This window comes from Erythrolamprus reginae, chromosome 2, assembly GCF_031021105.1.
Source record: "Erythrolamprus reginae isolate rEryReg1 chromosome 2, rEryReg1.hap1, whole genome shotgun sequence".
Lineage (NCBI taxonomy): Eukaryota > Metazoa > Chordata > Lepidosauria > Squamata > Dipsadidae > Erythrolamprus > Erythrolamprus reginae.
This window is the reverse complement of record NC_091951.1, coordinates 149,153,297-149,297,475: the sequence shown is the minus strand read 5'-3', so window position 1 is coordinate 149,297,475 and position 144,179 is coordinate 149,153,297. Positions and strand designations below refer to the sequence as shown.

Genomic DNA, 144,179 nt, shown 5'->3' with positions numbered 1-144,179 from the left:
CTAACAGCTGTCACGACCTCTTCTGGAAGTAAATTCCATAAACCAAGGACCCTCTGGGTGAAGAAATATTTCCTTTTATTTGTCCTCACTTTCTCACCTATGAGCTTTAGGGAGTGCCCCCTCGTCCTAGTATTGTGTGATAGAGAAAAGAATTTTCCTCTATCCACCTTTTCTATCCCATGCATGATTTTATACACTTCGATCAAGTCACCCCTTAAACACTGTCTTTCAACGCTGAAGAGAGCAAGGTGTTGCAACCTGGTTTCATAAGGAAGGTGCTCCATTTCCTTGATCATACTTGTTGCCCTTTTTTGCACCTTTTCCAGTTCCATTATATCCTTCTTGAGGTGCGGTGACCAGAACTGTACACAGTACTCCAAGTGTGGTCTCACCATCGATTTGTACAGAGGCATTTTAAAAGCCTGTAGAGCTAGTCAGACTAATGTGACAAGAAATCAATTCCCTTGAATTTAAAATCTGAAACAGTAAGTGTGGTGGGCTTCATAGCTGTCAGTGGCCAGAACTCACATGCTCACAATGTTGTACTGGTTGCATAGTTCAGTGTTTCCCAACCTTGGCAACTTGAAGATATTTGGACTTCAACTCCCAGAATTCCCCAGCCAGCAAATGCTGGCTGGGGAATTCTGGGAGTTGAAGTCCAAATTTCTTCAAGTTGCCAAGGTTGGGAAATACTGGCATAGTTGATTGAATTGGCTAGGGGAGGGGGATTGGCCTGAGCCTTTATGGCTCAGTAATGGGACACAAAACCCATTCCTGAAGAATATCTAGCTCCAAAGAGTGGGAGCTAGTTCCTAGGCTTACAAAATGGTCTTCTGTTTATTTCTTATCTCCTTGTGGCTCTCTCTCTCTCTCTCTTTTTCATACTGCCCTTAAGCAGCACAACTGCAGAGTGGAGACAACCTTGAAGAAATCAGGGCTCCCTTCCAGCTGTGCTTTGCAAACACAGCTTTACCCCTCCCTCCACAAAACAGAGGAGGCAAAAAGAGGTTTGATCCTTAAGGAAGGAAGACATCTGGGTCATGTGATAGATAGGCTGTGATTTATTTTTTGTTGATTTTGTTCCTGTTCTATAAGGAGAGAGGAAAAAATGTACTATTTACTTGAATGGCTTATAGCAAGCAGTGGGGAGGCTGAGCTTTGAGCATGAAGGTGTCAGGCAGTGGCAAAACGAACACCATAGAACTAGGCTGCACGTGGTCCATGTATTGTGGTTATTTCTTAAATCTAGGAGATCTGTGGATACTCTAAATAATACCAGAAACTAAGTGTGTGTGTCAGTATGTGGGAAAAGAGAAAGAGGATTTTCATTTCTCTGTGTTAAGTAAAGGCATAGAAGCAATGATATCTAATCATAAGCCATGTTGCTCTCTGGGATGTGCTGGACAATGAATATTCATTTGCCACCACCTAACTGTGGGAGGCCAATACAGTGGTACCTCTACCTACAAATGCCTCTACTTACGAACTTTTCTTGATAAGAACTGGGTATTCAAGATTTTTTTGCCTCTTTTCAAGACCCATTTTCCACTTACAAACTTGAGCCTCCGAAACTGTAACCGGAAAAGGCAGGGAGAAGCCTCCGTGGGGCCTCTCTAGGAATCTCCTGGGAGGAAACAGGGCCGGAAAAGGTGGGGAGAAGCTTCCGTGAGGCTTCTCTAGGAATCTCCTGGGAGGAAACAGGGTCTCCAGCCCTCCACCTCCCTGTGGTTTCCCCAATCGCACACATTATTTGCTTTTACATTGATTCCTATGGGAAAAAATTATTCTTCTTACAAACTTTTCTACTTAAGAACCTGGTCACGGAACAAATTAAGTTAATAAGTAGAGGTACCACTGTATAGACTAAGGGCATGTTGACCCCACAGAATCTGCCTTTTTTTTTTTAATCCCAAGGAATTCTGGGATAACTGAGCTGTTAACTCCCAGCCCGGTATCCTGGCTATTGCCTGAAGTTTTAGAATGTAAGGCCTCCACTTTGCTACTGTTGTGGTTGGCTCTGGCCCAGCTCCTGCCCCAAGGAATGTGGATGTGGATGTGGGGGAAACATCCACATGCCACAGGCCTGTTTTGCTTCCGATAGAATCTCCCGACGAAGGCTCCTCTAATGAAGGAAGCGTGAGTAGCAGGGAAGGGGGGAGTTTGGCAGACAGCCCAGGAGGAGATCAATCATCCTTATCATCCCTAGATTCTGAACAAAAAACTTATGCCAGACCCACGCATGCTTAGAGTGATGCATAGGAGAGAACAACTGAAGGATTATTACAGGAGATAAGTGAGGCCACCTTTGGTTGGGTGGGGCTGCTGTAATTAGTGCTACAGATAAAAAGAACAGCGTGCTGGTTTAGCCTTGTGGAAGTTTATCTGATTCATAGTTTGTCAAGATCGTAGTTTTGCTGTTTCCCTGTTCAAGACTGTGTATGGACTTTCTGGACTTTGGAATTTGGACTCAATTTCCCAGTTTTTGGGTGAGCAATTGGATTGCCTTTAACCTGTGCCTTGTGTGTACCAGAAAATCCCTTTGACATTTAAAAAGGGAGTTTTTTCTGCTTTTCTGTTGATAAAGACTTTTGGTTTTCCTTCTATCGTGTGGTGTGTGTCTTTTTGGACCAATTAACCTGTAATTACGGGCGGTTGGGACACGCCGGCAGAACAGCTACTGTAATATTAGATCTTTTTATTGACAAGATGAATTGCAGGACTTTTGCTCCATGCCTCCAAGATGGCCAGTTCACTACTAGGAACTCATTGGAGATGAGAAGGAAGGAAGGAAGAAGAAGCAGGATTGTTTCAACTAACTGTAAGTCAGCCCATTCCTACTGATGTCAAAGTAGGGTTTTCATCAGCTCAGAAAACTTGGATTAAGAAACTCAAATCTGGTTCCAATATTAAGCTACGGTAAGTAAAAAATTAGCTTGTTTACTTTTGGCTCAATGTATGTGGTCTTAGCTACTGAAGTATGGAAGTTCATGGTGATGATTTAGTGCAGGGATGGGTGACTTTCAGCAAGAACTGCACTTTAGCCCCTCTGTCATGTAATGTGCACCTGTAGGAAAACAAATTATTTCAGCAACACAGAACTTCCCAGAGAAAGCCTTAGATCAATGATGGTGAACCTATGGCACAGGTGCCACAGGTGGCACATGGAGCCATATCTGAGGGTGTGTGAGGCTTGCCCTATGTCAGCTTCAGCACTCTAGTCAGCTGATTTTTGGCCTTCTTTTCAGCCATTGTTTGCTCTCCCCAGGCTTCAGGAAAGCCTCCTGAACCCTGGTAATGGCAAAAAAAATGGCCCAATGGGTGTACTGGAAGTCTGGAAATTTCAACAAGGCTTGGGTGTGCATGCGCGGGGGTGGGTGGGCGTGAAGAGTGGGGAGGGCATTGCATTATAGAGGTGGGCAGGGGTGGGCAGCAGGCAGGACGGGGTGGAACACAGTTCCACCGGTGGAAATGAAGATGTGTGCGTAGTTCCAGCTAATCGGTGGCTGTCACTTCCTGGATTACTGGTCTCGGCTCAGCTCTCCTTTTTTTACCCTGCTGCTGCTGCATCTGTGCTCCTTGCTTTTTTCCTCTTTCCTCCTTCCTGGCCTCGGATGAGCTTCACTCTCTCCTGCCCGGCTCCCCTCCAGCCTCACGTGGCCACCTCCCGCCTGATGTGCAAGCAGAAGGCGTGGGTGGAAGCAGCGCTGGCAGCATTTATGCTTCTTGCAACACCCATTCCCCTGAAGCGGGGAGGCAACCCAGGAAGGAGAGTGCGGGAAACACGAAGCAAATTGTCACCCCAGCGAGTGACACTAGTAAGGTTGTAAGTTTTAACAGTTCACTTGAACGATGATTCTCTGGTTACATGGCTGGCAAGCCACTCCTGCCCAGTCACATGACCATTAAGCCACACCCACAAAATAATCCGCACCCACAGTGTAGCAGTAAAATTTTTGGCTGCCCATTACTGGGTGTGGGCACATGCATCCTATCGCACACACGCACACCCTTTTGGTACCCAAGCTAAAAAAGGTTCACTATCACTGCCTTAGATTAAGAGATTGTGCAGTCACAAAACTGGGGATTGGGGAGGTTCAGAGTAGCCCCACTCTATAATTTATCATGATATATCTAGTTGGTTAGAAGGCTTGTAGCTTTACAGTAATTTGCCAATATTTTGTCCATTAGGTGTAAGAAAATATAGAACCAAGCTCAATTGGATGTTGCTGTATTTTTTGGGGGGGGTTGGACCTGACAGCCTTTGACCATGAGTTGAAAGCTGCAAGATTTCAGCCATTTAAGACAGGAAATTCTAATAATGTCATGCCATCTCTACAAAAAACTTTGGCATGGGTTAGATAGAATAAACCTGACTCCTCAAATCCCACCACAGTGGAAACAAAAAAATCTCTGCCCTGCTTATGCAATGGTAGATCCTACTCAGTTTGCACCTGGCTTCTTTAAAATAACAGTGTGGTTTCTGCCATCTAAAACTGCCAATGGTACTTTTAGTCAATTAACCAAAGTATGATGTGTGAACTCAATTATTACACTGTGATAAGCCATCTATGGCCCTCCCAATGTTGTGGAACTACAATAGCAATAACACTTAGATTTATATACTGCTTCACAGCACTTCATAGCCCTCTCTAAGCAATTTACAGAATCAGCATATTGCCCCCAACAATTTGGGTCTTCATTTTACCCAACTTGAAAGGATGGAAGGCTGAGTCAACCTTGAACCTGGTGAGATTTGATCTGCCAAACTGCTGGCAGCCAGTGATCAGCAGAAGTAGCCTGCAATACTGCACTCTAACCACTGCACCACCGTGACTCATCCTAGCCCCATTCCCAGCCACATTCCCCATTAGGCAGGCTGGATGCAGTGGCTAGGATTTGAAGAATAAAATAAAAGCAATGCTAAAAGTCTTACTCAGGGCTACCAGATTTAGATGGTAAAAAACGAGATACCTCCTAGATGGCACCAAAGAATTATCATCTGTCATTTGGCTGGAATGGGTTACAAATCGCACATAGGTACCCCTACTCTGTAACTGGGGTTTTGTCCTTTAGACTGATGAATGATATGGTGCATAAGCTGCTCTTTTGCTGTTTCAATCCTTGTTTGGGGGGGAAATACACCAGAATGACAAGCAGAAACTCATTTCTTTTTTTTCTTTTTAAAAAATTTTTAAAATTGATTTTTAGTTCCAAGACAAAACAAAGACACATCCAAAAACACATAACATAAAAAAGAAGCCCAAACTGCTCCGTATTTTTTAGAAGTCTAAGAAATTTAAATTTGAATCTTGTAGATCATATTAAGAAAAGGTGATAAAAAAGAATCATAAAAGGAAGAAAAACATATAAATTGACACTAATTACTATTTACAAACATTCACCTAGTTTTGTACCATTTACTATATGTTACATTTCATTTCTCAGCTTCACTTGACTAGGAAACCTTGGCTATATGTCCTTCTGGTCCATGGTGACAGCTCTCCAGAGACTTGGGCAGAGGCAGGAATGGGCTGCTGCTCCCATGGGGGGGGGGCACAGTGGGGGTAGTAAGTTTATGCACTATGTATTGAATACTTAATAGTTTTTTAAATTCTTTGTTGCCCTTCCTTCTGTAGTACCTTAGTACGATCCTTAATTACTTTTAAAATAGGAAATAATTAGATAGTATGTTTTTACCCTTGAATGCTTTAATCACTTAGATCATTATCTAGAACTGAACTTTTATAGCAATTAAATAAAATTGAGTTACTTGCCTAATCTGTTATCATACTGAAACTTTCTGGATGCAAACCAAGTTTTAGGGTCTCTTTCCCCCCCTCATCTCCAACTTAGAGGCTGTGCAGGAAGAAGGCAGTCCCTTCCTTTGGGCTGAACCACATAGATTTCTTCCCAATTCCCCCTCCCTCCCCCAGCATTTAACCATTATATCTTTCTCTCTCCCAACACCGGATGAGTCCAAGGAAAGAGCATCTCTCGCTCATTTATCTTTCTATAGTATACAGTGCACAGCAAGGAAGCCCTTCTGCTTAGAATTGGCAGACCAATGGGATATTTTTGTTTTATTGCTTTCCCAAAGCATAAACATGTGCCAGGCTTGTTGGGGGTGCAGGATTTCATCAAACGGGGAGGCAGCCCAGCCCAAGTAAGAAGCCCATTTCCCCTGGCGCCCTTCTCCTGGATTGTGGTTTAGGATTTTTATTCCCACATAAATGTCATCCTGGTGAAACATTGTGGCTATTAATAGAGCTCTCTGGGCTGGTCCCAGAAAGCAGCCTGGACCTCCGTAGGGACTGCAAAAGTTAGAGACCTGTTCTGCAAGATCAGGGCTGCACTGAGAAGTGGAGAAGATGGTGCCCTGGAGGGGCACAACAGATGGGCTGTTTGTTTCCACCGCACCTCCTGATAAATGGAAAAAGCACATTCCCCAGGACGTTAAAGGGGGGATGGCGTGAAATAGCTTTGAAGCCTTAGGAGTTTTTAGAGCTGTTCCAGTGGACTGGACCAGGCGGAGATGACCAAAAGCAGGAAGAGCAATTAGAGAATTCACACCCATTGGCTTTAAACAGAAAAGGAAAGGAGACACCATGTCAAAGAAAGCCTGACAGCCCTGCGCAGAGGGTGGCTGAGCAGCCTGCCCTCTTCCAAGTCGAAAGCCTCTCTGGATTGCAGAAAGCAGATTGATTTCCCAGGCAGGCCTTTCGCTCCTGTCACAATGTATTACAACATTTGAAAAGGAGATGTCTATCCGGACATCTTGTTTGTTGTCTCTTGATAGCATGCTCTGCAAAGTCATATTAGAGGTTTCGATACTTGGCAGCAAAGAAAGGCAAGAACAGCAATGTGAACGTTCCTTAAATGGATATCATGGAGACTAATCTACCGTATAAATTGTGAAATGGCTCCAGGAATGGATTTTGCATCCCAGGCCATGCGCACGCAGTATCTTCGAGCTCAGAAGGGTTTCTTCTTATAAATAACGGGCCGGTTTCTAGTCAGCTCAATGTTATGGCCCACAAAGTGATGGAGTTTATGGATGAAAGATCAATCTTCTGATTGGTGCAGTGGTTAGAGTGTAGTACAGTGTTCCCTCGATTTTCGCGGGTTCGAACTTCGCGAATGGCCTATACCACGGTTTTTCAAAAAATATTAATTAAAAAAATACTTCACTGTTTTTTTCCTATACCACGGTGTTTCCCATCCAATGATGTCATACGTCATTGCCAAACTAATAATTTTTGCAAATAAATAACATAAAAAATAATTATTGTTAATAAATAATTATGTTTATAAATATCAGGATCACTAAGTGCCTTATTCAATGGTGAGTACCAGTAATAATGGTGAGTAAATGGTTGTTAAGGGAATGGGAAATGGTAATTTAGGGGTTTAAAGTGTTAAGGGAAGGCTTGTGATACTGTCTATAGCAAAAAATGGTGTATTTACCTCCGCATCTCTACTTCGCGGAACGCATCCCCTGTGGAAATCGAGGGAACACTGTACTGCAAGCTACTTCTGCTGATCACCAGCTGCCAGCAGTTTGGCAGATCGAATCTCAGTAGGCTCAAGATTGACTCAGCTTTCCATCCTTCCAAGCAGTTAAGGGCTACCAAATTTTTTACTACCACGCCGTGGGCATGGCTTATGCAGGACATCCTTCATTTTCTTTCAATGTCTTTCAGTGCAAATTGGGTGCTCTGGGGTGGAGCTCCATTTTCGCTACCCCACTGAGTTACACCCCCCCCCACCATTCGGGCAGTAGCCCACCCCAGCTTCCAAGGTTGGTAAAATGAGGACCCAGATTGTTGGGGGCAATGTGCTTACTCTCTGTAAACTGCTTAGAGAGGGCTGTAAAGCACTGTGAAGCGGTATATAAGTCTAAATGCTATTGCTATTAAGCAGGGCTATCAAACTCCCGGATGCGTCATGCACTGGCCACGCCCATGCCCGATTTAGCGAAGGGGGAAAGTCCCAATATGTCATGTGAGGCTGCCACGATGACATGAGTTTGACACCTCTGAACGCGATGGATTGTCTCTTGGGGGGAGCAAGGCCTACTGTCTGGTTATTCAGAAAGCCTTTTCAAGAGATATATGAAGTTTCAACACTGCCCCGTCCCCCCGCTTGCCTCTTTGTAAATGGCTTTTGCATTCAAGATCATTTTATTTCAACAAGTTTTGGATTATACATTAATGTTTTTTTTTAATCCTCAACAGGGAAGCAGGAAAAAGAAAGGAAAGAGTAAGAGAACCAGGATTAAAAGAAATTTGGTTTCCTGGATAAAAATAATGTTTTATTGAAATCCTTACCTGGACAGAAATGCAATATGTACTACTTTTTTGGTAAATAAATACAACTGAAAAGCAAAGAGTCTGTAAGGTCTGCATACCCTACTCTGAAATTTGAAAGGGGTCCTTTTATGGAACATCTGGTCCAATCTTCCCACTTTTGAGGGAAAAATACTCCAAGGGGAAGATCCAACCTCAATAACAAGCTTATTCTTTTTTTAAAAATAGAAATGGTCACTTTTTATTGAAAACTGCACTGAATGCTATATATGTCCACCTTTACAATAAACAAATACAGTAACGGTAATACACTAAAACAAAACATTTCTGGTAGCCATTGGTTCTGGTTTTCTTTTGTTTGGGACAGCCTTTAAAACTTATCACAGAAACAGAATGTACCCATACAAGCTTATTCTATGGTCCTCAGATGAGCTGGATTACAAATTCTGTTATTCCCTACCAGCAGGCCCACGGAGAACACCTACATGGGCAGGCTATGCTTAAGTGACAGAGAGGAGATGACTGCTGTCTTTTATTCACAAGTGAGACTGCTGTGAAAATTATATTTCAGGATCAAAGAAAAGGGAATCACTTTGAACATGTTCCTCATCTCTGTCTGGAACGTTCAGATGTTTAACTCAGTTCTGGTGGGCAGCCAAACCCTCAGCTGTGTTTATCATTGTAGATTACAATAGTATTTACAGTCAGCACAGTAGTGAGCAAAATACTCATCCAATGGCCTGAAACTCTTCATGGAGAAAGAGAGAGTAGAGCAAAACCAGATGGGCAGAGAACTGGCTACAGGAGCAAGGAGGATGTACAAGGCTTCCTACTCAAGGCAGAGATAGTTTAAGATGAATATTGAGGGAGAAGGGGAAATAGCAGGCAAACCCCTTGACAAAAATGCAAGTCCCAACCAGCAAAAGCCAATATGGCCAGCAATGAAGAAGTATCTCTGGTTATCAGGGATCTAAGGATTCTATTTTCATTAAGCAAAGTTTATTTACTTATTTATTTATTTATTTATTCATTCATTCATTCATTCATTCATTCATTTATTTCATTCATTCATTCATTCATTCATTCAATTTTTATGCCGCCCTTCTCCTTAGACTCAGGACGGCTTACAACATGTTAGCAATGGCACTTTTTAAACAGAGCCAGCCTATTGCCCCCACAATCCGGGTCCTCATTTTACCCACCTCGGAAGGATGGAAGGCTGAGTCAACCTTGAGCTGGTGATGAGATTTGAACCGCTGACCTTCAGATCTACAGTCAGCTTCAGTGGCCTGCAGTACAGCACTCTACCTGCTGCACTACACCGGCTCTCTCAAAGTTGCCTAATGGGGATGGAGGAAATCCCTACATATATCAGGTAGCTGCTTCCAGAAGGTTCAAATGTCTGTTAGAAATCTGTCAGCTTCACTTGCAAGATTAAGATCTGGGAAAGGGGAAAAAAAACATTGGTTTTCCCCAAAGGGTGGCCTTTCTATGGAGAATGTCTGCTCAAAGTGTCAGTTAGGGACCAAATGAAGCCATATCTTAGTAACAAGATATGGTCCCCTCATATTCTAAAATTATGAGATGAGGGCCAAGGTTTGAGGTGCTAGTGCCTGGCTAAATAGGGAGGCGTTTGTTGGTAGGGGTGGAGTCTAGTTTCAGTGAACAAAATAAGGTGTGGTTGAAAATGGAATCTGATCATCTTGTGTCTTCCTAAAGAGATATTGCTGGTTCTACTCTGATTTATTATTGGACACATTCCTAAATCACCGGTGCATCATTTGTGTGCTATTGATTTTTTTTTTTGGCCAGCAAAATCAAGATAGCCATTGCATTAAACAGGCTGCATTAGTTCTGCACTGGTCCAACCCAGAGCCAACCCAACCTAAGGCAGAGTCCAACCCAAACCAGAGCACACTGTAACAATGTTGCCAAAAAGGAGTTGTTAATCTAATCTTGCGTAGCCTCTTCTCTGGCAAAATTACACTGCTAACCAGAGCATACAAAACATTTGCTAGACCAATTCTCGAATACAGCTCACCTTTCTGGAACCCGCACTGTATATTGAACATTAATACAATTAAGAAAATCCAAAAATATTTCATAAGAAGAGTCCTCCTCCCCTCTGCTCACAACAGAATACCCTATTCCACCAGACTTGAAATTTTGGGTTTAGATAGCTCAGAGTTACATCGCCTTTGATCTAATCTAAATGTCATTCATAAAATCATCTGCCACAATGTCCTACTTGTCAATGAATACTTCAGCTTCAACTGCATCAATACATTAGCACACAGTACATTCAAACTCAATGTAAACCGCTCGAAACTTGACTGCAGAAAATACGACTTCAGCAACAATGATCAATGCCTGGAATGCATTACCCGATTCTGTGGTTTTTTTCCAAACCTCAGAAACTTTAACCTTAGACTGTCTACAGTTGACCTAACCCCATTCCTAAGAGGTTTGTAAGTAAGTAAGTAAGTAAGTAAGTATGTAATGTAGTCTGGAGGACAGAAGGAAAAGGGGGGACATGATCGAAACATTTAAATATATTAAAGGGTTAAATAAGGTCCAGGAGGGAAGTGTTTTTAATAGGAAAGTGAACACAAGAACAAGGGGACACAATCTGAGGTTAGTTGGGGGAAAGATCAAAAGCAACATGAGAAAATATTATTTTACTGAAAGAGTAGTAGATCCTTGGAACAAACTTCCAGCAGACGTGGTAGATAAATCCACAGTAACTGAATTTAAACATGCCTGGGATAAACATATATCCATCCTAAGATAAAATACAGAAAATAGTATAAGGGCAGACTAGATGGACCATGGGGTCTTTTTCTGCCGTCAGACTTCTATGTTTCTATGTTTCTAAGCAAGCAAGCAAGCAAGCAAGCAAGCAAGCAAGCAAGCAAGCAAGCAAGCAAGCAAGCAAGCAAGCAAGCAAGCAAGCAAGCAAGCAAGCAAGCAAGCAAGCAAATAAATAAATAAATAAAATAAAATTTCATTGCTCTGTCTATTTCATGATTTTGTTCTTCTCCACCCTATAACATTAGAAGACCGGTTGCAAATCCCAGATCTTTCCTGACTAATCATCACTGACAAAAGAGATGGAAGGGTGGGGGCATCTGTGTCTCCTCCTATCATTTGTATGAGTGATGAGTTTAACCAGAAAGTGCCCGTGTGAGAGGGTCATTGAGTCACCTGCCCTCTTCTGCATGTCTTAATTTCTCTGGACTGAGGCCACTCCTGCCAGAAACAAGCTGCAGGGCCAAAGAAGCAGGAAGCAGGGAAGATACACAACCATTAGGTAAATGAATTGTACCACAGGCATGAGTTCCTTTGCTGGTTCGTTTCTTTTGCTGCCTTTCCTCAAAGGAGAGATCTAATTTCAGTTGACAGATACTGTAGTTGTATGTAATAATTGTAATCAAAGCTAGACATGGAGCTAGTCAGGGGAACACAGAACCCACTCCTTTAGATATAGAGTGGCCTCTAAAAAGAGGGAATTTTAAAGGTGTTTTATTGCTATAATATACCCCAAAGAAAGAAAAAAACTACTGCAAAACAACACATATACATGTACATGTTCATGCAAATGTGTGTGTGCACAGAGAAACAAAACTCTAAATTAAAAAAAAAGATGCAAAAGAAAATCCCAACAAACCAAAACATACACATCATAAGTCTCCAAAGTGATTTCAATTTTAGATCAATGAGTTAATCCTTGCCCATCCCAGAATTAATTGATCAGCCTTTTTTGCTGTGCCCAAAGAAAGCCCAACTAAAGAGCATGAACATCTTTCTTCATTTCATTGTGTGTATGTTTTTGTTTTTTAATAAGGGTTTTTTAGTGATTTTTAAATTATTAGATTTGTTGCATTTTGTTTCATTGTTGTTGTGAGCCACCCCGAGTCTATGGAGAGGGGCGGCATACAAATCTAATTAATAAATAAATAAATAAATTTCAGAATTTTGGTAATTTCTTTTTTTCTAATAAAGCAAAATTATTATTTTATTAAGTAAGTAAATTAATAGTCTAAAAACCCCAAACCATAAAAGACACTCATTCCCATTCAAACAACTAACTCACAATACATTCATCGGCCAGGGGGCTGGAGTCTAATGGCCCCAAGCACGGCGGCATAAATGAGTCTTTAGACTCTTGCAGAAGGTGAGGAGGGGGGGTCAGCATGAATCTCTGGGGGGAGCTGATTCCAGAGGGCCGGGCCCCCCACAGAGAAGGCTCTTCCCCTAGGCCCCATCATGCGACATGATCTAGTTGACGTGACTTGGAGAAGGCCATCTCTGTGGGACCTAACCGGTCACTGGTATTCATGCGGCAGAAGGCAGTGCCGCAAGTATTCTGGTTGCCAAAGAGCCGGTAATTGATGCAGTGCAAAGCTCCGGCCACCCACCCAGATGGCACCATTTGGGTTCTTTTACTCTCTGCATATGCACAGAATGCTTTGTGCATGCGAAGAGGGTAAAATGGCGGTGTTCGGGTGGGTGGGTGGAGCCACACGCTGCCTTCGTGATCAGCTCTTCAACGACCGATAGGCACAAATGAACATGGAGCATTTCACTCCTACCTAGCACAAAAAGAGACCAATGACTGGAAATGATTCATGCTTACCATGTAACTGGCAAACCATACTTAGGAATTTATTATAGAATCAGTAAATTAAATAAATTGAGTAAAGTAAATTCATTGAATAAAAAGTAGATGTGCCATAAAAATCAGGGCAGCAGTTTGGTGAAGAAAACAGAAAACAGAGTCTTTTTCTTTACCCCCTATCCATTTTCTTCTCCAGCTCTTAAATATTGATATTTATTTATTTACTTACTTACTTACTTACTTACTTACTTACTTACTTACTTACTTACTTACTTACTTATTTATTGGATACATAGTAACACAATTTGATCCAATTAATTATGATTAAAAGACTTAAAAAGATCCTAAAAACTTAAAAACATTCAATTTATCATTCATTCAATAGGTCGCTCTAAACAGACTCATTGGTCAGGGGGAGAGATCTAGTGGCCCCAGGCCTGGTGGCAAAGATAAGTTTTCAAGGAGGGTGGGGGCAGTGCGAATCGCTGGGGGGAGCTGGTTCCAGAGGGCCGGGGCCTCCACAGAGAAGGCTCTTCCCCTAGGCCCCGCCAGCCAGCATTGTCTGGCTGACGGGACCCTGAGAAGACCCACTCTGTGGGACCTCACCGGACGCTGGGATTCGTGCGGCAGAAGGCGGTCTCAGAGATAATCTGGTCCTATGCCACGTAGGGCTTATATAGTTAAACATTTGATAGTACTTTCACCAATATGGAGTCTCAGCAGGTGGCAGCACCTGCTCTTGATAAAGAAGAAGAAGGTCTCCTTGGAGGTGACATTATCAGGGAAAACCAGGGTTATAATTTGGAAAGCAAAGGCAAAGGGAAAATATTTCCGAGCTATTATTAATACATGGATGTGTTCATGAAGCCACCAGGAGTAACACATTAATTCAGGATCATCTTCCCCTTATCAACATTCTGGTCCTATGCCGTAAATTATTATATTTATGCCCAATTTGGGCTATTCCCCAGAGAGTCCTTTTGTTGATCAAAGGGATCTTGGATAGCTTTTATTTATTATTATTTATTATTTGTTTATTATTTTGATTTCTTGGCCACCCTAATTTTTTAAATTCAAATCCCTACCCAGACCACCTTAGACCATCTCAAATGCATAGCTGTCCAACTTTTATTTGAAAACCTCCAGTAAGGAAAGCTGTTCCACTGATTAGTTTGGCTCTTTGTAAACACGTTAGTTGATTGGACATTGCTCCACGGTCTACTCTTGGGCAAAAGAAAATATCCAACCCCTTAGCCTGCTCTTCTTTAAAGTAAACATATCCAGTTCTTTTAATTATTCTTCATAAGGTGCTATGCAAGACTGCCTATTTTTTCACTTGTCCTGTTGCAGTGATGGCAAACCTTTTTGGCACTGAGTGCCGAAAAGGTTGTGCAGAAATGTCGCACATGCACCCGCACGCTCATTGGGGGCTGTGCTCTGGAAAAGCCAAACTTCTGAGGTTCTAGTGCACATGTGTCCTCAATAATCATCTGCCTGGCAGGCATGTGGACGCTGGTTTTCAGACTGCCCTGCACGTAAAGGACAACTGATCGTCTTGCACGCATGCACCCCAGAAATTCGGAACACAAACAGGCAAGGCTGCACGTGGTGGGCAACATCGCTTCATGTGCAACTTTGGGCACATGTGCTGTAGGTCCACCATCATGGTCCTATTGGATGCAATAGGATGCTCCAGGTTCCTTCAATAAAACATTATCATTTTATGTGACCTTTTCTATCTCAGCACCTATCCTCCGGGACTCTGCTAATTTATAAGGCTATTATGCTATCTTGATGAAAAGCAACATGATTTTAACAATACGGCTTTCCTACCCCTTCCACCCCACCATCCCTGGCTTCCCACCACTTCCTTCAATATTTGTATCCGTTAAGTAGTCAATTATAGCTGGGTATCTTTTTGGGGGGGACAAATAACCTAAAAGCTGAATGGAAAGAGGGCTATCTGGCACTTTGCAAAAAGCTTAAGATAAGGTGATCAGGAAAAGTAACTGTCAAGGTATTTCTTGCATCTGTTCTCTTTTGTACCTTCAGATAGTCTTTTGGATATCTGGAAAAGAAACAGTCATCTAGTCAAACACCTGATGGCTTTTCCGGTCTGCAAAATGTCTGGGCCAATTCGTTTTCTAAAACTTTGGAATCTTTTCAATTTTGAAATGTTTCTACAGGTGAAGAGCTGATTTCCAATGGTTTCAGAAAAATTTGTGGATCAGAAAAAAATACTTTTTGTCTGTAAGTTGCATCTACCCTTGTTAGTCAAGTCCTATGTCAGTTGTGTGATCAGGATTCAACAGTGGTTAAGTTGTGGGAACTGAGCCGTGGTGGCGCAGCGGGTAGAGTGCTGTACTGCAGGCCACTGAAGCTGACTGTAGATCTGAAGGTCAGCGGTTCAAATCTCATCACCGGCTCAAGGTTGACTCAGCCTTCCATCCTTCCGAGGTGGGTAAAATGAGGACCCAGATTGTGGCGGCAATAGCCTAGTTCTGTTAAGAAGTGCTATTGCTAACATGTTGTAAGCTACCCTGAGCCTAAGGAGAAGGGCGGCATAAAAATCAAATAAACAAACAAACAAACAAACAAATAAATAAATAAATAAAATTGTTATTGAGAGGGGCCTTTCAAATATTCCTGCCCATAAATTCCCCTAGGGATTTTGGGAGTCACTCTCTCAACCCAGCCTTATTATGGTGACCAGCGGTGGGTTGCTGTCTTTTTTGCCTGGTTTTGTGAACTGGTAGTGCCGGTGGCAGGAGGCTCCACCCACCCATCCAGAACACTTCTGTACATGCGCAGAGGTGGTGGTGTGTGTAAGAGAGAATATGCATGTGCATGCACATGCAAACCAGTAGCAACGGTTGTGGTTGGATCACAGCCAGCTCCTTTAATCACAGACTTTGAAGAAGAGGAACCAGGTCCGTCTGAGCATCATAGGCCCGTGTGACTATCAGAGGAGTCAGATACTGAGGGTGAGGAAGGGATAGAGATTGAGGGTCCTGCAGAGAATATGGAACACCCAGCTAGGACCTTGTCTGGGTCTGATGAGGAGGGGGAGATTGTGGACCCTATTTTAGATGCACAGGTGAGAAGAATGCATGGGAGACCAGAGCAGTTACGCAGACATAGAGGGGGGCCTTGAATACTGCTATGTGCAGTGTGTAATCAAAGGGGAGGAGACTGGGAGGTTCCCTTTGCAGGAAATCAACGTTTATACCTACAAGAGGGAAAGGGCAAGTTCAGAGTTTTTCACTTCTTAAATATTGCTGCAGTTTTGAAAAAATATAGTTTTGAGAAGTCTGTGAGTATTTCTGCTTCAGCCAAACTATTAGGCTTTAAGTTACAACTCTGTTTTGGAACATTCCTTATCAGTTTTGCCGCTCGCTTTGAATTTTGGCAGTTGACGGACATGCTTTGCTTTAATTTGTGGTTTACAACAAGTTTGCTTGTAGAATAGACTATTATACTTCCCAACTCTGTGTCTAAGTATTAATGGGGATTTAATTGCTGATTGGTCGTCGAGTCAGACAGAACAGAATCCACTGATCATTATATATAAGTAGTCCTCGACTTACAGCCCCAATTGAGCCCAACATTTTTGTTGCTAAGTGAGACGTTTGTTCATTGAGTTTTGCTCCATTTTACAACCTTTCTTGCTATACTTGTTAAATGGATCACTGCAGTTGTTAAGTTAATAACCCAGTTGTTAAGTTAATCTGACTTCCCCCATTGACTTTGCTGGTCAGAAGGTCACCAAAGGTGGTCACGTGGTCCCAGAATGCTGCAACAATCATAAAATATAAGTCAGTTGCCAACCACCTGGATTTTGATCATGAGACCACGGGGATTCTGAGATGATCAGTGTGAAAGTGTGAAAAATGATCATAAGTCACTTTTTTCAGTGCCATTATAACTTTGAACAGTCACTAAATGAACTGCTGTAAGTCAAGGATTACCGATACAAAGCTCGAGCATTAAAAGGATAAGTGGAATTTGAATGTATTCTGTGAATGTTTGAATCACTCAGGTGCTTTGTACCAATGGTCCATTTCTCCAGATTGTAGGCCCATTGAGAACAAGGCCGCTGTGTCATAGCAATATCACTTAGACTTAAAGACCACTCCCAGTGCTTTGCAGCCCTCTCTAAGCGGTTTTATAGAGTCAGCATATTTTCTTCAACAATTTGGGTCCTCATTTTACCCAACTCAGAAGGATGGAAGGCTGAGTCAACCATGAGCTTGGTGAGATTTGAACTGCCAAATTGCAGGCAGATGACAGCAATCTGCAGAAGTAGCCTGCAGTACTGCATTCTAACCACTGCATCACCGCTGTTCATCTTACCAGTTCTACATTATATACTACTAGTTATTTCTTCTGAGAGTGTTAATAATGAAAGGTACTGCATATTGGCAATAATGTTTTTGTTTTTGTTTAATTCTTTTGCAACTGTTAGTACAGGGTACATGGTTGTTAGGGATTGCCATTGTAAACTGCATATTGTAAACTGTACCAAACTTGTACTTAAAGAGTTAATGTGCACTTAAAGGGTTAACTTGTACTTGAAGAGTTAATATTCAAGGCTGTTTCGTCACTTCCTCATTGAAGCTATAAAAGCTCATTATTTTGCTCGGTCATTTCCTTTTACTTTACTTTTGCCTGAGATGGGGGAGTTGTGTTTAAGCTTCGTGCTTGTATAAGCTTTGTGCTTTTATCTATATTGTATTTTGCTTTGTGCTAATCTTGTAATTGCTCAGTACGTATTATTCTGCATTTGCTTATTCTGGATTGTTTATATTTTGTTTATATGTAAATAATACTTATTTAACTAAGTCTGTGTCTTGGCTTTATCACGCATCCACGCTCTGTTAAAATTCTCTGCTCGGTATTGTTGAAGGTTTTATAGCCTAGCTAACCGAGACAAACCAACAGCAACTTTAACAAGAATGATATTAGACAACAGAGATACTGAACAACAAAAAAGGAATGGATAGGAAGTGAAACAGATTCCTGTGGGAAGATTTTGACTAGCGTGTTAGCTTGTCATCTTTTGACTCATTCAACCAAAGATTACTCTATTTATTTTGGGTAACATAATTACCTCAGAAGAAAGAAATGGCAATGGCATTATTGTCAAGGAATTAATATAGGTGAGTATCCAGGAAATCACTGTGAGTTGATTTTGATTTTAAATTAAAAAAAAAAATATTTTAGATGGTGACCTCACTGATGTTGAAGTATTAAAATAAGATTTCATAGAAGTGTTGAAGGAACTGGTACGGAATTCAAGTCTGAATAGTAACTTGAGCGTTACAACCAGGAAGGAAAGGAAAGTGACAATGATGTATTTAAAACCACACCTATCTTCCTTGTTTGTTTATCCAGGATAGAAGGAAAGGATAGAAAAAAATATCGGAATGCAGCTTCTTTAACAGAGCTAGCACAATTTTAAATCTGTATCTCATTTAGTGACCTTTATTGATTGCAGGTCTATGGCATCAACATTATACTTTTTCCCAATCAGACATCATCTAGATGTGTTGGACTATATTATCCCTGGCAAGCATGGCCCATGAAAGATGTAATGCAACCAATTTGGAGGGCTTTACATTGGAGAAAACAAAATAATGTGTGATTCAAAACCCCATATTATATAGTTTAATCTTATTATTTCTCTCTGTCTTAATCTTGGAAGAGGCAATATATTTCTGCTCAGGAACTGAAAAATAGTCATCCCTTGCCTCCAATGAGAATGGATATACCATTATGACATCAATGAAGAAGGGATTTCTACATATAGAAACATATGACATCAATGAAGAAGGGATTTCTACATATAGAATTCAACCGTCATGGCTTTTCTTCCCACTAAATAATACTGTACTATTACTTTAACAACAGAGTTTAATCCACTTTATATGTCCAACAAAGGGAAAAGGTTTTGAGAGTTACACCCTCCCCCCCCCCCAAAAAAAAATGGCACTTGAGCTTCAACTCAGAAATTTCTGTTCATTATTCTTGCTCATCATTTTCATCATTTTAAGTTTATAAATTGAATACATGTAATAATCAATTTATAGTAAGACAGAGACAACTTCCAGGTCAAATATCCAAGTTTTTCCCTCTATCATTCCAATGCCAATCTTCTTTTAAATTTTTCTCATAGTTAAATTTATTTTAGCATGCTTAACTCACCACTATTCTTCAGCTTCCTTATTCATCCCCCTTGTATTTTTGGGGATGTTTAAAAAGCAAAACAGTCTTTTTCATCTCGGGTTGCAAATAACTCACTTTTCCTCCTGCACAATCTTGTTGATTTTGGCTCTCCTTTGGCTTGTGGCAGCCATATTTGCTGCTTGTACTCCACACCATCGGCTAGATAGTTTCACCAGCTCGGGGAGATGTGGCTCCCCTCTACCCTCCTGGCAGCCCCCCTTCGCTTCACCCCCTCTGTAGGGTTGGAGAGCTTAGGTCCAAATTTAGACCATAAGGCACAGAGTGTTTGGAGCTGGCCGCGGAGGTCGTGGTCTTAGTTTCTGATTGTGCCAAAGGAGGAACTCTGTTGTTAAAATGACACCACTTGGAAATAAAAATGTGGAAAGCATATCCCAGGATATTAAGAATAACGGCATGTGGGAAAGAAAGAAATACTTAACATTATCAATTGTATAGAACAGTGATGGTGAACCTATGGCATGAATACTACAGGTGGCACGTGGAGCCATATCTGCTGACACACAAGCTGTTGCCCTAGCTCAGCTCCAACATGCATGTGTGCTGGCGAGGTGATTTTTGGCTATGGGAGGGCGTTTTTGGCTTCCAGAGAGCCTCCAGAGTGAATGGGGGAGGGTGTTTTTACTCTGCCCTGGCTCCAGGGAAGTGTTTGGAGCCAAGGGAGGGTGAAACACGAGCCTACTGGGCCCACCAGAAGTTGGGAAACGGCATTTCTGCCTCCAGGGGGCCTCCAGGAGGTGAGGGAAGCTGTTTTCGCCCTCCCCAGGCATTGAATTATGGGTTTGGGCACTCACATTTCGGCCCGCAAGCAAAAAAAGGTTTGCCATCACTGGTATAGAACTAAAACTGGAAAATATAATGGGAAAAATAACAAATGCCATTCAGGCAAATGAGGAAAATATGGAGAACACTGGAAAACTGAAAGAAACAGAGGTACCAAGAAAGAAACAACAAGAAAAAAAATCCAACAAAGGCATTATTGAAACACAGAGGGGAAAAAGGTAGTAAAACAGAAGGGAAAAATCTTTGGCAAGGAAAAGATAAGCAAGGAAAGGAAAGCTAGAAGGGGAAAGAAAGAGAAGATTAGAAAAAAGAAAAATGATATTAGACAACAAAAAAGGAAAAAGAGAAGATAGAGATCTTAGCAAGAAAAGGAAGTTAAAGGTAGAAAAGAGAGCTAAAAGAAAGATGGGGGGGGGGAACCCAAAAAGAAAATGAAAAAAGGATTAAAACATTGGAGCAAGGTAAAAGAGAAGGAATAAAATAAATATGTGCATGTATAATTAGTAGTAATATGTTTGAATATAAGTTTGATAATAGAAAATATGAAGGTTGAATTTTAAGTATGTTTTATATGAAAAAAAAAGAAAAGTAATATCTTCGAATGTAAGTTTGATGATAGAAAACATGTAGAAATGAATGGGATATGAATAATCTGTTCACTGTAATAATAAAATAAATGTATGAATAAAGTGTAGAAATGAAGTTATAAAACAATACAAGAAAAGAGGAAGATTGAAAATTATAAAAAAAGAAAGATTGAAACGTGTAATATATTTCTGAATATAACATGTTTTGTATGAAAAGCTTATTGTAATAATGGTAAAATAAATGTATGAATAAAGTGTAGAAATGAAATTATAGAATAATATAAAAAAGATGAAAATTGAAATATGGAACTTTGAAATATATTTTGTATCGGAAAAGTAATGAAATGGAAAAGAGGATAAATAAAGTAGGTTTAGAAAGAAAAAGGTAAGGATACAGAAGGGCTGTATGAGACAGATAGGATGGTAACAAAAAGCAACCTTGAACTAATAAAGCAATAGGATAAATATAGAATATACAGTGGTACCTCTACCTAAGAACGCCTCTACTTACAAACTTTTCTAAATAAGAACCGGGTGTTCAAGATTTTTTTGCCTCTTCTCAAGAACCATTTTCCATTTACAAACCCGAGCCTCCAAAACTGTAACTGGAAAAGGCAGGGAGAAGCCTCCGTGGGGCCTCTCTAGGAATCTCCTGGGAGGAAACAGGGCCTCCACCCTCCCTGTGGTTTCCCCAATCGACGTATAATTTGCTGTTACATTGATTCCTATGGGAAAAATGGCTTCTTCTTACAAACTTTTCTATTTAAGAACCTGGTCATGGAATGAATTAAGTTTGTAAGTAGAGGTACCACTCTATGTATAAAGATTTTGTAAAAGAAAAAAATGCAAAATAAAATGATAAATATGTGGAAATGTCTCTCTGGAAATAAAAATAAACAACTTTTTCAAAAATAATACTAATGCTAATTTCTATTAATAATAGATGAGGAATTAATGATATTTTTATTCATTTTGCACTTTATGCCAGTCCTTCTGCTCTAAACTTGAAATCCTGGGAAATGTAATTTTGTAAAGATACTAAGCATTCTAAAAACAAGCTCTATCTGTCAAAAACACTACCTCTCAAATTCCTTGTTGTGAGGGAGTCAATTCATCCATATAGATCAGTGGTTGTCAACCTGGGGGTCAGGACCCCTTTGGAGGTCGAACGACTGTTTCCCAGGGGTCGCCTAGGATTATGGGAAAAGACAAATTTCCCATGGGGTTAGGAACTAAACTTCTATTCTGGCGCCTTGGAGCATATTTTTACAATCCGACCAATCAGGTGGGAATGTCCCTCTAACCTTCCTGCCAATGAGCTTCAAGCTCTTTTGGGAGAATCGGTGCTCGACTTATGATTGGGGGTCACTACAGCATGAGGAACTGTATTAAGGGGTCGCTGCATTAGAAATGTTGAGAACCACTGATACTTTCCAGACTGCTAGCAAAACTAATTATTGTTTGAAAAGGAAAAAAGTCACAGTAGGCAGTGTGCTGATGCAAAGTGGGCAGGGCTTTAGAAAACTTCTTTACAGGGTTTTGTATCTATAAATGGTACCATGGATCTTAGGGCTGCTGTGTTCCAACAAAGCCCAAAGGGCTGCAAAAGGAATTATTTGAGTAAATATACACACAACATCTGCAGCCTTAGACTGCCTGTATTTGCTCCAAATTGCCCGTGCTTTGTTATTTGCATTAGCTGGATGAGATCTGTTAAAAGTGTCAGTGGGAAATTTGTATTTTCAGACTTGCACATTTTGGTCAATGTAGCCTTACAATAAAATAGAATGAGCTCATCTGGTTGTGTTTCCTGTCTGGTTTACTTGGGAAGACTGAACCTGGGCTAGACTAACAGAGTTCATCACAGTCTGCCATCCACATGTCATAAGCTATAAATAGACTGACCCTTCTTTTTACTCTCCTTTTCTTGGCATAAGAGTTTTAAACATGCAGTAATGGGTATATGTTATATCTTGCTAGATACTACATGTATTGCTATAGTAAAAGCAGGATGGGACTGTAGAAAAACACACATGGTGTGTTGCATTCATTGACCTTTGTTTTTAATGCCCTTAATATACACTTGCTACCAAAAGCATGTTTTTGGAAATGAAGATATGTTTTGTAGGAGTTTAGCATATAAAGGAAATCAGAGTTCTATGTAAATAGAGTTAGGGCAATTTAAAATCTGAATCTTATACATTTATATTGAGGATTAGAATATCCATAAATCTGAGATTGAATTGATGTAGAATTAACAATAGTAACATATTCATTAATCTATCAGTCTTGAGTAGGCCAAAGGGAGACAGTGTGTTGATCCCCGAACATACAGGACTTCGATTCTTATTGCCATGGTCAATGGCAAGGACATTGTGTGTTGCAATCCAAAACACCCAAAAGGATCTGTATTGCCTATCTCTGGGTTAACCCACTCTACCATAGATGGTTTTCTATTACATGGAGACAACACAGAATGGTAACACTTATAACAAGGAACCGATGTATAAAGATTAAACAAAATCACAAGACAATATATTGGTAGCATACAGAAGTCATACAAATTATACAGAGGAAAATTACAACAGGGTTCAGCCAGTACGTTGGGTAATAAACAAGAGGATTTAGTACGATAAGGAGGAAAACGTTCACAAATCACTTTTCATAGCACCAGAAGCCCATTTTATAAAATACACTATTAAATTATATGTATTAATATTTATTATTTTATACAGTGCCGTATTCTTGTGCATGGCTGTTTAAGAGATAATCCCCATGACAAACAGCATTTTGTTCCCAAGGACCTGACAATTCAAAGTTTGGAAGAATTGGGAATGAACTGAATGAGAGAGTCAGTAAAGAGCTTAAGTACTGTCAAAGCCAGGTACCTTCCAGCTGTGCTAAACATCCCCTCTACCAGCATAGCCAATGGGAATTGCAACCCAGGACATAGGTAGGACTCTGGCTGGCCAAGGCTATTCTACTCTTATTTTGCCTTTAACCTGCACAAACTCTGCTTGTTTTACATTTCCATCACCAGTTTGCTGTAGATTTTGCCAGGGTTTTTTTTGCTTTTCTTTTGCATTCTTGAGTGGCTGTTCCTTTTTCATTTATAATAAAATTACTTTACTCAAAACTGTCTGTGTTTGTGCGTGTAGACACACACACACACAAACACACAGTTTTGACTAAAGTAATTTAATCTGTGTATACAACATAACAGTCAAGATTTTCCCACCATCATATGTGTGTGTGTGTGTTTGTGGAGAGAGAGAGATGGGGACAAATTGTTACGGATTGAAATATATAACTGCAAATGTTTAAGGGTGGATGTATTGCTTCAAGGATAAATTAATGTGTACCTATTTTCCTTTCAAAACTGTCATCCTGCTTTGAAAATGAATTTCAAAATATATTTAGATTATGACATGGGATCATGGTTTTCCTGTAATGACTTTCAGAATTTAATTTCATATTTTTTGAAGAATGGTAGTGACAGTAATAGTAGTAGTGGTAGTAATCCATGGTATGTCTTTTAACAGGAAAAAATGTATATAAATATATAAACAATTTTTTATAACCTTCTAGGTTCTTGCATCTTTAATGGCAGATTGGCTGATTCCTTACATCCATGTCATGAAGGATTCCTTTCTGATTTTTCCAAATCTGTTCTCCATTAAATGAACAGCCAAGTCAACCAACAGTCAATTTCCCCCTTCTATTTGGGTGGCAGTGCTACTTGCTGGAGTTGAGTGGTGGTTGTAGGAACACAAAATTCTAGCAGAAATCCTTTTGAATGTAATTATGGGAATTGGAAGGAAAGTGGTTTAAAAAATGATTGTTACCTCAAACCTATCTGGGCACAGTATTGCCAACTCCACAGCAATATCCTCATTCACTTACAAGGGATTTATTCTTTTATAATTGTTCACAGGGGGCATGGTCTAACAAAGATTGTACTTCCACGTCCACTTATTATAAGTAGCCCAATAAGACTTCGGAAAGCCAACATATATAGGACTGGGTGAAATGATTCAACTCAACTCACACCGAGAATATCTTTAGGCATCATGAAACAGCTAGAAATTAATATATTGATTTGTTCTTTTAATACATCATATTTTTTTTGGTTTCAGGTGTTTTAGGTATTCAAGCTTTGGCTAAATCTTCTACAATCTCAAGACTTCTAAAGTTAGTTTTGTAAATGGGGAAAGAAACATTGTAATGGAATACAAAACTAAGAACAAAAACAGTGAGGACTGCAAACACAATTCATATAATTCCGTAGAAACTCCATTCCAGAGGAGTTAGCAGTAGAGAAAAGCATTAACATGACAAGACTAAGCCTCGTCCCACAGGTTACAGATTTTGAAATCTAGACTAAATGTATTGAGATCAAATGTCCTTTTAAGGACATGGTCTTAATGTATCATGCGGATATGAGATCCTGCAAGCACTTATGCACACATCACTAGTAGGAGGGGGGGCAGTTGGGGGGTGCGGGGAAGCAAGAACGTGGACTTATCAGTGATACCCGGGCACAAAAGTACTTGCAGAATTCAAATACTGGAACTTGTACATTCTCACCTTAGTACAAAAGGTGGAAACGTATCAATTCAGCGCCATTTGATGAAAAGTCCTCTTCAAGACAGACAAAAACGGTAAGTCTCCAGAGTTATCAATGTAGATGAATCATAACAGTCATGATCTATATAATTTTTTTCCCTTTCCCTCTGGGGAAATTCAATACATTCCCTTCCCCCCCTCCCCCGTCACAGTGTACATGATTTTAATTTGCCTGGCGAACTTCAGGGAGAGTGTTTTATGCACACCTGGTTTTTTTTCTCTCTCTATAGCTTAGAGCTGGCCTTAGCTATAGAAATGATAAAGCATTTCCACTGACTAATATGTTACACGGGATAATTAAAGGAGACAGATGTAGTTCTCTTGGGTGCTATCCTGTTCCGGTGCCAGTTTAGTCTTCTGAGAGACGGCATTTCAGGTCTGTGGGAGGGGTTCTGCCACTTTGCTCCAGCCGCTGCTGCCACCGCTGTCACCTGGGGGCTCCTGAATGGGAAAAGGAAAAAGGGAGGGAAACAGAACCAAAGGAAGCTTAGATTAGTCACTTCTGGGACTCTGGACAGCTCAGAAGGTTTTGCTAGATGTTTGCCAGGATTACAATGATCCTCTGAGATCCCTCTGAGGCTGTGCTTCTCAATTATTTTCTGTTACGCCCCCCACCAGGAAGAAGTAAACATTTTGCGCCCCCCAACTCTCCAATCAGGGTCCCAATGGAATTTTAATTTTAATATTTATTATTTTACTTATTATAAGCTGCAAGCAAACTATTGGCTGGTGAAGGCTGCACTACCCACTTATCTGGAGTAAGTCCCATGGTTAGAGGAATCAATTGAGAGGGATTCCCTGGGATCACATGCGCCCCCCCAGTATTGCTTCACGTCCCCCCAGGGGCCCCCGCTCCACTATTTGAGAAGCACTGCTCTGAGGGAACCTCACATTCCACCAATTTGGGATGGGCCTTATTCCAAGCCAGGCGCGTATAGGATTGCGGCTCTTTGTGTCTGACCTTCACAAATTGCTCTCTGAATCATTTAATCCTGAAAATAAATATCAATGACATGAAAATAAATTTTTACTAGGCTTTTCTGCTCCCCCCCCTCTCCAAGAGTTTGAAAATTCACCTTCTGATTCTGCCCAAAAGAGCTTCATGACTGGAAACATCGACCCCCAGATTTTTAAAAATGTATTTCAACAGTATTGTTTGTTTGTTTGTTTGACATATTTATATGCCGCCCAACTCCTGAAGTACTCTGGGAGGTTTCCAACATATAAAAATAATTCTAAAACAGTAAAAACATTCAATTAATAACCCCAATTAAAACACACACATTCAACCTAACATTCCACATTCAACAATCCCAGGCCTGCTGGAACAGCTAGGTCTCTACAGCTTTGCGGAAGTCTGGCAAGGTTAGGAGAACACGAATCCCCGGAGGCAATTGGTTCCATAGGGTTGGGTCCACCACATATTTATAATATGTTTATCATATTATCATATTTATAATATTTTTATCCAAGCAACTCTAGTGTGTATAAAACCTCCTCCATCACCCTTTCATCTTTATGGAATTTCCTCTCCCCCCGCCCAACTTTTTCTGGTCATAGAACTTGTTACTTTAAAAAAAATAAAATTTGGAAAGTCCTGCTGCCTGGCTCTCAAACACAACAAAGTGGGAAGCCATCATGACCCCGAATATCTCCTAGGTCAGGGATGGCAAACCTCTTTCTCCTCACGTGCCAAAAGAGCGTGCACGTGCTTTATTGAGCATGTGTGAGTGCCCACACCCATAATTCAATGCCCGGGGAGGGCAAAAATAGGTTCCCTCATCCCCCAGAGGCGCCCTGGAGACTGGAAATGGCCTGTTTCCCAACTTCTGGTGGGTCCAGTAAGCTTGTGTTTCACCCTCCTCAGGCTCCATAGGCTTCCATGGAGGCAGGGAAGGGTAAAAACGCCCTCCCCCATCCCCCTGGAAGATCTCTGGAAGCCAAAATCACCCTCCCAGAGCCTCTGTGTATTTGAAAATGAAGTATCTTTTTGGTTGCTGAAAGATGGATCTGAGTAGGAAGAGTTAACTCCATCTATGGTAGCTGGAAGGCAGAGCTTATGTTTCTCATACTCCATTGAGAAATCTTCTCTTTTTCAGATAAGTGCACTGACTTTAGCTCAATGCACTCCAAGTTCTTTTTTTATTGAATAATTCATTGCAACAGACAAAAAAAGAACAACAAACCAGTGGACAAGAAATGGAAGGAAATGAAAGAGCAATAGATAACATTTAGCAAACACAGTCAGTAGTTAGTATCATGGGATAATAAGCTATAGCAATATTCCCACACGGGAACAGTAGCTATTACAGCAGGGGTCCCCAAACTTTTTACACAGGGGGCCAGTTCACTGTCCCTCGGACTGTTGGAGGGCCGGACTATTAAAAAAAACTATGAACAAATCCCTATGCACACTGCACATACCTTGTTTTAAAGTAAAAAAGAAAATGGGAACATACTATTTAGAGGGGGGGGAAAGATCTGAAATTCATATATGTTTATGTTTTGTTTTTAATTTTCTTTTGTTGACATCTGATTGGCTATACAAGGTTTTCTTGGCTTATGAAAAATGTATAAAGAAAGAAGGAAGCACTTTGGCATAATGGTTAATAAGTTAGAAATATAATTGGTGTTGCACTTTTTGAAGGAACATTAAGGAGGGAATTTAATTAAAAGAAAATGAATGTAACTGGATGACAAAATTAGGAAAAAAAACTTTTGCAACTTTTTTGATGATTGATATTAGTTACTAACAAAATACCACATTTTATTCATGGAAAATTAGATGGTACACTGTGTTGTTTGAATGTATGTTGAGAGAAAAAATTAAAAAAAATTACCCCCCAAAAAAACAGTCCTTCCTTCCTCTGTCCCTCCATTTTATCCTTCCTTCCTTCCTTCCTTCCTTCCTTTCTTTATTTTATTTATTACTTAGATTTGTATGCTGTCCCTCTCCGCAGATTTTTCCTTGTTCCCTCCATTTCTCCTTCTTTCCTTCCTTCCTTCCTTCCTTCCCTCCTTCATTCCTCTCCACTTCTCCTTCCCTCCCTCTCTTTCCCTTTTCTTTCTTTCTCTCTCTATTTTCCCTGTGCTCTTGTCACTCACTGGCGGGCCGGATAAATGGCCTCAGTGGGCCACATCTGGCCCGCGGGCCGTAGTTTGGGGACCACTGTATTACAGTATCTTCTGTACGGGTTTATCTTACAATGTTCAATAAATATATATGTCCGAGTCTCCAGAGAGGGGCGGCATACAAATCTAATAAATTAAATTAAATAAAATAAATTAAATGTGTGTCCGCGCTCTCCATTTGTAAGACTGACAAATGAAGCTGCGCACATGTGCAACTTGCCCATCACTCACATGGAACCATCCCCCCCCTCACCATTTTGCAAAGCTGGAAAAGTTGGGAAACTCTGTTGTAGGAGACCTATAGGCCATTGGCTTTTCACCCTCCTACAGCAGGTTCGAGATATATTCCCAGCACACCATGTATCTAGCTTGTGCCTAATTCAACCCCCTCCCCCCCAATGGGAAGGTAAGAATACGTCCTTCATCCTGAGCTGCTTTTCTTTGTATTTGATGCTGAGGAATGGCAGAAAACTTTCTCTTGGTTTTAATTTAATAGAATACCCTACGAAAGCAGACTATCAATCCTAGGTCTAGAAAGCTTAGAACTACGACACCTAAAACACGATCTAAGTATTGCCCACAAGATCATATGCTGCAACATTCTACCTGTCAATGACTACTTCAGTTTCAACCGCAACAACACAAGAGCACTCAACAGATTCAAACTTAATATTAACCGCTCCAAACTTGACTGTAAAAAATATGACTTCAGCAACCGAGTTGTCGAAGCGTGGAACTCATTACCTGACTCAGTAGTGTCAACCCCTAACCCCCAACATTTTTCCCTTAGACTATCCACGATTGACCTCTCCAGGTTCCTTAGAGGTCAGTAAGGGGCATACATAAGTGCACCAGTGTGCCTTCCGTCCCCTGTCCAATTGTCTCTCCTTATCTCATTTATCTTTTCTTCCTTTCAAATATGTTCACCTATACTTTTATATCCTTTCTTCTATTCGTTTGTTTAGTTATATTACTAAATATCTATTCTCTTCAATGTGTATTATGTATTGGACTGAATAAATAAATAAATAAAATATATAAATAAATGTGAATTCCAGAACATATTTTCTTCACTCAACTGCCTTTGTAATTCTGCTGCCCCATGCAGGCCAGCAGCCGACCACCTATGAATAGCATAAAACTGAGGAATATTTTCTTTGTTCTTCTGCCTTGCCTAGTAATAGTGTATCTTGAAACGGATGTCCATGTGCCGCCTCTATGTTGGTTGAGGCAGGCAGGATTCCCTTGAGTACCATTTGTTGGGTGTCAAGGGAAAGGGGGAGGGTCTTGCCTTCTCTTTCTGCTCAAGATCCCCAAGGACAATTGGTGGGTCACTGTGTGACACAGAATGTTGGACTCGATGGGCTTTGACCTGATTCAGCATGGCTCTTCTTATGTTTTTATTTGTTTGAGCCAGCTGGGAACCATTAGTTGTTTCTCTAACTGCTTCATACCTGAAAAAGTTTGGACTGCTATAGTTGCAATGGGACCTCCAGGCTCCTACCTTTGGCTGCGCCTCCTTCTCCTCCAGACTTCTGCCTCTGCCCATTTACCACCAGCTTTCCTCCTCAGGGGGCCCTCCCCTAGCCATTCGCTATCCTTGGGCTGAAGGAGAGAAGCTGATCTTCTCACATACTTACTCTCCTTCAGAATTCTACACGGTATTGGCCACGTTTTATACTAGGACTGTGTCCAGTGTTCCCTCTAATTTTTTTTTGGGGTGAGCGAAAAAGTATAGTGTCTGAGCGGCAGTCCCTTTGGGACTGGGCGGCATATAAGTATAAATAAATAAATGAATGAATGAATGAATGAATGAATGAATGAATAAAGAAAGAAAGAAAGAAAGAAAGAAAGAAAGAAAGTGTGGGCGTGTGCTATCACACATGAGCGAGTTCTTGCATCCATAATTCTATTCCTTTCTATCTCTCCCACCCTCTTTCCTTTCTATCTTTCTCTCCCCCTGCCTTTCTCCAAGCCCTTCCTGTTCCCTCTCCCTATCTAACTACCCCCTCTCCCTCCTTTCTATCTCTCCCTCCCCCTTTTCTCTCTCTCCCTTCCTTCATCTTTCTTTCCCTCTCTCTCTCCATCCCTCTTCCTTTCTCTCTTCCTTCCTTCCTCTCTTTTTTGCTCTTTCTCTCTCCCTCCTTCCCTCCCTCTATGTCTTTCCCTCTCCCTCCTTCCCCCCTCTCTTTCTCTCTCTTGCTTTCTTTCCCTCTCTTTCTCTCTTGCTTTCTCTCTCTCTCATTCTCTCTCCTCTCCTTTCTCTCTCTCTCTCTTTCTCTCTCGTTCACCACGCCGGCAACAGAGAGAAAAAGAGAGAGAGAGAGAGAGAGACGGAGAGAGAGTGGAGGGCACCGTTGTCTTCGCCTCTGCCCGGCTCTGCAGCTAAGAGGCAGCAACGGCTCCGGCAGCAGGGAAAAGTCGGCCAGGCTTCGGGAACGCCTGCCCTGCCTCTACTGCAGCCCCCTTGCTGGAAGTCTGGGACGAAAGCGCTCCCAGCGAAGGGGCTGTGATAGGGGCGGGGCGGGCATTCCCGAAACAGACAGAGAAAGCCCTCTCTCACAGTGAAAGCGCTCCCAGCCAGGGGGCTGCGAGAGAGGGCTTTCTCCGTCCGTTTCTGGAATGCCCGCCCCGCCCCTGTCGCAGCCCCCTGGCTGGGAGCGCTTTCGTCCCGAGGAACTGGAGCTGCCACCGCCGCCGCCATGAGAGAACTCGCGGCCCAAGGCAGGGGGCGGCGGAGGAGGAGAGGGGGCGGGCGGGGGGCAGGGCCGAGAGGCCAGGAGCATGAGGGGGCCAAAGGCACCATGGAGAGGCAGGGGCAGCCGCGGCTCCCTTCTACTGCCCGCGCCTCCCCACCCACCCCCCTGCGCGCGACCAAGGAAAAGGGCGAGCGCGCGACCGAGGAAAAGGGTGCGCGCTGTGGTATTTTGGAGTGTGCGTGCACTCACGCGCGCAGCTTACAGGGAGCAGTAACTGTGTCAATAGATTCTACTCTTAGTTCATTTCCTGAAATGGCCTTAATGGTGGACTACTTCCCACTGATGTCCCATCTCTGGAAACCATGGATCTGGCTGCAAATTGTAAGCTGTCCATAGAGATATCTGTCAGGAGCTATTTGCTGATGTTGTCTCTTGGGCAATCTGGTTAATGTGTGAAATTGCCCTCTGTGTTAAATCCAGGACAGGAAAAGAATCTAAGCAGATGATTCCCAGGATATATCTTTTGATTCATCCCCAAAGCAGAAATCCTGCTGCCAGAAAATCCAGCCCTATAAATGGGAGGAGGAAATGATGTTTGTTTGTTTAACGTCAGATTTCCCACCACCGGGGTCAGAGGTCTCTCTCCCTCTGCAGATGAAAACTCAAAATATCCTATATCATCTCAGATTTATAGCTCTAATCAAAATGACACTGAATAATTCAGTTGCCTTCTGTAGCTGTTGATTAAATCTTCTTATACTATACTTATAAAATGGAATAATTAGCTTGGCTGAATGGTAAGGACAATCTTAATAAAACTGTTAAATATCTGAAGGGCCAATAGCCTGTGAAAACAAACAAGTACCCTTCCTTTTGAGTAGGGAATCATTGTGAGGCCAGGGAAAGAGAAAGATTAAGGAATTAGCTGAGTCCATTAAAATGACAGCTTGGCAATTATTTTATACTTAAAGGCTCTAGGGTACCTTGAGGGTTGTTGGCAGGGTTTTTGCATGAAGACAGAAACGGAAATTTTCCATATTCTATCCCTCTGTGAAATGTGAAGATTGATGCTGTGCAATTTCTGGTCATTAACCAGCTTCCCATGTGTGGAGAACAGAACAGGAAGTGAATGGCAAAAGACAAATTATCTCTTTTTAGGTTGCGTTGGGGTTTTCTTTTTTTTGGTTAGGATTGAAACATGCCCCTGGAGATTCCTCCCCCCAAAAAAAACATTAATATATATCTGGATCCCACATACTCCACCTCGATCTTCACCACCTAATAATCTTTTTCTTGCCAAACACGGAGGGAATTAATCTTGATCCTGACAGAGTTTACATTAAGCACTTCTGAAATAAACCAAATTGTTTTGAGCAAGTGATGAAAGAGACAATGAAATCAGTTCTTGCTCCAGAATCATAGCAGGAAATTTCCTTCCTTCCTTCCTTCCTTCCTTCCTTCCTTCCTTCCTTCCTTCCTTCCTCCCTTCTTTCCTTCCCTCCCTCCCTCCTTCCTTCCTTTAAAAAAAAAGAAAATCTAAGTCATTGGATAAAAGCAACTGAGCTTGACAACCAAGACCATTTTAGTGCTGTTCATTGCATTAAACCATCAAATTCTGAATTGGATCATGTGGGAATCATATTGCAGTGGTACCTCTACTTACGAACGCCTCTACTTATGAACTTTCTTTGCCTCTTCTCAAGAACCATTTTCCACTTACAAACCCGAGCCTCCGAAACTGTAACCGGAAAAGGCTGGGAGAAGCCTCTGTGGGGCCTCTCTAGGAATCTCCTGAGAGGAAACAGGGCTGGAAAAGGCAGGCAGAAGCCTTTGTGGGGCCTCTCTAGGAATCTCCTGGGAGGAAACAGGACCAGAAAAGGCAGGGAGAAGCCTCCATGGGGCCTCTCTAAGAATCTCCTGGGAGGAAACAGGGTCTCCACCCTTCCTGTGGTTTCCCCAATCACACACATTATTTGCTTTTACATTGATTCCTAAGGGGAAAATTGCTTCTTCTTGCAAACTTTTCTACTTAAGAACCTGGTCACGGAACGAATTAAGTTCGTGAGTAGAGGTACCAGTATATTTGGAAAGGATCTGGTGAAAGGATCCATAGCAACACAGATAGTCATCGTCACAATATGACCATTTGCTGAGAGACCACTTGAAGCTACAAGTCACTGAACAAATAATGCTTATGCCACTGCAGTGTCTCCAGTGTCCTGTGAGCAAAGTTTTGGCTCTTGGCAGCTCTCTTGCACTTATGACTATAGGAGCACTTCAACTCCCCCCTCCGTCTCAGCCCTTTTGGCTGTCCTGCACAGCAGCACGTTCGATGGTGTTCTGGGGATGATGTAGATACCCCCAACTTCATAACATTTCAAATAGAATTGACCTTTCTCATCAGAATTCAGGAATCTGCTCGAAATAATACAACAAGCTATCTAAAATTAAATATAGTGTCTTAGGTTTGGAATATGAGACTGACAGCCCTTTAATATAAAGTATATTCCCTCTGAGCTGACAGACATTTCATCATAATAGAAGGTTATATATTCGATCCTGGCTCTCCACTTAACGAGGAGATTAAGTTTACAATTTGTTGTGGTTAGCTCTGGCCCATCTCCTGCCCCAAGGACTGTGGATGTGGGGGAGACATCCACATGCTGAAGGCCTGTTTTGCCCCCGGTGGAATCTGCTGATGAAGGCTCCTCTGACCAAGAAGACAGGAGTGACAGGGAGGAGGAGAGTGTGGCAGACAGCTCAGAAGGAGATCAGTTATCTAGCTCCTCCTTGGATTCAGAACAAGAGTTAATGATACAGCCACGCATGCGGAGAGCGATGCATAGGCAACAACAACTGAGAGATTATTATCAAAGAAAATGAGGCCACCTGTGGTTGGGTGAGGCTGTGGTAATTAGTGAGGCTGCTATAAATAGCAGCCTGTGGGTTTGGCCATTGTGGAGGATTATCTGATCGTTGTGTTTCGTGACTGCTTTACTGACTTTGACCTTTTGTGTGCTGATTTTTTCCCGCTTTGAAACTAAACCAGAGCAAAGTGTGTTTCACTTTGTGAAAGAGGAAGGACTGTGAATTACCTCACAGCTGCAAGCTAAGATTCACAGAACTGATAAGGGACTTGTACAAATTACTAGTTTGTTTGGAGACAAGTGCTCTCTGCTATACCAAAAGAGGGCTTGGTTTAAGTGAATTTTCATTATAAAGAACATTGTTTTGAATTTTCAAACGTGTGTGTGTCTGAAATTTGTACCTGTGAATTTTCGGGAGGAGTCTACCAGAGAGCCCGACAGAACACAATTCCTGTTGGATGTAGAGGGTGAAAGTACGAATGCTTACAGATATTTTTTCTCCTTTAAATTATTTATTTATTTATTTATTATTTATATTTGTATGCCGCCCCTCCCCGCAGACTTGGGGTGGCTCACAACAAAGTGAAACAATTTACAACAAATCTAAATTACAGTTTAAAAATATTTAAAAACCCCCATTTTCTAAACAAACATACATACAGACATACCATTCATAAATTGTATATGCCCGGGGGAGATGACTCAGTTCCCCCATGCCTGACAACAAAGGTGGGTCTTAAGGAGTTTATAAAAGGCAAGGAGAGTAGGGGCAGTTCTAATCTCCGGGGGGAGTTGGTTCCAGAGGGTCGGGGCTGCCACAGAGAAGGCTCTTCCCCTGGGGCCCGCCAACCGACATTGTTTAGTTGACGGAACCCTGAGAAGGCCCACTCTGTGGGACCTAATCGGTCGCTGGGATTCGTGCGGCAGCAGGCGGTCTTGGAGATATTCTGGTCCAGTGCCATGAAGGGCTTTAAAGGTCTAAATTAAATTAACCTCAGGTTTTAGTAGTATTGATATGGTATATAATCAAGCAATTTTAAAGATGACTAATATTAGGAGACCGCCCATATGAAGGCTGCCTTGGCATCTCATATGGGAAGCTGTTCCAAATGGCTAGAGCAGCCACTAGGCATTACATGTATTTCTAAGTGCATTAGTTACATTTCCAGGTCCCACCAGGTGGCGACATTTAAGGCAGGAGACCTGGATTGCACCCATTCTAATTAATCTAGTAGGATGGGAAAATATCCACATGGCCCACAAATAACCATTAAAAAGTTGAGATCTTGTTGCTTCACCCGGATGGGACAAAGGATATAATAGAACTACGATAATGGAACTGTGATTATCATCAATATTCTAACAGCATTGCTTTCTTTCTTTTCCAATTATCTCTTTTAGGAATTTCATGCTGACATTAAATAGCAGAGTTAAATAAAGTAGAACTCCTGTGGGTTTTGCATTCGGAGGGAGATAGCTATTCACCCTGGACAGAGTAAATAAGTAGCCTGATTTTTTTTTTTTTGAGATAATTGAATAAATAAACTAGTCCTAGGCAGGGATTGTGGGAGTTTGTCTGGAAGGACAAACAATGCCCACTCCTAATTCAAAGTGATAGTTGTGCAATGTGGATCTCCATGGCTATCCTAACAATTGCTGGTGTTTCCACAAACTCCCTAAAAATTGTTTTGTTTTTCTTTTGGTTGTGGGTTGTACTTTTTAAAAAGTATATCTCAAGGAGGAAGAAAGACTTGAGGTACGATAGACAGCGGTACTATACTCTGAACTTGATTAATTCACAATTTGCTGTGAATCGGTAAATGCTAGAATTGAGCATTGAGAGAAATTCAATGACTACAAAACTTTTGCCAGACCCATCCTAGACTACTGCTCATCTGTCTGGAACCCATACCACATCTCAGACATCAACACCCTTGAAAATGTCCAAAGATATTTCACCAGAAGAGCCCTTCACTCCTCCACTCGAAACAGAATATCCTACGAAAATAGACTAACAATCCTGGGCCTAGAAAGCCTAGAACTACGGCGCCTAAAACATGATTTGAGTATTGCTCGCAAGATCATATGCTGCAACGTCCTACCGGTCAATGACTACTTCAGCTTCAACCGCAATAACACAAGAGCACGCAACAGATTCAAACTTAATACGAACCGCTCCAAACTTGACTGTAAAAGATATGATTTCAACAATCGAGTTATCAAAGCGTGGAACTCATTACCGCACTCAATAGTGTCAACTCCCAACCCCCAACATTTCTCCCTTAGACTCTCCACGATTGACCTCTCCAGGTTCCTAAGAGGCCAGTGAGGGGCATACATAAGTGCACTGGTGTGCCTTTCGTCCCCTGCCCAATTGTCTTTCCTTTCTTTCACCTATCATATATATTCTCTTCCTTTCATATATCCTCTCCTCTAAGTTCACTTTTACCCTCATATATATTACCACATGTCTATTTTTCTTCCTATGTATTTGTGTATTGGATAAATAAATGAATGAATGAATGAATGAATGAATGAATGAATGAATGAATGAATGATGTAGATGGGATTGTCTGTCAGTGCTTCTGTTAGAGAACAACCTTCGCCACAAAGGGAAAGTAATGTTTTGCCTACCCACTAGCCCAAGCAGAGCCTCCTCAATGAGAGCACTTTATAAAATTTGAGTGAACAAATTAAAAAAGCTTCCCAATATGTTTGAGTGGGAAATTTAAACATCATAAATGTCACACATGCCCTATTAATACATTAGGTGGGAGAATTTTCATTAACTGTAAGAATATCACACATTTACCAACTCAAGTTCGTTCATAAAACAACATAGTGATTTCTGGGCCAAACTAAATGTTATAATGCAGCCACATCCAACATAGCTTATTTTTCAGAGTATAAGATGCACCACAGAGTAAAAGACACGCCTTAGTTTTGGGGGAGGAAAACAAGGGGAAAAAATTCTGCCTCTGCCTCCCAGCAATTTACCTCCCAGCAAACAGCACAGATGATATATACTGTTTGCTATGTATTTCTGTGCATGTGTGCCTGACGGCTAGAAATAGCAAAGAATTGGAGAAATGTACATTATGGCAGTATATTCGTCCCAGAAAGTTTTCTTAAATCTAGCCACGCTCATTCCTCCCAATTAAACCCAAGTCAGGGTTTAACTAAGCTGCCTTATCTTAATACTAAAACTCAATTCTTTGTCCACGGATGTTCAGACCAGCTTTGCAAAATCTTTGCAGGCCTGCTTGAAAGGGGGAAGAGCCAGGAGAGTTTCAAAGGAAAGTAGATAGTTTTTCTTACAGGGAAAAGAGCCATTTCCTTCTTGTGTATGATTTGGCTCCTAATATCCTCTTTATCTCCTTCAGCCTGCCACTTTCTGTTCTTGGCAAAACGTTTTGGCACCTCAATAAAGCCAGCTAATGAATATGCATGCGTTATTATGTGCCTGCTTGTCTAATTCACAGAATTTGGGTTTGCGGGTCAGATAGAAACATTTATTTTTAGCATCAAATTCTAAGTACGAGCCTGAGGCAGGGAAACACAAAATTCTCAAGAGTGCTGACACCCCTCTCTTAGAGGCAATCCATCTTGGCTTCAACATTTTTCATTTGTTTTTGCTCTTACACAACTGTGTACATTACCAAAAGCAAACACAGTCATGAAGCATGCCTGCAGGCTGGCTAAAAAGAGGGGGAAATATAACCAGGGAAGGATTTCTGGCATATGAAAAGCCGACGTGAGCATTCAGACATTCCTGCAGCTGCGCTGTGTGCGCGATTCAAATATCATTAGATCCCATGTTCAAAATGCAAGGGCAAAGTATATGTAGGAGGTGACTGTCAGGGGTGGGTTCTACTTGCCTTCCCCACTGGTTCGCCTCGCAAAGGAAGTGCACATTTTGTGTGCACGCATCCCGTCCCGGAAATGATTCTCTGCCCATAAGCAGTACTTTTTAAAGAAAGGTTCTATGCGTGCACAGAAGCAAAAAACAAGATGGCAGTTCCGAAAGTGCCAACAAGAGAACCTGCTCGGGCCTAGGTCATTGGAACTTCTGCAATCATATCACAGGCAACTGTGTTCTTTTAGCTGACAATGTAAAACTTTTCAACACCATGGACAACACATCTACTCTCCAAAAAGGCCTCAACTTTGTCTCACATTGGTCTAACACCTGACAACTTCAAATATCAACCAGCAAATGTTCTACCCTCTACATCGGCAAAAAGAATCCGAACCTCATATATAAACTGAATAAACAAAATCTCATGGCCAACCCCCACCAACTAACCCAACTAATATCAAATGATCTAAGTGCCAAAGCCCACTGCAACAATATTGCCAAAAAGGCTTCTAGAGTTGTTAACCTGATCCTACGCAGCTTCTGCTCTGGCAATCTCACGCTACTCACCAGAGCCTACAAAACTTTTGCCAGACCCATCCTTGAATACAGTTCATCTGTCTGGAACTCATACCACATCTCAGACATCAACACCCTTGAAAATGTCCAAAGATACTTCACCAGAACAGCCCTTCACTCCTCCACTCGAAACAGAATACCCTACGAAAGCAGACTATCAATCCTAGGTCTAGAAAGCTTAGAACTACGTCGCCTAAAACACGATCTAAGTATTGCCCACAAGATCATATGCTGCAACGTTCCACCTGTCAATGACTACTTCAGCTTCAATCGCAAGAACACAAGAGCACACAACAGATTCAAACTTAATATTAACCGCTCCAAACTTGACTGTAAAAAATATTACTTCAGCAACCGAGTTGTCGAAGCATGGAACTCATTACCGGACTCAGTAGTGTCAACCCCTAAACCCCAATATTTTTCTCTTAGACTATCCACAATTGACCTTTCCAGGTTCCCTACAGGTCAGTAAGTGGCGTGCATAAGTGCACCAGTGTGCCTTCCATCCCCTGTCCAATTGTCTCTCCTTATCTCATTTATCTTTTCTTCCTTTCAAATATGTTCACCTATACTTTTATATCTTTTCTTCTATTCTTTTCTTTATTTATATTATTACATATCTATTCTCTTCAATGTGTATTATGTATTGGACTAACTAACTAACTAACTAACTAACTAACTAACTAACTAACTAACTAGATAGATAGATAGATAAATAAACAAATAAACAAATAAACAAACAAACAAATAAACAAATAAACAAACAAACCCACCAAGTTAGTAACGATTCTATAGAACCGGTCCGAATTGGCAGGAATCCGCCTCTGGTGAATGTATATATGCCTCAAATCTCCTTCAAATGACTTTGTCTTTAGACCTTCAGAGCAAATGACAGTTGGGATTTTACGAGACTGAGTTTCTGTGAGGGTTCAACTGAAGCCTTCATCATGAAACCTGAAAGTTCCTTTTAGAATCTGGTAACTGCACAAAAATCCATAGAGAATCTGCTTATGGGAGCAAGTTGGCTAAAGATTGCAGTCACATATCTAGGTTTGCTTTAGTTCTTGAACATTCAGGTGAATGTTTGAATAGATCTTTGATCTACCACTCTTTTTCCTGCGTTTGCCTGAAAGGAAGCTGGATTTTTTTTTTTTTAAAAGAGGTTACTTAAATTAAGTGACAGCAGGAGGCTTCCTAAAGTAAATTAGGTTTCTTAGCTTCCTCATTACTGCTGTGTTGGAGTTCCTGACTTCCAGTGACAAATGGGCAATAGATCTCAGAAATGTTGGCTGAGCAACCAGAGCCAGAAGCTGCAGGATTACTGGAAGAAAAGTTGTTTATCCTTTGCAAATATACAAAAATTGGAAATGAAGAATTAATGATATTATGATTGTAATAATAATGTTACTACAAATCAGACCCAACTAGAAGATGACGTTTGAAAAGAATATATCAGTTCAGAATCAGAAATAAGAGAACAGAGACTAGAATGTTCAGCTATGACAAGAAATAAAGAACAGTGGTACCTCTACTTAAGAACTTAATTCGTTCCGTGACCAGGTTCTTAAGTAGCTAGAGGTATAACAAGCAGGAAGAGGGAGATTGTGATCCCGCTATATAGAGCGCTGGTGAGACCACATTTGGAATACTATGTTCAGTTCTGGAGACCTCACCTACAAAAAGATATTGACAAAATTGAACGGGTCCAAAGACGGGCTACAAGAATGGTGGAAGGTCTTAAGCATAAAACGTATCAGGAAAGACTTCATGAACTCAATCTGTATAGTCTGGAGGACAGAAGGAAAAGGGAGGACATGATCGAAACATTTAAATATGTCAAAGGGTTAAATAAGGTTCAGGAGGAAAGTGTTTTTAATAGGAAAGTGAACACAAGAACAAGGGGACACAATCTGAAGTTAGTTGGGGGAAAGATCAAAAGCAACATGAGAAAATATTATTTTACTGAAAGAGTAGTAGATGCTTGGAACAAACTTCCAGCAGACGTGGTTGGTAAATCCACAGTAACCTCCCACTCCGTTGACAGAAAGGTGGCTGCTGCTACCTGCTTCCTCTTCCTTTCCTTACTGAAGGGCTCTCCTCTCCTCTCGCTCACTCACTTTGCAGCCGGTGCCTTTCCTTTACTGTGGTGACTCCATGGTTTGGCTGAAGCCGAGTTGATCTGGTCGGGGTGAAGTGCCCCCTTTTGCCTTTCCACAAACAGATGCTCCAGGAGGCAACCTCACGCTGGGTGTATGGGAGGCAGCGTGAGGGAGTCACCACAGCAAAGTGGTTTATTCCCTATCCAAGTGCTCAGAGAAAGGAAAACCACCGAAAGGCTCCTCTGGCAGCCCAGAAAAGCCCGAGATGACTGGGAGTAAAGGGGGAATGGCAGGAAACTGGCCGGGCCTTCATGCCGCTGTCAAATTTCCTGGGAAATTTTTCCGGGCTTGGGTTCTTAAGTAGAAAATGGTTTTTAAGAAGAGGCAAAAAAACCTTGAGCACCCGGTTCTTAGTTCTTAAGTAGAGGCAATTTTAGGTAGAGGTACCACTGTATTTGTGGAAGTAGAATTGGAAGAACTGTAAATGTTTACCCAGGGCAATGAAATAGAAGCCTTCCCAGAAGTATTTCGGACTATATTGACAAACCACAGGGAAGGGAATACTGTATAGGAAATGACCAGGCTGACCCTGAGGCCAGGGTCAAATTAATCACCAGTCACCTGGTGTGTCTGAATGTTGGTCACATGACTATGGGGATGTTGCAATGGTTGTAAGTATGAAAAATAGTCATATCACTTTTTCCACTGCTGTTATAACTTTGAATGACCACTAAACAAATGACTGTATATCAAGGACTACCTATTTTTAATTTATATGCCACTCATCTCAAGGATGGGTTCTGGTTTTCTTCACTGTTGGCTCACTCCTTGATGTGCCACGCACACGTGGGCGCAGGCGCAATGCTAAAAAACCAGCTTCTGCACATGCCCAGGAGCAAAAAAGAAAATGGTGGTGCCTATGGCACTGCCGAGAGAGCCAGTCTGGGGGTGTGGCAGGACTGGGTCACCACCAGTTCTTGGCAGCTGATGAGATGATAACCACATTGTAGTATGTAGTATGAATTAACTTTTAGTTACATGTTGCAACAATTTTTAAAAATCAAATCCTAGGTTCCCTGGAGTCTTTTAGTCTCATTCAAGCAAAAATCCTGCCCCTGGCCATTTGTGAAAACATTTGATGTTAATGTATTTGAACTGCACAAAGGATGTGGTGAAAACCCACAGGATTGCTTCTCCAACACACATTCACTCTATGGAAATGTTGATTCTTTGCCTTTTAGAGATCTGCATAAAGTAAGGTTTAACTGGGCAATTACTAATGCTACATAACTACCCCATTTCATTCAAGATGTTTTTTATTGACTCATTCCCTTGTTTTGGCATAAAGATTATTGACTCATTCCCTTGTTTTAGCCTATAGATTATTGACTCATTCCCTTGCTTTGGCCTATAGATTATTGACTCATTCCCTTGTTTTGGCCTATAGATTATTGACTCATTCCCTTGTTTTGGCATAAAGATTATTGACTCATTCCCTTGTTTTAGCCTATAGATTATTGACTCATTCCCTTGTTTTGGCATAAAGATTATTGACTCATTCCCTTGTTTTAGCCTATAGATTATTGACTCATTCCCTTGTTTTGGCATAAAGATTATTGACTCATTCCCTTGTTTTGGCCTATAGATTATTGACTCATTCCCTTGTTTTGGCATAAAGATTATTGACTCATTCCCTTGTTTTAGCCTATAGATTATTGACTCATTCCCTTGTTTTAGCCTATAGATTATTGACTCATTCCTTTGTTTTGGCATAAAGATTATTGACTCATTCCCTTGTTTTGGCCTATAGATTATTGACTCATTCCCTTGTTTTGGCATAAAGATTATTGACTCATTCCCTTGTTTTGGCATAAAGATTATTGACTCATTCCCTTGTTTTGGCATAAAGATTATTGACTCATTCCCTTGTTTTGGCATAAAGATTATTGACTCATTCCCTTGTTTTAGCCTATAGATTATTGACTCATTCCCTTGTTTTAGCCTATAGATTATTGACTCATTCCCTTGTTTTGGCATAAAGATTATTGACTCATTCCCTTGTTTTGGCCTATAGATTATTGACTCATTCCCTTGTTTTGGCATAAAGATTATTGACTCATTCCCTTGTTTTAGCCTATAGATTATTGACTCATTCCCTTGTTTTGGCATAAAGATTATTGACTCATTCCCTTGTTTTGGCCTATAGATTATTGACTCATTCCTTTGTTTTGGCATAAAGATTATTGACTCATTCCCTTGTTTTAGCCTATAGATTATTGACTCATTCCCTTGTTTTGGCATAAAGATTATTGACTCATTCCCTTGTTTTGGCCTATAGATTATTGACTCATTCCCTTGTTTTGGCATAAAGATTATTGACTCATTCCCTTGTTTTAGCCTATAGATTATTGACTCATTCCTTTGTTTTGGCATAAAGATTATTGACTCATTCCCTTGTTTTGGCCTATAGATTATTGACTCATTCCCTTGTTTTGGCATAAAGATTATTGACTCATTCCCTTGTTTTGGCATAAAGATTATTGACTCATTCCCTTGTTTTAGCCTATAGATTATTGACTCATTCCCTTGTTTTAGCCTATAGATTATTGACTCATTCCCTTGTTTTGGCATAAAGATTATTGACTCATTCCCTTGTTTTGGCCTATAGATTATTGACTCATTCCCTTGTTTTGGCATAAAGATTATTGACTCATTCCCTTGTTTTAGCCTATAGATTATTGACTCATTCCCTTGTTTTGGCATAAAGATTATTGACTCATTCCCTTGTTTTAGCCTATAGATTATTGACTCATTCCCTTGTTTTGGCATAAAGATTATTGACTCATTCCCTTGTTTTGGCCTATAGATTATTGACTCATTCCCTTGTTTTGGCATAAAGATTATTGACTCATTCCCTTGTTTTAGCCTATAGATTATTGATTCATTCCCTTGTTTTGGCATAAAGATTATTGACTCATTCCCTTGTTTTAGCCTATAGATTATTGACTCATTCCCTTGTTTTGGCCTATAGATTATTGACTCATTCCCTTGTTTTGGCCTATAGATTATTGACTCATTCCCTTGTTTTGGCCTATAGATTATGTTAGTGAGTTTCCAGAAGAGAAGCTTAGAGACACATGGGAAAGGAGAATGAAACAAGATTATTTTTGAGTTACTTTTAGCCCTTGAATTCCCTCTATTTCAGAAAAAAAGGGAAAGGGAATTGGCTGTTGATGAGTTTTGTGAAAGAAAAGGAATGGTTGCAAAATTTAGCAAAACGTTATTTTGCTGGCCTTCATCTTAATGGCATGCTTTGGATTAAAAGTATTAAAAGTGAAAATATGGCAGCAGGCTATTTTTCATCATTTCAGGCTTTTTACAAAGGAAGAGTAGTGTGGGATAATCTGAAACTGTCAAGATGGCATCCAGGAAGCTAAATCTCACAATGAGTTGAGGTTAGCAATGAATGCTAAAAATAATGAAAGTGCCTTCCTTAAATATATTCCCTAAATATAGGAGGGGAAAGGAAAAAGAAAAAGAAAATAATCAGTATATCAGCCAGTCAATGGCAAAATGTTAGCAGGCAACAACAACAAAAGACATTGCTATAATTCTTCAGTTTAGATTTTAGTTCAACACAAAAGTATACATTCGAAGTGAAAATTGGGAGGAGCAAGATAAAAAAGATAGGATTGAAGCTAGGGATATGATGGTCAGCTTAAATCTCCGGGACAAGATAAATTACAAGATAAATTGGAAAAAACCCCATAGTTGATGTTGTGGTTCCGTCTGAGGCCCCTCAGGGAACGGCTGATCTTCTGTCGGTTTCCAGCTCAGAGGGAGAGGATGAGGAGGTGCAGGCAGACGAGGAGGAGGAATCCCAGGCTGAAGAAGAGGGAGGACAGCCAGAGTCCCCCCAGAGGGAGCTCTCCCCAGCAAGCAGCCTGGATTCCTTAGAGGAAAATGCACAAGCCATAATTGATCTGCGACAGAGAAGAGCTACACAGCGAAGGGACCAATTGGCTAGGTACTTTCAGCATTAAAGAGGCAACAGCTGGGTTTGGGTGTGGTGCTCTTTGGAAAGGCTAAAAGGCAGACCCACTCTTCCTGGCTTGTGGAGTTTTATCTTTGAGAGTCTTGGGACCTGGCTGTGAACTTTGGCGTCTTGGAATCCTGGTTTGTGCCTTTGACTACTGAAACCTTGGGGTGGGTGTGCCAGCAAGAAGCTTGCTGTATTGCCTGGACATCAGGACTCTGCTGTAAAGTATTATAGCCTGTCTGTTGGGAAGAACAGGTTTTCCTCTGTGTTTATTTTTTCCAGCTATAAAGTACTTTTGCTTTTACCAGAGTGTCTGGCTGTTTTTTCCAGTTGGTGTTGAGGTCTGGGGGAACCCAGACAGAACAGTTGATAGTTTAGATGAATCTGAATGCATTGTCCTTGACAACTCCTGAAGAACTGTTCAAGTACTAAATTTATAGAGGGGAAAAATTTTCTCTCCCCACTCTTTCAAGACCTGGAAAAGGACGAACATATAAAACCCAGCTTAACATCAGGACCTGGGAAGTTCTATAGCAAATCATAAAGAAGTTATATTTATATTTGATATACTCAGCTTCCAAAACAATAAGGTGCTTACTAATGTTGATTGTTAATATTGCTATTCAATTCATACAGATGCCCACTTTATGTATATGTCTTTTGGTGGTACATCTGCACACAACTAAAAAACCTACAATTTGAATCCATGTCTGTTATTCCAAAGCATTTTGACAATGTATCATAGATGAAAAGAACTCTCTTTCTCTGTCCCCCTCCCCCCTCCACTCTTCCCTCCCGACTCCCCCTCCCCATTCCTTGTGTTCTCTCAAATTAATATTGGATTTGTTCACCGTTCTCTCCTGAAAATCCTGGATACATTTCAGGATATGGTATTTAACATATTATATACAATAAACTGTTTAATAATATTGAAATGATAAAGCAGGAGAAATATTTTATCAAGCTTTATTTTTATAATAGCATACGACATCCCCAATTCTGAATCTCTATACCATGCTCTTCAGTTCGGGTCGTATGTGACCCGAAGCCAAGTTTGAGTCCCTGTAAAAAAATTTCCCTGCATATCTGAAACTTGAAATTTCATGACTTTTCACCATTTCAGGGGTTCTCTCTATGAGAATTTTTTGGGTGGGGGTGGGGTTTTTTCTTGCTGAAAAACAAAAAGTCACACTTGTTCTGTTCCCGGGTCACCCTGACCCAGACCGAAAACTCTTCATTTGAAGTGCTTATGTTTGGTCAATTTGAAAACTTTTTTCACTTGGAAAGTAGTCTGAACATTTCTGCACACAATGATATGAAAATTGAACTGAAAAAATTATGCATATTGCTTTAATTTGGTTATAAAAGAACATTTCTGAATATAAGAAAAACATAAATGAACTGAAAGAAATGATTCTTATTGTTTTTTTAAAATCAGAAATAAGGCCTCCCCCCCCCCTGGCTGCTTGCAACCATTTTCACTTTTTATTTTTTTATGCTCCAAATCCGAAATATTCTTTAAAATCTTAGGCATTTATTTACTCAATTTAACAATGCTGATCATCATAAAAATATTTGTGGGCATGGGGGCTCATTTTTTTCTGGGGAAAAAAAAGTCACATTGACTCTGTTTCGGGTCATATAGACCCGGACCAAAATAATTTTTTTTAGGTATTTGAATTTGGTCTTTTTGAAAACTTTTTCCACTGGGAAACTAGTTTGAACATTTATGAACGTAATGATATGAAAATTGAACTGGAAAAATTGAGACTTATATTTTTATTTTGATCAAAAAGCCCCTCCCTCCATTCTTTCTGAATTTCGTGTCAATTTATATTTTTTTAAGGCTACAAATCTCTAAGGAATTTTCCCCCAAAAGGTTTGATATACTAAATTGAACAATCCTGAACATAAGAAAAATATAAATGAACTGAAAGAAATGATTCTTATTTTTTTATTTTTGCCTCAAAAGGGCCACCCCCCCTCGGCCTTGCTTTGTGCCCTTATGTTCACTTTTTATATATATTTGGCTAGAAATATTTGGAATATCCTTTTGAAAATCAAGCACATTGTAGCCAGAGAACTAATTTTATGAAAGAAATCCATTTTACTAAAAACAAGTATGTAAGTTTGAAATTAACAGCATAATTTTTATATAAATTGAAATAATTGAACACGGGGGGAGGCATACTTTTATGTGCAAAATAAACCAATATGCATCAATTTTTCCAGTTCAATTTTCATATCATTATGTTCAGAAATGTTCAAGCTACCAATCCCACACCAACTTTAATAAAATAGAATGCATTTTGCAAGCAAAACTATCCATAAATTGAAAAATATTTCACAAAAATGGGGGGGCACGCATTATATCAGCAAAATAAACCAATAAGATTTACTTTTTTCATTTCAATTTTCATTTCAATGTGTGCAGAAATGTTCAAACTTGTTTTCAAGTGAAAAAAGCTTTCAAAAAGACCAAATATAAGCACTTCAAATGAAGGGTTTTCGGTCCGGGTCAGGGTGACCCAAGAACATAAGATTATATGAAATTGATTGTCAATCAGCGTTGCTTCCTAAGTGGACAGTTTGATTTCACAGAAGTTTGATTTACTTGGAGTTATGTTGCGTTGTTTAAGTGTTCCCTTTATTTTTTTGGTCAGCATATTACTACTTAAGTTCAAGGCACGGTGAACATACCAATGAAATTTATGAAACCTTCTAGGTCATGGCTCCTTCTTGTAAATCGAAGGGCAAAAGTTGAACATTAATATTTTGGCAGTTTGTTTTGGAAGCTGAGTATCTCAAATATAAACATAGTAATCATTTAACAGCATTTAGAAACATCGGCCCAATGAACAATGTACGCCCCAAATCATTGTTTTGTTCATTGTCTGGCACAACCATCAAGGGCGTTCTTTGGCCTTACAGCCAACAGTTATCCATTCTTATCTTGAACTTGTATTTATTGATCCTCCCTTAATTCATCATCAGCTACAAATATTTATTTAAGGAATTCTTTGCTAGAAATGGATCAGACTGAAATGGATGAAGAAGCTTTCAGGATGGCTGCTAAGAGGAAAGGCCCAAATCTACCATCATGGCTTTTAGAGTCCTTCCTTCCAATGTAGGAGCAGAGCTTTTAGAAAATTGTATGTTAATGTAGCAGTTCCTAAGACAGTCCACAAAAAGATCAGAGTGGGTTTGACTGAAAGCCATGCTGCCCATTTTACTTTCCCAAATGGGTGATGGGAACTCAGGCAAGTTCCCATCACCCAGGTAACACCACACCACTCAGGCAACTTATGGCACTTAGGCAAGTTCCTCCAAACCAGTTTGAATGCCAGGCAAAAATGGATCAAAGCAGCCACCTTCAAGGCTCTGCATTGTTCTAAATTTTAAAGGCTAACATGACAGATGTGAAACTGGCAGAATACAAGTGGAATCTAAGATTATTCTTCTTGATGTAAGATTATTCCATGGTATTTTATTTTATTTAGGAAATTTATATGCTGCTCTTCGGAGAGGGGCGGCATACAAATCTAATAAATTATTAAATTATTATTATTATCCTTTACACTTTTTAATATACACTGGAGCATGTGATGGGATTTTTGCCTCTCTGAAAAGCCCATGACAGGGGTCTCATGCGCAACTGTTGGGCCCACCCTCCCAGAGCACTTTCTTCCTTCTCCCACCATTGAAAGAAAGAGAGAAAGGAAGGAAGGAAGGAAGGAAGGAAAAAAGAAAGAAAGAAGAAAGGAAGGAAGGAAGGAAAGGAAAAAAGAAAGAAAGAAAGAGAGAGAGAGAGAGAGAGAAAGAAAGAAGGAAAGAAAGAAAGAAAGAAAGAAAATTTATGACCATAATTGTGCACAAAATTTTGGCAAGAGCGTTGTTAAATAAGTTTCACCACATTTTACAAGTTGGCCCTGCCCACCTGGTCACCTGACTACCAAGCCATGGCCACCTGATGCCATGCCCACCTGACCTCAAGCCACACTCAAAAAATAAGCCACACCCACAGAACTGTTAGGGAAAATTTTCACATTACACCCCTGACTGTTTTGAATGTCGCTGAAGCTGGTGTTTTGTAAGACCTTCAGTCATTTCAAGTTGTTGTTTCTGATGCATCTCTTAGATACTGTATCTGTACATGGAAGCTTGCCAATGGTGAAATCCATTTTTTTTTACTACCAGTTCTGTGGGCGTGGCTTGGTGGGGGTGGCAGGGGAAGGATACTGCAAAATTTCCATTCCCACTTCACTCCAGGGGAAGGATACTGCAAAATCCCCATTCCCTCCCCATTCCTGTGGGAAGGATATTGCAAAGTCTACATCCCCACCCCACTCTGGGGCCAGCCAGAGGTGGTATTTGCTGGTTCTCTGAACTATTCAAAATTTACGCTACTGGTTCTCCAAACTATTCAAAATTTCTGCTCCCAGTTCTCCAGAACCTGCTGAATTTTACCCAGTGAAGGGCTGCCAAATTTTTTACAACCATGCTGTGGGCGTGGCTTATGCAGGACACCCTGCATTTTCTTTCAACATCTTTCAGTGCAAATGGGGTGCTCTGGAGTCGAGCTCCATTTTCGCTACCCCACTGCGTTCCACCCCGTCCAGGCAGCAGCCCACCCCTGATTTTATCCCTGAAGCTTGCCGCTTATTTGATCATCACTGGATGATTGCAACTCCAGCTCTCTGTGCCACCACAAACAAGGGTGTTCCCTGACCTCTAGAGTGCTATAATTTTCTTGAGGAACATCAGCCGATGGGTTCTCAGACAATCCAACTAATTCCACCCAAAACACAATGCAAGCCACTAGAACTATGCAAGGCATTCAGCAGAGTAAACATGGTATGATGCAATCTATGACATATCTACTGGGCACAGAGAAAACAGAAGAAATAAATGAACTCTGGTTTCCAAGAATTTTAATTTTAAAATATTTGTTGCTTCTGAGGTCAAGAGAGGGAGGAAAGACTTGGAATGCAGATAGGATGAAACATGGTGCAGCTGGCTCAAAATATATTTACAGACTCACCAACCAAAGTCACAATTCAGTCTTCCTTTCTTTCTCTCTTCCCTTTTAATTTCCTTGGTTTTTTAAATTATTTATTCGGTAGAATTTAAATTTGAGCTATATATCCTTTTTATATTAAAACAGACAGATTTTAAAAAATATAATGAATTATAAACATATTTCTGAACATGCATATCCTCTTTCTGGGTGGTAATTTTTCAGGTTGCTGATACCAATTTCTGCCTGCAACTAAATAATGTTTAGTAAACATTATAATGTTTAGTAAACATTATTTCTGCAAAATAGCAGTAGCAATAAATGAGTATACCAAATGTTTTACTAATACGCTTTTTGAAGATAGAGATTTATTATATTTCATAGCCAGAAACAAAATATGCCAAAATATTGATTGTATATTAATTTGACAAGTGTTTTATTTATTTATTTAATTGGATTTATATGCCACCCCTCTCCGAGGACTCGGGGCGGCTTACAACACATAAAAAGTAGAACAATACAATATCATTGTCTAAATCCAATCAATTTAAAAAACTAAACCCAATGCTATTTTTTTTAAAAACCAATCAGACCCACTAATTATTATCTTTAGTTCTCTTGCTAAGGCTGATGTCAATCTTGCTGATGTGATGTAACATTGTTATATCTTTGTATACTACCAATATGTACTTGGTTAAAAAAAAAATTCTTCCCTGTCACCTTTCTATGCCAAGAAATTAGAGAACATCCCTTCTTTGCCACACCTAAATTTCCTTTCTGACTACTCTCCTGGCTATAACGCTTTCTCCTGCCTCCCAAGGTCATTCCCACATACCATTTCACCTTGTCATCTCTGACTTTGAGAGCATCATATAATATGGGCAATAAACTAGTGTATTGGTATATTGGAAGATTCAAGTCCCTTTCCAATGTCAACTCAGTTATCTGAGAACTACTTAAAACATGATTATCTTTTGTGTGGCTGAATGATCCAATTATAAGGTTCTACATAACTGGCACTCTCTTTCTGCGGAAATGCTAATTTCATGGGGAAAACAACACATAGTTGGGGGATTTAAATACAATTCCTTCCACGGAATAACTGTACAGATGGCTGAGACAACATCAAAAGGTTGCTTGAATGAGCTACTCTTGAATTTTGGAACCCTACTGAAATTCCCCAGGGCTCTTTTGAAAACAAATATGAGTCAGTTGCCAAGCATCTGAATTTTGATCACATGACCAAGAGGATGCTACAACTGTCATAAGTGTGAAAAACAGTCATAGGTCACTAAACGAACGGTTGTAAGTCGAGGACTACCTGTCTTTAACATCTCGAGACTATATAAATGACATCACTAATGTCTGAATGACTCAGCTAAATGACCCGCAAACCCATGTAATAAACTGACCTAATACTCTCAATCTTGAATAGATCAATTTCAGATTTTGCTTCCCTATAAAGATTCTCCCCTATAATCTCATTTATGCACCAAAGCGAGAGGTGAAAATATTTTGCACTTTCTTACTGGTCAACTGGATGATGAGCAATGACTGACTTATGGAATTCTGAAAAATTGGTAAATTAGCAGTCTTTATTTTTCTTTAGTCAGAACAGGCAAGGAAAATAGGTCGGTTAAAGGTACAGGCAAAATCTCTCTCTGAGGGAAAGTGGCGCGTCTCTAACTATTTATATGTTTCGCAAAGTAACAAACCTCTTTTGACATGGTAACAAGTTTCCCGCCAGAACGAACAGCCAATCAGAGGCTAACATGCAAATACAGAACCTTAGGAACCCTTTTTCATTTATATGCACATATTTAACAAATTCTTTCTCTGTTTATTATTTCACCAAGGTTGTGTTAAGAAAATGGGTCTTGCCACTAGGTCAGGGCTGTCAAACTCCAGGCCCGCGGGCTGCATGCATCACGCATTGGCCACGCCCACACCCAGTTCAGCAAAGGGGGGGGGAGTCCCAGTACGCCATATGATGACGCCATGATTATATGAGTTGGACACCCGTGCATCAGGCGGGGGTTGCTGTTCCCGCTGCTACTGGTGCCCTGCGTGCGCAGCTTTGGGTGTCCATACATCCCAGCGATATTTTACTTCCTGCACATGTGCAGAAGCAAAATCTCACTGGGACGCACATGCGAGCACGTCGGACCACCTGGAGCTGCATGTGCAACTCCCATTTTTCTACCGGTGGGTAGGAACCTGAACCTACCCTGCACTAGATATTTTATGATTTCCTGTCTAGACCCAGAGATGTTTTCAGTTATTCTGCACGTTGTTTAAAAGTACTCAGGAAAAATAAGAAATGCAAGAGAGGAAGAGGAGAGTGATAGGCTGCCTATTAACATGCAACCGGAGGTGCAGATCCACTCTCTCGAATAATTTTTGGGAAGTATATTCTGAACATGTGCTGAAAACATAATTTCAAGCAAATCCGCATTTTAATGGCTTAATTGAGTTGACGTGTGTCACTTATTTCAGAATGCCTGCTGATACGAAACCTCATTACTGAAGCATTTAAAATTGCCAAAGAAATGTGGTCCCATGCATGCAAATTTCATGGTATTAAGGATTCCCAAATCAAGCTTTTAATACCGACAGCAGGGAAGTTCAAAACTAATGTTACAAAGTATTACGATACTTCAAAGAAAGAGTAGTGGAAGCTTGAAACCAACTAATCATCAGTAACTGAGTTTAATTTTGCTTGGGATAAACACATGTCCATCATCTGACAAAAAAATTAAAAATAAAATAAAAATAAATAAAATATAGAAATAATAATTAAAATTAATTAATCAATTAAAAAGGAAACAAAAAACCCCCAAACCTAAAGGGCAGACTCAATGGGCCATTAGGGCTTTTTTGTGCCATTGGTTTGCTATGTTTCTAATTGTAATATAATTTATTTAGGTTGACTGTATTGACTTGATTCAATTTCATGCGTGTGATTGCAACCTATATGCCAGACTTGGGCAAAGGGCGGCCCGCCCGCTATCTGTGACCGGTTTCCTGGAGGAGGAAGCCATGGAGTGTGTGGGGGAACAAGCGCCTCGAATGAACAGGACAAAAAACCCACTCACCAACAAGGCTCTCTTAGAGCCCTACCATCGCGGGACAAATCGGGGTCACACTTTTTAGTCCCGTTTTGCCGCAGGAAAGCAAAAATCCTTCCTTCCTCACAGCTCTCTCCTCTCTGTGGTGCTGGACAAAAGGCAGCGGGTTTGGAGGGGGGCAGTTGCTGAGGCTCAGGGCAGCAGCAGCGGGAACAGGTTGCGCGGCCAGCCAGAGAATAAGATGCAAGGGCGGAGGGCTGCTGGGGGAGGCGGAGGGGGCCGACACAGAGGGGAGGAAGGCTGGCGGGCGGCTTCATGCCATATTGGGTGTTATTGTGCCATAAGTGAGTGTTATTGTGATAATGCGGGGGCGGGACCAGCTGGGAATGGGGGTGTAGGCTGCTGGGGAGGGGCAGCGTGGGTGAGGAAGTGAAGGGAGGAGGGGGAGGAGAGCGAAGGGGCAAATAAATAAATAAGGAACAGGGGGAGTTTTGCGCTCTTCGTGTGTGTGTGTGTGTGTATGTATGGGGGGGGGGGTAATTTGGGAGAAAGAAAACAAGGAAAAGGGTAGAATTGAGTTAATTATATTAGTCCGGCCCTCTAAAACCATCCCACTTTCTCATGCGGACCCATGGCAAAATTAATTACCCACCTCTGCTATATGCTGTATATATTTAGAACTTTGGCTTCATTGGTTTAATAAGAGAAATCCTTATTTAAATCTGACCCACATGCAAAGTTGCACAGCTATCAGTTGCATTTCAGAATTGGACACAACAATGTGCCAAGCATTGTAATTGTAGGTTTGGCGGCAGAAAAATACAAAGGTATTCTCCCTCCCTCCCTCCACGGTTTCCCTGTAGGTGGGCTGAAGGCAGACATCTGGTTTTAAAAAGCTAAGAACTCCCCAGTTGAACACAGTCAAGGAGAATCAGACGTTTACCCTGACTGCTGTCATCTTGTCAGAAGTATTTTTCACTGGAGAATCCTTGTGACAAAAAGAAAAGTAAGTGTGTGTGTGTGTATGTGTGTGTGTGTTTGTATTATTTTCCTTTCTAATCCATAAGAGCTCCATCTGAATTCTGAGTCAGTATTTTGGGGGGTTGTTGTTGTTTTTTGCTGGTGCTCTCTTCCTGAACATAATCCTCTGCTTCTTCTGATATTTTAAAGCATACGGCCATTCAATTTCCATGGCTTTCTTCACGATACAGTCATTTTAATTTAAAAATAAACAGAGAAATGTAATTTTCTTTTTAAAAAATAGGTCTGATGGCACACACAAATGTGTTGAAGGCAACCTTCTGTCTATCCTTGCTTGGACTGGGAGAGGTGAAATGTAAACTGAAACAAAAGTCTTGATAATTACTGTTTGGAATCAGACATTGTTTGTAAGTGTGTATGTAAGTGTGTGTGTGTGTTTGGTGTTGTTAGGAATTTCTAGCTGTCTGATTCAAAGAGTAGTATAGAATTCCATTTGTCTTAGATATACATTTCATTCTGTGCTGAGGTAAACACCAGATTTTTAATTGAACATTCTTCAGCTGGCTGAAATATTTTATGAATTTAAGCACGGACTGTTAATGTGATTATTATGCTACAAAAGAATACAAATACAAGAATACAAAATTCTCCCTCCCCCCCCCACTAATCTTCATCTCTTAAACTTACCAATACTGTATTAAGACACCCTATGTTAAAGTAATTGCTTCTTCCTTTCATTTTCTCACAGAAATGCCCGGTCGGCAGCTTAAACCGCCGGCCGAAATTGCCCCCGGAGCTGGGGGATGCTGCCTTGAGCTCTGCGGAGCTCCAAACTTCCGGTTTCTAGTGAAACCGGAAGTTCGGCTTTTGGCAGTGCACCAACGAGGCGCGCTGCATGCAGGGCCTGGGGGGAAGTCCTGGATCGCCCTATTTAAGGGCGGTCCGAGCAGGACCTCCTCCTTGCCCTGCTGGATCCTGAAGCGAACATCCGCCCGCCCTCCGCTATCAACAGTGTGTCTGAAAGAGGTCGCTTCGGGGCCGAATAGGAATTTTTTGCAGCTTCCCCTTTAGAGGCGGCCGTTTTTCCGCCTATTCCACACTGACGGTATGGATGGAATGGTTAGGGCGTGCAGCGCTATATAGATATTTTAATTAGGCTTCCCTCTGGTCACTGGGGTGGGCAGGTTAGGGGCGGAAATTGGCCAGTAGGAGCGACTGTGCATGCTCCTTTGGGCATCTTTTAAATGCATGATGGACTGCCTCTCTCCATGAACTATAGGTTGTTACAACGTCGGGGATTGGAGAGAGGATGCCATGGGACTCACTGGATCCAATTTCCCTCAGGGATTGGAGGGTGAGCTCCTCCCACACGCCGAAGGGCGTGGCTCGGATCCAGGTGAAGGTGGCTACCTTCACCTGGTTCAGCAAGGAGTTTTGCCCAATGTTTCCCAGGAAGGTTCTGGCAGGAATTTCCGCCCTGTTAGTTTTTGGCCTCTGCAGGTCCTTTGTTTATAGTTGAATTTTTTGAATATTTAAATTTACGTATTTAAAGTTACATTTTTAAAATTTATGCTAATTTAATAAAGTGACCCTATATTTAACCCATACACTGTCTCAGTGTCTTTACTCCGCTTCCGGGGCAAAATAATGCAGCTTGTCCCCACTACTCAGTTACCTGGAATGTTAGGCTTCATTATTAGCATTTTAAAAGAGCTTAGGCCTCTTTTTTAACTTCAGGAAAATATATTTTTTCTCCTCCTTAGCTAAGGCCATTTCTTTTGATATGGGAGAACTTGTCTTTTCGGCATTAAAGAATAGAGAGCGTATTCTGAAAATCCCTGAATACACTTGCAAGTCTTAAGAAAGACGCAAATCCAGCCAGGGAAGAATAAAGTAACTTATAAATTTACCAGTTGTAGAATGTTATCTCGAATAAGGTGACCAGATGTCCCGCTCTCAGTGGGACAGTCCCGCTTTTTCATCATTTGTCCCATGTCCTGCACCCTTTGAAAAATGTCCCGCTTTTTTCCCTCCCAACCAGCCCCCTTGGGAAGAAGCTGGAGGTAGGGGATTGCGAGTGCTCCACTACTGACTCACCCTCCCTGCCCCTAACCCAGCTTGGCCGGAGGACTTTGCATGGACTTCGGGCCAGCTGTGCAGGGCCTTTGCTCGCCTGTTTCCCTTGCCCTGCCCCCGGACGGGCCCAGTCGTGTCCCGGTGCTGCAACCCTGTGCACATGTTTTTGCTGAATTGGCTCATTCAATCCAGTTAAAGCAGATTTTTCAGGAAGAGCCAAACAATGTCACAGGCTCATTGTATCTTCCTTGTCTCCCACTTACTGCTTTCCGTATGTGCCACACTTTAAACTGCCTACCATGTGCTGATTCATTGTGGAGGCGGCATTGCCTTTGGGAGACCATCCAGAGCCCAGGCAGATTCCTTTCTACATCAGCCTCGCTGACTAATTCTTTGTTCTGTCTAACCCAGTATGAATCAATACCGGAAGGGGAATCCCAGTGCAACTCATCTAATATCTCTGAAAATAGGCCAAAACTGACATGCTTTGCCACCAAAGTAGATCACGGAGGTGAATCACAGCTTTTGAAAAGTGTAAACGCATCAGCACGGTGAAGGAATAAAAATATAACTGAGTTTGGAGGGAGAGATGAAGTGGGATGATTCAGTGGGCAGAGATCACCTGGTTTCTTATTATTTATAATCTGGGAGGATTTAATTTTGAAGCTAGGGATTGCTCTAAGAAAGATTAAGCTATTTTATAATTCCACTAAGAATGAATTGAATTTCCTGGGCTATAGAAAGACTGCAGAGGAGTCAGGTGTACGGTAGTGAAAATCACCAGCCTGATAAGACATCATGCCCATCCATCAGTGGAAGATTTGTAGAATTATACTTTTTTCTGGATGGATTGCGAATTAAATACTTCTATTAACATCAAGCTGAAATAAGTAAATCTGAAATACAGTGGTACCTCATCATACGAACTTAATTGGTTCCAGGAGGAGGTTCGTAAGGTGAAAAGTTCGTAAGATGAAACAATGTTTCCCATAGGAATCAATGTAAAAGCAAATAATGCGTGCAAATCCTTCAGGAAAATCCCAAACTTTAGAAGGGAGGCGAACAGAGGGCAGGGAGGAGCAGCTAAAGGGGGCGGGGGGGAGAAGCAAGGCTAGGCTAAAGGGTGAGTGGGAAGGAAGAAAGGCAAGGGGGGCGCCCCTCCCTTTTCTTTCTTCAAAAGACACTGTTTCAGTGCCTTTGCAAGCATGCAAAATCTTTACTCCTCCAAGCTGCCCCTCCATTTTCTTTCTTAAAAAGACAGCGTTTCAGTGCCTTTGCAAGCATGCAAAATCTTTATTCCTCCAAGCTGCCCCTCCCTTTTCTTTCTTCAAAAAAGGGAAAAAAAAGAAACCCCTTCATCCCAGCAGCAGCTGCTTGGGTTTGTAAGGTGAAAATAGTTCGGAAGAAGAGGCAGAAAAATCTTAAACACCGGGTTCATATCTTGAAAAGTTCATTAGAAGAGGCTTTCGTAAGATGAGGTACCACTGTAAATACATTCCGAAAGCTATTACCATAAACTAATAGCCTTTAGAATGGTAACGGGCTTCTGCTGAAGCAAATAAAGACTCTTGCAATACTTTAAAAGAAAAGATTTATTGCATCATAGTTGGATCATTGTCCACTTTACTTGATGAAAAGGACTCAGATCCACAAAGGTTTATACAACTACCAACTACCATTAAAAGGTGCTGCAAGATTCTTAATAAGATCATACATCCTAGCACCGTATTAACAAATCTGTTAATTCTAAAAGTCACGACTGAACGCATTTCATCTCCTTTACACTGGTTTTCCATTCTAACACAATTACTCATGCTAATACAATGCAGCAGGGGGTCCCAAATGCCCGGGCCATGGAAGCAGTGGGCAAGTTGCGCACATGAAGCTCCATTGGGGTGAGGGACGGGCGCATGTACCTGCTGCTGGCCCAAATGGAGCTGCATGGGTTCACCCACTGCTCATGCAGAATAACCCCCCTCTTCCCCCCGCCAAAAAGATTGGAGATGGCTGTAGTACAGTGCAGACAATTGCCTATCTCTCTAAAAGGCCAAGCACTGGACTACCTACAGAGTTATGCATATGAGCCTATTTGCAAGTAGAGCGAAGGGGTGACGGGTCATGAGAATCAAGGTGAAATTGTGCGGGAATCCCCAGCGTAAAGTGACCAGATTATAACTTCGGTAAAGAGGGACACCACTGAGGAGGAGGGACGACAATGACGGACAACTGAAAAATCTGTACAGACTTTTATCTCAATGTTTGTTTTTGTGTATTGCTTCCCAGTCCGGTACTTCTACCAATTTATTATCTTTCCCATTTTTGTAAAGCATAAAAACAGTAAGACAAGGGAAGAGAGCAAAGTAGCTTGCCTGTTTTGCTTTCAGGCTGTTTCTTATATTGGAAGCAGCACTCTTCCCCCCACCATCCCCAATGCTGGAGAGGTGCGTGCTCAGTCTCTTCTCCAACTCTCCAATCTCTCTGTCTCTGTCTCTGCCACTCTCTCTGTGTGTCTCTCTCTCTGTTGGGCATGTGCAAAGCAACCCATAGCATGGATTTTATTCACTCTGTACTGCCCAGAGTGAATAAAGAGTTTTCTTTCTCTGGGCACTGGGAGGAGGTCTGGCATACAGGCTGCAATCACACACATGGAATTGAATCAAGTCAATATAGTAATCCTAAATAAATTATATTACAATTAGAAACATAGAAAACCAATGGCAGATAAAAGGCCAAATGGCCCATTGAGTCTGCCCTTTAGGTTTGGGGTTTTTTTTTGTTTTCTTTTTAATTGATTAATTAATTTTAATTATTATTTCTATATTTTATTTATTTATTTATTTATTTTTTGTCAGATGATGGACATGTGTTTATCCCAAGCAAAATTAAACTCATTTACTGATGATTAGCCCACTATCTTGGCTGGAAGTTGGTTTCAAGCTTCCACTACTCTTTCTTTGAAGTGCCGTAATACTTTCTAACATTACTTTTGAACTTCCCTCTTGTCGGTATTAAAAGCTTGAGAAAGGAAACCCACCTCTGCTGTCAGGCATGGGGGAACTGAGACATCTGCCCCGGGCCTATACAGTTTATGCATGGTATGTTTGTGTGTATGTTATCTTTTTTAATAAGGGGTTTTTAGTGACTTTTAATTATTAGATTTGTTATATATTGTTTTATTCTTGTTGTGAGCCGCCCCGAGTCTACGGAGAAGGGCGGCATACAAATCTAATAAACAAAACAAACAAAACAAACAAAACAAACAAAACAAACAAAACAAACAAAACAAACAAAACAAACAAAACAAACAAAACAAACAAAACAAACAAAACAAACAAAACAAACAAAACAAACAAAACAAACAAAACAAACAAAACAAACAAAACAAACAAAACAAACAAAACAAACAAAACAAACAAAACAAACAAAACAAACAAAACAAACAAAACAAACAAAACAAACAAAACAAACAAAACAAACAAAACAAACAAAACAAACAAAACAAACAAAACAAACAAAACAAACAAAACAAACAAAACAAACAAAACAAACAAAACAAACAAAACAAACAAAACAAACAAAACAAACAAAACAAACAAAACAAACAAAACAAACAAAACAAACAAAACAAACAAAACAAACAAAACAAACAAAACAAACAAAACAAACAAAACAAACAAAACAAACAAAACAAACAAAACAAACAAAACAAACAATAAAATAAATAAAATAAATAAAATAAATAAAATAAATAAAATAAATAAAATAAATAAAATAAATAAAATAAATAAAATAAATAAAATAAATAAAATAAATAATAAAATAAATAATAAAATAAATAAAATAAATAATAAAATAAATAAAATAAATAAATGCTTTATTCATTCTGGGCAGTCCAGAGAAAGGAAAATCGGGGCTTTTAAAAAAAACCCACGGGACACGGGACAAATTATTAAAAATCGTGACTGTCCCGCCAAAAGCGAGACGTCTGGTCACCTTACCCAAGCCTGCCCTGCCACATTACACTCCCGTTATTGAGTTTGGAAAGTGCATCCAGCCCACCTCCTTGTACGCAGCCGTCACATGAGTGTAGATGAGGGTCCTCATCTTGGCCCAGGCTCTCTGAACCTCTGGAACACTGAACTCACTGGGGTATTGTTCTGCAAGCACATCCAGTATGACGCCAGTCAGAATCTGGGAGAAGAACGAAGAGGAAAAGTTAGGAGAACAGCATTTCTAGGTCTCCTCCGTAGTTTCAATACAAGCCATGACCATTAGCCCCAACTTTTAAAAGCTCCTATTGGCTGCGTGCTGCCATATTAGAAGTTTATTCTAAGTTGCTGTACAATACCCAGTAGATGAAGATGATGAATAATAATGTAAAAGCAGCCTTTATTAATATTCTATAGACTATAGTTCAGTGGTGGCAAACCTTTTTTGGTTCGCATGCCAAAAGTGAAGTGGATGTGAGGGTCACACGCATGCATGCCCACACCCATAATTTTATGTGCCCTCCACATGCATGTGTGACCCCCCACCCGCTCCTGGCACATGATGCCACACCGATTTTCACTTTCCCCAGGCTTCAGAGCCTTTTTAGGAACCTGGGGAGGGCAAAAGCGGCCTTCCCCACCCCATCGGGGGCTGAAAACAGGTTGTTTCCCAACTCATAGTGTTGTGGTTAGCTCTGGCCCAGCTCCTGCCCCAAGGAATGTGCAGGTGGATGTGGGGGAGACATCCACATGCTGCAGGCCTGTTTTGCTCCCAGTGGAATCTGCCGACGAAGTCTCCTCTGACCAAGGAGGCCTGAGTGACAGGGAGGAGGAGAGTTTGGCAGACAGCCCAGGAGGAGATCAATCATCTGTATCATGTCTGGATTCTGAACAAGAATTAATGACACATCCACGCATGCGTAGAGTGATGCATAGGAAGCAACAACTAAAGGATTATTACAAGAGAAAATGAGGCCACCTGTGGTTGGGTGGGGCTGCTGTAATTAGTGCTGCTGCTATAAATAGCAGCATGTGGGTTTGGCCATTGTGGAGAATTATCTGATCATTGTGTTTCATGAATGTCTTGCTGACTCTGGCTTTTGTTTGTTGACTTTTCACCACTTTGAAACCAAAGCAGAGCAAAATGTGTTTCACTTCGGGGAAGAAGAAGGGCTGTGACTTTCTTCACAGCTGCAAGCTAAGTACTTACAAACTGATAAGGGACTTGTACAAACTACCAGGTTGTTTTGGGATGAGTGCTCTTTGCAATATAAAAAGAGTGCTTAGTTTATTTTGAATTTTGTGATAAAGAACATTGTTTTGAATTTTCAAACGTGTGTGTGTCTGAAATTTGTACCTTTGAATTTTTGGGAGGCTCCTACCAGAGAGTCCGGCAGAACACATAGTAGGCCCAGAAGGCTTGAAAATCAGATGACTGGTCCACATATGCACATCAGACCTAAGCTCACATGCCCACTGATATGGCTCTGTGTGCTACTTGTGGCACACATGCCATAGGTTTGCCATCACGGCTATAGCTCTTTCATTCCTTGGCAGGCTGTTTTGGTCTAAGGGGTGTACCTAAATAATTTTAGGCCTGGGATATAAAGGTCTTAATTTCCTGGTCATTCCTAATCATCTTAGATGACTAGGTTATTTTAATTCAGAGGCATGAAACTAGATTTAACAGATTAACAGAGTTGGAAGGGACCTTGCAGGTCATCTAGTCCAACCTCCTGCCCAAATATGTGAGCCTACATCTACCTCTACTCAGGATCAAACTCACAACCTCCTGATTGTGAGGCAAGAGCTCCACCTCTAGGCCACAGCAGGTAGGCTGTTCTCCTTTATCTCATAGCCATTTTATGCTTCACAATTGCTTGTACTTGATGCTCTGAACATGTGTAAGAAGACCTTGCACGCTTAGAAAATGATACAGAAGAAACACTTCAGACATTCAAGCTTAAGCACAGCACATTTCTATTATTCAATAAGGCAAACTAGGTTTATTTATTTTTTTAAGCATTCAGGCTAATATGATAAAAAGTTGCAACTAACTGTTTTATGAGTTACTCATTTTAATGATTCTGTGCTTATAACGTGAAAAATAAGCATTTAGTTATATTAAAGTTGGGCTTGTTTACTATTTTCCTCATCATCTCCTATGTGGCCATTTCAGCAGCCTGTGGGGTCTGAATTCCAACCCCATAGCTGCACCACAGCCTGCACTGAGGGAGCTGTAAATCAGGCTATTTGGATGATAACACAACATAATTCCAAAATCATACCAGCAGAACAAAATATCTGTGATAACATTAGATGATGAAAAAGTTAATAAAAGCAAGGGAATTAGAAAAGTGTTTTCTCGATATTGGAAAAACATCAGTCTACGTGCCAAGAGAATTCATCAAGCAGGAGCTCCAAAAGCTGTCTTCAACAACCACAATGTTATTAAAGAAAACAAACCCTTTAGTCATAAAGAGTCATTGGACAACTCATTTAGAAGTAGATCCCCCCCCCCCCAGGAGCTACCCTAAGATTTTATTTATTAGATTTGTATGCCGCCCCTCTCCGGAAACTCGGAGCGGCTCACAACAACAAAATACAGTACAAATCTAATGACTGAAAACAGTTTTAAAACCATTAATGTAAAAAAACAATCATACATCCCAAACAAACCATACATAAAATGGAACGGCCCGGGGGAATCAATTTCCCCATGCCTGACAACAGAGGTGGGTTTTAAGGAGTTTGTGAAAGGTGAGGAGGGTGGGGGCAGTCCTGATCTCCGAGGGGAGTTGATTCCAGAGGGCCACAGAGAAGGCTCTTCCCCAGGGGCCCGCCAGACGACATTGTTTAGTCGACAGGACCCGGAGAAGGCCAACTCTGTGGGACCTAGTCAGTCGCTGGGATTCGTGTGACAGAAGACAGTCCCAGAGATATTCTGGTCCGATGCCATGAAGGGCTTTATAGGTCATAACCAACACTTTGAATTGTGACCAGAAACTGATCGGCAACCAGTGCAGACTGCGGAGTGTTGGTGTGACATGGGCATATTTAGGAAAGCCCATGATTGCTGTCGCAGCTGCATTCTGCATGATCTGAAGTTTCCGAACACTTTTGAAAGGTAGCCCCATGTAAAGAGCGTTACAGTTGTCGAACCTCGAGGTGATGAGGGCATGAGTGACTGTGAGCAGTGACTCCCGGTCCAAATAGGGCCGCAACTGGTGCACCAAGCGAACCTGGGCAAATTATTTTCTGCACAAGTGAGATGTGTTTCAACTACTACCGGTAGTTCTAATTAGCACTTTAGCAGCTGCTTTTTGTGCTAACCCCTTTGAACTGAAAAATGATTCGGCAAGTGCTTCAGACTTCATGCGAGGGTAGTGTTTTATCTTATTTTACTATCTATGAAAACAGCTTTTTCTCCAGGCTTCTTTACAAGCTTAAGAAAATACGTTTTCATTTAACAAATCGAAAACTCTTAAGCAATGGGCTCGTACAGAAGCCTGGGGGGGGGGGGAGAGACGGCTTTATTTGAATAAACAGCAGAGAAGTGCTGTATGTCTAGAGTACTTCTGAATACGCACAACCTCCCACCTGCTACTTCTAGTCTGTCTTCAGAGAGAGTTCACTTGTGGTTCACTACAGAAATACTGGTTGAAGATTCCTATTGCATGAATAACTCTAACCAACGTATTTCTATCCGGGAGAGGCTGCAAGTAGTTCCCCAGTTTGCTATAGATTAGAAGTAATAGAACCTCAGCATAAAAGAGATGAAAAATAAAATATTTGAGAGCATTCATAATATAACTTACAGCTGGTGCCGCCAGCTTTATGTTTTGGGTACCGAAAGCTTAATTGGAAGTTTCAAACAGCACAACCATAGAAAGGCACCAATCTTGTTAAAATAGTGGGAAGATCTGATACTTTAAAACTATGTGGCAAATATTCATTATTCATTGCAAAAGGTTGAGAAGTGTTTCATGTTTTTTTCAGTTTACCTTTTAAGATTTTTCTGGGTTGGGATACACTTTAGAAAAACAAACAAACCAAAATCTGGATTTTAGCCACTACCTTATTACTAAAAAATAACCAGTGACAGTTTTAAAAAGAAAAGAAAATGCTTTGGGCCAAACCAGCACTAAGGTGGGGTTTTTTTGGGTTTGTTTTTCTTTTTAAATCAATACAAGTAAATTTCGCAAATTACTCAAGACCCACCTTTATCACCAGGCATGGGGGAACTGAGATATCCTCCCCCAGGCTTTTATATTTTATGTTTGGTATGTATGTGTTGTATGGTTTTAATTGCTGGGGTTTTATATATGTTTTATTTTTAATATTAGATTTGTTTCACTGTTATATTGTTTCTATTATTGTTGTGAGCTACCCCAAGTCTTCGGAGAGGGGCGGCATACAAATCTAATAAATAATAATAATAAATTAATAATACTACTAATAATAATACTAATACTAATACTAATAATAATAATAATAATAATAATAATTATTATTATTATTATTATTATTCCCAGGTTAGAAGCACTCCTGTAGCGAAAGTTGGAAGTTATGTGATCAACGCCCCCTATCGTTTCTAAATGAGGCCCCAAACTATAAATCTTGCACCACCACCACCACATTTGTTTGCCCTTGCTGGGCAAAATGGAACTGGGGACTGGACCTAAGGCCCAATTTCAGTGTGCAACAAGCTGGGGGAGTCCCACAGCAGAGGAGTGAATGGAACTGCAGAGGGGCACACAATTTGGGGAGCATGAGGTATTTCAGTGGGTCAGCAGATGGCCTGTTCCATCAGTAAGCCCCTCATGGCTTTCCCCACCCTGAAATACTTCAAGTGCATTTAACAAGCCATGTACAGTGATCCCCCGCTCGTTGCGAGGGTTCCGTTCCAGGACCCCCTGCAACGAGCGGGTTTTCGCGAAGTAGCGCTGCGGAAGTAAAAACACCATCTGCGCATGTGCAGATGGTGTTTTTAACTTCCGCAGCGCTAGCGAGGAGCCGAAGATTGGGGGCGGCGCGGCTGTTTTAAAACGTCGCCGCCGACATGGGGGGCTCGCTAGCAACCCCCCGAACCCCCAACCTGGGTCTGGGGGGGTGCTAGCGAGCCCCCCATGTCGGCGGGGACGTTTTAAAACACCCGCGCGGCTTTTCAATGAGTCCCGAAGACAAACGCGGAAGTTTGACGTTTGTCTTCGGGACTCATTGGAAAGCTCCGATCGTTTTAAAACAGTTGCGACGTGCTCCGCTGACTCCTGGCGAACTTCCCGGGCGAAGGGCGGGCGAGCGGGTGCTGGGGGGGGCTTCGCCCTCCCACCAGCAAGAGGGGGAAGACCCAGGGAAGCCGCCCAGCAGCTGATCTGCCGGGCGCCATCTACGCATGCGTGCCCATAGAAAAAAGGGCACGCATGCGCAGATGGTGTTTTGACTTCCGGGTTGAAAAATCGCGAATTACCCTGTTCGCAATGGTCGGGGACGCAATAACCGGGGGATCACTGTATTTGATTAGCAAATGCATGGGTGAAAGGAGGGAGCAATTGGGTTCAAGGTGTGAGATTCACTCTCATGAATCCTCAGGCTACGAATGGAATGGGCAGGCTCAAGGACTACCTGTATAACAGAATATATACTTTAAATCAGTAAATCAGATCAGAACAGGGTGCTGTATATCTGATTGTCAGCTGATACTCTGGAATGTGTTCTGCCAATCTTCTTCCTGTCTGTTCTACATTGTGACTGCTATAATCTTTAGTGTCTCAGATAGGAAACTATAGATATTTTAGATCAAGCCAAAACAAAAAATGCTACGGCAGTGATGGCGAACCTTTGGCATGGGTGCCATAGGTGGCACGCGGAGCCTTATCTGGTGACATGTGAGCCATTGCCCTAGCTCAGCTCCAACATGCATGTGTGTGCTGGCCAGCTGATTTTTGGCTCACACAGAGGCTCTGGGAAGGTGTTTTTGGCTTCCAGAGAGCCTCTGGGGGAATGGGGGAGGGTGTTTTTACCCTCTCCCAGCTGCAGGGAAGCCTTTGGAGCCTGGGGAGGGTGAAACATGAGTTTACTGGACCCACCAGAAGTTGGGAAACAGGCCATTTCTGGCCTCCAGAGGCCCTCCTGGGGACATGGGAAGCTGTTTAGCCCTCCCTATGCATTAAATTATGGGTGTGGGCACATGCATGTGCAATAGTGCACGCCCACACTCTTTCGGCACCCAAGGAAAAAAATGGTTCTCCATAACTGTGCTAGGGAATTTCTGGAAAGTTGGCATTCTGACAAATCAGCCATCAACAGACATAAATTTAAAGCCTATTTGTACACCACTTTTAAAAAGATACAACCAAAAGTCAAGGAAAGGAAGAAATAGCCCCACAGCACCCAATATCCAAGATTTGTAAGAAGCAGCAGCAGCGAAACATGGAAAAAACAATACCAAAATCAAGGTACCATACCACAACCAAGCTATATATATATAGATATAAAATATCTATACATATAAAAGTCCCAACAACCTTGCACTAAGCATGTTGGCATAATAATAGAATATCTGCAAAAAACAACCAAGCTCAGTGTATGTGTGTATTGAAGGGGGAGCAAAATACTATTAAGACGATGCATTTACAAGGGTTTGTTCCTCACATTTAAGGTTTTTGGTCATTAGCTACTGTTTCCCCTAAAATAAGACATCCCTTGATAAGAAGCCCAATCAGGCTTTTGAGTGCATGGCAATAAGGCCAACCACTTATTTCAGGGTTCAAAAAAAATATAAGACAGGGTCTTATTTCAGGGAAACACAATACATATTATGCATTTCTCTATGATCAATCAATTTCAAACCTTTTCAATACTGAACTTTCTAAAAAAATAAGTGAATTGTAATGACTTTGGGAACCCTTAACAAAGCATTACCTGTCCTGAAATATAGTCAAGTCAGTTTCTTGCTATGGTTATGAACAGAACAGAATAGAATTTTAGTATGATTGGACACACAAGGAATTTGTCTTTGGTGCGTATGCTCTCAGCATACATAAAAGAAAATATATCTGATTCAAGGGGAAGTGCTTTGTGCGGGGGCTTTTAATGTCTCTTGAGAGATTGTAGAACAACATTTTTATTTGAATCCCCTCTCTTATCACCAGATCCCACTGCAGTGTAACATATTACCCATTGTGATTCTCCATCAAGTGTACAGGCAAATTGAAAACACTGAAATAGTTCTTGCAATACTAATTAATCTATTTCAGTTCTTCATAATTATCGAAGGGCACAGGGTTTAAGGAGGAAGCTGTACAGTGGAACCCCGACATAAGAGCTGCTCTACTTAAGAGCAACTCGAGATAAGAGCTGGGAGGGGAGAGATATTTTTGTTCTACTTACAAGCCCAAATTCGAGATACAAGCGCCAAGGAGCTGTCTCCTGAAGCCAAACGCTAACTTCCGCGTTCGGCTTCAGGAGACAGCTGCGAAGCGGCGCGCGTGTTTTAAAAGGTTGCAGCCGGCCTGGGGGGCTCGGGGGGGTGCTTGCAGCTTTCTTTCTTGCTCTTTTTCTTTCTCTCTTTTACCTTCCCTTCCTCTATTTCTTCTTTTCTTTCTCCTTCCCACCTTCTTCCCTCCCTCCCTCCCTTCACTCATTCCTCTCTTACTCTCCCCTTTCATAAGTTTCCTTGCTTCCTTCCTCTGTTCCTGTCCCTTCCCCCTTTCCTTCCTTCCTTCCCACCCTCCGTCCATTCATTCACCCATTCCTCTCTTGATCGCTTAAAGCCGGTCCCTGGTGCAAAAAGGGTTGGGGACCTCTGTCCTACAGGATTGGGTGGCAGAGAAGTTGAACATATGTAAATTTAAAAGTTTAAGAAAGTTTACAAGTTAAGTGAAAGAAACTTCATTATTCATTTATATGTACATGTACATTTCTTCATTAAAAACATGTCTTTCTGCATAATTTAGACTAACTTTGTGAGTTTTTTGAGGGCTGGAACCAATTAAAATTATTTACATTAATTCCTATGGGGAAAAGTCGTTCGAGATAAGAGCTGCTCGACTTAAGAGCCCAGGTCCGGAACGAATTAAACTCGTATCTCGAGGTACCACTGTATAATCTATCAACTATCAAAATTATGATATATCCAAATTTGGGAGTAATTCATTTGGTACTCTTTGTTCTAAATTTGCACTCTGTTTTGTGCACACTTTGAACTAAATTTATATGTATTTATGAGAACTAGTGGTTGACATACACTTTTTGTCTATACTAGACAAATGTTTTGTCTATAATCATGGTATCATCCACCGGTCATCAATTAGAATTGGTCATCAACTAGGACCAATGAGTGCTCGCTTCGGCAGCACATATACTAAAACTGGAACAATACAACTAGAACTAATGAGAGACCTAGAGTTCAAAATCAATAGAAACAGAACTGCAGTAAGGTGAAGTCACTTCAAGTGCTCTATTTATGACAAAGTCAATAGATCATGGAAGTCAAACTCATTGCGTCACGTTGCAGTCACATGATACAGTCACATGATGTCATGGAGCTGGGGTGGGTATGGCCTGTACATGATGCCTCTGGCCCACAGTCTCAGGTTTGACATCCCTGGCTTAGATCAAAGAGCACAAGCAAATAAGGACTCATTGGCTTGAGATTCTTTCGCAGAAAGAATATAGTTCCCTAGAACTAACAGAGGAAATTAATCCTGGAAAAAGACACAAAATAATAATCTCTAGAGAGCAACATATATAACTTCAGTATTTTCCATTAAAGTAAAAGATCTCTGAAGGACAGAAAAACACTCTAGTCTTCTCAATCTAAAAATGACAATCTGAGTAACCTTTCAAATAGCTCTTAAGTCACTATTTATTTATTTTTTTAAAAAAATGTTTTTAGAAAACAGCAATGAATTTTCTCCTTGGTTCTAAGTTGCTTCTCTCCTTCATTAGTTTCCATCCATTGCTTCTTGTCCTCCCCCCAGGTGCTTTGGAGAATAGCTAGACTCCCGGTGGCAACCCCTGAGATATTGGAACACTGTTATCCTGTCTCCCCTGATCCTTCTTTTCATTAAACTAGACGTATCCAGTTCCTGCAACTGTTCTTCATATGTTTTAGCCTCCAGTTCCCTAATCATCTTTGTTGCTCTTCTCTGCACTCTTTCTAGAGTCTCAACATCCAAAAGGATGTTTGAAGCATCCATTGTGGCGACCAAAACGGAATGCAGTATTCCTAGTGTGGCCTTATCAAGGCATTATAAAATGGTATTAACACTTCACGTGATCTTGATTCTACCCCGCTGTTGATGCAGGCTAGAACTATATTGCGTTTTTTGGCAGCTGCTGCACATTGCTGGCTTATATTTAAATGGTTGTCCACTAGAACTCAAAGATCTCTTCTCACAGTTACTACTGTTGAGCAATGTACATATACTGCATGAGTCAAAAAGAGGGCGGGGAAAATATTTACTGACCCCTCACATCCTGGACACAAATTGTTTCAACTCCTACCCTCAAAACGTCGCTACAGAGCACTGCACATCAAGACAACTAGACACAAGAGCAGTTTTTTTCCGAACGCCATCACTCTACTAAACAAATAATTCCCTCAACACTGTCAGACTTTCTACTAAATCTGCACTTCTATTCTACTAGTTTTTCTCATAATTCCTTTCACCCATTTCCTCCCATGTTGACTGTATGACTGTAACTTGTTGCTTATATCCTAGGACTTTTATTAATATTGCTTCTTCATTGCTTATTTGACCCCTATGACAATCATTAAGTGTTGTACCATATGATTCTTGACAAATGTATATTTTATTTTATGTACGTTGAGAGCATATGCACCAAGACAAATTCCTTGTGTGTCCAATCACACTTGGCCAATAAAAATTCTATTCTATTCTATTCTATTCTACTGTACCTGTGCATTTTGTTTTTCTTGCCTAAGTGTAGAACCTTATTTTTGTCACCATTGAATTTCATTTTGTTACATATAGCCCAATGTTCAAGTCTGTCACGATCCTTCTGTATCTTAAGCCTATCTTGGTGTCATCTGCAAATTTGATGAGTTCCCCATCTATCCCCTCGTCCAAGTCATTGATGAAGATGTTGAGTACTGGGTAGAATATGTACTGTATTTGTTTGTCGTTGCCCTTCCCTTATAAGTGCTCTCAACTAAATCCTCATGTTAACACAAATGGGAATGATTGTAAACAGAAGACTTTAATATAAACATTTAATTGTTCACGGATCTTACAAGTAAACTGAATATTGATGATTACACAACAAAAGGATGTTACCCACCCTAGCTCTATGATTAGGGAAAACATCGCAAAACATCACGTGACAGCAAAGTGACGCCACAAATTTGACACCCGTGAATTAGATGGAGAATCTGCATCACTTAAATATGTTGAGATAATAAAGCACAAAATTGGAAATTGCAAGGACCTACTAGCCAGTCAATATTACTATTACTATTTTATGTCTACTTTATTTCATTTGGGGTTTTCTTATCAATGTTCAAGGACATGATTTGCCCTTACCTTAAAGTAGACAGGGTCGACTTTGTGCTTGACAGCATGTGCCTTCCCCACCAGAGCTAGTACAGAGGAGACCTTTTCCGAATCATATATGTTCTCCACCACACTATTAATAGCCCCCATGACCCTCCTGGCATGCTTGCGCAGCTGCAGGCTCCTTTCCATCTCTAGTGGATCTTCCATGTGCTTGAATTGGCTGAAGTACTGCTTGGCAGATGGGAAGTTGACAAAAAATCTGCACAATATCAAAAAGAGAAGAGCGCCGAGTTAGTTTGGAAAACAATATGTCACAATGTGTTTTGGGATGGGTGGGGAGGAGAGAGTAACGGAAGTGAAGTGAAACCCTTAAAAGTAAGGATTTCAAGAGGGAGATCTGGACACCATTTTTCCTCACATCATTAGGGCAGCTTCTACTACAATGTTAGCTTTCAGATGAATTGGAATTGTTCCAGCAGAAAAGTCAATTATTTTTAGGAATTTTGGGGAGCCAACGAGGCAACATTTCATATAGGAGCAATTTAAAACTGGAAGAAGCTTGAACTTCAAGTCATTTTATTGTGGAAATGAACAGTAAAAGTAAATCTAATTTCATGTGGACGAGCTGTAAGGATGTATGCATATCTCCCATATTTATTATTTCCTTTCACTGAGTGTCATCAAGAAAAATGTGCCTGACTCTTGCAGCTAGTTTAAACCAAGTCTAGTGCCTTTATTTCAGTCAATATATTCCCCAGGATGATACTTTAAGTTTCTGTAGAGATGATTATCCCTTTAGCTCATTTTTAAGTCAATGCATAAAACTCTACCAAGCATTTGTTTGTTCACTTATTTTATTTGATGTGTTGTTGAATTTTCATATTAGCCTCATGGTAACTTACAATAAAAACAGTGTAGGCAATAAAAATGGTATAAACAATATAAATGATTAAGTCATCTAGTCTGAGGACAAGGGCAGTGGGCCAATATATCACAATTTAATGATGAGAACATTTGGTACATGCAAAACTGTGCTTTGTGAGAGAAACCCCCCCCCAAAAAACTTTTGTTCTGCTTGTTTCCATTTTTCCCTAGTGATGTGTGTATAGGAGCTGTAGTACCATTGAGCTGGTTGAAACACTAAACACTAATCTAGTTCACTTTCTTATTTAACTATTTGGGGTGTGACCAATCTAACAGGGCAACCTGGTCTATCCAATTATGAGACAGAGTATACGGCTTCCATTTTTGCCTTTCAGCCCCAATCCAATTGCTTTCATGATAAACTATTTTTGTGTTAAATATATGTTTTACTGCCAAAGAAACAAAGGGAGACTAGTATAGATCTATTTCAAACTATTTAGATCTATGCTAGTCTCCCTTTATTTCTTTGTCAGTAAAACTTAGCACAAATGTTGGAGGTTTATGTACTAATTGCATTCATATTCTACTTGTTTTCTAAGAAACTCAAACCGGGGATGGAGATTCAACTCTATCTTTCCCAACAATTCTGGAGAGATAGGATAACGACTACAATTATGTAGGCTACTTCATTGCTGAAAACATGGGAACAGATTAGCATGGGAATGAATTAGAATTTCGGTCAAGCTCTCTCCCACAAATGCATCTTGTCCTCAGAAAGGTTCAAAAGCCCTGAACCATGTGGCATAGAATGATAGCCTAGGGCACATTCACCATGGCTTCCTTTGAGAGTTGTTTCCTGATGCTTGCACGGTTTGCTCTTCAAGCAAATTCCTAGTAGGCCAATTTCACTTCAAAGACAGGTGGGTGGGAGGAAACGAAATCACCTGACTGCTTTTTGATCCTGACTGTTTCCTCCACCCACATACCATGACAGTATACCCGTCTCTTTTGGTTCCACTTAATTACGTTCTTCCCACTTGGCCAGTCTCACACACAAGAGGTTGTCAAGGAAGCCGTGTGAAGCCCTCAAATGGAGTAACTGTATCTCCGGCTGCCTTCCCTCTTAGACCTCTGGGATTCATCAGCCTGCCTAAAATAAGTTCTGAAGTGTGAAGAATGCATGGAAAGTAAGAGGATGGGAAAGATGAGAGACAGAGGGTGGGAAGGGGGCAGGAAAGGGGAGGATTAAGTGCTTTATTTTGCCTTTTAAATGTTCTTTCATTTTCTTTCTGATCCAGTCCAAATGCCTGTCCCTCCAGTTGATTTTGATAGAAGGAAGGTTGCTTCTCTCAATAATAATAATAATAATAATAATAATAATAATAATAATAATAATAATAATAATAATTTATTGGATTTGTATGCCGCCCCTCTCCGCAGACTCGGGGCGGCTAACAACAATAATAAACACAACATGTACAATCCAATAATAAAAAACAACTAAAAACCCCTATTATAAAACCAAACATACACACAAACATACCATGCATAACTTGTAATGGCCTAGGGGGAAGAGCTATTTCAACTCCCCCATGCCTGCAATATAAATGAGTCTTGAGTAGTTTACGAAAGACAGGGAGGGTGGGGGCAATTCTAATCTCCGGGGGGAGTTGGTTCCAGAGAGCCGGGGCCGCCACAGAGAAGGCTCTTCCCCTGGGGCCCGCCAAACGACATTGTTTAGTCGACGGGACCCGGAGAAGGACAACTCTGTGGGACCTTATCGGTCGCTGGGATTCGTGCAGTAGCAGGCGGTTCCGGAGGTAATCTGGTCAAGGAGAAGAAGCAACTTGGAATTAAGGAGAAACTTCCTGATAGCGAGGCTAAAGATGCAGCATGGCCTTCGCCATTTCAAGGAGAAATGGAGACATGGATTTTTGTTCAGCAGGCTGAGGCAAAGAGGCAGTCCTGGAACCAGCGAAATACGGAGGCCAGGCAGGGGACAAAATGGATCTGCCCTCAGAATGGAAGGGATTGCCACTCCCAGATTGGCCTTTTTAGCCACACTAGATGCTGTTCTAGGAACTCTTTCCAGAGCATGATACCATAGTCATTCAAGACTGAAGGTTGCCAATTACCAGACCCAGAACAACACAGGACACTACCACCAATCACCTCCACCAGACCCAAACCCACACCCACCCTACAGACCAAATACAACCACCATGCAGAAGCCAAACTACAGCAGTGGCCTCAACTGTTGCATCCCCCTCTGACTTGCACACAAAGCAAACTGACAAACACCATAAACACATGACCACAAACTCACAGCCAAACCAAAATTGTTACACCCCAGACACATATTACAAAAAAGCTAAGTAGTCTGCAAGCTCCAACTACTCAAGAGATCACCCCCAATCCACAAACATCAACTAATCAGCATACATCAGTTACATCAATGACCCCAGGTGTTACCCCACTGACTCACCAGGAAGTTTCAACACAGCCTGCAGCTGCTGAGACAGCACTCCACACCCACTCACGGTGCTTTTTCTTCTGTAAATTATGGCTATTAATAATAATAACAGAGTTGGAAGGGACCTTGGAGGTCTTCTAGTCCAAAAAAGAAGCTGAGAACTGAGTCAAATGACCTCTAATTTGATTTAGCATTGTTTTATAAAATGTTGGCCCCCACTCCCAAAAATATGTAATTGTTGTATGCCACCCTGAGTCCCATGGAATTGGGCAGCATTAAATTAAATTGAATTGAATTGAATTGAATTGAATTGAATTGAATTGAATTGAATTGAATTGAATTGAATTGAATTGAATTGAATTGAATTGAATTGAATTGAATTGAATTAAATTAAATTAAATTAAATTAAATTAAATTAAATTAAATTAAATTAAATTAAATTAAATTAAATTAAATTAAATTAAATTAAATTAAATTAAATTAAATTAAATTAAATTAAATTAAATTAAATTAAATTAAATTAAATTAAATTAAATTAAATTAAATTAAATTATTAAATTAAATTAAATTAAATTTTAAATTAGTTATGTTGAGTTATTGATATCTGCTCTTTAAATAGGAAAGAAACTGATTCTGAGAAATGCGAGAGATACATTAAATACATAAAAGTAGGAGCTGCAACAACATTTTGCTGTTCTGTATTGAGCATTTTAGATTCTAATCCTCCATTATGTTTTTCCTGTCTCACCTCCACCACTCATCTCTACAGTGGCTTTCCTCCTATCATGTCCACTGCAACAACATTGCCAAAAAGGCATTAAGAGTTGTTAATGTAATCTTGCATAGCTTTTTCTGTTAACATTGTATTGCTAACCAGAGCATACAAAACATTTGCTAGACCAATTCTTGAATACAGCTTATCTGTCTGGAACCTGCACTGCATATCAGACATCAATACAATTGAGTGAGTGCAGAGATATTTCACAAGAAGAGTTCTCCACTCCTTTGCTTATAACATAATATCTTATTCCACCTAACTTGAAATCTAAGTTAGACAACTTAGAACTATGTCACCTTCGATCTGATCTAAATGTAATTCATAAAATTATCTGCTATAATGTCCTACCTCTCAATGACTATTTCAGCTTCAACCTCAAAAAATACATGAGCATACAATAGATACAAACTTAATGTAAACCAATCCAAACTTGATCAAAGAAAATACGACTTCAGCAACAGAGTGGTCAATGCCTGGAATGTGTAACCTGACTCAGTGGTTTCTTCCCCAAACCCCAAAAACTTTAACCTTAGACTGTCTACTGTTCATCTCACCCCATTCCTAAGAGGTCTGTAAGGGCCGTGCATAAGTGCATCATTGTGCCTACCATCCCTGTCCTAATGTTCCCTTTTATATGTATCCATTTCATGTATTCATAAACATGTTTGTACTTATATCATAAATACTAGGGCTACATTCCACTTTCCATCCTTAAAATCTTTTTGAGGTTTTCACTTTTAAGAGGTTTCCCTTCTAATGCATTCATATTTCTGCAAACAAAAGGGAGTGCTTTCTGACATTCCCTCCTAAATATGGAGTGTGGTATTTTGACTACACAAGCAAGTGTACTCAAAGCCGGGTTGTCAGAGTTAAGACCTGGCAAAGCCTCTTCAAATTACATTCTGCAGGTGTGCTTTATTAACCAGCTCCCTGTTTTGCTTCCCATGGATTTCAGCTATGTTTGCTACAAATGTCCAAGAATCATTAGAGATGAGGGGTAAAGGAATACATGCAATTGATTAATTAATCCTTACCCTTTTGAACGATAGTTGGGAGTGAGGATCAAATTGCAACTATCTTTCATCTTGGCTTACACATGGATTTCCCCATGGGGAAAAACAAATCACATCAAGATGGGAGAAAAGAATTGCGTGAATTCAAAGCTTGGCGATAACAAAAACAAACATTATTGTATGTTACGGGAAAGCTTTGGAGATCTGACACTTGCTATTGCACAACATGGACAAATAAAATTGATTAAAGGCAGCTGTCAAAGTATGAATTCTATGGAACTGCTTATCTTATGAATTCCTTTTAACCATCTTCTGTTTTCTTTTGAGACAGACGGCTGATAAATGTGTACAAAATGTCTTTTGGGGAAAAAAAAGTCTTTTTTCTTGGCCTTTTGAGGACATAGGTTTTATTTCTGAGATTATAATCCTATAGTTTAAGAGTGAAATTCTATGGCTAAAGGAATAGAACAGGATAGAATTATCTATTGGCCAAGTGTGATTGGACATACAAGGAATTTGTCTTTGGTGCATATGCTCTCAGTGAACCTAAAAAGACATAATGGAAGGGTCTATTATGACAATTCACCATGGCCAACTCGCCACGGCCAATTTGCCACAGTGAACTCAACACAGCCGATTTGCCATTCAATTTGCTGTGGTCAACTTGATACGGGAGAACTCGCCACAGTCAACTTACCATGGGACAACTCTCTGTGGGACAATAGTTATACTAATATCAAAGAAATGGCAGGAAAGGATAATTAAAGAAAGGGTGCACAAGGAGGGACAGAATGAATTGTGAATGACAAAAATTTAAATATTTTTTACATTTATTTTAAATAATTAAATAGAATTGTTAAATTGTCCCATCGTGAATTGACTGTGGTTAGTTAGATATCTCAGGGCTGGTAGAAAGTTTGACAGTTGCTTCTCTGACAGTGAAGAATTCTTGACCCAAGTGACAGAATTCTGGCACAGTTTTAGAGAAAGCTTTTTGGTAGCCAATGTGAACTCCTGCAATCTGTTTTTTGAAGGTTTTTAACATCAAAAAGAGGCAAAAGGAGATGACAGTGGACAGTGATTAAATATAGATTCTCTCTCATTCCTGGCAAGCTGTTAACAAGATTGTTTTTTAAAAAATTACTTGAAATATTTTTATATTCTTTGAAAGTGAATATTTTTCATTGTGTCTTACAGAATAAAGAAATACAATAATAAATAAAGAAATACAATAAATAAATGAATGATGTGAGCTAATGATATTTATCTATCTATCTATCTGTCTGTCTGTCTGTCCGTCCGTCCGTCCGTCCGTCCGTCCATCCATCCATCCATCCATCCATCCATCTATATATCTATCTCTCTATCTCTCTCTTTTCATTTGTTCATTACTTATTTACAGTACTCTCGCATTTCTTATCTATTGCTTTTCTACCAAAAAGGCATTCAAGGCTGTAGAATAAATAAATTAATGAAACCAATGCTATCAGAGTTCTTTGTTGAATGTAGTTCATAGAAAGTATGTCCCATATCTCCTCCTTAGTTCTATTGGCAAAGATTAGTGTCTTGTTAAAAGTCAAAGGCCTTCCTGAATAAAAAATATTACTATGGTCAAAATTGGAAAACACTTCTAAATCCAATTTGCTTCTTAAGAATTGTGAGTGGGGAAAACAAAAATATTATTCTGCTCATGAATTTTGTAAATTTGTTTCAGGATCCAAGTTATTGTTATTTGGGTGTATCTATTGGGAAATCCAGAGTTCAAGATAAGAACTGTGCTCTTGGACAAGGAGGTATTGCTAATGAAAGATACAATAAATTTATGGACTGTTGTGTCCTTCCTTAACAGCAGTAATTGAGAAATGGTTGTATTCAAAGGAAATATTTTAAGTAGGGCTGAGAATATATTTTCAGTTTGTATGTCCTTGAAATATGAAATATCTTCAGTATGATGGAAGAATGATCTCAATATTACACAGTTTAGTATATATTTACATTGCTCAAAAAAAAATAAAGGCAACACTTAAACAACACAATATAAGTCCAAGTCAATCAAACTTCTGTGAAATCAAACTGTCCACTTAGGAAGCAACACTGATCGACAATCAATTTCACGTGCTGTTGTGCACATTCAACTTTGTACAGAACAAAGTATTCAATGAGAATATTTCATTCATTCAGAGCTAGGATGTGTTATTTGAGTGTTCCCTTTATTTTTTGAGCAGTATATTATCCTTGTAATCTTTCAAATATTAGTTATGAAATAGTAGTGGGATTCAATTTTTTCCCCCTACTGGTTCTGTGGGCGTGGTTTTGTGGGCGTGGCAGGGGAAGGATACTGTAAAATCTCCATTCCCATCACACTCCAGGGGAAGGTTATTGCAAAATCCCCATTTCCTCCCAATCAGCTGAGACTTGGGAGGCAATGGATAGATGTGGGTGGGGCCAGTCAGAGGTGGTTTTACCAGTTTTACAAACTACTCAAAATTTCTGCTACTGGTTCTCTGAACTACTCAAAATTTCCACTACCAGATCTCCAGACTGGTCAGAACCTGCTGAAACCCACCTCTGTTGTGAAATATATTTGCCCCGAGTCTACGGAGAGGGACAGCATACAAATCTAATAAATAAATAAAGAAATGTGAGATTCTTGGTGGTCTCTGAACTTGGTTGTTTTCTAGCAGACATTTAATTATCAAACTAGGTAACAGTCAGTGGAAGAAGGGAGAAGGGTTTACTCTTATTTTTGTATACTGATTGTTTGCCCTGTCAGTATTGGTGAGAGTGTTCTTGGTGGTTCATTCATTTGCCAATCTGATAAAATAATTTAGAATGGAACCTAGTAAATCTGGAGTTTGGAGCAAATTTTAAACCATGAACCCCTTAAAACAAGAATCTTTAACCACAAATAAGAGCCAAAGGCTGCATGCATATTATACTAAAGCCATTGTGTATAAAATTAAGCCCTTTGGAGCATCCTCATTCTCTCCCTGTATATGTGTTTTGCTGATGGTCTTTCAAGTCGATATCATTCCTGATGCCTACATGGATAAATCTCTTTTGACAACTTTTTTGGAAATAATTTGCCAACAGCTTCTTCTGAGGCCAAAGGGGGGCAGGGATCTCTAGCTCAAAGGCACCCAGTTGGCTTTCTGCCTAAGGGAACACTTATTTTGACACAATGACATAAATGATAATAATAACAACAACAATAATAATAACAGCAACAACAACAACAATAATAATAACAATTTATTAGATTTGTATACCGCCCCTCTCTGAAGACTCGGAGTGGCTATCAAGATAAATAGGATAATGAGGATCAATACAATAACCTTATTTTGAAGTAATTGCAAAACATTTGGATGAAAAATATTTATAAAAGTTTTGCTAATGAAGAGAAAGCCTTATTTCAAGTGAGGAAAGAGCTGTCTTTCATTTATTGTTTGTTTGTTAATAAAAAAGGGTCTATGTTTCCACAGTTAGATCAATTAAGAGAGAGCAGGAGAATTTTTCTATGAGGTCAAAATATTATCCAAATCTATGCTGTCCTGGTCGAACCTTATGCAATTGTTGGCTTTTATAATTAAAAGAAAATAATTTTCCTCGTAAATGACTAATGGCCTGAGAACAACACACGGCTCCAACTATTCAGCAATTGTGATGCTTAGTAGTTTATTTAAATGTGTGCGGTGGATACCGTCTAGCATAATAACCAATAAATTTCTCAGAAAATACACATGCCACTTAGTTTGTATTAATGGAACGTTGCTGGATTGTGCCTGTTCTTTAAATAAATACTGTAAAACTCCACAATGACGGAATTGTAAAACAACCACTATTTTTATTACTAGTAACAGTTCCAATTTCTGATCAGGAAAGTAAGTAATGGAAGCTTCAGGGATGATATAATTTGACAAGGGTTAGTAAGCCCTATCTGAAATTTAAGCATTCCCCAAGATAGCAATATTAAACAAATCACACCCAATAGAGCAGTGATGGTGAACCTTTTTTCCCTCAGGTGCCGAAAGAGTATGCACGCACACTATCGCACATGTGTGAGTGCCCACACTCATAATTCAAAATCTGGGGAAGGCAAAAACAGTTTCCCCCACCCCCCAGAGGCCCTCTGAAGGACCGGAAATGTCCTGTTTCCCAACTTCAGGTGGGCCCAGTAGGCTTCCCTAGAGCCAGGGGAGGGTAAAAACGCCTTCCCTCATCCCCTTGGAGGCTCTCTGGAAGCCAAAAACACCCTCCCAGAACCTCTGTGAGAGTCAAAAACCAGTGGCTGGTGCATACATGCATGTTGGAGCTGAGCTAGGGCAATGGCTTGTGTGCCACCAGATATGGCTCTGCTGGCCACCTGTGGCACCCATGCCATAGGTTCACCATGATTTTCCCTCAGTAAAGCCATGCTGGTTTGAGTCCAATAAGTTATTGGTTTTTAGATGCTGACTTATCCTTTTTTTGAGTATAGTCTCCATCATTTTAACTATAACTGATTTCAAACTAACTGCCCTATAGTTACCAGCTTCTTCTCTACTGCCCTTCTTGTGAATAGGCACAATACTGGCCATCCTCCTCCTCCTGCTGTCTCCAAATTGTAAAGAAAAAATGGACAATCTAGCAACAGGACTGCTGTTTCTGTTTTTGTCTGAGCCCTTGCTCTTGATCTTATGCAGGCAGCTGCTTGTCCTTTCCGTAATTTTGTTATCTTTATTTCAGCAGCCTTGCTTTGATTGATCAAAACCTTTCAGAGGTATTCACCTCAAAGAGCAGAAGCCACTGCTATGCTTTGAAGTAATTACCAATCTTAGAGAATATTCTGCTCAATAATCCTTTAGGCCAGGGGTCTCCAATCTTGGGAATTTTAAGCCTGGTGGACTTCAATTCCCAGAATTCTCCAGCCAGCAAAGCTGGCTGGAGAATTCTGAGAGTTGAAGTCCACCAGGCTTAAAGTTCCCAAGGTTGGAGACTCCTGCTTTAGGCAATCTATTCCATGGAACTCAGGTAATGGCCACCAGTTTCACTCTGTTTCTGACTTCATTATTCCTGTGGCTATGGCCAGAAATTGAAATATCCCTTGTTTCATAAATCTGACTTTTCATTCTGTGGTTCCACAAGCCACTTCTTTAGCTTCAATAGATGTGTATAGTGTGAGTTCTATCATATCCAGTGGTGGGATTCAAGACTTTTTATTACCAGTTCTGTAGGCATGGCTGGTGGGCGTGGCTTGGTGGGCATGGTGGGCATGGTGGGGGAGGGTTACTGCAAGATCTCCATTTCCTCCTGATTATCTTAACCATAATGTGATTTTCTTCTTCTTCTTCTTCTTCTTCTTCTTCTTCTTCTTCTTCTTCTTCTTCTTCTTCTTCTTCTTCTTCTGTGCCTTCCAGTCATTGTTGATTTTTGGCACCTGCCTAGACAAGTCCCTGCAGTTTTCTTGGTAAGGTTTTTCAGAAGTGGTTTGCCATTGCCTTCTTCCTAAGGCTGAAAGAAAGTGACTGGCCAAGGTCACCCAGCTGGTTTTGTGCTTAAGGCAAGAGGTGAACTCACAGTCTCCCAGTTTCTAGCCTACATCGAAGTAGCTCTTTGTGTGAATTTGGTTGAATGAAATAAAGTGAAATTACTCAGTGAGAACAACTGCCAAGTGAGTTCTCTCTATTGGCATATTAATAACATAGCCATTATACAGTACTGCATTATAGACTCCCCAGATATTGTAAAGACTTTAAGGTAAATAAGATACACCCAAGGATATAAATTAATCATTCAGAAATATTTTCATTTTTCTTTCTGCTCTTTGCCCTCTAGCACCAATTCCTTTATGTAAGCATTTGGCTTCTGAAGCCCAGAGTCACATGTCCCTCGCCACATGTTTACTGAATACAAATAAGCTTTGATCTGTGAAAAACTGATCTAAAGCCAATTTGGGGTTTGGGGAACGTTAGACGGGTTGAGAGGCCATACTGATGGCTAGATATTTGCATCTTTAAAACATTAGTTCATTCCTTTCCTGATCATTTACCAGTGACATGTTTTCTAATGGGTTTCTGCATAGTTACAGCAATGGAAAACCTCAAAATAAATACGAAATTCAGCCAAAGAGAAAGAGAGGGAAGAAATAGAAGGTTATCATATTCCAACATTACTGGAACAGCTTGGTATTTAAACACAGAGAGCTTACATAATCTAAAACTATTAGATTCAAAATATTTAACCTTCTGTGAAACAATTACTCTATATGTTGTTTCTTAGTTATCAATACATAAAATTATCTAACGTGCTGACTGGATAATAATTCTTCCATCATTATTAGCGTTGGGCGAATCGAACCCGCACAATTCGGGTCCATACCGAATTTTGTGGTGCTCGGCATGCCGGACCTGAACTCGAATTTCTTTTTTAAATAGATGCTTTAGTTCAGCATTCATGCAGAACACCGCGAAAGCCACAGCCCGGCTGTCATCTGCTGAGAAGAGGAGGAGGAGCCAGGCGCCGGTGGCAGTGGAGGAAGGTGAACACTGGGGAGCTGTCAGCCAATCGGGAGGCTGGGAGGGAGGCACAAAAGGAGCTGGGGAATCCCACGAAGAGATTCCAGGGGCGGAGCTTTGATGTCACATATACCGGCAGGTTGCTAAGGACGCCAAAGTGATCACTTCCTAGATTCCATGTAATCCAGGAAGTGATCACTTTGGCGTCCTTAGCAACCTGCCAGTATACGTGATGTCAAAGCTCCGCCCCCAGAATCTCTTCGTGGGAGGGATTCCCCAGCTCCTTCAAAGAGAGGTCTTTTCATGTAAAAATAAAAGTTTTTATTTTCACATGAAAGGACCTCCCTTTGCTTGAGGCGGTGCTGCGGTGTCCTTTTTTGTAAAAATATATTTTTTTTACATGAAAAGACCTCCCTTTGAAGGAGCTGGGGAATCCCTCCCACGAAGAGATTCCGGGGGCGGAGCTTTGGCGCCACGAACCGTTCGGGTTTGGGTTCAGGTTCGGCTGAATTTTGTGCGAAGTTCGTCCGAACTTGCCGAACTCGAACACCGTTGGGTTTCTCCATCACTAATCATTATTCATTGAAGAGTTACAGGTGATATTTTGGGCTGTGGTTTATGATAATCAGAACTTATGTCACATCAATTAAAAGAGAAATAAGTTCATTTCTTACAACTAAAAGTCTCTAGAGATTCCCAGTCATCCAGGTCATAGTTGTCCCAAAGATGCTTTTTCAGGAGGCAACTGGACTTTCTTGTTTTTTCTTTGAAGACTTTTCGCTTCTCATCCAAGAAGCTAGAGTTGAAGAAGTTTCTTAGATGAGAAGTGAAATGTCTTCAAAGAAAAAAACAAGAAAGTCCAGTTGACTCCTGAAAAAGCACCATTGGGACTTTCTTACAACTGTTTCTTTAAGAAACTAAAACCAATCCAGAATAACAGAAACACTAACCCTCATAATCTGCTGAGTCGCAGCATTATGAGCTGGAAGAGAAATTTCTACTAGCAGAGAAAATCTGTTGCACGAGGCTAATGTCCTCATTGAAAGCACCAGTTGTACTTGTGAAAAACTCCACTCAGCATTAATTTTGCTGCTAGATGTATTCCCACCAGTGGGCTCAAAACTGAGAAGGACTAGCTTTGGATCCACTGATTTTAAAGCTTGTCTGTTCCCCTAAGAGGTCATAGGATGTGATCATTGGTGAGTCAGTCTAAATGGAATGGGACAACTTGCCACATATAAGTTGCCATAGCCAACTTGCCATGGGTTGGCAATGGCATGTTGAATTCTTCTGGTTTCCAATGGAAGAGTTTTGTTTATTGGTTTGTTTATTTGTTTTAATCATTAGAAAAATAAGAGAAAATGTGCCTTGTAGGATACCTGATTAGATAAACTGGCAGGATTTTGGAAGTAGCAGGCAATCCACTGCTTATTTCCGCAGTGATGAATATTCTTAACACTACTGGAAATTATAGTATCCATTTATATCAAGAGGAGAACCTAACCTGATTATTTTAATTAGACTAAAGTGTGACTTATTCTGCCTCCAAGTCAGCTGCAAATGTTTGCCTTAAAAATATTTACACTTAAGACAATAGCAATGTCAAAAACTGGCTCTATTTATTCTTAAGCACTTCCTAATACTAAATTTGCTGTAATAGTTAAAAGCAAACAGCCTTGTTGCTATTTTTAATGGAAAATTCTAATCAAACATCAATGACAGAAGTTAGCAATCCCTTGCTTTCATTGTCAGTGACATCACATTGCCAAATATGAGGTCTTGTCACTATTTTAGTGAAAGAAAACAATGTAAATCAAGCATTTCCCCACGGGAGGAGATATTCGGTTTCTCATGAAGGTTTCGCCTACAAAAAAAGTTATCACTTATTCAGATCTTGCTCATTTTTGCAGAAATGCTATTTATTACTTGCTAATATATCCACATATCTATTAAATGAGTCTCTTGCTATTCCACTAAGCTCAGGCTAATTAATAACTCCTTTGAAGGTTAGATACCAGAAAAATATTTCCTGCCCCAACAGTGAAGGGCTACCAAATTTTTTACTATCACACTGTGGGCGTGGCTTATGCATTTTCTTTCAGTGCAAATTGGGTGCTCTGGGGTGGAGCTCCATTTTCGCTACCCCACTGCGTTCCCCCCTGTCTAGGCAATAGCCCATTCATACACCCCCAGTCAACTGTATGGCTGAACAGATCCAGCCAAAATCTCAGTTTCAGCATCAGGAGTAGAGGGATATGCATTGAAAAATATCTGGAAGCAGCTGCCAACCATTCTGTCTGGAACCCAATGAAATCTCTAAACCATCTTGGAGAGCTTGAAAGAAGTGGGTATTAGGAAGCTCGCCTCATGCAGCTCCTGTCCCTTGGGTGATATCAGGGATAGCATCATTTCCACAATGTTGCCGTTTCAGAAGGGAATCGCTGGATTTCGTTCTTGATGGAAGAAAGCAAAAAAGTGTGGGAAGATTGAGCACTTCCTGGGTCTATCCAATGCTGCCATTTTCATTTTGGTTCCAGTATAGCAGAGGTGCATCCACACCCAGTTGGATTGCACAGGATTTGGGTGGCATAGCACATTTACAGTATGAACCTCAGAAGTATTCGGGTATATTTGGGGGTTTCATCCCCACCAAAAATATATATATTTTTGTAGTCCAATTTATATGTCATTTGTAGTCCAATTGATTTTGAAAGGTTCTGTGGGCTATAAAAGGAATACTGCTTGGTTGCGTTTGGCTTACAGACTGTAGTTTTCAGAAGTAAAATAAAATTTGAGTGTCTTTCTGGATACCTAGTCAAATCCCAAACCAGCACTGCACAAGGATCTTGCTTTCAGATTGTCTATATTTTCCATATTATTTCAGGATTATTGTTCAGGAGTCAGGCCGTGTAATCAGTAGGGACTTATTAGGGGAAAATAGGCAAATTTCACTTAGTCACAAAGCTGAGAAAACCTGCAGCTCTATTTAATCTGCATACAGGTTGCTTATCAACTCCTTGATGGAAGTCCCCCATGCAAGACAATGATGATTCTGGTTAATGCCTAGACTAGCAGTTTCCACTTAGAGCCTTTAATATACCCTTTTCTCCAGAGGGAAATATTCCTAATGAAGGAGTACACTCAATGGCAAAACTTGTCGCTCTTTCCTAGAACAGTTAAACCCCAGCCTCTCAGATGTCACAATATTTGAAACCTCTCTTACTGCAAGAGACAAAAATGAGGACTATCTAGTTTACTCGATGGAAGAAAATGCACGAAGAGGTAGATCAAATAGGACATTTATTTCCTTCACATACTTATAATTATCTCTTTTCGCCACTGGTCATTTGGGATATTTTTTTAAAAAATCTGATAAAAACAACAATAACCACAAGATTATTAGAGGCCTAATTATATGTTGTAATAAAAATGCAGAACATTTGCCACAGGCATCTTCTAAGGCAGTGGGTGAAAGCCAAATACTACTCACTCATCACAAAATCTCCAGAACTGTAAAGACTACATACTTGAAACTTGGTATGTATGTTCCTCTTGGCTTCTAGATGCTTGATAAGCAAGGATTTTTCTAAATGACCATCTTATCATTAGTATTTCTTACACAGTCTTATATTAATGCACTCTGATGCTACCCTTTTGCCAAATCAGGTGTGGACATGGCCAGCATGTGACTGATCTGGGCTATGGATTGGAAGTTTAGACATTCTACTCCCCCTCCCCACCTGAAAAGAACTCTGTTCCAACTGCCAACTTTCTTATATTAACACGCTCTGATGCTAAAGAGTTATACATTCTACATAAACTTTGAGGCGTTACATGTCAATGTATCAAGCCCGATCATAACTACTCATTAATTTTCAAGCTTTAACTGTCAATTTATCAAGCCCGATCACATAGTTTCATAGCGAAGCACAGGTATTCAGCTACCAGTGGAATGATATAATCTTTGCAGCCTGAGCATAATAATTAAGGGTTATTAAGACCATCCTTTCCAGAAAGAGAGCTCCATACTTAAGATGCTGTTGTAAAAAAATACCATATTTCAAACTATGTTTCTAGATAATGGGAGATGTAACTAGGTATCTCATGTCATTTGCAAACAACGAGCCTGTGAGCATGGTAAGAGATATTTTTCAGATGTCCTAGTCCAGAAGTGTCAAACTCCCATCGTCACGGCATCATTACATGACATATCGGGACTTCCCACCTCCCTTTGCTAAACCAGGTGTGGGCGTTGCCAGCATGTGATGCATCTGGCCTGCAGGCCGTGAGTTTGACAGCCCTGTTCTGCTCTATAGGCATCTGCACAAAAGACAGGAGTAGGCAAGTGACATCATGCACATATGATATGGATCATGTAAAGGAGGCGAACCCTATAACTTACATTGTATGATGCCATTTTTTTTTGAACCTGGACGCAAACCATTTGGCCTCTACACAGAAGATCCATGATGGATTAGAAAGCTGATTGGAAAATGACCCAATATCAGAACTACTGGTGTGTGGCCTATAAAGGATATTGTCAAATTAACTTTCTTTTCCCTATCCAATTTTCGGTATAAATCTTTCACCAATTGACCTCAGCTATTCCGATTACAAAACCAAGATCTGAAAGCAGATTGGAAAGCATCCAAATAATCAGCTTCATTCAAGAAATCTCAGATGCCACTGCCCACTGGAACACTTTATTTAGAAAAGGAAGCTTGAAAATTGAATAATAATTATCAAGGGTCTTACAGCTGTTTCCTTTAGAAGAGTTATAAAATAAGCAATCTTTAAGGAAGTGGTTTCATAGTTTCTAATACCCTTTTAATCAATTCCCCTCTGGCAGTTTTTCAAAACCAGAATGGAAGTGAGTTTAAAGATCATGTTATTGGCCTCCACCTTTCAAACGGTTTGTTCCTGTATTTGGATGGAGCAAATGAAAACACATCCATCAACGCTGGTCAACTGGCTGACTCAAGAGTTTGATTTTCCCAGTGAAGTCAAAATCCAAAAGGGCACAAGTATTTTGCGAGCTTGTTACAACAAGTTGTAGGATATTCTTCCCTCGTTATATTGCAGGATGAAACAAAGGCAGGGATGACCCCTACGGCAGTGTTTCTTAACCATGGCGACTTTGAAGATTCCCCAACCAGCCAGCCATGCTAGTTGGGGAATTCTGGAAATTGAAGTCCACACATTTTCAAGTCACCAAGGTTAAGAAATACTGCCCTAGGGAATAGGACCCTGATTGCTCTTTGGAAAGCCAGATCTTGAAGATGAAACTTAACTACTTTGGCCACCTAATGAGAAGGAAGGACTCACTGGAGAAGAGCCTAATGTTGGGAAAAATTGAGAGCAAAAGAAGAAGGGAATGACAGAGAATGGGGTGGCTAGATGGAGTCATTGAAGCAGTAGATATGAGCTTAAATGGACTCTAAAGGATGGTAGAGAACAGGAAGGCCTAGAGCAGTGGTTTTCAACCTTTCTAATGCCACGATCCCTTAATATAGTTCCTCGTGTTGTGGTGACCCCCAACAATAAGTCTAGCTCCAATTCTCCCAACAAAGCTTTAAGGTGATTGGCAGGAAGGTCAGAGGGACACCCCCACTGTAAACGCCTGATTGGTCGGATTGTTAAAATATGTTCCAAGGCGCCAGAAGTCCTTTACTTACAACCACATTGTCTTTTCCCATGGTCTTAGGCGACCCCTGTGAAACAGTCATTCGACCCCCAAAGGGGTCCCAACCTCCAGGTTGAGAACCACTGGCCTAGAGGAATGTTGTCCATAGGGTCGTGATGGACACAACTTTGCAACTAACAACAACAACAAAATTTGCTTACATTCAGCTTTTTGCTTTCCTGACATTTTGTAGCCATATACCTGAGCTAGGATTTAAGGAAGGACTGTGAACTGCCTGGGTAACCTCTCCCACAACTGATCAACAGGATTGCCAGATCTTGTGTGTAGAAAACCCCCTGCAAATTAGTACCTGAAGTTACTCCACTTATAGCAAAATAGCAAAAACTTCTTTATCCATATGCCCTGCTATACATATATCCCAAAATGAACCAAGACAAGCCTATGGTTGCCATGGAAGCCATATATTGTTGAGCTGTTTCTGTTAAGGAATGCTGAAATTCCTTGACATGATCAAAATCCTTTGATACTCTAAAAAGTTTTTCAACATATATATGTCATAACGTATATATAATCATAACACACACACACATAAATACTGTATGTGACATAATGTATATATAACCCAAATGAGCCATCTTTTTTGTTTTTAAGCATCCACAAATAAATGACAGCTGAAGAGTCTTCAAACTTGGCAACTTTAAGACTTGTGAAGTTCAATTTCCAGAATTTTCCAGCATAGTTTGGGGACCCCTGGCTTAAGTTTTAGCAGTACAGTTCACATAGCCTTGCGGTTGGATTTTCAGTGAATGAGTGGCATGTATTCAGACTTTTCCATTTCTCATTCTAAGTTTCAAATCTTCTTAAGGAGCTCTTTTCAGCACCGAACTGCTATCACAGGAATAGGACATAAACCAATTAGGGTACCAATGATTTTCCTGCTGCAGGACTAGACTAAAATAGAGTAGAATATAATTTTTTATTGGCCAAGTGTGATTAGACACACAAGGAATGTGCCTTTGGTGCATATGCTCTCAGTGTACATAAAAAAAAGATACATTTGTCAAGAATCATAAGGTACAACGCTTAATGATAGTCTAGGTACAAATAAGCAATCAAATCATATTAGGAACCAGTCAATATAAATTATAATATAGTATAAATGTAATAAATCAATCTTCTTTTAAATTTAAACTAGTTGCTTGAAATGCCTGGTCCAACAAAGGACAAACAGTTGTTTCCTCTCTGATTTCAAATAGTAAACGTTTTCCTGGGGATGACAAAATTCAAATTGCACTGAACCAGCTCCAAAAATGTCAGCCCCAGATGGAAGAATTCCTTCTATCCTCATGGGGCTGACGATCCCTTAAATGGATGAAGATGATTTTCATCAATTCTCCAACATACTTTGAAGACAGTCTTCTGTTCTCTCTTAATTTCTCAAGAGCTCTGTAGTAACATGGGAGAAATAATGCAAGGGTCTACAAAGAGAAAGGGAGGAGAGAGAGGAAGGGAGGGAGGGAGAGAAATTGGCAAAGATCACCCCTCTTCCTATCCACCAACAGGAACGTGGAGTGTAGAAGTCTGTTTTGCGGCAGAGGTGTGGGGGAGGCAGGATATAATTCACTCGCACTTTGTTCAACATAGTTGTATTTTCCCTACGGTGTGCTTACAGCATGCAGCATTCCTGAGAGCTGCATACTTACTGGGTTAATGTATTTGCAACCAGATATAGAGCAGCAAATAGAAAATTGGGACGAGAAAGGAGAACACTGGACCCCAACCATGAAGCATGTGGGAGAATAGCAACTGATCAAATATCTTAGCTAGTCTAGCCTATTTGCCAGAGGGATAGTTTCTATTTTTGAATATTTGTCCCTATTCTGCCCTTATATTTTGATAGGTTGAGACAGTGTTGTTGTGGTTTGCCCGCATTTCCATTTTTCCTATTTCCATTCCTTCCCCAGAAATAACATCTCTTAGCTGTAGATAAAACTATGCGCTTGAAGACCAAGTTGTTGTGCAGTAGACAGTCTGCCTTTCTACAAGCCTACACCTACTGAGAATATTTTGAACTAGAAGTAGCTATTTTTAGTATATCTTTTCCAAAGAAATTGTGATGGGTTTTTAAAAATAATAATAATGGAGGGCAGAGTGCTGTGCAATAATTGCACATAACATCTGACTGTGAAAAATGTTCAAAGGTACATGAAAAAAAGTAGGAATGCTGAAATCCAGACTGGACTTCAAGCTGGATAGAAGTCTAAGGCTTCTTTCAATAGAATGAACAAGAGGACCTCTAAGTGTTCAAGGTTGCCTTTTCATCTGCAAAAACTAACATACATGCTTCTCTGAATAAGAGGGTTCATGAAACAGTAGTCAGTTGAAACAGATTCTAAACAACTATTGAATCATACTATTCAAAAGTGAAGCATTAGGCTGAGAGAAGGTCCCTTATATTTTTTCTATAAATAAAAGGTATGACAAGTTTGTCATCAAATTAAATGGGGAAAGAGGGAATGCATCTTAAAATCCTTAAAAGATAGAAAAATCTAAATGTTATAAAATTTGGGATGCCAAGAGAGAAGATGGACCTTTAGCACATCTTTTAGTTTAAGAAAAGTTTATAACTCTAGGATATGACCAAGACATGTCAATATGCAAACACTTTCAAAAGGTCTTGCAACATAGTTAGACGAATCCCATAAACTCCACTGTTCTCAACTTTTACAGATTTTGAACAGATAGTTGGAAAATACCTTGTACAAGGAAGTCTGCTTGATTTCAGCAGAAACAGATTGTGGACAGAAACAGATTCAGCAGATTGTGGACAGAAACATATTCCTCTGAGTTTCTTTTACTAAAGGCAATCAATTCAATTCAATTCAATTTATTGGATTTATATGCCGCCCCTCTCCGAAAACTCGGTGCGGCTAACAACCGTCATGAACAATATACATGAATAATATACAGTAAAAATCCAATACTAAAAACTAACTTAAAACCCCTTAATGAATAAAACCAGCATACGTACAAACATACCATACATACAGTTGTATCAGCCTAGGGGGAGAAGAAATCTTAATTCCCCCATGCCTGGCGGCAGAGGTGGGTTTTGAGTAGCTTACGAAAGGCAAGGAGGGTAGGGGCAGTTCTAATCTCTGGGGGGAGTTGGTTCCAGAGGGCCGGGGCCGCCACAGAGAAGGCTCTTCTCCTGGGTTCCGCCAAGTGGCATTGTTTCGTTGACGGGACCCGGAGAAGACCCACTCTGTGGGACCTAACTGGCCGCTGGGATTCGTGCGGCAGAAGGCGGTCTCGGAGATATTCTGGTCCGATGCCATGAAGGGCTTTAAAGGTCATAACCAACACTTTGAATTGTGACCGGAAACTGATCGGCAACCAATGCAGACTGCAGAGTGTTGGTGTGACATGGGCATATTTAGGAAAGCCCATGATTGCTCTCGCAGCTGCATTCTGCACGATCTGAAGTTTCCGAACACTTTTCAAAGGTAGCCCCATGTAGAGAGCATTACAGTAGTCGAACCTCGAGGTGATGAGGGCATGAGTGACTGTGAGCAGTGACTCCCGGTGCAAATAGGGTCGCAACTGATGCACCAGGCGAACCTGGGCGAACGCCCCCCTCGCCACAGCTGAAAGATGTTTCTCTAATGTGAGCTGTGGATCGAGGAGGACGCCCAAGTTGCGGACCCTCTCTGAGGGGGTCAATGTTTCTCCCCCCAGGGTAATGGACGGACAGATGGAATTGTCCTTGGGAGGCAAGACCCACAGCCACTCCATCTTGTCTGGATTGAGTTTGAGTTTGTTGACACCCATCCAGGCCCCAACAGCCTCCAGGCACCGGCACATCACTTCCACTGCTTCGCTGACTGGACATGGGGTGGAGATGTATAACTGGGTATCATCGGCATATTGATGATACCTCACCCCATGCCCTTGGATGATCTCACCCAGCGGTTTCATGTAGATGTTAAATAGCAGGGGGGAGAGGACCGACCCCTGAGGCACCCCACAAGGGAGAAACCTAGAGGTCGACCTCTGACCCCCCACTAACACCGACTGCGACCGACCGGAGAGGTAGGAGGAGAACCACTGAAGGACAGTGCCCCTCACTCCCAACCCCTCCAGCCGGCGCAGAAGGATACCATGGTCGATGGTATCGAAAGCCGCTGAGAGGTCAAGAAGCACCAGGACAGAGGACAAGCCCCTGTCCCGGGCCCGCCAGAGATCATCCATCAACGCGACCAAAGCAGTTTCCGTGCTGTAGCTGGGCCTGAATCCAGACTGCTGAGGACCTAGATAATCAGCTTCTTCCAAGGACCACTGGAGTTGGAGTGCCACCACCTTCTCAACAACCTTCCCCATAAAGGGAAGGTTGGAGACTGGACGGTAGTTATTAAGCACGGCTGGGTCCATGGAAGGCTTCTTGAGGAGGGGGCGCACAAGTGCCTCCTTATAAAGGGCCGGAAAGGACCCCCTCCCCAAGGAGGTGTTGACAATCTCCTGGGCCCAGCTCCGTGTCACCTCTCGACTGGCCGAAACCAACCAAGAGGGACACGGATCCAGTGAACAGGTGGCGGAACTCACAGCTCCAATGGCCTTGTCCACTTCATCAGGTGTCACCAAGTCAAACTCCTCCCAGACAGATGGACAGAGACGTTTAGCCCCAGTCACCTCGACTGACTCGTTGTCAGTCGATTCTGTTTTACAATTGGAGTCGAGGTCCGCCCGGATCCGAGCGATTTTATCAGCGAAAAATGTGTTAAAGTCCTCGGCACTACTCTGTAAGGGCTCCCCAACTCCCCCCTGATTAAGAAGGGAGCGGGTTACCCTAAACAGAGCGGCCGGGCGGGATTCCGCTGATGCAATCAAGGCGACATGATACACGCATCTTGCCGCCTTGAGCGCCACTTTGTAAGTCTTAACATGTGCTCTTACAAGTGTTCGATCGGATTCGGACTTACTCTTCCTCCATCGCTTCTCTAGACGTCTCTTCTGGCGCTTCAACTCCCGGAGCTCCTCGTTGAACCATGGAGCTCTACGGGGTCTAGCGCCACGGAGAGGTCGCAGCGGCGCAATTCGGTCAAGGGCCTCCGCTGCAGCCTTGTTCCAGGCCTCAGCCAGAGACTCTGCCGAACTGTGGACGAGTGTATCTGGAAAAACCCCAAGCGCCTTCTGAAAACCATCTGGATCCATCAGGCGTCTGGGGCGGAACATCTTAATTGGTTCCGCCTCCCTGCGGGGGAGGATTGGAGCCAGGAAGTTGAGCCGCAGTAGAAAATGGTCTGACCATGACAAAGGCAACACTTCTAAGCCCCTTAGTCTCAGACCATTACTCAGTTGCTCAGAGAGGAATACCATGTCGGGTGAGTGCCCCCCCTCATGAGTCGGACCCTGAACTACTTGGGTCAGGTCCATGGCTGCCATGGTGGCCATGAACTCCTGTGCCAGTCCAGAGGATTCGCCGAGTGACGGCAGGTTGAGGTCCCCCAAGACAATAAGTCTAGGGAACCCCACCGCCAGCCCGGCTACCTCCTCGAGCAGCACAGGCAGGGCTTGTGCCACACAGCTGGGAGGCAGGTACGTGAGAAACAAGCCCACCTGAACCCCTAAGTCCAACTTCACCAGGAGGGACTCGCAACCCGCAATCTCCGGAGCAACGAGTCTACGCAGGCAAAGGCTCTCCCTGGCTATAATAGCCACTCCTCCCCCCCTTCCCCAGGGTCAAGGTTGGTGCCATATCTGAAACCCGGCTGGGCAAATTTCAGAGAGAGGAACTCCTCCCTCTGGGCCCAGCCAGGTTTCAGTTACACATGCCAGGTCGGCCTCCTCATCCAGGATCAGGTCCCAGATGAGGAGAGCTTTATTTACCACCAACCTGGCATTGAGTAGCAGCAACCTGAGCCCAGGGCCAGACTTACACTCATCACCAGTATTCTGGGTTGAGCTCATGGAGCCGGAACAAGGGATCATTATTAAGCAACGATCCCTCCTTCCCCTGGAACGGCTAGCTCCGTGGCTCCCGCCATATCTGCCTCTCCCCAGCAGCACTGAGATATCCTGACCCTCTGTCACCCCAGAGATAGCTGCCCCTCCCCCTCCTGCCTCTCCAGCGCCAGGTTCGCAAAGTGTATTATTTACATTACTCCCATTCATCTCACCCATACTATGACCCCACCCATCCCATCCGCCCCATCCATACCAATCATTTGCTCCATACACCCTATGCCCACCCCAGTTATCCATCACTAAAAAACCCCCCCAATAATTTAGTTAAAATATGAATCAATTTATAATTAAAATACTGAAGGTTAAAATACTAATAAAAAGAAATAAATACAAATAGAAAATATAGAATATATAAAATATAGGTAATAGTGTAGCAATTCAGTTGATTAACGTGAACCCAGTCAGCAGCCATAACAACCCAGTCAGCAGCCATAACAACAGCACCAAGGTCTCAGGTGGTAAAGTCACAATTTGCTCAGAGTCAAGAGTCATTCTATATCTCCCCCACTCCTCAGAGAAGGGGCGGTAGAATGTCCTTATCCCGAGTATGCTGGTTATTAAATTAATTTCCCTGTCTCTCAGACTCCTTAGTGTCAATGATTTCAGATCTTCCTTCTCTCTTGTCCCATCCACTCTTACAGTGCCTCCAGACCGCACTGGTCGGCCCTCCGTTGATTCCCAGTAGTTTTGCAGCAGAGTCTCATTACTATAGATCTCATAAATTAGCATGTCCAGTCTGTTGTGTTCCCAGCAATAGCCAAAATGGCATTCCAAACCTCCATGCAGCCACAGTATCATATACTAAGGAGTGTATTAGACGCTTGACAATTTCTCAATTATTTGTTATAAAAATAACCAAATTTTCACATTTTTCTACTATCTTATCTGTAACTTAAGGTGTCAATTCTGCAAGAGAGAGTGAACAACAATATATAACATGTAACCTTTTCATCAGTTCCCAGTTCACTTTGCTGATGATAGAAGGCTTCTGTATTGGCCATTTATAAACTAATGACTGTTGACATTCTTATAACATTCTTTATGACATTCTTTAGACCTGAGATGATGAACCTATGGACCACATGCCACAAGTAGCACCCGGAGCCATATTAGTGACTATCCTCTCCCCAATGAGCTGCTCTCCTTCCTGCAGGATTTCTTCCCGCTGGAAGCTCCTGGGCAGGGCTGACCGGGGCGCTACTGCCGCTGCTGCCAATGTAGCCAGCCAGCAGCCATGGGGCTGGGTCCTGTGCGGCAGTGGCGGTGGAAGTCAATCCTGGCCGAGAGCCACCAGTGGGAGGAAATCCTGCAGGAGGGAGAGCAGCTTGCTAGGGAGACGACGCTCCCCCATCTCTGGCAAGCGGGCAACATGGGCCACCGTCATCTCCCTGAAGAGCTGCTTTTCTTCCTGCAGGATTCACCACCACCACCACCACACAATACCTGGCTGGCAGCAGTGGCAGAGACACCTTGGTTAATCCCACGGGAGAGCTGCCAGCAGGAAGGAAAGCAGCTCATTGAGGAGACGACGGTTGCCCGTGTTGCCCACTTGCCAGAGACGGGGGAGCGTTGCCTCTCCAACAAGCTGCTCTCCTTCCTGCAGGATTTCTTCCCCCTGGTGGCTCCTGGCCAGGGTTGACCACCACCGCCACTACCGCGCAGGATCCATCCCTGTGGCTGATGGCTGGCTGCATTGGCAGCAGAGGTGCCCTGGTTAGTCCCGCCTGGGAGCTGCCTTCTTCAGGAAGGAAAGCAGCTGGTCGGGGAGATGACGGTCACCTGCGTTGCCCACTTGCCAGAGACTGGGGACCGTCGTTCTCCAATGAGCAGTTTTCCTTCCTGCAGGATTTCTTCCTGCTGGTGGCTCCCAGTCGGAATGGCTTCGGGCCATGACTCTGTGCATGTGCAGAAAATTGAAGGGTGGGGGAGGGTGGGTGTGTACCCCCTCCCCCTCCCGAGCATTTTAGTAGGGCTGCGAATGGCTTCCCTTTACTGACTAGTGGGGGTCTAAATGGGAAAAATAGTATAGTCGTCCATGTGGTTTTGTGCATGTGACATAGAAGCTAAGTCCAAAATCTTGATTTCAGAAATGCCTGCTATGTGAATCATAATTTTTCAGCAATGTTTCCTGAGACTGGAATGTTCTTTTAGATTCTTCTAAAAGGCACCCAATGTTCCTTTTGACATTCACCCAAGAGGTGTCCTTTCTTTCCCTAGTTTCTGTTACAAGAGCTTTTCTGGAAAGGGGCCTGACAAACAGGATCGTGATAGGCTGCACCCAAAGTAGGATTTGGGTGCTTCTCATCAGGTCATTTTTGGTTCTCAGAAATATGAAATGATTTGGTAATAGAGACAAAACTATCCCCCCAAAATTGTAGGAATGGGGTTTCTCAATCATTTAGAGAAGAAAATTTGGCAAAGGCAGGCTGGATGCAATTTGGAGTGCTTTTCCTCTCACTATGCCTCCCAATAATTTCTTCAAATGACCTAGTTCTCCAGGATGGAGTGATGATTTATTATCCAGCTGTGAAATACAGTGAGGGGGCCAGCTGCGTAAGAGCTGTGATCACAGGTACTGTTCGTTTTACACCACAACTTCTGTAATATGAGGGTGTGGAGACATTTGCTAGATAAAAGGGTCTTTCTAATTAAAATGCTTTTGTGTGCTTTTCCCTTTCCTCCTAATGTTTCCCTATCATCATCTCACTACCCTGCTCTTATCAGATTGTAATACTATTATATTATTTCATCTTAATGTGCAAAGTAGCTTTTTATGCCAATCTCAGCTTTCTGGAAAGAGGGGAAGAGATAGATAAGTGCATGGTGCATGTAGTTAATGGTAGGTTATGAGCATAATGGTAGATTATGAGAGTACCATGAGCAGCCAAGGAAACCAACACATTATTGAACAAATCAACCCAGAGCTCTCACTTGAAGCACAAATGACCAAGCTCAATTTATCCTACTTCAGACACATTATATAAGAACCTAGCTCTCTGGAGAAGGCTATAATGCTATGAAAGGTAGAAGGAGAGAGAAGAAGACAATCAGCAGCAAGGTGGATGAAGTCACAGTAGCAATGAGTACACCACTGGAAGAGCTGAAAGACCAAGTGAGGAACAAATTGAGATGGAGATGGAGAATCTGTCTATGTAGTTGCTTTGACACTGATACAGACAATATTGATACTGGCTTGATGGCACATAATTAATCAAGTGAGCAAAAAAGAGCCCAAACTGTTCAGAGACCCAAAGGTCAATCTGCTCTGCCATCCCCCATCCCCCCCGCCACCAATAGAGAACAGGTCACTGCTTGTAGAAAGTGAAAAGAAGGAGAAGGAGAAATAATAAAAAACAGATTATGAGGTTCATGGCCATTTGCCAATACCTGATGTTTAAAAATATCCCATGCATGAATGCAGACCTTCGATTTAACTCTATGCTTTGTTAATTTACCTCATGATTCATATAATACATTAAGACATACTGAATAGGTTTTGATGTATGGATTTAAATTATTCTGGTTCAAATAAATAATGGGAAAACAAATGATGACTTAGTGCAATGTATAACTCTTTTGCAGTTAGTTTAAGTCTTGAAGTGAATGTAAAATTAAGATAGAGTTAGACTGAAATCCGAAAATAAAGCAAAAGTAAGTTAGAGAAGCTGCACTCAAGATTTTAAAGGTTATTTAGAGAAACTATACTTTTTCTTCTTCTGCAAAGTGTGCTCTTTCATAAATTTAATATTTCTATATGCTTAATCATGCTTTCTACTAATTTAGCTGGAAACAGTTATTTGTTTGATAGATCTCTAATGCCCTGGATATAGCCCTGATTTACTTCTTATTGTAATTCTTAATGTAATATTGGTTTGTACTTTGTTCTATTTCTTTAACATATGGTTTTGCCTTAACAGTATGGGAACCATCCAGTTTAATTTTCAGAAGATAATGTGGAGCTAGAACTCATTATTTGGCCAGATATCTCTCTCTCTCTTTGTCTGTCCCTCTTTCTCTCTCTTTCTCTCTCTCTCTCCCTCCCTCTCTCTCTCTCTCTCTCACACACACACACACACTGTGTGTGTTAATGTTTTACTTCTGTTAATAAAATCCTATTTAGCAAGGTCTCTGAATCCAAACACTGTTCAAAGTCTGCTACAATTCATGCAGCAGACGATAGCAAAAGTCCATTTGTACAACAACAGCACCAACAGGAATGAAACTTCTGGCAAGATTTGCAGAATCAATACAGCTCAAGGACTTTTTCTGTGATGTCATCATTGTGCCAGATCCTATAATCTACATCATGGGTGTCAAACTCAATCGCATCACATGACATATTGTGATGTATCGCAATGTTTTGTGCCTTTGCAGAGCCGGGGTGGGCATAGCCTGCATGTGATGCTTCTAGGCCACAGGCCGCCAGTTTGACAGGCCTGATCTACATAGTAAAATGTGAAGAATCGCCTGCATGTTTGTTGATCATACTTGGCATTATTTAGGGAAGTTGTACTCTGATCTGTATTGAACTGGGATTCTGTATTAACCATTCCTTTCAAGTTTGATTTTCTTTACTGTTGAAAAAGGTGCTAGTCATGGAAATAGGTTTGGGAACAGGGATGAAGAAATGGGTTAAAAGAGAGAAAGCTTTCAATTTTCATGTGTTAATAAAATGGCAATTTTGAAGAAAGAGAAGGACTAGGGCTGACGTGATAGCAGTCTTCCAATATCTAAGGGGCTGCCATGAAGAAGAGAGGGCCAAACTATTCTTTCAAGCATCTGAGGGCAGGATAAGAAGCAATGGATGGAAACTAATCAAAGAGAGATCCAACCTAGAATTCATGAAAAATTTTCCTGACTGTTAGAACAATTAAACGGTGGAATGGCTTGCTTTCAGAAAATGTGGATGCTTCATCATTGCAAGCTTTAAAGAAGAGACTAGACAACTGTTTGTCCAAAATGTATAGGGCAGTGATGGCGAACCTTTCTTCCCTCGGGTGCCCAAAGTGCATGCGTGCACACTATTGTGCTTGTGTGAGTGCCCATACCCATACCCATAATTCAATCCCTGGCAAGGGTGAAAATTGCCCCCCTTGCCCTCCCAGAGGCCCTCTGGAAGCCAGAAATAGCCCATTTCCCAACTTCTGATAGGCCCGGTAGGCCTGTTTTTCATCCTCCCCAGGCTCCAGAGGCTTCCCTAGAGCCTGGGGAGGGCAAAAATGCCCTCCCCTGCCCCCCAGAGACCCTCCGGAACTGAAAATGCCCTCCCACACCCTCTGTGCAAGCTAAAAATCAACACATGCATGCTCGAGCTGAGCTAGGGCAATGGTTCATGTGCCGGCAGATATGGCTCCGGGTGGCACCTGTAGCACCCATGCCATAGGTTCACCATCACCAGTATAGGGTTTTCTGCTCAAGCAGGGGGTAGGACTAGTAGGCCTCCAAGGTCACTCTCAACTGGGAGGGACTTTTATAAGCTTGCCTTTCTTGTAAAAAAATCACTGGCACCCTGTCAATATGCTTATGTTTCTATCTGTATCTCAGTGCTTATTGAAAGATATTTGTACACCCAATTAAAACATCAACACCCCTCATGAAGCAGCCTTCCACAACCAGATATCTGTATTAGACTTTAATAACAAGAATTCTTATGAATGATAAAAAGTCCAACTTCAGAAGGCACCGGCTTAGGAGAAGGTGATAGATAAATCACTGTTTCAAGCACTGCAAATACAGTAATCCCTCACCTATCACGGGAGTTACGTTCCAGACCTTGCCGCGATAGGTGAAATCTGCGATGGGGAATTTATCCTCCTTCCCACCAGCTCCGGATGCCTGGAGGCGAGCAACGGCCGGCTAACCTTTCCCCCCCACTACTACTTACTCTGTTCTTTGCAGCAGTTCGGCCAAATGTTGTGTTTTTTGCCTTGCCCCGGCTGTAAAGTCCCTGGTGAGCTGCCCCGGCTGTTTCTTTTTTTCACTCTCTCTCTTCCGCCCTCGAGCACTTCCTCTTCCGCCCTTGAGCCCAGTGTGGAAATCCCCGCCGCGTCGCGTTCCTTTCTTTTTTTTCCTTTCGGCACTGGCGAGGGGGATTGAACGAGGGGACGGGCCTCTGCCGGAGCTCAGTCCCCACCCCGCTCATCATTTGGGAGTCCCGCTGGGGGATTCTAGCGCTTGTTTGTGTGGTAAAATCATTCAAATGAAGCTGACTTCAAAACCCGCGATGAAGTGAAGCCGCGGCAGGTGAAGCGCGATATAGCGAGGGACTACTGTATACACAATATTCCTTTGAAAACAATCTGAATACTAAGATAAGGTGATTTATACTTGGGATATACTGATCAACAGCTCAATGTATTTTTGGAAGCTATGGTAATCTCTCTGCTGAGTTGGCTCCTATCCTTGGTGTTCTTCTTGCTTCAATGTAATTGCTTCTAGACTCACTGTAGCCCAAAAGACATTATTAACATATTTGTAACAGGAGGTAATTATAAATTTTCAGTTTGAGAAATATCATTCCATTTTTTAAAAAAAAACTTTTTAAGTTTATATGTGAGAATGAGGATGTATAACATCCAATTCTTCGGGAAAAGTTCAACAAAAACCAGCTCTCTCTGATTTTCTAAAGAAAGATTGGCAGGCAAATTCTTACTGAATTTATTCCAAAGTATTTATGCTGCTGAAGAAACTCAAGAGCCAAAAGCCATTCTTTGAAATTAGTGTTCATCCCCCATCTCTCCTGACTACTAGAATTACAAGGATAAACAAACTGCATTGGATTTAATTAAACAAGTAATTCCTAAGCTAGTTTAGCCATCTAAAGCCCATTAGAAAGGCAGTTAGACATAGCTGAAGTCAAGAGCTCCCATGAATACAATGCAAGCAGAAAAATTATAATTAAAACTTTTCAGTTTTTTAAATTCATTACAAGATCTTCTCTAAACCTATTAGGAATATGTTCTATAGATGTTTGTTTAAAGAGAGGTATTTTTCTTTAATTATCCAACATTTATTTAAAAGTTATTTGATGAGACAACAATTTTTCACATATTTTCATTATCTAACTGCAGAGTTTTAGACAAATAATGGCAAGCTGTGTGGTCACTGAAGTATGGAATAAAGTTTGGAGTTTACTTTGGAATAATTAATCTTATATCTTCTTCCAAAACATTACTTTATAAATATTATCTTATCTGAAATATATTTAATATTCTTGTGAAAGAGACATGAAAGGAAAACATGAAAATTGCTACACAGCTTAATACAGTGGTACGTCCGTACTCATTGTTAATTGGTTCAGGGAGACGTGATGAGTACCAAACATGATGAGTATGGAACAGAAATGTTTCCCATACGAATCACAAGGCACTTGACACTAACAAGTTATCGCTTGTGTGTTGAATACCAAACAAATGATAAGTACCGGGACAAAATTTTCATATCAAAATGTGTTGAGTACCAAATTTGATCAGTTTCAAAGCAGTTGAATACCTCTCTAGTTGTCTTGCCCAGTACCATCTCAACATATTGGATGAACACAGTCTCTACTAAAGGCAAACTTTAAAAAAAAACAAAACAGAATTCTTATATGTATTAATCCAGAAAGAATTTTTGCCTTCTGTTTTTGCCCTTGTTCCCTCAAGGTTTCTTCTCCGTTCAGCATAGCAAGACTATCTATTTGCACACATGATGTTTCGTAGATGGAATTCCTGCCTTTTAGGTATTACTGATTTAATAACAAATTTTAACTTACTATTATTCTCAGACTTCTCTCTCTTTCTCTTCCCCCACCCTGTTCATTACATAGTTGAACTTGGTTTGTTAATCGTCCACTATATATTGCTTTTTTCATACTTTATCTTTAGTTATTATGTGTGCATATCCACATAATATACAGCCAGTGTTTATTCCGAAATGGCTAACTGCAAAAAACCTACTCTTATGATTGATAAAATGGTTGTTGTGGGAAGCATACATATTTTAATACCTCGGGATTTTATTCTTCAGCTATTGTTGACTCTTATTTCGAAAAAAACATGTTTGGAATTGGGGTTAGCTAAACTTCTCTGTTTGAACAAAGATAAGGTTTATTATTCACAGTAGCATTTCTGTAGCAGCCTTCAGACCACTGCAAAAATCTTATCCCATTTTCTTCACACAACACGCCTGTGAGGTAAACGTAACGATAAAAAAAATTGTGGTTCAAATTGTGGCTGAACAGGAAGTTGAATGAAAGGCCATATTTTGTCACGTTGCTCCTATATTCCCCCCATCCTGCCCCTCTGGAAACAAAATATTCTTTTGAATACTTTATACTTTCTTTAGTACTGAAATCTGGATAGCCACTGTTTTCTTCTTGGCACAAAGAGGAAGAGATAGAGTGGCTAACTTTCAAAATTATTTTTAGTGTGTTTGTATGTGTGTTTGTGTGTGAGGCAAAGGTAAGGATACCATTGAGCTGCTTGACTTCTATGGGTGTGTGTGAGAGAGGGAAGTTTTATTTTTAAAAATGTCTAATTTGTATTTCAGAAATCTAAACGAAGATTTTCCTTCTTTCCCTCCCACATTTCCCTGCTTATCCGTCATGCTTAGATCTGGTGAGCAAAATCCAAACAGCATTTATATTTCCAGGCTAGCTTGGAAATTAATTTCAGTATGGTTTGCAGGCTGTAAGAAATAGGGTAATCTCTGGTGTGTGTGTGTGTGTGTGTGTTTTTTTTTTAAATGTACTGGCTTCTTTTCTTCTCCTGGAGTGATTCTATCATTTCCCTCCTGCCTGCCCTTGACATCCTTCACTGAGTAATGACTTTGCAGTCACTGTGTACATGCACAGAATGAATTCCGGGCCAGTTCTTCATAACTGTGCACTGTAACCGATCCATATATTCTATTGTGTTGGTTTGGCTTGGCAGACAGATCATGTCACGGATGCCACAGAAATCTGCCAGGTTTTTTTTTAAACCGAGATGCTTTTTAGCTGCTGGAATGGATACTTATTCCAATCCAAATGTTCTATATATCAGTTTTCAGGTGGGAGCTGGTGGTGAGGGGAGATAAGTAGAAACCAGATTGAGGTACAAAGTCTTGTTCAAGAGGAGTCAAAAGAGAAGGAATAAAAACCAAGGGCAATTAGGGATTTGAATACAGATGTTCACCTCTGCATTAGTCCCAGTCAGGTTTTGTTTCACTGATGCACAAATAGCTCAGTTTGTCCAATGTATCTACATACGGTCAGAACTGAATTGGGCCATATATGGGCAAAGCTTAATACACATCACAAACAAACAAATACATTTCTTCTGAGCTATAATTGGCACTTTCCAGAACAAACGAGGTGCATGTACTTGATGAAATAACTTTCACCGTCTTTCCCTTTTCCAAATGAGTTTATGTTACACACCAAGGGAGCAGAATTGAGTGGCAATAGTAGTACAGTCAGAATATTGGCATGCACATTTGCATATATAAAGGGCTGACATATATGTGCTACACCAGTCCTTTGCAAAAAAAAAAAGTGTGTGTGTGTGTGTGTGTGTATTAATGCACGAGACTTCTGTGAGGGCAAAAATAATTCAGAAAAGCAAAGAGATTTCTGATCCCCTGAGGATATTTTTCTTGACATCTGCTTTCCCATACAAAAGGAAAACAGAAAAGTCTGAAAACAGAAAGGCAGATTTCCCATTTCTATTGTGTTCTTTCCACTATTCATTTAGACTATAAATGTCTGCCTGGCTGAGGAATTCTGGGAGTTGAAGTCTACAACTTTTAAAGTTGCTCTGGTTGGATACCCCTGATTTAGAACCTTAGCACTGAATTGATGACCATATAAACAGGACAAGCAAACTCTTTTACCATTTAACACACCTAACAAAGAACTACGGTAATTTGAATAAATGCTTTGCTTATACCCATCTCCAAAGAGTATTTAATTTAGTTTAATTTTATTCATTCTCCTCTCTCTTTAACTTCAGCCTGTCATGCATAGAGTGAAGATGACCTACCAATTCCATTTTGTATAATCTGTGTTGATCTTTGGTTCAGTGGAAACCAAATGTTTGACAGAAATATAGAAATCAGAAATCTGATCCAATGGATCAAAATCATGGGACATTGTCATGTTCTATGAAATACAAAAATTAGACAACTGTACAATTTATCTTTGTAATTTTTCTGTGATTATGAGGTATATCTCTGTATAAGAAGGTTAATTTTGTTTCAGCTTCCTAAAATTGATACTTTATAAAGAAAGATATCACATAACATTCTGGATCTTTATACAATAACAAGTTTTGCTCTTTTGACCCAATTGAATGGGTACTTCTACCTGGTAAATGATAGATTATTTACCCCAATTTCCTGCTCAAGAATAAAATAAGAAAAGTTCCATTCAATTGGAAAAAAAGGTTATTTGCAGTGAATTCAAAAAGATCATCTGTAGGTATATGGGTTATTGGTTCCTTTTCTGAGTATTCTGATCAGCTGTTTAAAGTTTGAGGGATATCCTGGAATACATGTGCCTTACTTTATCTTGGTTAAGATTGCAAATCTTAGACCCATCACAAGGGATGTTCAATATGTTTTGTGGAATGAATACAAGAAGCATTTTTTAAAAGGAATAAGTTCCCTCCCCTACAAAAAAGAACATGTTTTAAAATAATTGCGAATAAGATATCTTGGGTTTAAATTAAATTCCTCAGATTTTTTTTTCCAGAAAGCAGAAGATCTGTAAGAAAATGAATTCTTCCATTTTCCCCTCTCCTCAGAAAGGATCTGAAAGTACTGTATATCTAAAGATGTGATTGACAACCCTGCTGTTGTCCCAATGGGACAATGGGTTTTGCATCAAATTATTAGTTCTTGGAAAATTTCTGAACAACAAAACCAGTATAATTTTCCACAGAAAAACTGATGGGAAGTTTTAAGAAAAGCTGTGAAGATACCACCATAGTACATTTGTGGATGTTATCATTACTGCAAAATATTCTCTACTCTGTAGTCAAATTGGATGTTCTTGGATTGCAAGGTACAACTCTGAGAAGTTGCTCTAAACTGACCTAACAGTTTGTTAGAGAATATGCTTGTTAAATAAATGAAAGAATCTTACTTCGTTTTGAATGCCAGTTTACATAGTCTCTAAGTCAAACTTTGTATAATAGCTGAAAGCTATGACTGGAGTTCCCAAGGTTTATTTAAACTTTAAAATGGGAATTAGGGGTGGGGGGCTTGGATTAAATCAGAGCAATAACATTGGAAATGTGTCCAAATCCCACTCTACCAAACCAGACCTAATTTATAGTTGGGAATGGTTTCAAATCCAGATCAGTTCAGACTATTTCTTTCAAGCCTGGTATTTTTGCATAGCTCTTTTTACCCTCACTTAGAAAGGGGGGGGGGGAGGAATCTCCTTTTACCAATTTAAAAAGAGCTCCTTCCACACATCTCCAAAAGAGTCTGCAGGAGTTTACATGAAACAAGGTCAGGTTTTGAAATAATTCTCAAGGTAATTTTGACAGGGACATGGCCATTGTACACAGGATTCTTCAAAGAGTTATTTGTAGTGTGTGGAGCCCAGTAAAATACCTAGGATCAGGTAGGCTATAGAAAAATAAATTAGTCTAGAGAATTATCCTATTCATAGGCCACCTCATTTTAAACTAGCTTTCTATTTCACTTATCCGGTGACATATAATACATAGGCTACATTCACACATCGAAGTAAGCCATAGTTTGAATCATGATTTTTTTAAAAGCAAACCTTGCAACAGGCAAAGTCAGAAATCATGGTTTTCAAGCCACAAAAGCTGGGTTTGTACTCTGAACTATGCCAAAGCGAAACAAGCCACATTATTGCTCAGTGCCATGTGTAAACTTAGTCTTCCTTCTGAAGATTCCTATAACCCTCCCCACCCACTGCCCTCTGGCAATTTTGCCAGGAGCTTTCCAGCAGAGTGAAGCATCCAATTATCCTTTACCTGTCAGCATTTGCCTCCCTCACACTAACCCCCTGGCTATTAACCTTCACGGCAGACTCAAGAGACAACTTCAGCCTCATATTTTACATTGATACAGCCACCCAGCTGAGGAGCAGATGGTGCCGACAAGCTTCAGCAGCCCTGTTTGGATTTATCTTGGCTCATAAGTTGCAGTGTTTCGCCCAGGAGTATGATGTATATCTTTTTTTTCTATCAGCAAAGAGCTAAGCCAAAGCCATCCCTTCCTGCTAAATCCCCCAGTTGTACACAAAGAATGAGATGACCTTTCTGGCTGAAATATTGATTGCCACCAACTAAGCTGCACAGGGAATATTTCCCCCTCCCTTTGCTACTCAAACTGTTGAAAATCGAAATGCAATGCAATAAATCCCAGTCACAGCTAATCCACCAAAGGAAACAGTTACTAGCCTCCCACCCTGGTCCCTGGAACCAAAATTTGGCTTCTTGTGGCCGTGGTAAATACCTGATCAGAACGGAGACCCCAACATCCTCGCAGTTGGCATACACTCTGTTCCACGTCTCTTGAATCATCTTCCTCTCGGCATCTGACAGCTCCTCGCTTCTTTCCCATCTCTCAATCTCCCTTTCTCCTTGGACTTTCTCCATGAAAAACAGCCAGCAAAATCTTCCAAGGAAGCCAAGAGATTAAAAAGATGCGTGAGTCTGTTGCTCTGGTGGGTTTTGTCTGTTTGTGTATGTGTATGTGATGTGTGTATGTGTGTCCAGCAAGAAGAGATAAGGTGCTCTGTTGGGTTGTGATGAGGAGGCTGATACAGCCCTTGCCTTCTTCCCTGGGTCTGAGTAGCTTCCTATATAGACAGACCGGGAGATGTGTAATAGAGGTAATTAGGGAGGGAGGTGGTGTGTGATCAGATTTCAGATCTTCCAGAGCAGTCCATTGCTGTAGTTTCCTTCAGCTCAGCATGTGTATGTCTGCACGACTCGGAAGAGAAACTGGCAAAAAGTAGAATATTCAAAGGCACTGCAAGACCAGCCTCTTTACCAATGTGAGAATGTGAGCTCACTTTTCGCTCTCCTCCCTTCCCTCCTCCTCCTCCTCCTACTCCTGTGTGTGCATTTGTGGGTGAGTGAGTGAGAGGGAGAGGGAGGGAAAATGAGTGTCAAAAGCTCCTGCTTTGACTATTTTATGCCTCCTGTGCTTTCTCTGTTTTCTGCATCTTGGAGAAAATGCAGCATCTGAAGTGAGCAGTTAAACTTATCCCAACAGCTGGCTTAGCTGAGATGATCTTTTTTTTATGGCTTTCCACCCCCAACATCTGCTTAGATTGTTTTTATCAACAGCAGCACACACACAAAAAATCCCTTATCTCTCAGGGTGCCCCCTCCTTTATTTTTGAAGGAGGGAGAACTGGGAAGAAAAAAAGACATTCTTGAATCAATGTTTATCTTTTGCACCATCTGAATTATATCTTTCCTCTAAAGGAATGTTTCTAATTATACAAGGCTTGTGGTTTGTTTTTTTACTTCCTTCTGATCTGCGAATCAGATATTAGAGGAATACAGTAATCTGGTTGAAAGCACTTGTGAAAGAATCGTTATTAGCTATAAACTCTCCTTTGGGTTTTTAGATTGGAGATAAATTAGCTTTTTTTCCAGTCAAGAATGAAGGAGTAGATTAGAAGCAAATATTGCTGCTTTGTGGGAATACTGGTAGGTTTTTGGCCAACTCAATGTGTTTGTTTGTTATTTCAACTTGGATTAAAAATACTGCCATTTAATTCATTTCTCTCCTTCCCTCCCTCTCTTTCTTTCTTTCCTTTTGTGTAAACACATGCAGACCTAATTTAGCCTTCCAAGAATTGGTGCCTTCTAGGTTTGGAGATTATAACTCTCAGAACTCCATGCCAGCATTACCAAAACTTTTGGCTAGGCTATATTATTTTGTTATTGTCCTGGCCAAATCATCTGGGAATGGTGGCTATCTTGGAGGAGGACCCTAAAGTTGACCAAAAGGCATTGGAAAAGGTTGATCCTGTCCAAGAATTCCAGCACTTCAGCAGATGCTACCTTTGAAACTTACTTTCAAAAGAAATAATGTTCTGGATCAGAGCCATTGTGTCAAGCTGGGAAGGAACAACATGCTCAGTTGGAATCAAGCCCTGATAAAATTAATTTCCCCAATCAGCTTCCTGCTGGACAGCTCCCCTCCTAACCTGAATGTAATTATTTTTGACTTCTAGGCAGCAAAAGTGGCAGGAATGACATATGTTATTCTTCAAAGAGGGAAGGCATGACTAGTGAACCATCTCCTTCAAAACTGCAGATGTGATTATTCCAATGAAGCACCAATATTTCTCATCGACCTGCTGTCAGGTTCTGTTTGTTCTTATCCCCCTTGGAAGTCATTGAAATGTCTACCCATGCCAAAACACAAATCCTAAGGTATTGCTGTGAAAACTACAAGAAAGTTTATCTCAATGGACATTATGTGCTGCTGTATTTAAATGAGGTATGCTATATTTTCAAAAGAGGCAACGCTTTGGTTTTATGGTGGATTACATGTAAAAATTCTGTTTAAGATTTTGTTATTGTTTCTTCTCTCAAAACACTGAAAGCACTCCCCCCCCCCCATTTCAGAAGGGAGAGCTTGTGGTAGAATAGTAACTTAATAGTAATAGTAACAACATGGATTTTGGCGCCTAAGAAAATTCTTACCCATTTACCCATCTTCTGGGCAAAACAGGCTAGTGGACTAGAAGGGCCACTTAATGTGGCCTTAATAAAAAATTATATCACTAGAATTCAGCTGACCCAAAAAAGGTTTAAATAGTGAACCATTTAAAAAAAAAAAATCAGCCCAGACTATCAGAAAAGATACTACAGATCTGTATCCAGTGTTCCCTCTAATTTTTTTGGGGGGTGGGCGGAAAAGTATAGTGTCTGAGCGGCAGTCCCTTCGGGACTGGGCGGCACAGAAATAATAAACAAACAAACAAATAAAAAACCCACCCTGTTTTGCCTCAGAGAATTTCAAAATAAAATACTGTACTGTGTGTCTATAACAGTGAGCTCATAATAGGGCAACTCTATCAATATCAAAATGCCACTTAAATAGTTGAGCTAGTTTCAAACTAGATTTTGATTTTCTGTCTCTCTTCCTTACTCCCATTCTTTTTCTTTCTCTTTTCCTTCCTCTCTTTTTTCTATCTGTTTCTCTCTCTTCCTCTGTTCCTCTCTCTCTCCTTCCCTCTCACTCTTTCCCTCTCGGCTTCTGGGCAGGTTTGGAAAACTCTGAGTTGATGATGATTTTTAAGTGAGCGATTGCTCACTGCTCAGCTTAGAGGGAACTATGTCTGTATCATAAATATAATCCAGGTGTTTCAATCTTTTTGTTAACAACACAGTATGTTTTACAGGAAATTGGGAAAATAAGGGTGATTGAAGGGGCAAGATTGAAGCTTGAAGTTGAAAAGAAACCTGATAAAGTAATAACTATTTACTCAATGAGTTTGAACCTCCAGGGCTAGATGAATAGCATCCTATGGTATTGGAAGAACAAAGTGTTAGGATGACTAACTATGAGAATAATAATTATGATAATAATCACAAATTTAAAGGGCCCGATTAATTATGGCCAGTTTAATCTGATACCAACATTTGGAAATATTCCAGATGTACAGTAGAAATTAATCTGTGGGTACTTGAAAATACAGTAATTATTAGGTCAGCATAGATTTGTTACCAGACTAATTTCACCTCATATTCAAAATGGGTAATGCTTTAATTAAAAAATATCCAAGTGAATTTCCCCTCAAATCAGCTGACTTGGGGGACTGTAATGGGGAGAAGGAATAACTTCAGGAACAGAAGGAAAATCCACTACTAAAATAACAGTCAGGTGAAAGAAAACGGAATCATGACTAGATAGAACTTTAATCTGCATAAACAAATCAAGCAAGACTCTCCTTATTTCTCATGAAAATAAAGGGAGGGAAGGGGAAGTACATTTAGACTTGCAAAAATCTGTTGTTATAACAGAGGTAATAAAAGTGGAACTGACTTGGAATAAGCCTTGCTACAAAGCTCAAAGTCTACAGAGCAGTAGTGCTAATTACCCTGTTGTATGCCAGTACATGACTGTACATAGGAGACATGCTAGGCAATTGAACCATTTACACATGACCTACCTCCATAGAATTCTGAGGATCGGGTGGCAGGATAAGGTGCCTGACACTGAGGTCCTCTCCAGAGCAGACTTGTCATCAATTCCCACCCTGCTGATGAAAGCCCAGATACACTGGGAAGGTCATGTTGCTAGGATGCCAGACCATCACATCCCTAAACAGCTCTTCTATGGTGAGCTGTCTAAAGGAAAGTGATCACATGGGGGACAAAGGAAGCGATGGTCTGCCATGATCCCTTGATATTGACATCACCACCTAGGAGACCCTGGCACAAGATCGACCAACATGGCACATGCTGATCCACCAAGGCTGAGGCCAGAAGAACATTCATAGCAGAAGAGAAGTGAGCACTCCGCAAAGCCAGAGCTGCAAAAGCTGCAACAATGGTACCCACACATGTCTGTCCAACATGTGGCAGAACATTTCGTATAGGCCTTACCAGCCACCTGCAGACACATCGCATACAGCCCACAGACCGTTAGATGTCAAGGTCCTCTTCGAACACGATGGACGAACATCAATAAAAGTAGTATAAGCATTCATATCATCTTGAAAGGCTGCAATAACAGTGGTATTGAATTCATGTGAATATTTTTCTCTTTGCATTAGCGGGGAATATTGCATGTGGTGCAGATGCAGGTGAGGCTAATAATGTAGTGTATATCCCCTCAACATTACTGAAAAATATTACCTGAAAGTTTGATTGACCAAAGCTATGATGAAAGGTCTCCAAAATCTATAAAGCTGTCTCTGGAGATAACCATGCAATGTGAGAATGTGTGACTTAGAATGTACAAGGAGTAAGGAGGGAGAAGTGAGGAAAAAATCAGAGTGTTGTATGAAAAAGTACTAAGTTAATCTCTCAGTGGAATGAATAGAAAATAGAGGCAGGGAAAGAAAATGTGGGAGCTGCATGGAACACTTGTGGGATAGAATGTCACCAAGTAATATGAAAATATGAGAAAAAATATTTGGTAGAATAGTAAACCATTGTATAAAAACTAAATGCATTATTTGGATGACAAAAACAATAGATTGCAAGGGATATTGGAGGTCTTTTAGTCCAACCCCCTGCTCATGTAGGAAACCCTATACCATTTCAAATGGTTGTCCAATCTCTTTTTATAAAAACTTCCAGCATTGGAGCACCCACAATTTCTGGAGTCAAGTCATTCCACCAATGAATTGTTCTAACTATAAGGAATGTCTCCTTATTTCTATTGCTTCTACCCTTGGTTAGTTTTCATCAGGTGCTTCTTGTCTTCTCTTTAGGTGCCTTGGATAATAGGTTGACCCCCTCTTCTTTGTAGCAGGCCCTTAAATATTGGAACACTGCTATTTATGTTACCCCTAGTCCTTTGTTTCACTTCACTAGATATGCCCAATTCCAGCAACTGTTCTTTATAAGTTTTAGCCTCCAGTCTCTAATCATCTTTGTTGCTCTTCTTTACACTCTTTCTAAAGTCTCAACATCTTTTTATATTGTGGCAACCATATAAAAAAAAGATACATATAAAATGCATGTAAAAGAGACACGGTTGTGAAATATTAGGATGAGAGAAAGAGATTGTATCCATAGAGGAAAGGATAGATGCCAAGAATGTAATCAACACAGAACTGTTAAAAGAGGAGAAACATTTATTTTAATTAATATTTTTTAAAAATGTTTTTGAATTAGATGAAGTGGGCTCAGTAGAATAACAAGAATTAAGAATAAAGGTATGGAAATGATTTGGGATGAAAAGTGAGATAATGTTAAGGGAGTTTTGAGAGATTTGCATGGGAATATGAAAATTGCAAATACAGTGATCCCTCGAGTTTCGCGATCTCGAGTATTGCGAAACGCTATATCGCGAGTTTTCAACCCGGAAGTAAACAACACCATCTGCGCATGCGTGCCTTTTTTCTATGGCCACGCATGCGTAGATGGTGGAGTTTCCCGCCGGGCAGATAAGCTGCTGGGCGGCTTCCCTGGGTCTTCCCCCTCTTGCCCCGGTAAGACCCCAGCGGCGGCGCGAGCAACGGCGTGGGCGGGCGGGCGGCACGCGCGGGGACACCCCAGCTCCACTTCCCAGCTGGGAAGCGGCCCCAGCAATGGCGTGGGCGGGTGGTGCGCGCGCGCTTGGGGAAACCCCAGCTCCGCTTCCCAGCTGGGAAGCGGCCCCAGCAACGGCGTGGGCGGGCGGCACGCGCGCGGGGAAACCCCAGGCGTGAGCAACGGGGTGGGCGGGCGAAGGGCAGGCGGCGGTGGAAGTAAAAACACCATCTGCGCATGCGCAGATGGTGTTTTTACTTCCGCACCGCTACTTCGTGAAAAATCGATCATCGCGAGGGGTCCTGGAACGGAACCCTCGCGATGATCGAGGGACCACTGTATACAGTAACAATAAACCTTGGTTCACAACCAAACTCATGCAGTTACGTCATTCCAAAGAGGAAGCCTACAGAAAAGGTGATAGAATGCTGTACAATCAGGCCAGAAATATATTAACAAGGGAGATCAGAGCAGCAAAAAGGAACTACTCTGAAAAGCTAAAGAATCAATTCTCAACAAATGAACCAGCAAACATGTAGAGAACTCTTAAAAATATCACTGGTTACAGCAAACCACCTTCCCAAGCTGAAGGAGATCATCAACTGGCAGATGACCTGAATGTGTTCTACTGCAGGTTTGAAAAAAACCACAACCACCTATCTGGACAACCTCCATCCCAGACATACCAACAACAGCCAAATCTTCTACAACTGAACCCATCCCATTGGGTTTACAACCCCTAGTGATCACAGAAAAGGAAGTGAAAGATCCATTTCACAGACCGAAGCCTGGAAAAGCACTAGGCTCAGAAAAGATAACTCCTTCTTGTTTAAAAGTCTGTGCTGACCAATTGGCCACCATCTTCACCCAAATCTTCAACAAATCACTAGAGTTGTGCTATGTTCCTTCCTGCTTCAAACGCTCGACTATCATCCCAGTGCCGAAGAAGCCCTCCATCAAGGAACTGAATGACTACAGACCAGTTGCTCTAACACCTGTAGTTATGAAAACCTTTGAAAGGCTAGTGATGTTCCATTTGAAAACCATCATGGATCCACTGTGAGACCCCCTGCAATTTGCATACTGAGCATATAGATCGACAGATGATGCTGTTAATATGGCTCTGCACTACATCCTTCACAATCTTGAATCTCCAATTACCTACGCTAGGGTCCTCTATGTAGACTTCAGTTCAGCATTCAACACCATCATACTGGACATTCTCTTAACCAAACTAAATCAGCTAACGGTACCTGAACACACTTGTAAGTGGATCACAAGCTTCCTAACAGACAGGAAGCAGCAGGTGAAGCTAGAAAAAATCACATCAGATATATGTACAATTAGCACAGGTGCCCCCCAAGGCTGTGTACTCTCACCACTTCTCTTCTCTCTATACACTAATGACTGCATCTCAAACGATCCATCTGTTAAACTACTGAAGTTTGCAGATGATACAACAGTGATTGGACTCATTTGAGACAATGATGAATCTGCATACAGACTAGAGGCTGAACAACTGTCCTTGTGGTGTGACCAGAACAATCCAGAACTAAACACACTCAAACCCGTAGAAATGGGGGTAGACTTTAGGAGAAACCCTTCCATCCTTCCACCTCTCACAATACTAAACAACACAGTATCAACAGTAGACACCTTCAAATTTCTAGGTTCTATTATATCGCAAGACATAAAATGGTCACGTAACATCAAAAACATCATCAAAAAAGCACAACAAAGAATGTTCTTTCTGTGCCAGCTCAGGAAGCTCAAACTGCCCAAGGAGCTGCTGATACAGTTCTACAGAGGAATCATTGGGTCTGTCATCTGCAACTCTATAACTGTCTGGTTTGGTGCTGCAACCAAACAAGACCGACACAGACTTCAGAGGATAATCAGAACTGCAGAAAAAACAATTGCTGCCAACCTGCCTTCCATTGAGGACCTGTATACTGCACGAGTCAAAAAGTGGGTGGGGAAATATTTACTGACCCCTCACATCCTGGACACAAACTGTTTCAACTCCTACCCTCAAAACGTCGCTACAGGGCACTGCACACCAAGACAATTAGACACAAGAACAGCTTTTTCCCGAACGCCATCATTCTACTAAACAAATAATTTCCTCAACACTGTCAATTTTTTTTTTACTAAGTCTGCATTTCTATTTCTACTAGTTTTTTCTCATAATTCCTATCATCCTTTTCCTCCCACTTAGGACTGTATGACTTTAACTTGTTGCTTGTATCATTGCTTATTTGACCCCTATGACAAATGTATATATTTTTATGTACACTAAGAGCATATACACCAAGACAATTTCCTTTTGTGTCCAATCACACTTGGCCAATAAAGAATGCTATCCATCTATCTATCTATCTATCTATCTATCTATCTATCTATCTATCTATCTATCTATCTATCTATCTATCTACCTACCTACCTATCTACCTACCTACCTACCTACCTACCTACCTACCTAGCTAGCTATTTATCTATCTAGTGGCATGTCAAGGAGTGGAATTGGAAGTATTCATTAAAAATTGATGTAAAAGAAGTCAAACATGCTTTCAGAATGTTGAAAAATGGTCAGATGTAAATTGTATAATTGGTAAAAGGTTAAAATATTAGTGTTGTTTGCTTATGACATATGTATGTGATTCATTTAACACACAGAGAGACTGATTCTGTGCCTGACAACTGGAAAATGCAATTCCCCTAAAGTGCCTGAAGTAAGAATAAATGCAAAAACTATAGGAAGGTTAGTTTGCACAGGAAGGCACTTGGCATAAATGTGACTGAAAAGCTATGAAATGGGACAACAACATTTACAAAACACCATACACATTTATTCCAGGCAGAAGACTGCAATCCAGATTTGATCTCATTAGCAAATCACTGAGAAATATCTAAATGTGATAAAGGAACTTCATCTTTAGCCTTAGAATCAGCCAAACAGCAGCTCATTCCAGAATGTTCTGGACCCTCTGAAGAATCAGCTCCAGGTTTGAAACCTTAGAAACATAGAAACATAGAAGACTGACGGCAGAAAAAGACCCCATGGTCCATCTAGTCTGCCCTTTTACTATTTCCTGTATTTTATCTTACAATGGATATATGTTTATCCCAGGCATGTTTAAATTCGGTTACTGTGGATTTACCAACCACGTCTGCTGGAAGTTTGTTCCAAGGATCTACTACTCTTTCAGTAAAATAATACTTTCTCATGTTGCCTTTGATCTTTCCCCCAACTAACTTCAGATTGTGTCCCCTTGTTCTTGTGTTCACTTTCCTGTTAAAAACACTTCCCTCCTGAACCCTATTTAACCCTTTAACATATTTAAATGTTTCGATCATGTCCCCCCTTTTCCTTCTGTCTTCCAGACTATACAGATTGAGTTCATTAAGTCTTTCCTGATACGTTTTATACTTCAGACCTTCCACCATTCTTGTAGCCCGTCTTTGGACCCGTTCAATTTTGTCAATATCTTTTTGTAGGTGAGGTCTCCAGAACTGAACACAGTACTCCAAATGTGGTCTCACCAGCGCTCTATATAAGGGGATCACAATCTCCCTCTTCCTGCTTGTTATACCTCTAGCTATGCAGCCAAGCATCCTACTTGCCTTTCCTACTGCCCGACCACACTGCTCACCCATTTTGAGACTGTCAGAAATCACTACCCCTAAATCCTTCTCTTCTGAAGTTTTTGTTAACACAGAACTGCCAATGCAATACTCAGATAAATAGAAAATAAACTCAATCCAGAAAGCAGAGTAGATATAGGCCCAACCTCTAAGACATAATGCACAATTAACTAACAGGTCTCACTGCGAGCAAATCCTTACACAAACAAGGATCTTACTAGTGAAAAAAAAACTTTGGGTAGATGATCTGGTGCTAGGGGGAAGAAAAAAAGAAGGGCTAGGGGGGACATGATAGCTGTATACAGGTACTTAAGGGGTTGCCACAGAGAGGAGGGGGACACACTGTTTTCCAGTGCACCAGAGGGCCGAACAAGGAACAACGGTTGGAAACTGACCAAAGAAAGATTCAACCTGGAGATAAGAAAGGATTTCCTGAAAGTGAGAGCGATCAACCAGTGGAACGGCCTGCCAGCGGAGGTTGTGGACTCCCCAACTTTGGACACTTTCAAGAGGAGATTGGACTGCCATTTGGCTGGGTTGATGTAGGATTTCCTGTTGATGACCTGTAAGGTCCCTTTCAACTCTAATAATTAATAAATAAATAAGTAAGTAAGTAAGTAAGTAAGTAAGTAAGTAAGTAAGTAAGTAAGTAAGTAAGTAAATAAATAAATAAATAAATAAATAAATAAATAAGCCTAATAATGAAGAATGGCTTCAACTTTTAGCAGCTACTGGTAGAATATTATTTGTCCATTGGGTTCAATGCTTGCTTCTTGACTAGTCTGTTCCCTCTTGTATCTGGTGTTTTTTTAAGAAATTGCCTTGAATTCCACTTTTGTTTTATGTTTTGCTTTTATTGTTAAACCCAAATCACAGGCTACTTTCTGACCTGGCTTATAATATTTCTTCTTAGATGCTTAGCTGATCTGAGACTCCTACCCATCCTGGTTTGTTTCTGATTGAGAACTCTTTTGTTCTGAAGCATAGACAGTCGTGAAATAGGGTGCCGAGGCTCTGATTTTTGCTTGGGGTATCCTCCTTTGCATAGCAAGATGGTTTGATGAAGACATAAACAACCTCTTTCAGACTGAGAAGGGCTGCCTTAGCTTTTGAGTGATGTGCTAAGATTGCATTCCAAAGTCAACAAGTAAATAAGATAAGGCCATGATAAAAAACAACTGCAGGATAAAAGCTGGGTCTGATTAAATATAATTAAAATTAAATATGGTTGACATGATTACTTCCTATGCATTTAATCATCTAACCCTTCAAGATTAGTACTTGCTTTTTGGCTTCTCGGCTCAAGACTTGTGGGGGTGGGGAAAAGTTGTGCACTCTTAAGTCAAGTTTATGAACAGTTTCCAAGTGGGATGTAATCCAGGACTCTCATACTTGTATGATTTTAACAACTCCATGAGTGTCCAGGAAAAAAAAATCCCCCCAAAAATCCAAGCTGGAACTGATCCAGTCCAAGCATTTCTAGGAAAAATAGTTTTATGTTATGTTAAGTATTATTTTTTAATGCTGAAATAATTCTGAAAGCAAAATAAAAGTTAACAGGGTAGTTTAAGGACCAGCAATGCATCTCTCTCTGATATTCAGATCTGAGAGTCTATACAGAAGGAAGAGCTGCATTTCCAGATACCAAATAAGTTATCAAGAGGTGTATTGCTTGAGTTACAAAGGATCCATTTTAAAAGAGTAAATAGGAGGCTGGGTGAAACCAATGTAATGGAAAACAGATAGGAATGTATTGAGCAAAATCTGAAAACCTGCTCATGTTTAGAACAATTGCTACCAATAAATATTCAAGGCACCAAAATTGCTGGGTGAATAAAGTAGCTTCATATTACTGTTGAGTCTAAAGCCTGTTTCAGTTTCATTGTGCATCCCTCTTTTCAGAGTCCTTCTGTGGATCAAGTGCGGTAATCACACTTAAATCAAGCTGTATTTAAAGTCAAATCTTTTACATATCCAACTTTCATTGTGAGTCAGAATTACTTTATTACAGCCTTGATACTTCAAGTGATCCAATCAAATGGGTTTTCCCACCAGGACTTAGAAGCCCATGAAAAAGCAGGAATGTGAATGTGAATTATAGTTTCAGAATGAATTGAACATATGATAGCATGCATTAGCTCAATAGTTCTCATTGTTATGAGCAAAAAAAATGAACTCAGATGTTTGTGGAATAAGCTGCCTCACTCGTCAAGTATCAAGTGGCAACACAGCTCATTTTAATTCAAGCATAATATTTACATGTTGTGTTCCTTCCAATGCTCATTTTCAGTACCGATTTATGAATAATACTTATACCTATGTGACAAGTTATAAAAATGAATGTTTTCAAAATGAAAACAAATGGAATGGGATGGAAAAAATTACAAGGAATGAATGCTTATTTCAGGCTTTGGACGTTGACCTGTTTTTATACTTTTTCTTTGGGTGCTATGGAATGTATTTGTTAAGAACCTGAATATGGGCTGTCAGTTTCTAGTTTCGATCACATTTGTACAAAACAAGAGAGGAGGTTCTTTTTTCCCCCCAAAGGAGAAATCTGATTCTGAAATGACACTCAAGATACAACAGATTGGAACACTGAGAGGGCAAGGGGAAAACAAAATCTGGCTTTGACCATAGAACAAGCATCCAGTAATAGAAGCCAAGTTCCACATTCCTCGGATTTCTTTTGCAAGGCAGCAGCCACAGCAGCAGCAAAAAACAATTAGATTGGCAATGCCTCTTTGGAGCTATAATTGCAGGTAACCCTCAATTTATGACCACAATTGAACCCAAAGTATCTGTTGCTAAGTGAGACATTTGTTAAGGGAGTTTTGCCCAAAGGTGAAATCCATTTTTTTTTTACTACTGGTTCTGTGGGTGTGACTTGGTGGGCGTGGTGTGGCTTGGTAGGCATGGCTTGGTGGGCGTGGTAGGGGAAGAATATTGCAAAATCTCCATTCTCACCCCACTTTGGTATTTGCTGATTCTCTGAACTACTTAAAACTCCTGCTACTGGTTTTCCAATTGGATTTCACCCTTCATTTTGCCCCATTTTGACCTTTCTTTGCTAAGTGAATCACTGCAGTTGTTACATAGAAACATAGAAGTCTGACGAAAGAAAAAGACCTCATGGTCCATCTAGAAACATAGAAACATAGAAGACTGACGGCAGAAAAAGACCTCATGGTCCATCTAGTCTGCCCTTATACTATTTTCTGTATTTTATCTTAGGATGGATATATGTTTATCCCAGGCATGTTTAAATTCAGTTACTGTGGATTTATCTACCACGTCTGCTGAAAGTTTGTTCCAAGGATCTACTACTCTTTCAGTAAAATAATATTTTCTCATGTTGCTTTTGATCTTTCCCCCAACTAACTTCAGATTGTGTCCCCTTGTTCTTGTGTTCACTTTCCTATTAAAAACACTTCCCTCCTGAACCTTATTTAACCCTTTAACATATTTAAATGTTTCGATCATGTCCCCCCTTTTCCTTCTGTCCTCCAGACTATACAGATTGAGTTCATTAAGTCTTTCCTGATAACATTTTATGCTTAAGACCTTCCACCATTCTTGTAGCCCATCTTTGGACCCATTCAATTTTGTCAATATCTTTTTGTAGGTGAGGTCTCCAGAACTGAACACAGTATTCCAAATGTGGTCTCACCAGCGCTCTATATAGCGGGATCATAAACTCCCTCGTCCTGTTTGTTATACCTCTAGCTATGCAGCCGAGCATCCTACTTGCTTTCCCTACCGCCTGACTGCACTGTTAAGTTAGTAACATCATTGCTAAGGTAATCTGGCTTCCCCACTGACTTTGCTTGTCAGAAGGTCCCCAAGGGGGAATCACATGACCACGGGACAATGCAATCTTCGTAAATATGAGTCAAGTTGCCAATTTTGCCTACCCCTGTCCTAGGATATTTCATTTTTTTAGGAGGGGTGGGTGCTAACTTCCTACAGGAGAGAATGACAGATGCCAAATTTGGCTGGGAAGATGGTCCTTGAAAAAAGAGAGTTTTATATTTCAATCATTACCAAGGAAAATACACTGCAAGTGCAAAATGAAAGAATATAAATGGGTAAAACTAAATATTTTCAAAGAAAGAGACCAAGAATATAACTTACTTACCTGTCCTAGATGATTGCAAAAGAACTTAAATTTCCCAGTACTGTAGTTGTTGGCCCATATTGTGTGCATTGCAAGTAGAGTCTTGAATTTAGAATCAAATCTTATGCAAGGCCAAACACTTTGTTAAAAATAGAGCTGCAATTATCTAGTAGTTACATTTAACTTCAGATTCACTCTTAATTCTTAGGTGGTAATATTGCCTTCCCCATAGGTACTTTAAACCTTAAACTTCCATTAAACCTTCAGGGAAAAACAATGAGAAATACTTTATATCTTACAGTAGTAAAGCAACCAAGAGTGCCAAAGAGATAAGAACTCTGGATCTTAAAACATAAGGGGGAGAGAGAGAGAGAGAGAGGGAGGGAGGGAGAGCGAGCGAGCGAGCGAGCGAGCGAGAGAGCGCTAAATAGGAGTCTTAAGAATCAAAATGAATTCCAGATCAGTCAGAAAATGGACAATGATCACACAGGTTGAGGAGTTAGTTGGACAAAGGAGAATCAAGGTGAAAGTCTGCTACACCACCTGATTAGATTAACCTTTGTAAACAGCAGAAGGTACTCAAATGGTAAATATTTGTTCAACAAGACCAGGTGATTAACAAAAGGATCACTGACTCCTACAATTTGAATGAAAATAGTTCTCTCTCCCTGCCATCCCCATTTCCAAAGATGATTTATAGTCATCACTCTACCTAGGTAACCTTTTGGGTGTTGCTAGGTTGCAGAGGATATGTGTGCTTATCTTTTCAGAAGGCATGTGCCTTTGAGCACAAATCTCCTTCTGAATCCCCTGGGGTGGGGATTTTATCATCAATATAACTGGTGGCTATGTTGCTATCCTTTGTGCGAGGAAGTAGCAGAACAGAGATGAATTTACACATTCCTGATCTCTTTTAAACTTCCGCATAATGACCTTTCAATGAAAAACAGATCCTCTGAAAAAGCTTGCCCAGATGAAACATAAAGTATATGTGCAGTTTAGAGGAGCCCCTATCTGAATCCCTCTAAATTCATGCTGTCCATTAATCAAAACAAATACACTTTCTTCTCTAATCTGGGGATCTTATTCTGGAAGGCCTGTACTGTATAGACAGAATTCAGCTTTTGGTTCCCCCCCACCACCACCAAAACCTCCCTCTGGTTAAAAAAATGTAGGAGACTTTCACCCCTGGATAATTTCTGATTTGCTAGCTAGATTCCTGAGTCAGGAATGGAGAACTTTGCTTGGCAGGAGAAAGCAACAGCTGGTCTCCCCAAAGAGGCTGCTTTCTAGTTATCCTCCACTTTCTATAAAAACTGAGACTAGTGCAAAGAAAATAAAAGATGCAACACATTGAACATGCCCTGAAAGCAGCTAGTAAATTAGCTATTAGCTAATTAGTAATTTGGCTATGGTCTATTTCAGCGATCACCGACTGGTGGTCCGTGAGAAAATGTTGGTGCTTCTGCAGAAAAATTATTTGCCCTTTTTATATTGCACTAAGTCAGGGGTCCTCAAACTACAGCCCCTGGGCTGGATACACCAACCCATGTTACACCAACACTCCGCAGTCTGCATTGGTAGCCGATCTGTTTCCGGTCACAATTCAAAGTGTTGGTTATGACCTATAAAGCCCTTCATGGCATCGGACCAGAATACCTCCAGGACTGCCTTCTGCTGCACGAATCCCAGCGATCAGTTAGGTCCCACAGAGTTGGCCTTCTCCAGGTCCCGTCGACTAAACCAGTGATTTTCAACCTTTTTTGAGCCGCGGCACATTTTTTACATTTACAAAATCCTGGGGCACACCACCAACCAAAATGACACAAAATGACATCCTAAGGCACTCTCCTCTCTTTTTCCATCCCTGTTTCCTCCCCACCCTTGTGTGTGTGTGCGTGTGTGTGTGTGTATATACACTCTTGAACCATTTCCAAAAACAAGTGAGGGCTGGGTTTTTTCCTCTCTTATTCTTTGGGTGCTTTTTATCATACGCTTTAAATCGGGACACTTCTCTCTCTCTCTCTTTTGTTTCTCTCTCTTTCCTCTCATTCTCTGTCTCAATCATTTTCTCATTTCTCTTTTTTCCTCCCCCTTTTGCTCATTTCTCTCTCTCTCTCCCTCTCCTTTTCTCTCTCTCTCACTCTTGCTTTCTCTCTTTCTCTCTTTTCTTTCTCTCTCTTTCTCTCTCTTTCTCTCACTCTCTTTCTCTCTCTCTTTCTCTCTCTCTTGCTTTCTCTCTCTCTCTTTCTCTCTCTCTCTCTTTCTCACTCTCACTCTCTCAGCAAAAAGTTGCAAGACCAGAACCTGAGCTTCCTTCTTCGCGGCACACCTGACCATGTCTCACGGCACACTAGTGTGCCACGGCACACTGGTTGAAAAACACTGGACTAAACAATGTCGTTTGGCGGGTCCCAGGGGAAGAGCCTTCTCTGTGGTGGCCCCGACCCTCTGGAACCAGCTCCCCCCTGAGATTAGAACTGCCCCCACCCTCCTTGCCTTTCGTAAACTCCTTAAAACCCACCTCTGCCATCAGGCATGGGGGGATTGCATTGCCTATACAATTCATGTATGGCATGTTTGTGTGTATGTCTCCTTTAATAATGGTTTTTTAAAATGTTTTTAAATTATTAGATTTGTCTTGAATTGTTTTATTGTTGTTGTGAGCCGCCCCAAGTCTACGGAGAAGGGCGGCATATAGATAGATAGATAGATAGATAGATAGATAGATAGATAGATAGATAAATGCAATGAACGCTGCAGAGAGTCTTCCCCTTTTGTGCAGGTTGGAGGGGGACAGAAATTCCAGCTTGGGTTCCATTTCAGCCTCCTGGTGAAGGCTGGAGAGAAGCACAATTGGCTCAGGGATGGGTGGATGGAGGGAAGCACAACTGGTGCAGCGTGGCAGGCAACTGTGCAACAGTAGTGGCTGCCAGACTGAGCAATTTGTGCACGACCGCTCCAGTGTCAGTCCTTAGGCCGCCACCATCTTTTTTCTTTAATTTTTGGTATTTTTGCTTCCTGTGCATGCGCAGAAGCAAAATCTCGCAAGGGGACACTCGCGCACCTGAGATTTTGCTGAAAACTCACGCACATGCTCTTTCTCTCATGAGATTTCAGCACGTTTTTGCTTCCTGCATGTGCGCGGAAGCAAAATCACACTGGGGACACATGCATGTGAGCGGGTGTAGCACATGCGCATATGCGAGACTTCCCATGCTGCACGCCAAGTGCACTGGTAGCAGGAGGTAAGAGCCCCTGAACTGGTGGCAAAGATCTGGAGGGCCTTATTCTAGTGGGACAGCATCATGGCCCGGAACTGACTGATGATCTGAGCCTGCTGAGCCTCTAGGCCAGTGGTTCTCAACCTTTCTAATGCCATGACCTCTTAATACAATTTTTCATGTTGTGGTGACCCCCAACCATAAGCTGAATGTCAATTCTCGCAATAGAGCTTTAAGCTGATTGGCAGGAAGGTCAGAGGGACACCCCCCACTGTAAATGCCTGTTTGGTCAGATTGTAAAAATATGTTCCAAGGCGCCAGAATAGAAACTTTAGTTCCTAACATGATGGGAAATTTGTCTTTTCCCAGGGTCTTAGGTGACCCCTGTGAAACGGTCATTCGACCCCCAAAGGGGTCCCGACCCCCAGGTTGAGAACCACTGCTCTAGGCGTTGGCACCTGGCTTTGCAATCACGCAGGTCTTCCCTACATTTGGAAAGCCTATGTAGTCATAGTCTTCAGTGAGGTGCTTCTGATGAGCCTCCTTCTTGGTCAGATCAAATTTGAAGTGAACCAGCTGTTTTGCCAACCACTTTCTCATGGTGGTATGCTTAGCTCCAACTTCTTCCTGTAGGGCTTTAAGGAGCCCAGGCGGGGAGACGAAGCGTGTCTGGGAGGGGAGGGATGAATAGAGGCCAGCGAAGCACCCCTCAACGTGAATGACATTGAGTGACATGCCCACCTATCCATACCCACCCAGCTGATCATCGGGCTTATCATATTAGTGGTCCACAGGGTTTTAAATTATGAATTTAATGGTCCCCAAAGACTGAAATGTCGGGGACCCCTGGTCTATTAGGATGTCTGTGCTGTTGTTCTCACCTTTATTTACATTTTTCAAATAATTTTTACCTCTGAGATTAGACTTCAGTAAGGGAGTTTCCCAAGATTGCACTGGTCCTTCTTGTGTTTCAAGACCTGGGCAAGATTTCTTAAGTTATTTATTTCTGAGCTCTGAGAAGGAAGTAAACGCTTAAGCATTTTGCTTTTATTTTTGCCAGGGCAGAAGGGAGGCAGCTGGAATGGAGGTTCCCAGAATTAACAACTATCATGGCCAAATCGTAATGAATGTTTAGTAGGCATGTTGTTATGATTGGTCAATTTATGGGTTTTTAATTAGGGTCTTATAATTTTTTAGATCTTAAATTTGACTTCTTTTTTTATTGTTTTGTATTTATATTGTTTGTTGTAAGCCGCCCCGAGTCCTTCAGGTTTGGGCGGCATAAAAGTTGAATTAAATGAATAAATAAATAAAATAAAATTTGCCAGCAGAAAATGCAACTTAACTCAGGGTGACCCATCACACATAAGTATATGATACCTGGTCTGCAAAATCAGAAGACTCACTAAATGGCAGCAAAGAAATAGAGAAAAATTAAATTCTTCCTTGTCACCCAGTTATGGCATGCCTAATCAAAATGATCTTTTATTCATCAGATTAGATCTGGAAAGGGGCAGAGGTTCACTCAGCATTTATTTATTTATTTATTTATTCATTCATTCATTCATTCATTCATTCATTCATTCATTCATTTATTTATTTGTGTGTGTGTGTGTTTGTTTGTTTGTATGCCTCCCCTCTCCGCAGACTCGGGGCGGCTAACAACAGTGATAAAAAACAGCATGTAACAATCCAATACTAAACAACTAAGAAACCCATTATTATAAAACCAAACATATCATACCTGACGGCAGAGGTGGGTTTTAAGAAGCTTACGAAAGGCAAGGAGGGTGGGGGCAATTCTAATCTCTGGGGGTGAGTTGGTTCCAAAGGGCCGGGGCCGCCACAGAGAAGGCTCTTCCCGTGGGTCCCGCCAAACGACATTGTTTAGTTGATGGGACCCGGAGAAGGCCCACTCTGTGGGACCTAACTGGTCACTGGGATTTGTGCAGTAACACAACACATCATCTTTCATAACAAAAGATCTAGATGATATTCTTTCATGTCTATCTGGGGTGCACAAATGCACACAACCAGTAGAGAGCCACAAAAATGTAGCACTTTCTGCAAAACTTTCTGCATTTCATGAAGGTCCACATTTTTAGTCCAGATACGGTAGCCCTAAGCAAACAAACTTGCCTCCAACCATGAAGAACCATTGCCATAAGATATAATGGGACATGAATCAAGCAAAAGAAAAAAGAAAAAGAAAAGAAAACAACCTTCCCACAAAAAGCAGAATTAACGAGTTGAACTGATGAACCAATTTGAGGAATTAAACCTCAATATTTGATTTCCTTCCTGCAATACCTACCGTAAATCATATTGTGGGAAGAAAATAAAACCCTTCCTTCTCTTCCCATGGCTTCCTTTCAGCCTAATATTTCACAAAATCAGGACATTAAAATTTATAATTAGAATGGGGTGAACACAAAGAAACAAAAATATTGGGAACATTCCTTCCAGGAAGCTGATTTAAATAGCAATGCCCTCATTAAATAGTAAAAGATCAATTCCCCAAAGAGATTCCCACTTCCATCTACAATGCAAAATAAATGGAAACCACAACTCAACAAGTTGCCTAATTCTTTAGAAAGCTCCCAAAGGATTTCCAAGCACTTAAAATATAACATTCTGATTTTAAAAGAAAGAACTTCTCTTTTAGATCTGGATCTGATCCCAAACCTGAAAAATCAATGTAACTTTACATTTTGAAGACGGATTGAAGAGAGAAATAAAATGATAAATCATGCACACAGGGAAACTCACACACACATGCATACATATTCATAGATACAATAGGGAAGTAATGGCGAACCATTTTTTCCTTGGGTGCCAAAAGAGTGTGCATGTGCACTATCGCACATGCTCGAGTGCCCACACCCATAATTCAGTGCCTGGGTAGAAACAGCTTCACCCCCCCCCCCCGGAGGCTCTATGGTCTTTCCTTATATCATATACCATATATATTCTCTCCTTATCTATCTATCTATCTATCTATCTATCTATCTATCTATCTATCTATCTATCTATCTAATCTATCTATCTATCTATCTATCTATCTATCTATCTATCTATCTATCTATCTATCTATCTATATATGTTATATATATATCATATATATTCTCTCCTTATCTCTTATATCATATATATTCTCTCCCTCCCATCTACTTCTCCTCTTTTTACTTTCTATCGTTATATATATTACTTAATGTCTATTCTCTTCCATATGTATTGTATATTGGACAAAGAATAAATAAAATAAAATAAAAAATAAATTAAAAAATGGTGATTGAACCAGTCTCTGGTGGGCCCAATAGGCTCATGTTTCTCCCTCCCCAGTCCCCATCCCCTGGAGGCTATCTGGAAGCCAAAAACACCCTTCCAGAGCCTCTGTACAAGCCAAAAATCAGCTGGTGGGCACACACATGCACATTAGAGCTGAGCTAGGGCAACAGCTCTCATGCCAGCAGACAGGGCTCCGTGTGCAACCTTCGGCACCCACGCCATAGATTCGCCATCACTGCAATAGGGTATCAAGAGTTCAAAAGATATTGAGCATTTGGACTTTCAAAGAGCCTTTGCCAAAATTCTCTTTGGCTGAAAAGGGTTTAAATGGCAAATGCAATTTAATGTATATAAACATGTTGTGGTTCAGCCTGAGGCTGCTCAGGGACTGGCTGTGTCTCTGCTGGCTCCATGCCCGGAGGAGGATGACAGCGAAGAAGAGGGGGCTGAACAGTCAGACGGGGGAGAGGAAAGTCAGGAATGGGATGAAGGAGAACAGCATGAGAGCCCCGGGGGGGGGGGGGGAGGCCTCTCCCCAGCCAGTAGCTTGGAGTCATTAGGTGATGAGGCACAAGCCGTCATTGACATGCGACAGAGACGGTCAGATCAAAGAAAGGAGCAATTAAAGAAGTATTATCAGCACTGAATTAGGAACAGCTGGGCTTGGGTGTGGTCCTCCTTAGCAGGGTTTAAAAGGCAGGCAAGCCCTTGAAGCCATGTGGAGTGTTATCAATTGGAGTTACGGTGTCCTGCTTTGTTCTCAATGTCTCTGTTCCTGGCTTGTGGCCCAGAGGTTTGGAAGACCCGTGGGAGGTGTAGGTCTGCTATCTACAGCCTCGTCTTGGCAGCAAGAATCCTGTATTGCTGCATGGACTTTTGTCTTCGTGGATATATTTGAAGATACAGCGTTTTCCTGTTTGTAAGGACATTTTCTGTTACCTGTGTTTTTCTTGAATTTTATAAACTGCCTTTGCCTTTTATCGGTATGTCTGGATTCTCTTTTTGGGTTGGTATTGGCTTCCGGAGTGACCCAGACAGAACAAAACACAAGGTCATGAAAAAGATTTTAGAGTGATTGCTCCATGAAACGTTATAAGAAAAAAAAAAGGGAAGCTGCTGTAAGAAGGTAAATTCCATGCTTGAAATGGTTGAGGAGGGCACTAAAAATAAAAGCACTATTATAATACTGCTCTTATTTTATATATGCTGAGATTATAACTGTAACACTTCTGGTAATCACATATAAATGAGGATACTGCACAGCTGGAAACAGCAGAAAGGATCACAGGATATCATTTTTTAAACTATTTTTAATTAAACATTACAATAACAATACTAATACTGTATAATATTAATACAAAGTTAAAAAATAAAGGGATAAAAAATAAAAGGTGCAGAAAAGAAAAAATAGAAATAAAAATAGAAAAGAAAAATTAGAATAGCATTTACACTTATATAGTCTAAATAATATAGTAAAGAAAAAATATTTTTACTTATTAATTTAAGAAAATGTATACAGGCTGCACCGACATACTCTCAATGACTCTGGCAGCTTACAAAGAGTAGAAAACAAAATGTATAAAGAGAGGAAATCCCCTTTCATCACAAGAGTTTTTAAACAATTTTAGAAATTTACTTATTGTCTTCTCTTAAAACACAACAAATAAGCTTTTCTTTCCATATTTCATCCTCTCCCTTTAAACAAATCCTTGAAACCTCAGCATTTTAATCCTGATCTGCAAACATTTGTTAAAGGTTATGAAAAATAACTACAGTTATTTTATGTTAAAATAAAATAAAACACACCAACTTTATATTCCTTCTTTTTATTTTTAGCAATATTATTTAATCTCTTTAATCTCTAGAATTTATTTTTATTATTATTATTATTATTATTATTATTATTATTTATTAGATTTGTATGCCGCCCCTCTCCGTAGACTCGGGGTTTTCTTTTTCTTTCTTTTCTTTCTGTTCATGATTTTTAAATCTCTTCTCACAGTTTTCAAAGCTTTAACAAGCCCATTATCAACTCATCTAGGTAAACCAGAGAGAAAACACAACTAACTGAGCTAAAAAGCTACTTTAATGTAACATTAACAGAATTTTGCAAGTCTCAAGGTCATTTGAGCCACCCCTCCTAGAAGGATGAAATGTTTTGAGAAATATTAAAAAGGCAGAATATTACTGTATTTTTGGAATATAAGATGCACCCAAATTTTCAGCCTCTTTTAGGGAGGAAAATGCTGTGTCTTATATTCCAAATGTAGCTTTTTCAAAGCTTTTTTTCACAGTCCCAGCTAAGTGCTAACAATCTTCCTGGCTTCCTATTCCCACCAAAGAAGGATCTTTTTCAAGCCCTAAATCTTTGCAGGCTTGTTTTCATCCCTACTGCCTCTGAAAAATGTTTTTTGAGCCCTAATGCAGTGCTAACACTCTTCTGGCTTGCAGAATTTTTTAAAATCCCCATTCCCTCCAAAGCAGTTTTTCCTACTCTACAGTCTTTGCAGGGTTGCTTTCATTCCTACTTCCTCTGAAAAAGGTTTTTTCAGCCCTAACCAGGTTGTTAGCACCAAAGTGTGCTGAAGGATGCTAGCCATATGAATACCCCAAACCTAGGGTGTATCTTATACAGTGATACCTCATCTTATGAACTTAATTGGTTCCGGGACGAGGTTAGTAAAGTGAAAAGTTTGTAAGACGAAACAATGTTTCTCATACGAATCAATGGAAAAGCGATCAATGCGTGCAAGCCCAAAACTCACCCTTTTTGCCAGCCGAAGCGCCGGTTTTGCGCTGCTGGGATTCCCCTGAAATTGCAGCATCGCAAAACACATGGAAGTCCTTGAAACCCCACCTCCAGACTTCCGTGTTTTTGTGATGCTGTGATTTTGCTGAAGCTCCCCTCGCTGGGGAAACCCCACCTCCGGACTTCCGTTGCCAGTGAAGCGCCCGTTTTTGTGCTGCTGGGATTCCCGTGCAGCATCGCAAAAACTCAGAAGTCCAGAGGTGGAGTTTCCCATGGAGGGGAGCCTTAGGGGAATTCCAGCAGCGCAAAAATGGGCACTTCGCTGGCAACAGAAGTCTGGAGGCAGGGCACCCCAGTGGTGGCGGCTTGGATTTGTAAGGTGAAAATAGTTTGGAAGAAGAGGCAAAAAAATCTTAAACCCTGGGTTTGTATCTCGAAAAGTTTATATGATGAGGGGTTTGTAAGACGAGGTATCACTGTACTCCAAAAAATACAGTATATTTCCCTGGATGATAAAAGAAAAAACATGTTTAAAGATAGAAAGCAGCTCCCTGCCCCCAGCAGATATTTGGTGCCCATTAAGAAAGAGTGGGCCAGCCTATCTACAAGACAAAAGATCTCCAGTTCCAGGGTGATGGGATTAAGACATGACCTTTCAGGACAAAATAGGATTAACTCATCTAGCAGCAGTCACCACATGGCACAACCACCTGGGGATGTTGCATCACCAAGCAAACTTGAACCAAAACTGGGATTCAGACAACTTACAAGGTCAGCTATGACCCCTACAACAGCCAATAGAATACATGTCCTTGCACAGGAACAGGAAGTTCAAGGGCAAAGTCCTAGAGAAAGTATAAAGACATCCCACTCTCAATTCCATATAGTCAGCTATCGAGAACCACCCATGTGCTTCTGCTTCACCATTAAACCCTCTTTCAATGAGCCTCCATGTTTTCAGTTTCTTTCTCCCAGCTTGGAACCGAACCAGATGAATATTTCTTCCCACACTAAGTTTCTTCCTTTAACTGCTAAGCCATTGGATGCCTCTGCCTCTTTTGTCTGATTGTTTCTTCTGTTAAGCATAAATATATCTTTACAAAATGTGTAGCTAATAGAACTGGCTACTATCAGATCTGGTGATTTCCACTAGATAAGATGATTTTTCAAAAGGTACTAGACCAAGTCAATGGGACAGCAGCTGGTGGAAAAAGATAGTGACAGAGAGTTCTCACCCTCCCTTCCAGATCTGGCTAGGGTGAAACCAGCAGGCCTGGTTAAAGGCTTGATCCAGAACCTTTATTTTCTCATTTGTTTTTACTGAGCTAGGTGGATCGGTGGTTTAACTCTGTATAAGATAACTTTTATATTTCTAATTTTTGTTTTATTTTGGATATTATTTTCATTTTTAAATATGTTGTCCAAGGATGCTTTTCCAAGGCAACTGGGCTTTCTTGGTTATTCTTTTACCTTGAAAATGTTTTGCTTGTCATCCAAGAAGCTTCTTCAGTTCTTCAGTTCTTGGATGAGAAGTGAAACATTTTAAAGGAAGTCCAGTTGCTTTTTGGAAAGGCACTTTTGGGACAACTATGACCTGGATCATGGAGAGTCTCCAAAGACATGTGCAAGGATGATTTCTTAATGCACCGTAACAATCTAAAGCTGTTTAAATCATTGAGTGTAGCTGAAAACCCAAATCTAACCCTCCTTATTTGATAGAGTTGATGATCCCAGAGCACGACTTAACAAAACAAACCATTTTTTAAAAAAAGGAATAAAATAGAGGCAAGAATTCAGTGTAGAAAATGATAAATTTAAAAAAATGGCACAAAACATGGGGACGCAGTGGTTTAAAAGAAATTGACAAAATCTTTTGCAATGCTCCAGGTGAACCACAAGATGGTAGTGGTCTGCCACAAATATCTTGGATTCTCTTACATGAAATTAGAGAGTCCCAAATATTGTCCAGTCTGCATTACAGTAAATTTAAAAGAAAGAAAATATCTTCCTGTACAACCTGAGGTTTGAATGTCTGAATGGGAACTGATAAGAATGAGAACTGATAGGAAACTCAATTTACTATCTTGTGCAAAGTAATAAGAACATTAGAATTAAACAGGGGGGGGGGGGAGCCAAAGCTTCTGGTTAGACTTTTGCCTTGTTCTTTGCAATTAGAGCACATCAGTTTCAATTTCCCTGGACTTACTACTTTCTTGAACTATTGAGAGGTCTTGGGGACATGATAAATCCTACTTTATTCTATCATTCAACCACAGTATCTCTGAAGTTTTCTCTCCTAATTGTTAAAGAATCATTCATTTACCTTTTTTAGCAGATGAATTGACTTAGCATGTGACCAAAGAGGAGTGGGTTCTAACTTAATACACTGCCGGTTCACTTCCTCCCATCCTGTGTGGCCATGCCTCATGGTTGTGCACATGTGCAGTGCTGAATTTTTTTAAAAAAAATCCTCCCCAAAAGCAAAGCCGGAAACAAGATGGCTATGCATGTGCAATGCCAGAAATTTGGCTTCTGCCCATGCACAGAAGACAAAAAAAAAAAAAAAAAGAAATAAAATCCCCCATTTTTCCCCAAAAAAAATTCCAAAAAAAGAGATGGTGACATCCATGGACCGGCACCAACAGAACCAGTTCTGTGACATCATCATGACATTATCAGAAGGTTGCTACCAGTTTGGGTGATCTGATCTGATCTGAACTGGGAGGAACCCACCTCTGGACCCAAAGAATCCAGCTCTCCCTTATGGTAATATGGATCCATCGTCTGACACCAAGCGTCAACAGTTATGCTATTTTCACGATAATGGGAATATACCATACTTTACATGTTAAATCATCTATTCTAGTTGACATAATGTGTTAGAACAAATTTCAGTAAAATGGGAGTTATTTTAGACTGAATATACAGTACTATACAATGGGCTTAGCAAAACAGATGTCAGAGACTAATAGCATGGCTCAAAATTGATCAACGAGGTGCAATAAATAGATCAACAAACAGTTGTGAACCGACACAGTGATATGTCGAATTATCTTGAAAAACCAAGTGAAGCAAAATTGTATAATTGTAACTGTTGTTATAGTAATAAAATAGTATTGACAAAAATGAAAAAGCCCCACAAAAAACTACTTTAGAAGGATTTTTTTCTGATGCTGGAGAAGCTTTTGTTAATTCTGGACCCAGCTAAAGAAGATTTTGTTCTTTGAAGACTTGGCATGGTGAGAAATTCAACCAGAAAGCTTATCTAGTTACCATCGAACAGATTAACTAATTGTTTCTCAATTTTGGCAACTTTAGGACGTTAGGATGACTGGCGAATTCTCAGTGTTCAAGTCCACATATCTTAAAGTTGCCAAAATTGAGAAACAATGGTCTAACTCAGCGTTTCCCAACCGGTGTGCCGCGGCACGAGACACAGCCAGGTGTGCCGCGGAGCTCCTAGGAAAGCTCCAGCTAGGCAGGGCGCTGCGGGTGCCGGGGCGGGCTTTCCCGAAACGGACGGAGAATGCCCTCTCTCGCAGCCCCCTGGCTGGGAGTGCTTTCACTGCGAGAGAGGGCTTTCTCCGTCCGTTTCAGGAATGCCCCCCCTCTCTCGCGCGCGCCGCTCCCCTTTTCTCTCAGCCCTCCCTGGCTTCGCTTCTCAATCTCTCCCTCCTTCCGTCTTTCCTTCCCCTCAGCCGTTCTGTCAGGGGGTCTCCCGCTCTTCCCTTCCCCGCCTCCCAGGCTTTGCCTTCACCACCCCCACCCCCTTTTTGGTTGACAAGGAGTCCTTTGCCGCATCCTGCAGTTCGCACTCGGCTTGAGGCTGCTTTCCCTGGCTGCGCTCTTTCTTTCTCTCTCTCCTGTGAGCCGGGGGAAGGAAAAAACAAACAAACAAAAACTTCTTGCAACGGGCCCGCGCACGCGCTCGTCCCCGCGCTCGTCCCTTCAGCAGCGAGGGAGGGAAGTCAGAGGGCGAGGGAGCGAGCTAGCTCTCTTGTCCTCGGTGCCCTCTGCAGTCTGCCTTCCTTCTTCTTTGCCACCGCTGAGGGACGGACAGAAGGATAGAAAGGAAAGAGGGAGGGAGAGATAGAAAGGAAAGAGGGAGGGAGGAAAGAGGGAGGGAGAGATAGAAAGAAAATAGATACAAAGGAAAGAGGGAGGGAGAGATAGAAAGGAAAGAGGGAGGGAGGAAAGAGGGAGGGAGAGATACAATGGAAAGAGGGAGGGAGAGATAGAAAGAAAATAGATAGAAAGGAAAGAGGGAGGGAGGAAAGAGGGAGGGAGAGATACAATGGAAAGAGGGAGGGAGAGATAGAAAGAAAATAGATAGAAAGGAAAGAGGGAGGGAGGGAGGAAAGAGGGAGAGAGAGATAGAAAGGAAAGATGGAGGGAGAGATAGAAAGGAAAGAGGGAGGGAGGAAAGAGGGAGGGAGAGATACAATGGAAAGAGGGAGGGAGAGATAGAAAGAAAAGAGGGAGGGAGAGATAGAAAGAAAAGAGATAGAAAGGAAAGAGGGAGGGAGGAAAGAGGGAGGGAGAGATAGAAAGGAAAGAGGGAGGGAGGAAAGAGGGAGGGAGAAATAGAGTGAAATGGAGGAAGAGATATTTTTTTTGACCAAACTTTTCTTTAGCCCCCACCCCCTGCCCGAGAGAGAGAGAAAGAGAGACATAGCAAGAGAGAGAGAGAAAAAGAAAGAAAGAGAGAGAAAGAGAGAGAGAAAGAGAGAGAGAGAGACAGAGAGAAAGAGATAGCAAGAGAGACAGAGAGAGAGACAGAGAAAGAGAGAGAGAGAAAGAGAGAGAGAGAGAAAGAAAGAGACATAGCAAGAGAGAAAGAGAAAGAGAGAGAAAGAGAGAGAATGAAAGAGAGATAGCAAGAGAGGCAGAGAGAGAGCAAGGGAGAGAGAAAGACATAGAGGGAGGGAAGGAGGGAGAGAGAAAGAGAGCAAAAAAGAGAGGAAGAAAGAGGGATGGAGAGAGAGAAAGAAGGAAGAGAGAGAAAGAGGGAGGGAGAAATAGAGTGAAATGGAGGAAGAGATATTTTTTTTGTCCAAACTTTTCTTTAGCCCCCCCGCCCCCCCCATCCCCCCATTCAGTGTTCCCCAGGATTTTGAAAATATGAATAATGTGCCGCGGCTCAAAAAAGGTTGGGAAACACTGGTCTAACTTATATCATAGGTTGCTATGAAGATGAAAAGGAAGGAAGAGGTAATGGTTTTGCCTTATACTCGTTGGAAATATAATTGGATGTAAATATAATTAAATAAATAAGAAAGGAATACATGGGGGAAGCCCTCAGAAAATTTTCTGAATTCCTCCCCAAATGTGCCACATATATTTACACACACACACACAATCTTTCTCTGTGTTATAGACTTGAAGAAACAAATGATTTCTTAAAAACATAGAGTTTAACAAAGGAGTCTGATTATTCCCAGCCAACAAATTTTATTCAACAGAGGAGGAAGTATTATTTCAGAAGTTGGGATTATTTCTAATAACATACATTGGGCTGTCTACGAAAGCCTCAGAAAGCTCAGAGTAATTGGAAATAATAGAGGAAATCCTTGCTATCAATCATCACAGCAATAAAGCATATTTTAGAAGCTCTGAGGTCCGTGGCAAAATAATTATTTTTCAAAGTATGTTGGATATCTTGCCTGGAGAAGGAAGAAGTGTACCGCAATCAAACCAGGGCAATGTCTGAAAAAGAGGAAGAATAATATGAAAAACTCAGTACGATCAGTAATGGATCAAGTGAAACAATGAGACAGAAACTTAGTTTTAAATGGCTTTGATTCTCCCCCACCCAATCCAGCAAACAAATTCATACCAACAGAAAAGACTGTCTTCTCTTGAAGGAAATATCTCTGACAAAGAATACCAGCTATATTTTGTTTCATGAATGAAGGCGAACATATATGTCCTAGAATAATGTTGCAAGATCCAATCTAAGTCAGTCATTGGGACCAGAGATTTTATCCTCCGAGCTTTTGTTTCTATATTTTGTTTCTTCAAATGTGCCATAAACCATTGTCAAGCTTGCCTGTTGTACATAGAATGGGAGACGACATGATTTCTGAGAAATGTTCCAGGCATGTGATTTTCAAAAAAGAATGATTCTTCCTTTTTGGTTTTAACTCATTTGCCCTCTGCCCTCGCTCTTATTCTCAATTATCTCCATTATGAAAAATAACCATGTCTTGGAGACAGAACCCAGCTTTTGCATAATAATCTCCATGATTTGGAATCCAGACTTTGGAAACTGATAAATCAAAGAGGGTGAACTCTTGTAGATTGCTATCCTACCTATCCAGATTGAACCTCTAAGCAAAACTTTTATTGCTTAAAGGCTTGAGCTCTAGCCAAACAAGTTATATTATTGAGATCATGTTTCAGTGATTGGGGGCTATTCATATCTATACAAAGAGGAATAGGCTCAACCTTGACAAGAATGAACATAAGTAAGGACTCCAAATTTTCATCACAGAATTTTTATATTATAGTTATGTCCTGAGACCAGCTATTGTTGATATATATATATATCTATTGTGCAAATAATATGCAAAAGCACCCTCCCTTTCTCCCCCTGATATTTGTGCAATTCTGTCTGCTCAAAGTATCTGAAATCCTGGTATATGCATGCTATTATCCTCAATTTCCTCATTTAGCCAGGTTTCAATAAGGCATATGGGTGGCGCAGCAGGTAGAGTGCTGTACTGCAGGCCACTGAAGCTGACTGTAGATCTGAAGGTCAGCGGTTCAAATCTCATCACCGGCTCAAGGTTGACTCAGCCTTCCATCCTTCCGAGGTGGGTAAAATGAGGACCTGGATTGTGGGGGCAATAAGCTGGCTCTGTTAAAAAGTGCTATTGCTAACATGTTGTAAGCCGCCCTGAGTCTAAGGAGAAGGGCGGCATAAAAATCGAATAAATAAATAAATAAATAAATAGGGCAGATGCGTTGTGAAAATCAGAATTGCATCTGTTATCAAGTGAACATAAATTGGTAAGAAAGATTGAAGGGGGTGGAGGTTTTTTAATTCCCTTATTCCTTAGTCTATTTAAAATTCCCACCCGTTTACCTCTTCATCTGTACCATGGGCATTTGTTTTTGGTGATCCATAGTTCCGGGCATCACCAAAACAGAAAGATTTAGGGGTACTTAACCGAGGCTTTCATGCCATAGATTTTTAACATACTTTTCTCAATCTCTCTCCCATGGCCATATCAGGTATTTGGTTCTCATTGAGCAGAAACTGTCATATAGCAAGAAGAGTGTTTTGATGCTTAGAAGGTTTCCTTCCTTGCAAGCTGAGAATACCTTGTGGAATTGGTAGCTGTCTTGGAAATAGCATATTATTTGCACAAAGCCAGAGAAATATCTGGAGTCTGAAAACAGATGCACAGTTAGAGTCCTTCTTTTCTATTTTGCCCTGCTTTTTGAAGAAATGCTGTGTTAATCATATGTTTTGACAGCTATGAGACATAGTGGGGAAGAGACACTAAAAAGAGGGGAATAATATCAACCAACTCAGCTATAGAACTACAGTACATGGGCTTTCCCTTGTTTTCTTTTGACTGGGATTATTTTGAGTGTGTGCTTTTTTTCAGACTCCAAGGTTGGCAAGATTGTTTTATTGTGATTTTTTTCTAAAATGTCTGGAAACATAGCTGCTGATTTATGGCAACTAAATCAATGAAGGTTAGTAATGAGATAAGAGAATGCTTTGGGGATTACAAAGCGAGAGTTTCTTGCAACTTCAGGAACAGGTGCATTTTGGAAGGGATAAAAAAAATTCAAGTGGCATCTACCATAACATACCTAAATCTCTGTCCCTTTTTTGTAACTATTGCATATATGTTAGTACAGTGATGGCGAACCCATGGCAAGGGTGCCACAGGTGGCACGTGAAGCCATATCTACTGGCACGCAAGCCATTGCCTTGCTTAGTTCCAATGTCCATGTATGTACTGGTCAGCTGATTTTTGGCTCACACAGAGGCTCTGGGAGGGTGTTTTGGCTTACAGAGAGCCTCTGGAGGATGGGGGAGGGCGTTTTTATGCTTCCCTAGCTCCAGGGAAGTCTTTGGAGCCTGGGGAGGGCGAAATATGAGCCTACTGGGCCCACCAGAAGTTGGGAAACAGGCCATTTCCAGCCTCCAGAGGGCCTCTGGGAGGGGGAGTTGTTTTTGCTCTTGTCAGGCATTGAATTATGGGTGTGGGCACTTGCACATGCGTGGTAGCACACCCGCATGCTCTTTTGGCACCCGAGGAAAAAAAGGTTCACCATCACTGTGTTAGTATTAGCTGAATACCTGTGCTCCAGTACGAAACTATGTGATTGGGCTTGATAAATCGACACAGCTTGAAAATTAATGAATAGTTGGCCTCTCTTCTTCTCTCCTCTGCCTTTCCCCACAGAAGCCTCTCCTATCCCCTTCTCTCCATCAGGCCTTCCCTATAGAGGCCTCTCCTATCTTATCCCCTTCTTTCCCTCAGGCTTCTCTCCAAACTCCCAGCCTTCAGGCCAGATGAGTCATGCACTGGCCACACCCAAGTGGAAGTTGGAACAGAGTTATTTTCAGGTTGGGGGAAGGAATAGAGCATCTCCTTAGCATCCAAGCATGTTAATAATAATATAAGAAATTCTAATAATCTGATGTCATTTTAAAAAATCCTTTCTTAGCCAGCATCTAGAAACATGCCAAGTTTATAGGTTTTAGGGTTCTGGAGTTTTCATGATTCTGCATGAGTGTTTTTTAGATAGATAGATAGATAGATAGATAGATAGATAGATAGATAGATAGATAGATAGATAGATAGATAGGAAGATAGATAGATAGATAGATAGATAGATAGATAGATAGATAGATAGATAGATAGATAGGAAGATAGATGATAGATAGGAAGATAGATAGATAGATAGATAGATAGATAGATAGATAGATAGATAGGAAGATAGATAGATAGATAGATAGATAGATAGATAGATAGATAGATAGATAGATAGATAGATAGATAGATAGAAAGAAGAGGCAGGAATAGGTATCTATCAAAAACCTCACAATGGAAGTCTTTGATCAGACCCCTCAGATTAGCCAGCTGAAATCCTGGACCAGCTTATTGATTCCTGGTACTGCAAATAAAAACCTATATGTTAAGAAGTAAAAGACTCCTGATAGCCAGGGACTGGGATCCTTGTATTGATTGCAATTAGGCTGATTTGCAAGAAGCCTCCAGCTCAGTGGTGGCTTGCTGCCATTTCGGACCAGTTCACCCAAACCAATGGCAGAAATTTGCCCCTACTCACCAAACCGGGAGCTAGCCATGCCCCCAAACTGGTCCTTTGGGCACCGCTCCTTGAAAACAGCTGGCAAAGAACCCTCTGTATATGTGCAAAGACAGATGGTCATTTCCCTGACATGATGCGCATTTCCAACGTGATGCATATGGAGGGTAAGTGGAACCCATCCCTGCTCCAGCTGCTGATGAAATTCTAGCACCCACAGTCTACTAGCCAATGGTAAGGACTATGGGAGTTGCCAGTCTGTGCTTGTGTTGTAGCCCGCCAGTTGCCTGAGCAGTTGGTAGCTGATTCAGAAAACGAGAAGGCTGTTGTAGTAATTCGCCAGTGGCCTGTGCAGTTTGCACCAGAGTCTGACAGTGAGGGGGCTGGAGAAGACTTGGTGCCAGAGGTAGGGATTCATTTATTCAGAACATCCAGAGGCTGCAATGAGTACAGAAGAAGAAGAGGAGGAGCCTGTACTCAATGTGCATGCATGCAGAGATGCCAAAAGGCAGGAATTACTCCTGAGGAAAGGACTACTCAGGAGTAAGTGATTTGGGGATAATTGGCCACTACCATGGCCTATTTAAGTGAAGGAAAGGACTAACCAATTTGCAGGAAACAACTTTGTTCATTCCACATCTTGTATCTGACTGCAAAACACCTGTTCAGCTCATATTTGAAAGATGTCAACTTTCCTGCAAATTGCTCCTGGGCATTTTGCCAACACCAGTAAGATTGTGTCGGGACTTTTGATACTTTTTGCTTGGACTATTGCAGGCTGTTAGGAAGGTTAATTAACAGTTATCTCTCTGAAAAGGCTGATTTATCATTTCATTGACTTTAGAATGACTGCTAAGACAGATAATTAGTAGTTTGCTAATATTAAAATAAAGTTTGTTTGGACGCTGTTTGCGTTGCGTTCCTTGGTCCGGCATCTGGGTCAGAATGGTTTGAAAGAATACAGGTCCTCATGGTCCTACTTAAATAATTGCTTCCCAATTTATTTCCAGGGCCTTTTGGGTTTCTTTTCACTCACTGTTAAGCCTCAGCTTTAACCCATGCACAGATTCTCAAGAGCGACAGCTTTCCATTTACCAAATCAGGATTCTTACAGGCTCAGGAAGGCCTCCTTCAATCTATGGGCATCTAGACTAAAGCCAATACAGTGTTCCCTCGATTTTCGTGGGGGATGCGTTCCGAGACCGTCCGCGAAAGTTGAATTTCCGCAAAGTAGAGATGCGGAAGTAAATACACTATTTTTGGCTATGGACAGTATCACAAACCTTCCTTTAACACTTTAAACCCCTAAATTGCAATTTCCCATTCCCTTAGCAAGCATTTAGATTATTACTCACCGTGTTTATTTATTAAAGTTTATTTAAAAAAACATTTATTAAAGGCAGATGAAAGTTTGGCGATGACATATGACGTCATCGGGTGGGAGAAACCGTGGTATAGGGGAAAAACCCACGAAGTATTTTTTAATTAATATTTTTTAAAAACCGTGGTATAGACTTTTCGCGAAGTTCGAACCTGCGAAAATCGAGGGAACACTGTAGTTGCTAATCTTATCCTCTGCCTCTTTTCCTTCTAAGTGGTCTCCTTTCCCTTGCCCCTGCCTGTTTCCCCTTAGTTTTGTTCCATTCCCCTTCCTGCATAATTTATTTCCCTTCTATGTATGACTGACTTGCTCCCTGCTGTAGATTTTTAATTAAGGACCTTGTCCGTATCTGTCACCTTCCATTCCTCTTGCCTCTCATGTTCTTGTGTATCCCCCACCCCCGCTCTGCCTGCCTACCCGCCTGTTTTCTGTCTATGGCTTCCTCGTTGTTGTTTTTTATCCCCTTTAGAAGCAGCCTGTGTGTGTGTGCCCTGTGCAGCGGCTGCCCCTGGAGAAGATGGGAAATGACAGGAGCCTGACCTTCTGCTTGTCAGAGAGCAAAGGGATCAGAGTGTTGTCAGTTTCAGACAGCTTTGGAGGCAGGAGGAGCTGCTTCCACTTCCCTACAGCTTTTGAAAAGATCAAGTGCGGAGGGGCAGCCTCCTTTTTTAATTCGCAATGCTCAGGAGGTGCTTGAATCGAACCGTGGGCAGAAGTGACTGAGCTTCTAATTACGAGAATCTCTCAGTCTTCCTGATTCATGAAGTGTCCTTTTGATTCCTCCCTTTTCCACAGGAGCGAAAACTTTAGATTTTCTTATTCCTCCCTCCCCTGTGTTTTTTACTTCTTTCTCTTGGGATGTTTTGAAGGCTGGCAGTTGTTTTTGGCAGTGATGGGCTCCTACGGATACCGTCAGGTACACAGTGCCAGTAAAAAAAAATTGGTCGGATACGCAGACCCGATAGACAAATTTTGATTTTCCCCCCCCCTTTTTTTTCCCCTGCTGGGCTCTGGGTATGTTTTTCCTATTACAGTAAATGAGGTTGAATGTGTATAATAGCTGTGCATGTGTGTACATACACATACAGTTTATATAGTACATAATGTATAATTTTGTGTGCCTGTGTGTAATATGTATGTACACATATGGCATATATATACATAGAATTAAATGGTACATTTTGAATGTTCAGTAATAGTAAACGAATCCCAGTGACAAGTTAGGTCCCACAGAGTGGTCCTTCTCCAAGTCCTGTCAACTAAACAATGTCATTTGGCGGGACCCAGGGGAAGAGCCTTTTCTGTGGCGGCCCCGGCCCTCTGGAACGAACTCCCCCCAGAGATTAGAATTGCCCCCACCCTCCTCGCCTTTCGTACGCTCCTTAAAACCCACCTCTGCTGTCAGGCATGGGGGAACTGAGATATTCTTTCCCCCTAGGCCTTTACAATTTATGCATGGTATGTTTGTGTGTATGTTTGGTTTTATAATAAGGGTTTTTAGTTGTTTTAGTATTGGATTGTTACATGTTGTTTTTATCATTGTTGTTAGCCACCCCGAGTCTACGGAGAGGGGTGGCATACAAATCCAATAAAATAATAATAATAATAATAATAATAATAATAATAATAATAATAATAATAATAAAATAGATAGGGAAATCGTATCTCTTTGAGACGAAGAGAGGCCAGGCACCCTAGCCTTAACCTGAACCCTTGACGTGAGTGACGTCAAGTTGGCCACCTTTAAGCCAGTCACATGACCTTTAAGCTACTCCCGATCACATGATCATCAAGCCACACCCACAAAATAAGCCACGCCCACACCCTCAGTAAAAACAAAATGGTAGTAAAAATTTTTGCAGCTCTTCACTGGTTTTGGGCCTGTCACAGTGGTGCATCAAATTCAAGAAATATCGCAGATCAGGAAAAGCTGTACTGACTGACCCCTTCAGAAATTTCTTTTACTGGCAAAGATGGATGACATTAGGAGCTGGGAGGGGCCATTTAAGATCCGATCGCCAAACTTTATTTTCCAAATTCTCTCAGGTGAAAGATTATTCCATTCAGGGTGAATTTTCTATTTTTCTCCATTGCCTGGCTGAGTTTGCCCAGCTGGACACACTTATTCCTTTGGCTCACCTTGAGAGAGAGCTTTACCTCTTTCTGTCACAAACAGAAGCGAGCAAACTTGTGCCAATCCAGAATCCCAAAATGTGGCTTCAGAAGCCTTGCAGTTTCATTTGTACGGAAAGTTTTAATGAGACCTTTCTTGATGAAAACAAAAATGGCAAACCTTTACATATTAAAAAACTGTTTAATGGAAAACATCAAGAGGGGTATACTCATTTAGGTCTGATTATGAGAGTCGCCCAGAAAGTAATGCACCACATTTTTTTTTCTCAGCCTACAGTAATGGTACAAATGTGAAACTTTAGATATACATTATTTGAATTGTCAGGAGTGCGTGTGTAAATTTTGCGTTTCTTCAGACAGATAGCATAGCTGCAGCAGTGTTTCGAAATGGCGTCTGTAAGTGATGTATGTTACAAGCACCGTGTCGTCATCGAATTTCTCACTGCGGAGAAAGAAACTGTTGGGAACATTCACAAATGTTTATGGACAGTTTATGGAGAATCTGCAGTCGACAGAAGTACGGTTAGTCGCGGAAGACATTTTGAGGATGACGAAGAGGTGATTCACACAGTGCAGAAATGGCTTTGTGACCAGAACAAGGAGTGGAATCGACAGTGCATACACGCCCTTGTGTCTTGCTGGAGGAAGGCCATAGAACAGGACAGAGATTACGTGGAAAAAAAGGGAGTGTAGAAGAAACATCATTCTTTCTTGTGTGTAAGTTTCATTGTGTTCAATAAATAATTGTTGAAGAAAAAAATGTGGTGCATTACGTTCTGGGCGACCCTCGTATGTTGCTTTATTCTTATTTTTCAAATTGGACAGAAATCCAATGCACTTTAAAAAGTTTGTTTTCACCCCTTTCTCTCTTTCCAGTAGATAACAGGCATCCCTCCCCATTTCCCCCCCTTTTGGTTCCAGTTTCACAGTATGCCTCCTCGATTATGATAAAGAACAAACCTAACTAGATGAAAGGAAGAAGAGAGAACAGAGGGAAGGCAGGAGGGCAACTGCGGGGAGTTAGCTATTTTCTTATCTCCTCCACCACAATGTATCAGATCACTTGATAGCTGGAACCTGTCCTTGTTCCGGTCCCGGCTGCTTGAAGTTGATTAAAAAAAAACCACTTTTAAAACTTTGGGGATAAAGGATAGGCAACAAGATGCCCTTTTTTTTTACAGAGCTGTGTATACGTGTTTCTCTCCCCCCCCCTGAAACTGAATGCAATCTCAAGGTGGCAGGTGGCTAATAACCATATTCATATCATTCTGCATTTCATCATGGCACTTGACGTGCTTGCTGTCAAAGATCCTAGCTGAGGTTCAAAGCAGACCCCCATTTTAGATGCAGATCGTGCACCTGATGTGCCCATAAAGATTCATTGATTCATATCTTGAAAGCCAAACAAATCTTTGGAAGAATTTTAAGCTTGGCTTTTTCCTATACTTTTTGGCTTTCCGAAGTTTAGGACAGGCATTTCAGGCAAGACTCATATTGCATGGCTTTGAAACTGGGGTGACACTGTGCCAATCAAGCCTGCTTTTAATTGAACTTTTCTGCCCAAGCTCCCAATGTTGAAAAGTGAAGGTTATTAACAATCAATGAGACAGAATTTCAGCCATTCATCTCCTTATCCACAGGTGGGCTACGCAGTGGGGTAGCAAAAATGGAGCTCAACCCCAGAGCACCCAATTTGCACTGAAAGATGTTGAAAGAAAATGCAGGGCGTCCTGCATAAGCCACACCCACAGTGTGGTAGTAAAAATTTGGGTAGCCCTTCAATGTCCTTATCCCTTTCCCTCTTTCTCTCAGATCTTTCCCATCAGGCATTTTGAACCCATTCTAATGATGTAAACTCTCATGAGCTGAATCTGGAAGATATTATTAAGACTCTGTCTACCACAATGCAACCATGTTGATATATTGACCCAAGAATGAGGGTGTGGGAGAGAATGGAATAAAAAGATGGAAAAGAAATTCAGAAGATATCTGAAAGGAACCAACCTCTCATTAACACACTCTGATGTGAAGGAGTTAGATGTTCTACTCCCCCTCTCCACCTGAAAAGAGGTGTGTTCCAACTGCCAGTTGCCTTATATTAATATGCTCTGATGCTGCCCCTTTGCTAAACTGGCCATGAGCATGGCCAGCACGTGACTTATCCGGCCTGTGTTCTGGGAGTTTAGACATTCTACTCCCCCTCCCCACCTGAAAAGAAATCTGTTCCAAATGGCAGTTGCTTTATATTAATACACTTTGATGCTAAGGAGTTACACATTCTACATAAATTTTCAACCTTTACATCTCAATGTATCAAGCTCGATTGTAACTACTTATTAATTTTCAAGCTTTAACTGTCAATTTATCAAGCCTGATCACATAGTTTCATAGTGAAGCATGGGCAGAGGACGGCTACTGCCTGGACGGGGGGGGGGGGGGAGAGATGCACGTAGTGGGGGAGGGAAAATGGAGCTCCACCTCAGAGCCCCCAATTTGCACTGAAAGATGTTGAAAGAAAATGCAGGGCGTCCTGCATAAGCCACGCCCACAGTGTGGCAGTAAAAAATTTGGTAGCCCTTCACTGAGCATGGATATCCAACTACTAGTGCTAAATAAGTGAAAACCATAACTCAACAAGATGCAATTCCCACCCCATCCTCCAGGTTTTAAATATTGCCACCACTGGAGTCAGATTTGCAACTTTTTTTTTTTTTGGCATTCAGAATGGCAAGTTTGTTCTATTCTGACTGTAGCCAAATGTTTCTAGCAAATGATGTGATTTTAGAAGAAAAGTTGC

General features: G+C 41.0%; 1 protein-coding gene across 1 annotated transcript; it reads right to left on the bottom strand.

Annotated features, from left to right (window-relative positions):
• Positions 1 to 23,044: 23,044 nt before the first annotated feature.
• Positions 23,045 to 106,545, bottom strand: CYGB (cytoglobin). The gene is made up of 4 exons (XM_070739847.1): positions 105,835 to 106,545; positions 70,116 to 70,347; positions 59,636 to 59,767; positions 23,045 to 25,604 (listed from the first exon to the last, which is right to left on the bottom strand). The coding sequence occupies exons 1-4, from the start codon at positions 105,975 to 105,977 to the stop codon at positions 25,536 to 25,538; spliced, it is 576 nt and encodes a 191-aa protein (XP_070595948.1). The 5' UTR covers positions 105,978 to 106,545; the 3' UTR covers positions 23,045 to 25,535.
• Between the last annotated feature and the right edge of the window lie 37,634 nt (positions 106,546 to 144,179).

Coding starts and splice junctions, on each gene's coding strand:
- CYGB (XM_070739847.1), bottom strand. CDS start 105,977: ATGGAGAAAGTCCAAGGAGAAAGGGAGATTGAGAGATGGGAAAGAAGC. Junction 70,348..105,834: donor GGGGTCTCCGTTCTGATCAG/GTATTTACCACG, acceptor GATATTGTGCAG/ATTTTTTGTCAACTTCCCAT. Junction 25,605..59,635: donor TGACGGCTGCGTACAAGGAG/GTGGGCTGGATG, acceptor TTTCCCATTCAG/GAGCCCCCAGGTGACAGCGG.